The 117,019-nt window shown below is 36.8% G+C and overlaps 6 protein-coding genes across 7 annotated transcripts; 4 read left to right on the top strand and 2 right to left on the bottom strand.

Annotated features, from left to right (window-relative positions):
* Window positions 1-8,103: 8,103 nt before the first annotated feature.
* On the top strand, window positions 8,104-22,722 carry LOC140151555 (sperm-associated antigen 6). The gene is made up of 9 exons (XM_072173940.1): window positions 8,104-8,257; window positions 12,527-12,622; window positions 16,146-16,312; window positions 17,063-17,246; window positions 17,714-17,919; window positions 18,466-18,792; window positions 19,149-19,340; window positions 20,452-20,714; window positions 21,904-22,722. Exons 1-9 carry the CDS (start codon window positions 8,233-8,235, stop codon window positions 21,968-21,970), a joined length of 1,527 nt encoding a protein of 508 aa, XP_072030041.1. The 5' UTR covers window positions 8,104-8,232; the 3' UTR covers window positions 21,971-22,722.
* A 5,719-nt stretch (window positions 22,723-28,441) lies between these two features.
* On the bottom strand, window positions 28,442-42,637 carry LOC140151553 (proteasome subunit beta type-3-like). The gene is made up of 6 exons (XM_072173939.1): window positions 42,307-42,637; window positions 36,056-36,240; window positions 33,813-33,920; window positions 32,054-32,231; window positions 31,165-31,259; window positions 28,442-30,160 (listed from the first exon to the last, which is right to left on the bottom strand). The coding sequence occupies exons 1-6, from the start codon at window positions 42,307-42,309 to the stop codon at window positions 30,112-30,114; spliced, it is 618 nt and encodes a 205-aa protein (XP_072030040.1). The 5' UTR covers window positions 42,310-42,637; the 3' UTR covers window positions 28,442-30,111.
* A 7,148-nt stretch (window positions 42,638-49,785) lies between these two features.
* Window positions 49,786-66,637, bottom strand: LOC140151552 (alpha-N-acetylgalactosaminide alpha-2,6-sialyltransferase 2-like). The gene is made up of 11 exons (XM_072173938.1): window positions 66,580-66,637; window positions 64,316-64,394; window positions 59,256-59,441; window positions 58,930-58,970; window positions 57,911-58,161; window positions 56,776-56,944; window positions 55,307-55,484; window positions 54,378-54,626; window positions 53,187-53,270; window positions 51,986-52,073; window positions 49,786-51,132 (listed from the first exon to the last, which is right to left on the bottom strand). The coding sequence occupies exons 2-11, from the start codon at window positions 64,330-64,332 to the stop codon at window positions 50,959-50,961; spliced, it is 1,437 nt and encodes a 478-aa protein (XP_072030039.1). The 5' UTR covers window positions 64,333-64,394; window positions 66,580-66,637; the 3' UTR covers window positions 49,786-50,958.
* A 9,123-nt stretch (window positions 66,638-75,760) lies between these two features.
* On the top strand, window positions 75,761-79,792 carry LOC140150435 (uncharacterized). Its single transcript, XM_072172447.1, has 2 exons — window positions 75,761-76,100; window positions 79,767-79,792. The coding sequence occupies exons 1-2, from the start codon at window positions 75,761-75,763 to the stop codon at window positions 79,790-79,792; spliced, it is 366 nt and encodes a 121-aa protein (XP_072028548.1).
* On the top strand, window positions 78,251-81,778 carry LOC140150434 (uncharacterized). Its single transcript, XM_072172446.1, has 2 exons — window positions 78,251-78,449; window positions 79,767-81,778. The coding sequence occupies exon 2, from the start codon at window positions 79,838-79,840 to the stop codon at window positions 81,776-81,778; it is 1,941 nt and encodes a 646-aa protein (XP_072028547.1). The 5' UTR covers window positions 78,251-78,449; window positions 79,767-79,837.
* Window positions 81,779-89,636: 7,858 nt separating this feature from the next.
* Window positions 89,637-116,763, top strand: LOC140151551 (aladin-like). 2 transcript variants are annotated; one of them, XM_072173936.1, is made up of 12 exons: window positions 89,637-89,755; window positions 102,299-102,473; window positions 103,427-103,613; window positions 104,556-104,647; window positions 105,005-105,150; window positions 105,764-105,907; window positions 108,008-108,128; window positions 109,157-109,281; window positions 109,893-110,126; window positions 111,303-111,443; window positions 112,384-112,468; window positions 113,327-116,763. In XM_072173936.1, exons 2-12 carry the CDS (start codon window positions 102,345-102,347, stop codon window positions 113,480-113,482), a joined length of 1,560 nt encoding a protein of 519 aa, XP_072030037.1. In that variant the 5' UTR covers window positions 89,637-89,755; window positions 102,299-102,344; the 3' UTR covers window positions 113,483-116,763. The 2 variants fall into 2 exon arrangements, with proteins under 2 accessions (XP_072030037.1, XP_072030038.1); XM_072173937.1 differs by having other exon boundaries at window positions 89,638-89,740.
* The last annotated feature ends 256 nt before the right edge of the window (window positions 116,764-117,019 follow it).

Below are 117,019 nucleotides of genomic sequence, written 5' to 3'. Positions count from 1 at the left end.
GGAAACAACAGACAATAGTGTTCAGTGTGTTCTTTGTACAAAGTCTTTTGGGGGGTCGAAGAATTTTATTTGCTCAATGAAAAAGACAAAAATTTTCCCAGTGGGCATCATTTGGTCCTGTGGTACTATGATAATTGTGCACGAAACATGAATATTTTTTTATTGTACTTTAGGCTAATATTAAGGCGAACTTTGTATTTATTTACAGGTCAATTTTTAATTTTACACAAATATTTGCCCAAAGTAAAGGTAAAATGTGTATACTGGGCCAATTTTCAATTGTACACTATTTGGGCTGTTAGAAGGTTGAAATTTTCTTTTGTGGAGGTTGAAATTTTCTTTTGGGGATGAGTTAGCAAACCAACTCAGGGGGAGGGGGTAACACCCCTAACCCCTGCAAAGACCACCCTGGATCATAGGAGCGATCATGAGATGGTAATTATTGGTGGGTAATTGTACAAGTCTAATGTGGGGTGGACACAAGTAAACATGGAAGTAGAAATGCATACTACATGTATTTATAATACTTTAAATATGGTCTGCACCACTTTCTAGATATAAGATCAAGGCCACTTTAACACATGTCTTGCATATTCACAATAGGCTACAAATGGACTGGGTGCAGCATCATGTACATTTTGTACAACCTCCTGATGAAAATGGCATACTATGAACTTGACCATGCTTGTTACTTTAACTTGTAAGAACTCAAACGAAACCCAAAAATCTGTTGAAATAGTTTTTATTGCTTTTTCTGTTACAAATGCATTGACATATGTTATGTTTCTTGAATACAATATTTCAAAGTACAAAATATAGAACAATATAGTGTCTTAAACATGCAGCTCTTTTACAATTTCCACCAAATTTTAATTATTTTGTTATTCTTTACTCAAAATGCTCACAAACACAACACTTTGTCTGATTCCATTAGGTGTAAGTTAGGATATGACTGTGTAAAGATTACAAATATGCCAAAGAACATCAGGTTTGAAAATCAATTATCCAATTTCATATTATAAGATCATACATTATGGCTTTAATATATTTTGTCTCAGCTATAGAAGCTACTCTAATGTAAACCTTACATTTAATAGTTTCTGAATAGATAATTGATGAAGTGCTCTGAAATGTAACAGGACTCACACAGGCTGAGAGTATACAAATGTCAAAGATAAGCTCATTTCAAAGAAGTTGCCTCACCACTTTCACAAATCTTTGATGTCTGTATATTCTTTTTAAACTCCAATTTTCATCTATTCCCGGGCCAGCTCACGGCTGCCCTGTCAGTGTAAGTAACAGGCTGGATTTATTGAAGATGCTAGAGGGGAGCCATAATGCCCAAAGATGATGTACCACATACCATTATGAACAGGACTCTAGACTGCTGAATAACAGTTTCCAAATGTTGAAAAATATAAGCAAATATAAATGTATCAAAATTAATTGATCCTTCATGGCAAGAACATGACCGAAAGAACTGGACATAGTACGCAGATTGCACATCAGTGCAATTATACACAATTAATACACTCATGGCATTTTCTAACACTTGTTCTGATTGGTTCTCAATCTCACTATCTAAGAGTGATATTGCACTCAAAATATTTGTATGCAAGCATTTTACACATAGAATTGAATGTACATTGTATGACGATATATGTATGAAGTATATGTTGCACCTGAATCAAATATTTGAGGTATTAAATTTACACGCTTATGAAAACATACTTGTACATTGTATTCACCCTTTGCATGGTCAACTCAAAATAAGGTTCCCCCCCAAAGTGCATGTTGTGCGTGTATATAAATTTTCACACATATGCTTTAATTGCCACATATGCTTTGTAAAAGCCTGGTGCGCTGTTAGAAAACCACAAAACAAAAAACTCCTCTTGGGTTTCCAGGGAGAACCTCATTTTGGTATTAAGATGTAGGTACTATGCAAAGAGTGAATTGTATACATTGAACTATGTTGATTAAAACAAGTGTTCCTCATATACTATTAAAACTGAAAACTGCATTACACTTTAACACTCTTTGTGGTTTGTTCCCTTACTTTTAGGTGAGCTGATCTTATAAGAATAACGAGGCTTATCAGAAAGTGTTTTTCATAAAACAAAAACATTAGGTCAAACTAATTTTAATACTAGCACTAAAATTGTCCTCATTTCACACACCAACAAGCGGATATATAGCCCAAAGTAAAACAAGAAATCATATGAAATATAAATTTCTTTTCATAGATTTCATTTATATAATCTTGGCATCCATTATATTTTTGTGCGTATAAAATTTTCCTCATTTCACACACCAACAAGCGGATATATAGCCCAAAGTAAAACAAGAAATCATATGAAATATAAGTTTCTTTTCATAGATTTCATTTATATAATCTTGGCATCCATTATATTTTTGTGCGTATAAGAATAAGATACCTGTATAATTACATGTACTATCAGGGGTGTACTTTAACATAATTCTGACAGACAGTGGCTTGATAACTTTACTATCAGGCCAACCAAGGTAAAACTGCAAAATTACAAGCCCAATTTAGTCTAGTATTATTCTGGATAGCTCTTCTTGGGCCTTTACAATGGTAACCTGCATGCCCATCTGCCTTACTAGCCAAAATGTTATCATATACACCCCTGTGTAGTAAGTACTATAGTTTGGTCAGCTCGTAATCGGCGGGAATTGTTAGGCTTTTATTACTACGCCGAAAAGTTAACTTGTCTGGTCAACATTTTGCGTGTTTAAGAAAGTAGACAAAAGTATAGGACTTTAACTAATAATTTGTGATGCTTCTTGTGAGATAAAATATATAAATCCACGATGTCACAAGGCCCACCGATTACAAGCTGATAAAACTATAGAACAATTACAAACAACAAATGAATATGGATTTCTTTTTATTATTTTTTGTTCCCAATTATTTTATTCTTGAATGAATTCATCATGACTGATACATGTGTCATGTCACAATAAGGCCTGTTGCTGGTTTGTTTGCATTGGCATAGAAATGCTTTCTTGGTTTCATCCAGCTTGAACCTCACTGGTTTAAATTCTGTAGTTTTATGGGCACCATCACAAAAGGCTGAAAAGAAGAAGAAAGAAAACAATATGAAAAATTGTAATCATATAAACTTTATAATATTCAAATGAGCTTTCAAAGATAAGATTTGTTTTTTACACTAGTGGCACTTTCACATTTTATTATTATTATTAAATACTATTTTGTCATGGTCTATAAAACTTAAAAGTTAAATTTTCATGGCTGTTATGTTTGATTATGCTGTTGGCCTCACAAAATAACAAGTTGGAATATAATGCAAATTACGACAGGAGACACAATACAATAAATTATGTACAGGCGGTATCATAATGATTGGTACCCATCAGCTTCCAGTGATTATGGACCTACAAGCCCGCCACATCAAAATGAAACATAGTAGCTACCTTATAGATTAATGTTACGGTATGTACGTTCATAAAACTATAAATCCTGGGCATTTCAAGAGGATCCAATGTTGCATACTGAAGAAGCAGGCTTGTCAATAAACACTAATACTAATATGATGGGTACCAATCATTTTGATACAGCTTGTATAAGAACAAGCTTCAAGAGAGCATGTTGCACTGGACATCATTGACTATTAAATAAACATGATCAAGTAATTATTATGAATTGGCACTGTGAGACATGACAAGAAAGAACTATAGGCGATTGCACGAAAGATTGTTTGTTCAAATCATCCTTCAGAGTACAATACCAATGACCTGTTACATTGATATTGATTCTTTTTGTACTCCATGCATTATAGTTCATTTGGGCAGGTAATCCATAAAGATTTTAACTCTTGATCTCAATATAGAAATATTTTTATCTTGATTGGGTCATTCCACGGAAGAAGGCTGTGACGTAGTAGTAACAGCTGAAAATAACGGAGGTAATATTTTTGTATTAAGATCAAGGGTTAAAATCTTTCTAGTATAATTATATCTTGCTGGTGTATGTAATAATACCACCTGATTTTAAATTTGAAGTCATCTGTTATAAAAAAAAATCACAACAATTTATATATGAATCAACGATAAATGAATCATTCTGTACTGTTATTTTAATGCTAAACAATCAGCTCTTACCTGTTTTTTGCTAAGACCACACAAACACCATGCATACGTCTTCCCTGCCTGTAGCGTTACATAAGCTGGTATCTTCTTTGCAATATAAGTGCCTTTGGGTCCTGTCTCTAGATAGCGCACCTACATGCATAGAAAATGAGCAATTTATATGTCAGCAACTTGCATAAAATTGGTAGGTAAAGTTATATAGAAAGTGGTATTTACATGACTTTAAGGGTCCTTATTATTGAATGATGCAGCAACTGGCAGGATTACAAGCTGGAAGATTAAAAGGACAATTTTACCATAAGATGCTGTGTGTTGTTTGCAGTGTAATGTGATAATTATTCACTGAAATTCCTATGTATTGAGCTGGAGAAAAAAGCGCGAGCAGCGGTGCTCCTGAAGCTGGGTGACACAATGCTAGGATAGGATAGTAAGCTTTATTTCACCATGGAGACCCAAATCAACAAAGTTGTTCTTCCTTGGGGCAGTGGACTTAACACAACATACAAATAATATTAGAAAACAAAGTACAAATAACTTAAGGGCTGGGGTATGAACGTTTGGACAGTATTTATTTTGGGACATTAGAGCACATCAGACATATCGAATTGCATTCTGAATATTGAAGAATGTCATTCTGATATCAAATAATTTTGAATTTTGAAATTGCAATTTAATACACATTTTATGGCAAATCATTAAAATTGATATTTTGATATTTAACAGTACTTGAAGTAAACTTTATAAATCTGATGATTTATACTTAAAGTGTATGTAGGTGGGTTGAAAAGCCGACGATCAATTGAACATTTTGACCATTCGTATTGAAGATATGGATTTTTTTTCCCAAAACACCAAAAAATATTAGGTCTTTTTGGGTCAATATGAAAGGTCAAAATTTTCAATTGACCGTCTGCTTTTCCTCCCTGCTACATACACTTTAAGAATATATCATTAGATTTATATAATTTACTTCGAGGACTGTTATATATCGAAAATTCGAAAAATATCAAATTTTTATAATTTGTCGTAAAATTTGTATTATATTGTAATTAACAAAAAATGAAAATTATTTGATATCAGAAAGACATGCTTCGTATTCAGAATGCAATTCGATAGGTCTGAGGTGCTCTCATGTGCCACAAAAAATACTGTCGAAACGCAATAAACGCTCATTTTAGATCCCTTAATGATTTACATCATCATAAAATTGATAGAATTAAACACAAGTTAAGAATATACACTTTTAGCATTATTTTTGAAAATATGTAAGGTCCGGCATACATTTTTGAATAGTTTCATCTGAATTGTTCCAGATGATTGCACATCTGTACATGTTAAACTATGTTTCTTATCTGTCCTTGGTTGAGGGATCTTAACATTAAAATTTACAATGATTCTCAGGAATTTAAAATATATGAGTTAAATAAGGAGGTACCGTATCCCTTGGAATGCATTTTGCATTAGTTTAATTAGTGCTACTGTAATTAATATATTTTTGGTCCGATTGTATTTTGTTTTGGTTTCAAATTAAAGGAAACATCCCAAGCTTTAAAATAAATGCTTATCCGACATTAAAATGACATAGGAGAGAGGATTTTCTAATGGGGAACAGCTCAAAATTCATGACACAGTGAAACATCTAATAGCCACTCTATGACATACCAGTTCATGACATTACATATGGCCATATGGGTCATTCCATGAAGTTGAGCCACAAAGTGTGACATGATGAAAAAAAAATCAAATTGAATTAAAATAAATGTCTTGCATTCCAAGTGATTTCATACACTTTATTCATCATTAGGACCTTCGCACTTGATTATTAGTTTCCTGTTTAAGATTTTGAAAAAGGGACGAGGTGACTTTTAATTATTAATTATTAATTATCTTTTATTTTCTTTATTTAGTTTGAACTATTACAAGCAACTATTGACTTGTTTTGACTAGAGCGGGCATTTAATTATTTCACAACAATATTTGATTTTATAAATAAGTGAAGGTGGAGTTGTACTCTTTGTTCATTCATCATTATTGTTGATAATATTAAAGTCAGAAAATGGCAAGTAGAAGTTGTTGAAAGTTATTTTAAAGGAGAAAATTAGAAATAAAAATAAAATAATTAATTATTTTGAGATTTTCAATTTTGGACGCGGGCGGTAAACAGGAAACTAATAATCAAGTGCGAAGGGCCTTATCCAAACTTACTCTGACAGATAATTATAGTGAATGAATATTTTGGAGAGAGTCCCATCAACTCCCATAGAGTTAGTGTGGGAAAAATCAGGATGTAACTGGGACACCATGTACCTGTAACATCTTATTTGATGCATGCTAATAATGGTATTTATATCATGCATGTTGGTTTATTAAATATACTACAGTCCAACCTCTTTTATCCGGCCATAATGGGACCAAGCATTGTCCGGATAAGTGAAAAATCCGGATAAGTGAATTACATGTAATTCTGTATTGAAAGTTCCAAGGACTGAAATTGTGACAACAAAAGATTGTGCTAATATGGGATAATAGCACTAAAAGATGGCTTTAGAGTGCTTTGTGCAATATAGATGTCATTCTAAGCATTCAGAGCATGCAATTAAGGTGTTAAATCATCAAAATCATGTTTTCCTCTGAATATTTCACAGCCGGATAACAGAGAGATCCATATAAAAGAGGTCCGGATAAGAGAGGTTGGACTGTATTAGTTATTTAGGTGAAGCGGAGGTATGGAACGGGAAATTATCGTGCGCGCAGTGTCATACTGGGTGAAGCCGAAGGCTGAACCCAGTATGACACTGAGCGCACGATAATTTCCGCACTATACCGACGCTGAACCTAATAAATCTAATTTATCATACCACTAAGTCATTCTAAATATTGAAATAATTACGTTTTTAAACATTTTAATTGCTGCTAAATAGGAAAAACATTACAAAAAATAGATGACTGTTCCACGTATTACAGATTGCGCGCATTTACGCCCGGTTTACTGCTGAATCGCCTTTATCACGCGTACCTCGCCGTACACGCCAGTATCGGGAACTTATGAAATACGCCTCGCTGACTAGATTATAAAGCGTAAAATACGCACTCACTGACTAGATACGAAAATATATCAGGTTAGCGGTGTTCTTTGATGTTTCCCTTAGTGGTATGATAAATGATATTATCATGATTTATAGGTAAGCTTAAAAGTTAAAGGGGCACTTCGTGATCCACAGCCTCATCCCCCACTTTTCTCAAAAAAAGTTGAGATTTTTATATCACTGGAAACCTCTGGCTACATAATGTTTATGTACAAAATATTTCTTGCAGATTAATTCGTTTAGCAAAGATATCGCGAAATTTGAATTTCGTTTTGGTGCACCAGAACGAAATTACAACGTATTGTCTATATGGAGCAGTGTAATACACATAATCATGAATAACTCGCAAACGCAAAATCGGAATCAACTGAAATTTTGGGAATATGCTTTTTTCGTGGATATGTACTGAAAAATGTCATAAAAAGAGGATGCTAGGATCACGAAATACTCCTTTAAGTTTAACTAAACTAGGCTAAGCTTACCATGTATTTTGTTACATTGATCTGCAATGATCAAAAACAGGCATAGTCATTAATACATACCGATTGATATTGCAAAGTTCGAGCACCAACACCAGGTGTTGGAAATGCATTTACTAAACGAAAACCCGACCGAAAACCTGCCATAATTTCACGTGTTTTTTTGCCGATCTTGTTTACAAATGGGCATATGACACTATGACCTTTGACCTTGGATATATCTGAATTTTTTTCAAATTGTCATGATTGTAGGATAATGTATGGTTTTACCATTAATATAAATAGGTTTTCATTTTTAACTTAAGGTTTTTTTATACACAATTAAGGCTTTTCGTGGATAAAACCGGGAATGTCAGTAAATTCAAGAAGAAATCCATCTCACCTCTTCCGGTTCAGGTCAAATTTCGCATAGCAACACAATAGCAACGCGAATTTACTCACGAAGTAGAGTGTATTTTCTCAGTCCTAAAATTGTATCTATTCTTCCGATTTTAAAAGTAAATATAAAACTACAAACTTCTGAACCAAGCGAAATGAGTTCACGTCAAGTTTTGCAAGGTAAGTGAATGAATAAATCGATATTCCGAGTGTTTTAATTGGTGTTTTTTTGCATTGACTGCATTTTGCATCCATGCATCAGTCATGTTAGGCATGTTCATAAAATTTTGAAATTTAATAAATTCATCCAAAATTGCTTTCATTAAAAAGAGAATCATTTAACTTAAAAAATGAGGGGTCAATCATATATGTAGGCCTATAATTGGCAATGTTATGAGAAAAAGTATGCTCGCCTGAATGTCCCAAAATGGGCCAAAAAGTGTGTCCCAGCATTATCAATGGCTTCCTATGTCATAACATGTGTGTATGTATTTTATGGCTAAATTTTTGAGCATGAAGGGCCATTTTACAAAACTTTCGCAAATGTTTCATGAAATGTGGCTTTCATTACTTGATAGTATCAAATATTATTCAAATGCAGATTTTCTAAAAATCATGCTACATTGGAGTTTTGAGGGTTAAAATCCAAATTTTCTTCATTTTCCTATTGGATTACACAGTTAAGACAGGATCTTGGTGCACAAGTAAGCTTAATGAAGCCCGCCCTCACATGTTCAAAATGTGATCATGTCTAGTCATGTAATTCAATGAAATGAACATGTGAAATTTACTACATGTAGGTCGGAAAGCATGAGTCTGTGGAGTAGGATTTTAATTTTTCCTAGGGAAGCTTTTATCAGAGCCAGAGGGCTGAGCTATCAGAAACTGCCATCTTCATAGAGGCAGGCCAGGGAAACATGGAACTATCATTTGCAAAAAAAAAAGAGGTAAAAGAAAGAAAAAGAGAAAGAGAAGAGGGAGAGAGAAAAAGGAAGGGAAGAGAGAAAGAGAAGAGGGGGAAGAAGAAGAAAAGGAGCTATTCCTCTCCCTTCATGCCCAGGCCCTGGCCATGGTTAAAGTTTGTTCCCAGAACAATGTCTGGTTTATTATAAGGCGGAAAAATATTGTGTATTGTCTTTATAGTGTATAGCTAAAATAATAAATTCTCGATCATGAGAGGATGTACCTTCTGCATCAGCGTACTTTTCATAGAATAACACGATCGCGCGACCTGCATGACCGAACCTTGACCTTGCCTAGCAACGACCGTGTGATTGGTCAATTCTCAAAAGCTGTGTTTATGCCGTAAGCCCCGGTATTTATGAGTACGCTCGGCGCAAATAACTGTAAGGCGTATTTGTTAGCTCTCATGATCGAGAATTTAATATTTTAGCTATAGTAGGGCGTGCACGCTGCTGCTGCGCAGTGCTTACGGCTTACGCTATAGCTAAAATAATAGTTTCTCGATCATGAGAGCTCAATAGGCACGCAATGACAATTGCGTCGGCATACAACATCAACTACACAGTACACGGGCTATTTCATTATAAATGACACGTTCACAAAAATGGCTTTTATCATATCTGGTTGATATAATTAGGGTGATAATGCAGTGTTATTAACTTAATTCTAAGTATGCCACAAACTACAAGCTACATGAGCATTTTTACAGAATTCTGTCTATTTTTTGTCTAAAAAATTGCCAAAAGGTACATTTTTAACCCAATTTTGGAGTCCCATTTCATTTTGCCCATGTATTCTGAATTAATTCTTTGAAAAATTAGGTACATTCTATGGCAATGTGCTTGTTGCAATGAAAATATGATATGTGTGGAACATCATGCAAGTTGAATGGTGAAAATTGGTGCAAAAATGTTAAAATTCCGTAGATTCTTGCAAAATTGGCATTTTGCGTTAAATAAAAAAATGAGTGTCCTCTCCAATTCATGCCTCCATTTTTGTTAACATTAAAGAGGAAATATATACCCTTACCCTACCTGTATAATCTGTGTTATATTACCAATTGATGGGACAGGGCACTGATTGAGGAATTCATTTATTTTACATACAGTAGACCACTTGTTCTTGATACCACAGTTCCGCGTTAAAAATTTGTCCTCTCCAGAACTGAAGTTAATTACTAATTGTTGAAATAAGAAGGATTATATCATAGAATGTGAAATTTGTAGAGGAAGAGTGGTCTTCCTTCTACCAAGGTGGCACATGATTTGGTATTTGTTGCATTTTGCAAGCCTGTATCCACGATTCTGTTTGCAATTTAACAAATGTCCTCTCCAGCACAATTATGTCATTTCCATAAAATGGAAAAAAAACAAAAAAATAAAAATTTCAAAGAGCCAAACCCACAAGAAATATTTGCATTTTATTGCAAATTATGCTTACAAACCACTTTAGTGTTCAAATTATTGTCCAGTTGTTGAGAACACATATGATATTATTCTGCATTGAACTTCGGTTAGCTAAAAATTGCAATATTCCTAATTTAACCAGAATATTAACCCTGTTTGTAGTGGATTTTAAATGCTGGGGATCTTTTATGCAATAATATTGATGCAATAATATTGATGCAGCTATTTCTAAAGTTAAAGTATGCTTTATTATGTGTTAAAAAATGTGTCCTATCCAGAACAAATGACACAGGAGGGTCTTTTATTTTAGGTTTTCCATGACTAGTACAACAGATTGACGCAGAATACTCACTTATGCATCAGTGTAGCTATTGGGCAGGACAAAATGACTATTTCATGAATTTTTCATGTGAAGATAAAGTTTATCCTTAAAATATGTAGTAATTTTGCACCATTTATCTGGATTAGTATCAATTTACTAATTGTTTTATATTGAAACTGGCATATTTAAGACACTGAAGTGTAAAGGAACATACAACAATTATTACAGACTAAATATGAATAAGTATGAACCCAATGTTGGTTACATATACTCTTTCAAAGTTGTGTATTAAATTGTTTAAAAAATGTCCCTCCAGACGGCAGCTATGTTTTACACAGCAAAAATTCAATTTAATTTTTTTAATGGTTCCTGAGGGTTTGACGCTCTAATATTTTGAGAATTATTGACACACCATCTGAACTTTGAAATGATAATGAATTTGCATGAAATAAATGAGTTTGAATTTTGACCCCTTTTGGGACTCAATGTTGTCATTTATAATGAAATAGCCCACACATGCTTTGGGTAGCGCTGCATTTCTTGTGTGTGCACAATCGATCGCGCTATCGCATTACGCAGTGCACACAGAACCTTCATACTCTTATGATCGAGAAACTATTATTTTAGCCAAAGTTGTGCATTGTGTAATGCGTGACTGGCGCACACTAAATGTAAATTTACGCGAGCATGAGTTGGGACTTTATTGACAAGCCCAGTAACAAAAAGCCGAATAATTTCTGCCTTATAAGCCGAACAAACTTAGCGAGAAGGGGTAGCTCTCTCTCTTCAGACATCTTTCCTGGGCTGTGGAATGCTGACCGACGCGGTTTTAAAGTTGTTGGTTTTTGTATTTTGGGCCCATTCTTTGGCAAATTTTCCCCCATGAAAGTCATATGGCCTCTCCTGCCAATTTTTGCATGTTTCGTGCGACTTTATTTTACTTTAACACCATATTTTACCAGTTTAGCTTCAATATCCTGAATATCGCAAAATTTATTGTTTGCTTCGCGAACATTTGTACCATAAACTTATTTTGTTGCCAGCAGGTGCTGGATTTTATACTTCAAGAATTTTTTTCCAATCCTATCCCCCCATGTCAAAAAAGAAATCTACTACACCACTGGTTGCGACTTAATCTTCAAATGCATATTAATTAACTGGGACTTTGCAAATACGCTCTAATAATTGTAATGCCCGAGCATTTGTGTAAGGATGACAATACAAACGGGTAAACATGGTCAAAAGAAAGAAATTTTATTTCAAGAAAAGGTGAAATTGGACTGGGAAAGCATGGGAAAAAAGTAAGAACTTTAGGTAAAATTGAACGTAAGTAATTGAAAAAAAACAGCGGGCCGAAAGTCGGGCCCATGAATGAATTCTGTAAAAATATGCGGACCTTGGAAAATGAATAATCCAAAAAAGGGTGAAAATGGTGTAGCAAATGGCTTCATATGTGCTGATCGATCGAGGGGGGCACATCAGACACCCCCCTGCGCCGTGTAAGCGTGGTGGCCCGCGCTCTCGCGCAGCATAACAATTATTCACAATTTTATTGCTCCACTATCAAAATACCCTTCGCCGCCCCTGTCAACATGGCACTCACTCTGATCATGCTGTAAGATAGCTCTAAAGATGGCACTTGCTAGAGTTCCAAAAGCACAACCTCCTGAAAAGAATTTCTCTCAAGGGGAAAGATTTTAAAATACTACTCACTATCCACAATAACCTTACCTTACAAATTTCCACATTTCTTTGCAGTGTTTGAGCAATATCAAAAGTCTCGGACGACTTTTGTGCAGACAATAGCAGAGCTTGCTTCAAGACCACAGAACATTGAGACACTACAAAATGCAGGTACAGTATAGGATTTATTGTTTTTTTGTTTTTATGTTGTATAAAATTCTTCATGTTGTTAATTTGTGACACGATCAAGGGAAATGAGTCGGATGTCGCTAATATTGATTTTGAGATATTGGCAAAGAAAGTGTTAAAATTCTTTTGTTTTATATTGTTTTCAGCGATTGATAAATTGGCGTAACTTCAGAAAGAAAAGTCGTATCAACATATAGGGTTTTCAGTTTCTGAAAGCTCTAAATGTCCTCTTTAGAAACATGTGTAAAACTCATTTTCGACCAGGGCCGACATGTGACTCATTCCCCTTGATCATGTCACATTTGTTGTTTTTTATGTTATTTTTTTTTAAAGGTGGAAAATAAATTTCTATATGAAATCATAATCTCTCAATATGAGACTGCTGAAAGATAAATCATGTTTATAACTTCTAGTAATAAAATTGGATATGGCGACGAAAAAAAACCCCATAGACTGGCTTCCTTCTGCTTCTAGCGTTATTTTGAGTGGCACACTAAAAACCAGTTTTATGGGCGGACATACTTTTCAAGTAGGATCGGTTGGTCACAATTTTTTTTTCCGGAGGCTAAAATCATCCTAAAAGTATTTTTCAATTATTCACAAGTTTTCAGTCTAAATCCAAAAACAGCTGATTTTAAGAGAATTAAAAAAATCTTCCAAAATGCAGTGATCTGGGTCGGTCGGGCCTTTATAACAGTTTTTTGTTTGTTCTTCTCCTAAATTTAAATTTGATTTAATATTACACTTTAATTTTTTTTTAATTACCGACCGGTATCAATAGATAAACTTGTGCTCAGGTCTCCTATTTTTCAAATGTCTGAAAGCCCCGGGGGGGCCACTCAAATATAATGATGTAAGCATGCGTGACCAAAAAAACGCGTGAAAAGGGGTGCTTTTTCTTGGTTGGGCACGTTACGCTGCGTGACACGTTAAGGGGGCAAAAACGGTGATTTTCATGAAAAGGGTAGTTTTAAAATCGTTTGTAACGCATTTAGGGTACCATTTTAATCCGCTTTGCAAATCTGCTGAAACTCCGATTCGAAAAAGTTTATTCCAGTGCCGAATTCCCCGTTCAGTATAATGTTTACAGCATACTCCAAACCTAGAGTGTCACTATGTTATGCATATATATTTCATGACGTGTTACATGTGATTTAACCATGGCCTCGTACTTCTATGTAAACTACCGTTTAGATTAAAAAACATGCATATTAATTAATGACGTCATATAAATGTTGCTTGAATTCTTTGAATTATGATGGGTATATAGTTCAGTGGACAAACGGGGAGACAAAAATCCGGGACGAAAATATGTATTTCAAAAAGATTTTCAGGACCTTTATAGATTCCTCACATTATTTACTACTCCTGCTGGTAGATTTGTGAGTTTCCCCTTCTCTGGATTACTTTAGGAAATTATATTTGCAGTAGAAAGCATGAAAAGGGCACACGTTATCGGGACACAATAATCAACTTAAGGTGCCGAATTCGGAACCACTTACGATGTGAATAATGCTATTACGTTACCTCTGGATAAATTACGCTGTAGGACCTATATTGGTATTTTATATTCTCACAAAACTACTTTACGAGAATCCAATCAGATTCATGTAACAAGCTACGAATCTGAAGGCCTCATGGTAGGCCTACGTACACTGAATTCACCGTGTCATTATTTATATTTTAAAGTGGTATGGTAGGCCTATACCGGAGGGGGGTGTATCCGGGAGGGATAGACTTTTAGTGTTCAATGACAAGTTTGTAGGCCTACAAAAAATGGTTCAATTTGTCAAAATCCATCAAAACTTGTAAAGTGGGTCAAATTTAGACAAAAACTTGTTTAGGGGGTCAAAATTAGACAAAAATTTGTTAAGGGGTCAAAATTAGACAAAAACTTGTTTAGGGGGTCAAAGTTTTTGGGAAAGCGAGCTAAAAACTTGCTTAGGGGGTCATTTTGCTCACAGAGGAAAACTTGTTTAGGGGGTGTTCCAAAAAAATTTGGTCACGCATGCGTACACTCTCATATTTGAGTGGCCCCCCCGGGCTGAAAGCAAATTGATCACTTTGTTCTTTGGAGTATGTTTTAACTATTTCTTGTTCAATTTTGTGACAGCTATAAATATGATATTTGCTGTGTAAAAACATTTTTCACATCATAATTTTCAAGCTCTTTTGCTACAAGGTGTGACTAAGGGAGGGCTACATGTAGTCAGAGATAACATTTTTGTATTTTTTGAAGGAGACAGTCCAGTGTTGTAGTCAAGACCTCTATGTCCGAGACCAAGACCAAGACCTGCCCGTCCGAGATCGAGACCGAGACCAAACCTTCCGAGACCAAGACCACCCCTTCCGAGACCGAGACCTCTAAGTTCCGAGACCTCTAAGTTCCGAGACCGAGACCTTGGTTTAACCCCGGGGGATACTAAGGTTTGGTTTGGGTAGGGGTGTGCCGCTGAGAATTTGAAAGGGAACCCATCATTGTAAAGAAATTTGGACCTGCAGTTTAAACACTATTTGTCTTAATTTTTACAATTTTTCCTCCAAATTTTGGGAAAATTTCAAAAATGTTGGCTACAGTGGAGGAAAAATTAGGCTAGTGTGTGAAGGGCCAGCGTGTGAAGTGCCAGTGCGCGAAGCGCGCAAAATTCAGCAATTTTATCATATTTGTGCCCAAAACACAGTGTTTTCGTGCTGAAATGAAGATGCACACTGCACAGGGCTACTATATTATGGCATTATGCTTTTGTGGAGAATGTTCCCATTGCAAAAGTTTAGTGGGATCCTCGCTTCCGCCACCTGCCCACCTATGTTTAATCACTGAAATTGGAAGTCTCAGATCCGCGGTATCCGAACATGCTCACTTATGATTCATTTATAACTTTATAAAATGAATTATGTATCTTTATTCTTAACAATTTTTTTCAACATTCATTGAAATTTAGGGTAAAGAATAAATAATGAACAACAATAGAAAATCATATCTTTATCTTCAGGTCTCGACAGGTCTCGAACAAAAAAACCTTCGAGACCGAGACTTGTGAGGTCCGAGACCGAGACTTTTGAGTTCCGAGACCGAGACCTTGACATCCGAGACCGAGACACTGCAAAACCAGATCTCGGTCTCGAGACCTGGTCTCGAGACCTACAACACTGGGAGACACGTTCATACCTTCATACTTCAAAAATGCATTTAGCATTGCAGAGCTGCCAAACTTCAAACATCAATGGTACAAAATTTGAATTTTCAAATATGCTAAAGAATATAACTTTTTAAGCTTCTCAAAGAGGCTTATTAGGTTTGTAGAAATTCATAATATACATTTCATCTTGTCAATAACCAAAAGTTGTTTATTTAGCGAACAACTTTTGGTTTTGACAAGATTAAATGTAGTTGCTAAATTTAATATTTCTGACAGTCCTCAACATTTTTTCAGTGTTTAGTGCCCGTATGAGAGATATATTTTTGTAATAATCTTTTGAAATTGTGTTTTTACCTCTGCATCAGGTGTCATGTCGCTGCTGCGTCCACTTTTGTTGGACATTGTACCCACCATCCAGCAGACTGCTGCATTAGCTCTGGGTAGATTAGCCAATTACAATGATGATCTGGCAGAAGCAGTGGTCAAGGGAGACATCTTGCCACAGCTTGTGTATTCACTTGCTGAACAAAATGTAAGTACAGTGTATGTCTATGGATAACCACAGGATTAAAAAAAGCCTGTTGCAAAAGTGTCTTCAACATGCAGGATTTCAACTGTTTAGCCTCTAAATTCCACCTTAATTTTGTTGAAAGGTGGTTATTTTGAACCTGCTACAAAGAGGTGGAATTGTACTGGTCTTCTATTTTACTGCGCACAAAGAGTATCCAAACACTTAAAGCTATACAATGTAATGTGTGATTTGCATAAAGAATAGATTGCTGTGTCAAAAATCACACATTATGGCTTTAAAACAAAAGCAATGTCTTAAAGATAAAGTAGTGTTCAATAGCTGCTTATTTTCTGTGTGTTTTGTCGCGTTTAAAAAGCTCTCTTTTTTAATCAAATTGCTATAAGTTAGGAAAATAAAGTCGTATCATACGGAATGAAGTATCAAAATAATTAGGTAGAACAACATTCTCTATCTATCGACTGCTTTATTTTGTAATTTTAGTTTTAAAGTCATTTTCTTGCGCAACTTACAGTGAAAAAGTACAGAAAGCTGGCTTCTTTGTGGATGCAGGCAAAAAGGCATACTGTGATGGATATCTATCAATCTTTTACCTTCTTTACAGATGATTATATTTTTTGCATTCATGATACGGGGTCCAATTTCACACAAGCTGATTCTCTGAGCCCTGTCTCTAGTGGTTTAGTTCATTTTTCTTTATAACTAATAAAACTTTTTCAGTGACCAATATTCTTTGCTTTGAATCATTCACAGAGATTCTACAAGAAAGCAGCCGCATTTGTACTTCGAGCTGTTGCTAAGCATTCTCCTCAACTTGCTCAGTCAGTAGTGGACTGTGGAGCATTGGATGCACTGGTCATATGTCTAGAAGAATTTGATCCTGGTGTGAAAGAAGCAGCTGCTTGGGCCTTGGGATACATTGCAAGACATAATGCAGGTAAATATGTGCATTCAAATTATTGACTTTGAGGAGTTTCATCCATAAAGTTATATCCCAATATGTGTCACTGCCATTGGATGCATATGAAACAACAGTACATCAAATCTGTAATTTATGACCACAACTATTAAATATCCGTACAGATTTTTATGCGTCATTTTTGTAGGACAAAATTTCCTGTGTATTAATTAATAGCCAGTTTTCAGCACATACGAGCTATAAATAATTGTAGTAGCATATTAAAATATGTATTTAGTGTATTTATTAACATGCTCAAGAGAACATCAGATCAACTCCTATTAACATGTCCGAAAATCAATCTCAGCTATTAAACTAGTAAGCCCAATAATTGTATTTTAAAGGTATGTTTTCTTTCTTTCACTGCATGTTCGCATTTTTGTAGTTATATGTATTGTTTTTGAGAAAAAAATGACAGTTATAAAATTTGTTTCCTCCTTATTCAGAATTGGCACAGTCAGTAGTGGATGCCGGAGCAGTTCCCTTACTTGTTCTCTGCATCCAAGAACCAGAGCTGAGTCTTAAACGTGTAGCAGCCTCTGCCTTGAGTGACATCTGTAAGCATTCACCTGAGTTGGCTCAGACAGTGGTGGATGCTGGAGCCATTGCTCATTTGGCACAGATGATCCTTAACCCTGATGCTAAACTCAAGGTAATTTAATAAGTAAAACTATTAATTTATCAGTTGCCAAAAAGAAATGGCAATCTTCGTTACAGTATGATACTCATACATGATATTATATAAAGGTGTGGATTCCATCATTTTCCCACTGTTTTCTGCTTGATTTTGACATGAAAGGTACAACAAATATTACCTTGATTTATATTGTTCAACTGACATTTGGGATATCGGTGTCCCCGCAGGGCTGTGGATGTCAAAGGAATTATGGCCCAGTGTATGGTGTGTTTTTAAAAAAAAAATGTTAATGAATGGTTTAAAACTGCAACAAAAACTATATCTGTGTTAGAAGCTGTAAGAATATATTTTCAACTGCAGCCTGATCCATACAGAAATACAGAAAATGTTACAAAACAAATATTCTTGATGAGAACATAATTTCATTTTCAAAAGCATCTGATCAACTTTTTAATTGACATTAAGGCACAATCATTAAGTTTCATCAAAATGCTAGTTTGTCTCAGAGTATGATAGAAATAGTGTACTTATTAAATGTGACAACATATTTTTGATCCACAGCGTCAAGTCTTCTCCGCACTCAGCCAAATCTCCAAACACTCAGTAGACCTGGCAGAAATGGTTGTTGAAGCTGAAATCTTCCCTGCAGTTCTCACCTGCCTCAAGGACACAGACGAATACGTACGCAAAAATGTGGCTACTCTGATCCGCGAAATCGCGAAACACACCCCAGAGTTGTCACAATTGATTGTGAATGCCGGCGGTGTAGCAGCAGTGGTGGATTATGTGGGAGAATCCAAGGGAAATGTCAGGTTACCTGGAGTGATGATGTTAGGCTATGTGGCAGCTCATTCAGAAAACCTGGCTATGGCAGTTATTGTATCAAAGGTAAAGATTGTTGGGAGTTTACCTAGGATAGGTCTATCTAGGTTAACTGACAGCATATTATTTTTGAAATTGACTTTTCACCCTAAATCTGGACAACTGTTTCTGTGCTGTGTGTCCAAGCTATACCTTATTATCTGCATTTGAAATTTGAACATGCATGTACAGTAACAAATATCATGATGAAAATAAAGCATAATTATGGTGTATTATTTTATTCAGCATAAGTAATAACAAGAAAAATGCAATAAATCAAAAGTGATTGCTAGGTGTCATGAACAAAGTCACAAAGAGCAATTGAGTCATGACAAATATTGAAGTATTCATAAATAAGACAATTCTTCCATTGCTCATTCCAGGGTGTAACTCAACTAGCAATTACTTTGGCGGAAGAACCAGAGGATCACATTCAGGCAGCAGCAGCTTGGGCCCTAGGTCAAATAGGTAGACATACCCCAGAACATGCTAAGGCAGTGGCTGTGGCTAATGTACTGCCAAAATTGCTGGAGTGCTATCTCCGAGCAGATGCATCTGAAGATCTACAAACCAAGGTAAAGTTGCAATGGGTAGCTCAGACTTGCTCAAATTGCAGGCCTTGATTTCTGTAAAAGTCATTCGGGTAGATAGCAGAATTTACATATGTCATCTCGGCATCTTATCAATTGATTATCACTTGACTTTCAATATTTGATGAATCTTCTGGGATGATTCTTGAATGAAAAATGGTTCTTTGACCATCCAATGATCAACATATCCAAGATATATAGGCTTACATTTTGGGCTGCTACAGACTCCAAGTATTCGACGTGTAATATTTGATGTAACATATCTACGTTATTTAATCTAGTCCCATTCTATTTCCAGTAATGTTTAAGATCTAATGAATGTTTGATGTCTCAAATTGACTAATTGTAATACAGAATAACAAATTCTTGTGCACTCAATCTAATTTGACTGGACCAAACTCACAGCATGCCTCTAATACTGGTCCCTGGCTTATATCCTGGATACACACACCTGACATACCTGCGTCATAATGGTCCATTATCATGTGACAGCTATTTACAACTTTAACAACTGCTTATATGGATATAACCCACAAGGCCTCAACACACTAAATAAATTCATGGTCAGAGTGATCCAAGGCACTCCACAAACCATGTAGTGGCATTTAGGGTCATTGTGTGCAGTGCCCTATGTCCCAGTTGTCCTTATATTTTAAATACCATTGCCGCCAGAATCAACTTCTCAACTTTGAACTTTTTCATTTGAGTAAATTGGGACATACAGCATAGGTGTTGAAGTTATAGTTTGTTTGACTTATAATATTTGCAAAAATTATTATTTTTTGTTACTGCACGCTCAATAAAGTCCCAACTTTCACTTGCATAAATAAAGTGCACATCAACCATGTAACACACATCCAGCATAAGTACTGTGTGCACGCCATTCTATATCAATAGTCAATTCATGTTGTTATAGCTATAGTTGCAATTTTCTCTGAGAACAATTTGAACATAACTGTTGGGCTTGAACATGTACAGCCACCCACCAATGCACCAGTGTCAATCACCTGCAACCTCACATACTTCACTGCTTACATTTACCATAATTTAGATAACTGAAAGTTTCTTATAAAACACAACTTTTTTAATTTCACAGGCAAAGAAGGCACTGAAAAACATCCTTCAAAAATGTGTGCATCTACCAGCTCTGGAGCCCCTCCTCCACGATGCCCCACCAAACATTCTCAAGCATGTCGTCGGTCAATTTAGTAAAGTTCTTCCACATGACTCTGCAGCTAGAAGACTCTTTGTCACCAGTGGTGGACTCAAGAAGGTCCAGGAGATTAAGGCAGAACCAGGAAGTGCTCTACATGAGTACATTAATACAATCAACAACTGCTTCCCTGAAGAAATTGTTAGGTAAGTTTGCTAGAAAATGCAAAGGTGTCTTTTTATACTACTGTTCAAGCTGAACTTACTAAGGCTAGGGAACCAACTGAAAAATTGATAACGCCTGGTCAGTAACTATTTTTGTTGAACGCTACCTTCCCTTTCTGTACTAAAACTGGAAGGGGGTCAAAATAACATTGATGGGTTTTAAAATTGATGTTAACCCTAATGGAACCCATGGTTTTTCGACTATCGGAATGGAAAGAAGAAATGAAAAAGGAGAGAAGATGAACAAAGGTACCCCGAGGATTCAAACCTTGGACGCCTTGACTGCCAAGCAGAAGATCACCAACTGGTAGCCACAGGGGTGTACGGGCCAGCTGTGGCTATGTATGACTTAGGCTGATTGTTTCATGGCATCATGTGGAATGCATGCGCAGTGGTTTTCCTAGTGAGATTTAGTGAGTTTAAGTGGGGTTAGGGTTAAAACAGTATAGGAGAAACATAATTAACATTTTAACCCTCTCACTCTGTTGCAAAACATGATTCATTGGACTTCAAATCGGTACATTTTTGCATAAGGCGTTTGACTTGGCCAAAACACTGTATGACACATTTCCTCGTTTTGATGGATCTATGAATTGAAGGGGCAAAACATATATGTGACACGATCTGGTCCATGGTGGCCAAAGGCGGCAAATATGAAATTGAGATAAAGGCAAAAATATGGAGTAAAAAACAATAAAATACAAAAGAAAATAGACATCACAAAACTTCATAACTTTAGAACCAAGTATACTAGACCTTTGGTATGTTCAGTATTTGATAGCCTAATGTTTGTATAAGGTAGTAATTATAGTAACTCAATTTTCAAAAATGCCTCCTTTGGCCCCATGGAGCAGATCGTGTCACATATGAAAATTTTCATAACTTTGCAACCAAGTGTGACAGGGGATTTCAACTCGAGTAAGCGTATAGGTACTGAGAGGAAATTAATATAACTATTGTGGTACTATCCATCAGCTATGTAGTGTTGTTGATATTGTTTCCCTTTAGCTTACAAAATACTAATTTCCTTCAGAAAATTGATGGTATTGTAGTTATTCAATCAAACAGAACTTTGGTTGGTAAACTATATCTAGCTGTAATTCATTAAAGCTGCTAGTGTCTTTACTGATATTGTTTCTCTTTTTATTTTCCTTTTTCCTCAACATTGCAGGTATTACTCTCCAGGATACTCAGAGAAATTACTGGATAGAGTGGAGCAGTACCAACCAGTGGCTTAACCAAATCTTGTACATTCTCATGAAATCACATATATCAGGGCTGATATGGGAACGCAAATTGTGCTTTGTTGAATTTCATCATAATGTGCAACTTGCTTATTCACTTGCAATCTGACTTTTGAGTGTCAAAGTGGGAGGGTGTCATGCAACATGCCCTTACTGAATGTCACATTTTCATAGCTGGGAGGTCATGTTTATAGAACTTTATTTTGTAACTTTATAAGTGTATTAATTTTGCTTACATTGTTTTATATGTGTTAAATAAAAGAGTAATTTAGCAGTGTCAAAACACTTTGTTACATTGACCACAAGCAGGAGTGTAATTGCTTTATTGTATTTGGCAAAGTAAACAATACTTTTTCTACCAGGATTGATATATATGCAACATTCCTCTGCCTAATTACAATTTGTTCTTTGCAGAGATTACACTAGTGACTAGATTCCAGAGAAGTACAGCCTTTATTTATCTTTTCAGCGAAGCCAACATGAACGTGAAAGTGGGATGGCTCGCGCGTCCCCTCCCGAGATTACATTACCCAGGCAGGAAATACCCTGCCCGAAATTCCAAAAATAAAAATTAATTTGATATCATTAATAGAGTATGACACAAATATAAGTTATCAATTTTTTATGTTAAAAACACAAAACATCATGCAATTTTTTTTAAGGTCAACCATGAATGATCCTAGCATTTAGGTCTAGGTCCAGGGATACTACAAAACCGAAAAAATAAATAGCTTTAAAAAAAAAAAAAAAAAAAAAATGCTACTGGTACCGGGCACAAAATTACCAAAAATCACACCCCTAGTTTGCATGTCGCCGGGCATGTCGATCAGAGCAAGAGAGGGTTGTATTTCTCTGGAACCCAGTGCAGGTTTCCAATTTGATTTCTTTAGAATTGTAAACAATAGTGAAATGTGATGTCCCTTCAGAGCCTTGTTATGTTTACACATAATAAATAATAATAAAAATTATTATGTACAAGAATTTGATACTAACTTTGTTGCGTGTAAATTTTCGATGAAACTGATGCAAATATTAATCATTATTTTATGTAAATATGAGAGTATAGTTATGTATTGTTTGTTTAGGTTTTAATAGTATTCATGCAATATGTTGTCATTGGCAAACTTCATACTTTGTACATAGCAAGCAGGCCTTATCTCGCAGATGTCAAGTACAGTTTATGTATTGTTACTGCATTAAATAACACAAGTTTGGACTTGATTTGTACAAAAATACATTTGAACAACAAAAAAGTAAATATGTTTCGCTTATTGCATGGTGGAATGCAAAAGCTTGCAAAACAAGGATCCACTTGACTTGGATTTCCTTTTTTCCAGATAAATTTTATTGTACAATATTTTGATGTTGAAGTATGTGTAGGAATGGAATATATGAATGGTATTGAACTACAGAAGTGTGTTTGGGATGTCATCAATTACAACTTGCCCTAAAATATTCAACAACATAAGCATGCTGAATATATAACTTTTGACTTGTATTGTCACAAAAAGTATTAAAAAATATTTGTTCATAGTTATTATCTGTTCCAGCTTAGATGACACCTGTCACTTTCAAAGAGGTATTAGAGTGATTTGATGAGACAGGTGCCCTGTTCAATTCTTAGCAACTCAATGCTGTATTGCTTACGTGTTTATTTGCTCCATTTCATTTACACCCACAAACCTCCTCTGGCAGTGAATTGAATTTGTCTAGCATGACGTCACAAGGTATTACAATAGCTGGAACGTATAATAACAGTTCAGTGGTTTCAAGTTTTGTCTCTTTTAAGTTTTATCTGTAAGACAAAAATCTGCTAAAGTTTCTTTTGATAGAATTTTGATCCCTTTGATAAGAAACGCTATAATCTTGTATTAAGATTACTTATCCGTCCAGACTTTAATGATAATAAATATGCAAAACAATTTAAACAATCAACTTTCTCCATGTAGTTTCACAGTATCAATACAATTCCCATTTGTTATATTTTACCAGGCCTATCTTTCTAAGAAATGTATTCACTTGTATTATAGAATGTAATTTTGTACACATAAATGTAAGTGCCTTCAGATGTGTAACATTTTACTGTGAATATAAAATATGTTAACTTAAGACATACATACTGAGTGGAGTAGTCTGTTTGTGTGATTAATAAACATCCCAACATTTTCCTGTTTTGAGACCTGCTTTGAGTATGATAGTATACCCCATTGTGATTCAGTTCTCAATTGTATTACATGAGCCATGTTCAGAGATTTATTTTGCTGAAAATAAAACCCCATCATAATTAGACTTACGTTACACACAGATATGGCCACTTCAGTATTGCCCAGAACAATAAAATACAAAGGATGTTTAGGTGGTGGGTCTTTGGGAGTTGACAGCGTACCGGTAAAAGGGGGTCTTTTGAAGCTGCATACAGGGTGTATCAAAATGATCGGTACCGACGACTTCTCATTTTTGCGGATTTTTTTTTACTATTTTTTGTACCACTTTAGGTTTATTTGTTTAAATATTTGTAATTATAGTAGTTTGATCTTCTCTAAGAATTTTAGATCATATATATAGCACATTCTGTTCCAGGGGCAGCGGAACGATTTTGAAAGTGGGGGGCCAGGGTGATGTAAAAAATCAAAATAAAATGGGCGCGAAGCGGCCATCGCTGCGCGCTTGCGTGACGCAGGGGGGTGTCTGAGGGGGGGATGTGAGAAACTTTTGCAAACTGAAGGCCCAATTGAAGCCATTTGGTGGACCATTCTGGCACTATTATTGTGTACAATTTTAGTTTGAAAAATCCGAAAATGGGTTAAATGAAGGCCCAAATTGAAGCCATTCGTGGATAAGTTTTCACTATAAATTATTGCTTTTAGTGTTGGGTGTCCTAATACAGGGGAGTTGGAAAATTGTGCAAAATGAAGGTCCAATTGAAGCCATTTCGTGCATCGTTTTTTCACTTTCTTTAGGCATGTTGAGGGTCTAGAATAGAGATTTGATTATTTATGTTCACCCAGACATGTTACACACAGCACATTATGGGTTAAAAGTGGGGGGCCAGGCCCCCCAGACAAAAACGTGGAGGGGCCACTGGCCCCCCCCCGGTTCCGCCGCCCTTGTTCTGTTCAGAAGTTACATGATTCTAAAGGAAAGTAGGTGTTTTTACACTTTTCATCGTAACGCTGGATCAGTAGCGCACCATTTTCAAAGAGACCTTGTGAGAATGAAAATTATGTTGAAAACCATGGAAATGTTTAATTTTTTCCTTGCATATTTCGTCATTCATATCTTGATACTAATAACGGCGTGTCCGTCTGCGGCGCTTATCGCTGTTACAAGGTGCAGTGCACTATCGCGCTGGTATGCGCTTATCGCGAGTATCATCGCACGGTACGCTATCGCGAGTATCAACGGGATTGTGCGCGGCTAACAGATGCATCTCATCGCAGACCACTAGGCCTATTTTCAACACATATTTCAATACGGAACACGTGCATATAGACCTACTGAGAGGCGCATTTCAAAGTAGTTTAAAAGATCAGGGCAGGTAAATGGGTAACGGGTGTTGGGTAATTAGAAATAGGCCTATCACGAGAACCGCCCGACCCGAGAACCGCAAAATCTAGTATTATATAAGTGTTCTAATCATTATTATTGATTTGAATAGGTGGAGTGAAGTTTGTGTATCAACACCTTCCAGGGTGGTAATTTAAATTGCAGTATAAGATGCGTTGAGATTACTAAGTAGATGGTGTGGCAGATTTTCTGTAGACTGTAGACAGTGTATGTTAGGTTAGACCTGGTAAAAGTTATTGTATTCCACACTTCGGCGTGCATTGATAGTACAGAATTACTGGTTGACATGAAGCTATGGAGAAGTGCAGAGAAGATTTAGAAGCCAGTTTCCAAGAGCAAGGAGCATTCCATGCAAACATGCTATAACTTGCAATGTTTAAAAATTTGATATGGGCAGTTACCGAATGGATCCATCCCAGGTGTTATGTTCATTCAAGATAGGGCTTCACCTCACACTGCCAGAGTCTCAGAGTCGTAAGGCAGGGACTTCAGGAACTATCTTTCTAAAGCATGTGTAAAGCAATGTTTGGATATGTAGACTGAGGTGAGATATTGAAGAGCATGTATGCAATAAATAGTTCAAGCAGTGAATCTATTCATCTTGTGGTGTAAGTAAAACCATGATTAGGTCGATTTTTGTTTAAATGACAATAGCTCCCAGATGCATCAACCTATCATCTTCAGACTATTAGATCAATAAGTAAACATATGCCCCTTTCTATTTATAGTACAAAAACTATATTAATTAGCAATTTTATATTTTTAATATATTTTTGAAAATGTCACATAGCCCGGTACCAATCATTTTGATACACCCTGTACAAGTAAAATGGGGACAAAATCAAGGGTCTTTCTTACCTTTCTGGTTGAAAATCGCCTGAAAACCCCAGAAATATGAGGGTTGAGTAATTTTGGGAGTCTTTTAGAGTGATTTTATCAAAATCAAGGGTCTTTCAGAGCTCTATTTTAGTCAACTATAGGGGTCTTTTGGAGCTGCGAAATCCAAAGGGTCTTTCCGGGGAACCCGTATGGTCATTTGTGTTAAGTCCCCCTGGTGTATATCATTAGATTTATAAAGTTTACTTTGAGGACTGTTAAATATCCAAAATAAAACAAAATTTAAAAAATAACAATAATTTTAGTAATTTGCCATAAAATTTTATTATATCGCAAATTTCAAAAAATCAAAATTATTTGATATCCGAAGGACATTCCTTGTATTCAGAATGCAATTTGATATGTCTGATGTACTCTTATGTCCTACATTGCTATCCGTTCCCTTAAGGTAGCTAGCTGTGTACTCTCAGATACCCATGTAGTAAAAGTGCCATAACTTTGTAATTATTCACGCAAAACATATAAATGTATACATTTTTATAAAGGCAAGACATCAGTGAATCTCAATATAAGTACAGTTTTGGTGTAAAAACAACAATTATGAAGGGAATCACACAAAAAAGAGAATTTTTTGGCTATTTTTGTTCGGTACATCATAACAAAAAAAACTCTTTCCAAAAATGTTTGTTTTGCTTTTTTCTTAATCTTGAGGCACCATTCCAAAAATGTTTTTAGTTTTTTGATATTGGCCTTATTTTTTGAAATATTGACCATATAAGGCATCAAAATGATCTTTTTAAAATTCACAAATGCCTATTTGCACAAAATGATGCCTAAAATCGGAAATAAACCAAAATGTAAAAAAATGAGAAAAACGTTTCTTAAGTCGATCATGCTTTTTATGATGAGCATAATTGCTTACCTATAGATGCTGTATTTATTGAGTTATCGTGTACCTAAATTGTCATTTTACGGAGAAAATGAACATTGAAATAAAGGCTGTTGAAGTTTAAAGTGGTCACATTTTGCACTTTGATCGAAGCTTACAGAAGAATGCGACAGTTCTCGTTTTTCTACCTTACATTACGTGAACATCGGGTAAATCCACAGCCCCTTGAGAAATTTGGGCGAAATCTATTCATATCTTGATGTTTAAATCGAGGGAAAGAACTTGAAAAAATTCACATTTTATCAGCTAAAATGGAGCCATTTGACCGCTAGGTTTTTGTGAAATCAGTGATACGCAACGCGATGCGTTGTTGCGCGTGTGTACCTTGCTGGTACAATAAATATTTTCTTTCCTTTTAAATTTCAAACACGAGTGGAATAGTGAAATAAAATCCTTAAAATATTGCAGTTGGAGTTTACAAATCTGGATTTTCATTCCTTGTGTTTATAAAAAACATAACAAAGTACAAACCAGTGTTCAAATATGCCTCAAAAAGTTACCGCCACCCGGCTTGACCTTAAAAGTTACCGCCAGCCGGTCGGCAACTAGATGCCAGTCAGAAAAGTTACCGCCAGGCCAAAAGTTACAGGCCAATGGCCGGCTGACCGGCCCTATTTCGAACGCTGGTACAAACATATCAAAAAAACTCAATTTCGCGAAAGAAACAATGTCTAGAGTACACAGCCGCGTTAAGGGGTCAGATAGCACCATATTTTATATGGGACCTGAGAGCAAATCAGACACCAAATTGCATTTTGAATACAAGGAATGTCCTGATATCAAATAATTTTGATATTTTTTAAATTCGCGATAAAATACAAAACTTTATGGCAAATTATTAAAAAAATTTGAAATTTAAACAGTCCTCATAATTAATTGTATAAATCTATTGATATGTACTTAAAGTGTACGTAGCTGGGAAAGAATTATTTGATATCAGAAAGACATTCTTTGTATTCAGAATGCAATTTGGTGTGTCTGATGTGGTCACAGGTCCCACAAAAAATACTGTGGCCAAGATCCTTTGTGAACCGACGGCCATGATGAGCGGTGGGCACACACACCCACTGGTTACGCCACTGCAAAATTAGAATCACACAGGAGCATTCGTATTATATCACATGAATGAATTTATTTGCTTACAGCTGACACAACATGGTAGACAAAATACACATTCAAAATGTTTGGATCTACCTCTAGTAAGATAGCAAAAACAATACAAAATATTGTCTGTGAAAAGTCTGTTTAATTTGAATTTACTAGGATAGACTGATGACATTTCAATGCAAGGATAGCAATTTCTATTTGTGTGCCCATAATTATTGTGATATTCTAGAATCCAAGGACTCAATCCAAGCCTTGCAGTTCATGTGCTATTTGGAATGATAAATTGACCCTTTGCAAATACCCACAAAACTGGTAAGATACAATCCCTGTTGGAGCTAGAAACATACAATGGCTTATTTAATTCAGTTGCAATCCATACACCCTATAAGAGACATGACCTTAATCGGCCACACAGGGAGTGTAAATTTCAAATAGGGTTATCTGTATGGATGACTCCATTTGAAATCTACACCTGCGGTGCTGTGCAGGAGATTATATTCATGTCTCCCATAAGGTATATATGGTTTGAAATGGAATGCCCAATTAATGTTTGGTTCTTATGGCATATTCTGGGACTCACAGAAATTGGGCAATGGTCACACAAATGCACATCACTTTGGACATACTTAAATTTGTTTCCAAGTAATTGACAAGAAGAAAATAACAAAGATACTTTATGTAAATTAGAAAATTACCATGACAGTAACTCCAGTCAAACAAAACGTTAAGTACATTCCAATCCCCCTTGTCTGACATTCTGTTATCCGACTGACAAAGGAGTGGATAAAAACAGATGATCTGAATCAATTCTGTGCTATACAGTTCATCCTTCATACATGGGTATGAGACCAGGGAAATGTTGCAGGATTTGAAGTACTAAAATTGCCATCACACAAGTTCACACTCTCTTAGACCCTACACATTTGATTCTTCATTTGAAATTCATGCCCATATTTGAATCCATCCTTGTGATTTTAAAGAAATTCAGTGGCTTTTTGTGGTAAAAAAAAAACCCAGAATTTGTTCCATTTTTTTCTCATAGGTTTGGAATGCATTCTGAATTCGCTTCACTTACGCCCCCGCTTGGGTTTATTCATCTTTCAAATAATCCCTAACCATTTCATCAATGCATCATTCTTGTTTCCATTCCATATCTTACTTCTGCATTTTTATGCACTAGCATTATATAACAAAAAGAAAAGTTGAAAATGTGATGGCAACCTTGTTCCCTACAGGGTGTCCCAGAATGACAAGCGGGATGATAAGTAGAGGTACAAACCACAGATCCAGTATCCACTTTTGGTACAATTACAGAACACCCTCTGCACTGAGTATCATAAGGATGTGATGCCTTGTTGCAACTAAGATATAAATTGCACACATGGGGTACGCTGTGTATGGTATAACGTAATTATTCCCCAATTTCAATGCGTAATTCTAAAAGAGAGATCTCTCTTGTACAAATTAACCTAAAGATATTGTTATCTAAATCATAAGTCATGAAAACTTAAATGGGTACCGGTACTAATCATTATAGGATGACATCCTGTAGCAGTAGTAGTAGAAAGTATGTACTTGAATTGTCCCATGTGCATTGTATGCCACGATGTGGTAGACCAACCCCATTGTTATTTACACACTCATAACTGGCTTAGACTGGAAACAAATAGTTGCACTAATCCATTCTTGCTTTGACGGTCCTTGTTGTGATCTTGTCTTTCTCTCTGCAAAAATGAAATAAGAAACAAAAATGTGTGATTAGGTCAAGAGATTGATAAACATTTTACAAGTTCTGGTCAATGGATAATAAATAAAATAAGAGCATAGCCAATTACATTATCTGATTTATTCTACTTTAATCTTATTGACATTACTATGTACCATTATAATGAAAGACAGAGATAAAAAGACTAGTTCGTGTCTGAAATTCTGACAGTGACAACTAAACAGAAAATGCCGTACTGCACAGGTCGGCAACCAATCACAGCGCGCCTTTGCCGTGACTTCAGACGCGAACTAGTCTTTTTATCTGTCTTTCATTACACTATAATTACTTTTATTCTGCTATTCATTGAGATGTTATCATGTTAATCAGTTATTTACAACCATCAACATGGCTTTGTAAGCTAGCATCATTTCAATTGGGTGTCATTAGTTATAAAGATAATGATTATGAAAAGGGTTAAGATTAGGGTTTAATAGCTTGGTTTAGGGTTAGGATTATGATGACCACTATGCTCAATTTGCTCAAAGTGAAAGTATGATGAAATGGAAAATATAAGAAGAAGAATACGCAAAGAGCTAATAACAATGCAGCCAGAAAACTATCTCAAAGAAATTGGCAGCGATAAGCAGTCATGGCAGTCTCAGATGGGCTTGCTAAACAACTTGAGAATTAGTACTTTGCTGCCAAGCAGAAGCTGTTGTATGGAATCACAAATGTTCTAGCCTAGAGCACTTTAGACATCAGGTATGATAAAATTCTTATTAGTTTGGGTTTAGAGGATGATACGGATTACATCTAGTCTCAGAATCTGTCAGGTCCGGGCAATCGTTCTCACCTGATAAAGACTCCTCTGCTAGATTTAATCTGTATCTATATACCCAAACTTCGCCTAATAACTAGTAGTACTAGGTTGATACGATGAGTGCTGCACATCCTATGATGAACAGGGTTAGTGACCATTTTGTGGACATCACATTGATATACATCATTTTTTACACTTACATGATATGTACAACAGCTCCCCAACCTGACACTGCATCCCTGTCTACAGCATTCAGCAAGGCTTGGGATATGGTCTCAAATAAATCATCTGGTTCCTAGTAATATCAAATAAGACACATATATCTTGGTTAAGTGGTTGCCATCAAATAACTAGGCAACAATGACACATAGTCAGATGGAATAAAGAAATATGGATAAGGTATCACTAGCATGAAACCAAATTTATTTTAAACAATGGATAAGACGTCCGTCTAGAGATCGGAAGGTTGTGGGTTTGCAGCTTCCTCTTGTAGCGAACAATCATTACCCATTGTGTTTATTTGTTCTTGTGCAGGATGTGTATCCCCCTTAACCATACACTATATATTCATGTATGCAGTCACTGCAGGCTAAATACGCAGTATGCACAGACGACAAAATATACAGACCAACCACCAACAGGCAAAGTCCCAGCATCACCCGTTAATGAGGGCTGATCATTCTATGACGTGCGACAGACGAAACTTCTGTATGCACACACCACACATTTTTAAGGTAAGACACATAACGCACTGTAGTGTAAATCCGAAGGCAAGCAACACATGCATGAATCAGCATGATTTGTTACACACACAGGCCCTCATGAATATGCAAGAATTCACAGCATAAAAAGCATTATGGGGACTTTACCTGTTGGCGGATAGTTTGTATACTTTCTCATCTGTGGCAGTATGTCATTGCCTGGCATTCCAGGAAGCAAGTGACACCCATTTCAGGAAGCAAACAGGCTTCTTGCACACCTATGAAAATCTCACTTTGTCCTACTGTCCCTATGTCCATGTGCGCAGAACAGGAGGAAACAGATGTTTCAATCCTTTTACCTGATTTAATAGCAATCTATTTTACTCACCAGATTTGGTACCCATAATGATTCACACATGCCATAAAGTTGTTCTGTACATGTACCAGCTACCACAAAGTCTTCAGTAAACATAGGACACCCGATGAGATCCAGGTTGCATATGAATGGAGCGTATGTCTTAGGATCTAACCCTGCTATAACTGGCTCTGTGAAATATGGACCAAACCTGCAAAATGGAGATGAAACGTCAGTAATCTCAAAAGCTATACATGTACTCAGGGTGTTAGCCAGGATCCAGAAACTGCCCGTCCAAAATTAATTTGTTAGCTAGGATCCAAAAATGTTTGGGTCCAATATCGATTTTACGCCATGATCGATCACATTTGTTTTGAAGTACATGTATACTGAATTTGGCAGGTCTGCATATCTCCAATATTTTTATCTCCATTAAGTTGATACATAACTAATACTTGACAAACCACTATTGCTTTATGCTTAAAAGAAAAAATAAGCATTTTAATTCATCTTAACTTAAGGGATCTGGAATGAGCGTTTCAACAGTATTTTTTGTGGGACATGAGAGCACATCAGACATATCAAATTGCATTCTTAATACGAAGAATGTCTTTCTGATATCAAATAATTTTAATTTTTGAAATTCACGATATAATACAAATTTTATGACAAATTATTAAAATTTGATATTTTCACATTTTTGATATATAACAGTCCTCGAAGTAAAATTCATAAATCTAATGATATATTCTTAAAGTGTATGTAGCTGGGAGGAAAAGCTGACGATCAATTGAAAATTTTGACCTTTCATATTGAAGATATGGATTTTTTCCCCAAAAGACCTAATTTTTTGGTGTTTTGGGAAAAAAAAATCTTCAATACGAAAGGTCAAAATTTTCAATTGATCATCGGCTTTTCATCCCACCTACATACACTGTAAGTATAAATCATCAGATTTATGAAGTTTACTTTAGTACTGTTAAATATCAAAAATATCAATTTTAATCATTTGCCATAAAATGTGTATTACATTGCAATTTCAAAAATCAAAATTATTTGATACCAGAAGGACATTCTTCAGATTCAGAATGCAATTGATATGTCTGATGTGCTCTAATGTCCCACAATAAATACTGTCCAAACGCTCATACCCCACCCCTTAAGCAACTAAAATCTCTTGCCAAGTTTCAGCACATAAAGTATTAGTCCATTTGAGAATGAGAAACTAATTAACCTTCTCCTACATGCCACCTTGACTGAATTGAACTTGACTTGATTGAAATTGAATAAGTTTTTGCACTCAGAACTCAGACACTAAAAACACTCCCAAGGTATTTTAAATATTATATTATTTTCATAGACCTATAATATTATATTCATATGATGTGAATAGAGGAAAAAAGGTGAAAATAATTCAAACTAAATTTTTTCTCCATACTATCTCATTGGGGATTTTGCTGACCCGTCCATTTATTTATTTATTTATTTATTTCATTCTTATTTAACCTGGGTTAACATTTCAATGCACTGGCATTGTTCTCCCAAGGTGAAAGACGGGTTGATGGATTTACCACCCGTCTACTTTTGAAGTTGGCCATCCAAAAGGCGGGTGGACGGCTTGCTGTACTTCAGTTACTTTCGACTCTTTTTTTCCTTTTTAAAGCATTAAGAATTTAAAACAGTTCAATTGCACATAATTCACTTATCCAGATCATGGCGAGACAAAAGAGGTTGGACTGTATATCATTTCCTGAATGACACCGACTTTATAATACACATGACTAAAACTTACCTTCTTTCATACAGTAGATTAGCTACCATGCTCATGAATGTCTTTGGTTTAATTTCTCTGTTTTCTCTGAGTGTATACAGATTAAGACGGAACTTTAGACGATTTGCTCTGCAAAGATGAAGGGGGAAAATGATACTTAATGATTATAACTTGATATTAGTTCCAGTAACTGTAACTCGTCGTACCTAGAGTTACAGTTCTCTCTATTATTATCTTTTCCACAAATAAGAAACATCACAAATATATGTGGGCTAATTTTGGGCTCTAAGGATGCAGCTGAGGAACTCTCTCAAGGACAGTTTGGGCATGCACTGACGATTTTAATCCCATTGTACCAGGGTCTGGGCGTGCTTGGATGATTTTAATCCCACTGTACTAGTCTATACTCCCAAAGTTGAGGTAATTGATCAACATTGATCTCATCTTTTGGGTGGGTTCAAAATTCCCAGGGTTGGCAAAACCTGCAATCTTCATGGGAGTAATTTACTTAGTGCAAAAGTGGTCAAAATATTGCTCTGCAAAATGTCTTGATTTTCATGATTTGGATTTATCATATTGAGCAGCATTCTACTTGTGATGTTTCTGCACTGTGTAGAGAGGGTCTACAGCATCTCTGAGGTAAAACTGACAAATACAAGGTATATTTCTTGATGCTTGAAGTTTGGATTTCTTAAACGTACAGTGCATCCCTATGTACCGCTGCAAGACTTCAGGTCCGTATATGTTATGTTTATGATAAAGACTGAAGTCTTGCTGGCAGGACTAAACTTGATATCACATGTGTAGAATATTTATACAGAATGTCTCAGAAGTTTCTTTACCATCTGAAATCCACATCTTCTTGTTAAACTTTATTGATAATTTTAATATTTGAAAACATGTTACTCTGTAAGTTGTTAATTTCAAATTGGTAAGAAACTTTGCATCAATTAATAAAGTTTATTGGCCAATGCAAAATAAACAGAAAAAATGGCCAGGGACAGGAATTCCATCCAAAATGGATTGATATTATGTAATTGCCCCTATACATGTACTGTAGGTATTGGCATTTTTAAATCCCTTTAAAAAGGGTTTCCAAATAATAATCATTGTTTCATAAAAATGTATGGAAATGGATGCAATAAATTTACACTTTGTGTATAGGAAGGGCTCTGGAAATTCCGGGAGGGCCCCGTACCTTACGGGGTCTAATTTAGGGAAGGGCTCAGGAATTTCCTGGGAGTGGCCCCATAACTTATGGGTTAATAAAAATTGATGTTGGATTACAATTGAATACCTGAGTGGAAGGGCCCAACTCCATCAAAACTGTTTTTGAGATATTAAGAAAAAACTTTGGAAAAGTTTTATAGGCAGAATGTTTTCATCTTCAGGGGACCTTTAATACATGAACATACAATATTACATACATTCGAAATTATATATGATGTTTCCATGGCAACGGTACAGGTCTTAATACGGGCTGGAGTTGGGCCCTTCTTCCACTAACATAATGCAAGTGTGTTATAAATAGCTACAGAAAGTTGGTAATTATCCATTAATTGCACAAGTGCATGTAATATGTTAGTACGAAAGTTTATTGCAGTGAAAAGCATATTTCATGGATGAACGAAATTCCTCTTTAACCCAATATTTGTGGAAGAAGGGCCCAACTCCATGGAGTTGGGCCTTTCTTCCATGAAAACCATGATTAAGTGTACATGGAAGACTATTTAGAGAGTGGGTTTTGGCTCATCTTTCACACACAAGGAAGAACAATCTGCTGGCAATAAAATGCTGAGTCTAACTCATTTTTGTAAAAAATTGGAATTGGGCCCTTCTTCCACTCAGGTATTCAATTGTATGCATTCGGGCTCGGGAAAATTCCCCAAGAGAGGGAAAAAGGAAACGGAAACCCAAATTGGGGTTTACAAATAAAAGGAGCTTACTCTTACTCCGACAGATGAATTAAAAATTTCGAGTAGCATGTGCTTTATTTGGTATGGGGTAAAAACATATTTTGTAAAATTAATTTGGTATTAAATACTGTACTATTATAATAGCAAGTGTAGTGAGAAAATACACAAGGACGTTTTCAAGTGTGTAGCAGTTAGGTAAATTCAAAGTATTAAAACTTGGATGTTTCATGTGCTGGGCAAAACTAGCTTTTTTTGGGGGGGGGGGGCATCATGAACAAATTTGGTCACAATGTGTACACTATCATAGTGCCCCCACCACATCCTGGGCCAAGTTACCATTATACTTACACTGTCTGTACATCTGTAGCCAGTCCAGAGAGACCAAGATAGAGCCTTGGTCCCATCTCAAACAGCTTCTTGCAATCCATGGATACAGTCTGTGCTTGGATACCAAACCTTCTATCCGATGCTATGGCAACACAGTCTTTACCAATCATGGCCACCATGGCCGAACCATTGTATGACATAATAGACTGTAATGAGAAAGGCAACAATATGTCAGTAAAGTAATCTCTTTTGAAATCAATCAATCATTCATTCAATATTAAGTGCTGTCCCAGCCCCTATGGACAGGCTAGGTAAGGCCCAAAACATGTGGTGTGCGTGAAAACGTTCCCTTCCCAGTCACTATTCAAAACGCTACATCATGCACACCAATTACAGCTCCCGGAATGGTCTACATTTATATGTAGATTGCATGGCAATCAGAGTGTTATCGTCAGAGCTTCTCGGACTAACATCCTTGTGGCATGGTGCAAGTGTTCTTCTGAGAAGACCTAGTGGCTAGTGTTTGGTTGGCTTTGTTGATGATTTGGTGTGAATGGCTGTTCCAGTTGAGGTCATGGGATATATGGTAACACCTAGATAATCATGTTGGTTGACTTTGCCAAGGACGTCTCCGAAGATGGTATAGGCCACGCGTTTTGAACTCGCCACCCAAAAATGGTGGTGTTGTTACGCTTTTCCAAATCGAGACTCGTTCAAATTGTTATATCTCTGCTTAAACAAGGCGGTTCTCGAACCACGAGTCTCGCCTGCTTTTGTGACCGCCTGCTTTTGCGATAACTGTTGGTAGAGAGGTAAATGAATTTGGCGGTTATCGGCTGGGCACGATTATCTGGCCGATGGTAACTGTACCCACCAAGTTTCATGCCCATGCAACAGTTTTACTAATATGACCTCAGATGACCCCTGGTGGCCCTGAAATGACCTTCTAAAATTTTGGCTCTAAATGTTGACTGTACCCCTCGTGCTAAGTTTCATGCCCATACGACAGTTTTTACTAATTTGACCTCAGATGGCCTCGAAATGACCTTCCAAAAATTTGGCTTTAAATGTTGACTGTACCCATCAAGTTTCATGCCCATACGAGTTTTTACTAATTTGTCCTCAGATGACCCTGGTGACTCGAAATTACCTTCCAAATATTTGGCTTTAAATGTTGACTGTACCCACCAAGTTCCATGTCCATCCAACAGTTTTTACTAATTTGACCTCAGATGACCCCGAAATTACCTTCCAAAAATTTGGCTTGAAATGTTGACTGTACCCACCAAGTTTCATGTCCATACGACAGTTTTACTAATTTGACCTCAGATGACCCCTGGTGACCCCAAAATGACCTTCCAAAAATTTGGCTTTAAATGTTGACTGTACCCACCAAGTTTCATGTCCATACGACAGTTTTTACTAATTTGACCTCATATGACCCCTGGTGACCCCAAAATGACCTTCCAAAAATTTGGCTTTAAATGATGACTGTACCCACCAAGTTTCATGCCCATACGAGTTTTTAATAACTTGACCTCAGATGACCCCTGAGTGACCTCGGATGACCCGTAATGACCTTCCAAAATTTGGCAAAACCAAAGAACTATTTCATCAAAGTAATAAATCAAAACAGAAAGATGCTTCCTTTACGAGTTATCACTCATTGAAAGTGCTACTTTGCTATACTTTACAGGAAAGCGACTATCTTAAAGTCGTCATATTTCCTTAATTACATGACCGATCAAGCTGTTATTGGGATATGTGATGCACAGTTGAAAATTAATTGTTAAAAGATTTGGTGACCTCAGTTGACCTTTGACCTTGTATGTGACCGTTGACCTCACGAAATTGGAAAAAGTACGTTGCGCTGAAAAATCAAATTTGGCAATACCAAAGAACTATTTCATCAAATAAATCAAAACAGAAAGGTGCTTCCTTTACGAGTTATCACTCATTGAAAGTGCTACTTTGCTATACTTTACAAAGAAAGCGACTATCTTAAAGTCGTCATATTTCCTTAATTACATGACCGATCAAGCTGTTATTGGGATATGTGATGCACAGTTGAAAATTAATTATTAAAAGATTTGGTGACCTCAGTTGACCTTTGACCTTGTATGTGACCTTTGACCTCATGAAAATCTAATCAGGTTGAGTACCTCTGGCCACGCAACTCCCCACCAAGTTACGTCACTGTACCCCATACGGATCTCCAGATAATCTGTTCACAAGGTATTTTGCTTATTACGCATATATTATGCAAATTAGGTACTTAATTACCATATTTTACGCTCAAAATCTAATCAGGTCGAGAACCTCTGGCCCCGCTTACTCCTCACCAAGTTACGCCACTGTACCCCATACGGATCTCCAGATAAGCTGTTCACAAGGGTTTTTGCTTGATACGCATCAAATACGCATAAATTATGCAAATTAGGTACTTAATTAGCATATTTTGCGCTGAAAATCTAATCAGGTCGAGAACATCTGGCCACGCTTACTCCCCACCAAGTTACGCCACTGTACCCCATACGGATCTCCAGATAAGCTGTTCACAAGGTTTTTTTTGCTTGATACGCATCAAATACGCATAAATTATGCAAATTAGGTACTTAATTAGCATATTTTGCGCTGAAAATCTAATCAGGTCGAGAACATCTGGCCACGCTTACTCCCCACCAAGTTACGTCACTGTACCCCATACGGATCTCCAGATAATCTGTTCACAAGGTATTTTGCTTATTACGCATAAATTATGCAAATTAGGTACTTAATTACCATATTTTGCGCTCAAAATCTAATCAGGTCGACACCCTCTGGTCATGCTACCCCCTATAAAGTTTCATCATCATAGCACTTACGGTTCTCAAGATAACGCGTTCACAAGCTTTTTCCGAACACACACACGCACACACGCACACACGCACGCACGCACACACGCACACACACACACACGGACACACACACACCATAGTGATTACTAAGTCTCTCCCTGAACATTCAGGCGAGACAACAAAAGGTATTGAAGTGTGTTTGGTGTCATTTTGTAGCTATATAAGTGCCCTAACAGACCTCCAAAGGAGAATTGTTTATCAGCTAAGATAGTGGAGTTAGAGTTGTTTGAGTTCAGAATGACCGAGGTGGTGGATGAGGCGGTGGCGGATGAGGCGGTGGCGGTATGTGCAAAGTCTATGGGAAATAAAGATTTTGTGTGTGTGCGTTGAATCAACTGATCATATCTTTGCATCCATATGGGCTACAGACATGGTTAAGAGCTCTTTTGAAAGATTATTAATTCTGCTAATTGTTTTTAATCATTTTTAACTCTTTATGATTGGTTTAGTCTATAAAATGCAAACTTTTATGTACAAAACTACCCGTTTTCATATTAAACACTGTAGTAAGCAATGCGGATGTCTTCAAAATCTAAAAGTTGCTGTAAATTTTTAATTACTTATCCTATCATAGTCAAAGTTTACATTTTCTGAGAGGAAATTTGATGAGGAATCTAAATATGGACTTACTTTTTTGTATGGGTTAGGGGTAAAATGTTTCAGTTCAAAATATGTTGAATTGTAAAAAATTTGAACATATTTTGGGACACCCTGTATTCGAGATTACCAAACAGCTGTGATTTTTTTCTTCCAGAGTCAGTAGGCTCCCCTAACCTCTAACCAAATCAATGTTGTTTACTTTCAGTTTATAACTGCAAGTTAGTAATAAGCAATGCATTAAATGACCCATTTTTTATTCGGATTTTTTTATTCCACCCTGTATAACTTCAAGGTCACCCTGTACAGTGAGTTGAAATGTGTATATTTAAATTGCTTTTGCCTTCAGCTTTCCAAAAATGTATACTTTTGCTAGTTTAGGGTTGATAGTTGTGGAGATATTCTAATTTGAAACTTGATTGGTGTAAAAATTCATAATATTTGTGATGTAACGCTAAGGGTGGCGAGTTCAAAACACGTGGCCTATACTGGTACATGTAGTCGCTTGACTTCCTCTTGCAGGTGATGCTCAGGACAGCACATTTCTTGGTATTACTCGAGTTTATTCCCACCCCGTTTTTGGGTGAACATTTCAAAATTGGGTAGTGGGATTATACTCGAATTTCAAAAAAATATTTAAAAATTTTTCCCGGTTCTGGACTGGACCTAGAGCTAAATGCTACATGTAGGATCAATCATGGTTGACTTCAAAAAAAAAAAATTGTAGGCCTATGTGTTTTGAATAAATTTGTACTTATGTCATACTCTATTAATGATTTCAAAATGGATACAAATTCAATGCACCAATATGCTATAATTTTTACGAAAAATGCAAAAATAGGCACAAAATTTGCCAGGGGTGTAGTACCACCTTTTAAAAGACAAGTCTATAAACCATGCTGTCATTGGCGAAGAGGCGAATGCTTGATTGGATGTTATCTTGGATGTCGTTATTGTATAACAAAAATAAAGCTGGACCAAGCACAGATCCCTGGGGAACTCCTGATGTGACATTAAAACCTAGCCCGAGGTACTCACACCTCCGTCACTACGATTTCCACTGGCCTTCTCCGTAACAAAGGCTCCTAGGCATATCTGGTCCAGGGTACACAGTAGGCCTACTATCCAATTTTTGAATAAAAACAAAATATCACTTCTTACAGTTCCTCACGTGAAGATAAGACTTTTACAAAACATATTTGGTGCATGTGTAAAAAAATTTGGGTACATTTGAAGGTGTAAAAATGACAAATTTTGTGACCGTAATCGTATCGATCGTCACCATAACAAAAATTTAATCTCATAGCTTGATAAACACGGTCATGATGGTGGCGAGGAAATTGCTCTTTTTTTGCTGTGAAATGCTGATGAAGAAAAGAGATGCAGGAAGTCTTCATGTTATTTTTAAGGATTATCACAAAACTGAACATGTGACTGTGAGTACCTGGTACTTTTATCATAAAAGTGAATGTAGGGTGAACCGTTGAAACTGTGACACGAGTTCACTTCACGGTTCATCTGCCTCCGTGTGCCCCGCTTTTTACAGTAGGCCTACTACCGTAGGCCTACTATGGAAGTCATGGCCCTACATGGCGAGGAAGGAACCAATAGGGCCATGTGTCGGGCTATATTAAAACCCAGGAAGAGTGTTGACCATTCACCGAGACAGCTTGGGCCTAGTTCCAGTAACTGTAACTCTAGGTAAGTTCACTCTATTATTATCTTTTCCACAAATAAGAAACATCACAATATGTGGGCTCATTTTGGGCTCTAAGGATGCAGCTGAGGAACTCTCTCAAGGACAGTTTGAGCATGCACTGACGATTTTAATCCCATTGTACCAGGGTTTGGGCGTGCTTGGATGATTTTAATCCCACTGTACTAGTCTATACTCCCAAAGTTGAGGTAATTGATCAACATTGATCTCATCTTTTGGGTGGGTTCAAAATTCCCAGGGTTGGCAAAACCTGCAATCTTCATGGGAGTAATTTACTTAGTGCAAAAGTGGTCAAAATATTGCTCTGCAAAATGTCTTGATTTTCATGATTTGGATTTATCATATTGAGCAGCATTCTACTTGTGATGTTTCTACACTGTGTAGAGAGGGTCTGCAGCATCTCTGAGGTAAAACTGACAAATACAAGGTATATTTCTTGATGCTTGAAGTTTGGATTTCTTAAACGTACAGTGCATCCCTATGTACCGCTGCAAGACTTCAGGTCAGTAGATGTCATTATGTTTATGAATTTATGATAAAGACTGACGTCTTGCTGGCAGGACTAGCTTGGGCCGGCATGGGGCCATGATCAATTCCTAAACAGTGTTGGAATTAAAAAGCATGATTTTTTTTAAATGCGTAGCAAAAATTGCTCTCATTATTTTTATCTTCTTGGTACATTCACATACTTCAGTGTGTAAGTCTATGGCATAAAAATGCTATTTCAACTCCAAAATTGTGTAGCAAATTCAATATTGATAAAATTGTGTAGCATTTTGCTACGGCGTCGCGATTCACTCGGTCGGACATCCGGGAACAGTGTCCCCTTCGCCCCCTTTGCACAAGCGCACGCATAGCAACCAGCTCGAGAAAGGGGAACTGCACATGCGTACACTGGTTTTACAAGGCTATTTCCCCTTTGTGACATGGTGACGTCAGCCCGACCAAGTCAAGAATACCAGCTATTTCCAACGGTGCCTAGCCTACCTAGAAACTAAATTTTGCTTGCACCTGTGCAACTATTTTTTAATTACAGTACTTAAACAATGTAGTCTTCTTACCATGATGAAAAATCTTTAAAGCACTTCCTCCAACCAAGACAAATTTGAAATACAAGATGCTTTAGTCAATGTGTTGACAAGGTTTCCGAATTCGTATCCTGTTGTCCTTACTGCTTCGTCATGCAGCGTGTAATCAGTATATATGTGACCTGTTAGGACAAATTTTTGACGGGACGTTATTTATAGGCAATAAATTGAAATAACACAGCTTCTCGATGTTCTTCTAGGGGCAACAATTGGGGGAAATACGCTTTTTTTTGTCCCCAAATCGAGAACACTTCGCTGTCCTTCTCCAAAATTCCTTGCTTCTTGCTGCTTCGTCAGAAGTTCGTATACATTTACATGTGCACAATTTATATAGGGAACCAGCAGATACTACTGTTTTGTCAAAATATTTCACACAAAACTGTCCTTGAAAAAGGAAAAGAGCGAACACTAGATGGTGGGCAATAATTAGGGACCGTTCACAAACACTTGTTAGTGGGGCCTAATGCAAAAAGGGGGCCCTTAAAAGTTTTGACCCTCTTGGGGGGGGGGCTGAAAAAAAATGACCACAAATTTGGGAAAATTGAGTTTATTATGCTTTTGGGGTAGGCCCTACGTTGACTTCGGACCCATAATTTTCATGAACTGCATCATGCAGTTATTGTTAACTACATGTATATGCACACAACACAGGGACACTCACAATAGGCAATTGAACCCTACTGGTAGCGCTGTACCCGGGGCGCTGTATCGTAGCTATTGGGGATGAACTAGTTAGTATCATATATCAAAAAGTATAAAAGCTATGATTTTAGTACTTTCTCTCTGTTTCAATTACTTATTCTTTTCCAAATAGGCTATCTGAATCTTCAATCCGGTACAAGCTTTAATAACGGGGGAACATACATTTTTATTAAAAAGAAATCCTACCATCTATCCAAACTCGCCGTGTTATTCCAATGCACATTTTACTTCACCGGGCAGCCATTTTTTGATCGTAGTTTAACTGAAGATTGGCGTCCGACTCATAAAACCGTCATAGGTACAAATTTAGTACTTTCTGTCAATCAATTATGGCTTATTCTCTACATGTCAATCTTTAATTGGCATAGTCCTTACAATAACGGTAGGCCTACTCCGCCTTGATGAGTAAATGACAGCAAACAGCTGCAAACCATTGAAAAATATCCCAAAACTCGGTCAGTGGGGCTCTGTTCGTACATGTCAATAGAGTCATTATCGATTGGATTAGTCGTCCGTAGCGGACAATTCGGTCGCTCATTGGATCAATATTATCAGGCGGTAATAAATTTGCATTGGACAATAGATTACTATATAATGGTTTAGTACTGCATATATCGGTTTAATCTTCAACATGTTCAATAAGCGGGTTTATGGATGGAAAGGTCACGGTGAATTCGACGTGGACGTAAGTGCACTATGGAACGAGCAAGGTACGCCAACTTGATGTGGGAAACAAGTAAGGGGTGGTGCAATAATTATGTGTACCCCAGGGTGGTGAATTATAGGGGGCAAAGATTTTTGGCAGGCCAAAAGGGGGGGCAAGCGTTTTTTGCAGGTTGAAAGGGGGGTCAAGCAATTTTTGGCACAGATATTTTGGGCACCGTTTCTATATTACGCCCTAAAAAGGTGAAAACGTTACGTTAGGAACATGTTTAAATATGCAAAATTTCCTGCTCGCTGCGCTCGCATTATATGGTAAGACAATTTACGGTAAGGTTTTAAATTCGGGTTCCCCAAAATCTTGCATGTGTAAGGAGGGGTGGGGCAAAGGTTTTTTGGCACGTCGAAGGGGGGGGCAAAGATTTTTTGCAGACCATTTTGAGAATTCACCACCCCGGGGTACACATAATTATTGCACCACCCCTAAAATACAGACTAGACAATCAGGGGGGGGGCAAAACCAGCAAATGTAGGCATAGGAAGTAGGTAAAGTTCAATAGCCAAAAATTCTAGTACCAGTTCCAAGGCTCACAAAAGTGCTAAACCTGCAAAAACAACAAGGATCAATGATGTAAATCACTGTACACATAAACAGACTCGGTAAACCAAACAACCAATAGGTACAAAAACAGGCCAAGTTCGATGGCCAAAAATTGCCAATTTCAGAGCCCACAGAAGTGTCAGCAAAACAGTACAAAAGTAACCTGGAGCAGACAAATAAAACCAAACAGACAAAAAACAACCGACGTTTCGAGCAGATAAACTGCTCTACAGACAACAAAATACTAGCAAAACAACGAAAACTACATGCTGTAGTTTAATAAAAATTCCTTTAAAAAGGTACAGGGCGAACAAATGAGGAAGTGTCAAGATAAAGGTGTAGTTATTTTATTGTTTGAACTGTTTCTATAATTCGCATCGATCATAATGAGTATGTTTTTACGTACCTCAAATGACAAGGACTACGGTACTTAGCCTATGATCTTGCAATGAGACTGTACTCAGTGTATGGACAGTGTAGCCTATTTGTCTAATCATTTTGGCTATTTAATTCTGACCATTGTGATTAAAGCAGGCTTTCAGATTGGTGAGCTATTGTGTACCAAGTGATAAGACCGGGCACGTATAAAAATACACTGGATAATTCATGACAGCCTATTTACTGGCAAAAGGTGGGCCAAATAAATCTTAGTTGATTCTTGAACACAATTTAAGCAGGAACCTTGAGGCAGAATTTGAATACATATTATCCTGTAACGTTTACTTAGCCTAACAGTCAATGAACGTTCATTGTTAGCATAATAAGTAGCTTCTCCTATGTTTATGAAATAAAGTGTTTACAAACGAATAACATCTGTTATACACATCTACTTGCTAATACACTGAAAGTCTAATAGAAATGAAGGATAAGGAACAATTACAGAACATTTATTGTTGATTAATGTAGCTATGGGTATACAATGTTTACAAAATAAGAGCGTTAATGTTTTGTACATGAAGTTAACGTCTTTGCTACATAGCTAGTTGTTAATACATCGAAAATGTGACTAGAGATTTACAATTTGATGACATTCAAAATAATTTAGTATTGAAGAATTTCAACAAATTACAGAACTTTCATTTGTTGACATTCTAGCAATATTGTTAACAATGTTGAAAATCATGTTCATAAGCGTAACATCCTCTATACATCTACTTATTAATGTTCATAAACGTATAACAATTTGTTACATATGTCTTAATGGGGTTGGTACATTATTGGTGCCCCTGCTTCTCATACCCGACTTTTCATACCCCACTTGACCCGACTTTTTGTGTTACAATAAATCTGTTTAAATATTTCAATGAATACTAAATAAAGTGTAAATGTAGTCTATACCGATTTGACATGGCTAAATCAGTGTGATTAGTGAAAAATCACATTTTCAAAAATATTGTTTATAAACCTCGCTCTTCCTCGTTCGCTGCCATAATCTCCAAACCAGTCGTTTTTTAAAAGCTCTCGCATTAAGGTGGTATTTGAGGCATTTTGGAAGTGCTCTATGCATGTTAAAAATAATATGAGTATTATGGCTACACTCTTAAAAAGATCTAATTATTTTTGAATAGAAACTTTTGACATGAGGAGCTATTCGGATGGGGATATAACAGATTTCTCTGCAAAATGAACATATTTCTATCGGATATTCTCATCAAAATGACAAGAAAAGAATCAAATTTGATTAAAAAAATGAATAGGTTCTTGTCAATTATTAAAGTTTAAGCTAACATAATTTGCACTTGAATGAAAACATCCATTAGTTGATTCTGTTGAATGCCAATAGTGAGTCTCCCCCATATTTCTACTTTTCATGTTGCTCCGGTTATTCGTTAACGAAAGTATTTATACCTAAAAATAATTTCATGCAGACATCTACAAAATTTATTTATCAGTTGAACAAGTTCACCCTCTGCATAAAATTCTTTTATTTTGAACATGTTGAATGCCAATAATGTACCTCCCCATGCATTGTATTTCTACTTTTATGTCACTCTGGTTATTAAAACTAGTACTTTATTTTCCGTCTTTTAAGTTAGAGATGTGGCGATCATACTATTAACTCAAAATCAAAATGAAAATAAAATCTTCTGAAAGTAATAAAATATCTATATTATAAAGAGTATACTATTAATGAAAAATTTAGGCCTAAAACGAATTAGACCTATAACAAATCAAACTCAAATAATTTATTTTCAAATTACATACCTTAAAATCTTCTGAAAGACAAACGGTTTTGTCTCAGCCATTTATTAATTTCTAGAATATGCCGCAAATACCGCCTTAAGATCTATGCATGACGACATCATAAACTTTTTTCATTGTCATTGCATGCAGTAGGCCTATTTAATTATTTTACTGCTAGCAACATTTGGCATTTATTGAACATTGACTTCAACGTATACAACTGTATACCACCATACAAGGTTCAACCAAGTTAACAGATAAAGGGCAACCAGTTATTGACTTTTCTCCTGGTAATTGGTCAATAAGCAAACACTCATGGTCTGAGCAAATAAGTCCGGGCGATTTGTATTGCACATGCAGGGCTAAGTGCTAAAGTAAATATATTTTCTCTTTATCGCCTGCCTAAGTTTCCCCATTTAAGGGATGGGGTATGAACGTTTGGACAGTATTTATTGTGGGACATAAGAGCACATCAGACATGTTGAATTGCATTCTGAATACGAAGAATGTCCTTTTGATATGAAATAATTTTGATTTTTTGAAATTCGCAAATGATGATTTTTACTTAAAGTGTATGTAGGTGGGATGAAAAAGCCGACGATCAATTGAAAATTTTGACCTTTCGTATTGAAGATATGGATCTTTTTCCCAAAACACAAAAAAATTAGGTCATTTTGGGAAAAAAATCCATATTTTCAATATGAAAGGTCAAAATTTTTCAATTGATCGGCTTTTCCTCCCAGCTACATACACTTTAAGAATATGTCATTAGATTTATAAAATTTACTTCGAGGACTGTTATATATCAAAAATATGAAAAATATCAAATTTTAATAATTTGTCATAAAATTTGTAGGCCTATTACATCGTGATTTTCAAAAATGAAAATTATTTGATATCAGAAAGACATTCTTCGTATTAGGAATGCAATTCCATATGTCTGATGTGCTCTCATGTCCCACAAAAAATACTATCGAAACGCCCATTCCAGATCCCTTAAGTACTCTCTTTAATTTACTCAAGGTTGTGTTTGTATAAATGATTCAGTTATATAAACACAGCCTCGTGAAAAGGTCATGTTGACTGTGTGCTTAAAGTATCATTAACAGATTCTATACGCTATAGCAGAACAACAAGCACATACAGGCAAGTATTTTGCCAGTATCAATAAAACTATAATGAGGCTATTAATGTAACCCAACTGTACGTACAATCTGGCAATACCGCTAAATCTTAAAGAAATGAAAAATATCTGTTGCAATTTTCGGATTTGCATAAAAGTAATTCTAGTTCATCCAAGTTGTAAAACAATGATTTCTTTTAATACAAACACATTCCTTGGTAAGACAACTTTATAACACTGTTTGAATATCAACATGAAGTAGTAATGACAAATATAAATGTACACTATCGCCTCTGTAGTTTCCTGATTACATGGACAGCACGATTATTTTATCTTTATTCTGCAACGCTGTTAGGAAATAAGTATGCCAAAACCCAAGGACGAAAAACGCTTCGCGTTTTTCGCCCAAAAACAAATTCAAGTCAAAACCTGAAGGCAAGTTCAAATAGAACTCAGTACCGTAGCAAACAAGATAAGCTCAGAGCAAAATAAGCATGTCTTACCCCTGAAGGGGGCACTTCAATATGAAATGGATATAGGTGTAGGGCTGGCACTTCCGCACTAAGGGGCATTCGGTGAGAGCAAAACGTAGAAAATATGTAGTCATTGGATGAGAGCATGATTTTTGGCATTCAGTGAGAGCAAAATGTAAAAAATATGGGGTCATTGGGTGAGAACATGACCTTTTTTTTAAATGGGATCTTTGGGTGAGAGCCGAAACAGCGCCACAGAAACCTCGAAAATCGAATTTCTAGTTCTAAATGGCTTCAAATTTCAAAAGTAACAAAATCAGTGATAAATGAAAGTTGCTGTTCAAATTGAACTTGTAAGGGTCTTTGGGTGACAGATCAAATGAAAAAATAGGGGGTCTTCGGGTGACAGAGCATGTGTTCGTAAAAAAATATGCCGTCTTTGGGTGACAGAGATGCTGAAAAAGGGGGTCTTAACAGCCATACATACGCGTCACCTCCAAAGTTGGAGTGCCCCCCCCCCGGGGTCTTACCTCAATGAAGCACGGTTCACTATTTTATTGATCCTTGATGTGTTTTGTGTCCTTGTCCGTTGGATTCACCATTACCCACTTTTTCATAATTTTCATGTCAAAAGGGGGGGGCTGAAAAAGGGGCCCCGAAATTTTTCGCGATTTCTTTGCATCAGGCCAACAAGTGTTTCCCTATTCTCCCCCCCCCCCCAGTGGCGACAGTGGCGTAGCGGAGTAGGCCCTAATAGGAACTTGAGGCACCTGTCCTGATGGGAACTTGAGGCACCTGTCCTGATAGGAACTTGAGGCGCCTGTCCTGATGGGAACTCGATGCACCTGTCCTGATGGGAACTTGAGGCGCCTGTCCTGATGGGATGGGAACTTGAGGCGCCTGTCCTGATGGGAACTTGAGGCGCCTGTCCTGATGGGAACTCGATGCACCTGTCCTGATGGGAACTTGAGGCGCCTGTCCTGATGGGAACTTGAGGCGCATGTCCTGATGGGAACTTGAGGCGCCTGTCCTGATGGGAACTTCAGGCGCCTGTCCTGATGGGAACTTGAGGCGCCTGTCCTGATGGGAACTCGATGCACCTGTCCTGATGGGAACTTGAGGCACCTGTCCTGATATGGGGGGGGGGGGATGCGGCACATGGTGTTGGAATTTTACGGGGATCGGAACGGTGCCCCCATCAGGTACCGAGGTGCGGGCATTCGGGTCATGATTCGGGGCCCTTGTTGCGCTGACCCGGGGCGGGGCGCAGAGCGCCGTGGGAACTATAAGAACTGATTTTTGGGCTATAGGCTTAATTGATGATCTGACATTTTGTGGGGTATCCGGGGCTCTGTGAACTAGGGCAGGCTGGCATGGCTTCGTTCCATGATGCAGTTTTGTCTGACAGTAGAATTCATCACGACCTTTGCAGGACTATTAAACCAAGATAACACTCATTGAAAACAGCTTGATTCATTTTACCTGTCGACAGTCGCAGGGGGTCCTTTCGAACGTTCCAATGAGTCAAATAGGGCCCAAACTTACGCTAGAGTGAACACGATACACGTAAAAATACGGCCAATTCAGAGAGAAAATCTTGTTTCTCGTAAAATACAGTCTTACACAAATTTTGATAATGTTCTGTTTAATACGGTATTTATGGAGAAAGATGAAAGTTGACATTAGTGAAATGACTAGACATGTCAAAATTGATGCTTTTGTTTCTCATTATTAACTTTATTAAGTGAGGTACCCATTTTCTCATTATTAACTTTATTAAGTGAGGTACCCTGTTACAACAGGTGCTTTATAGGCCCCTACTTTATAATATTTTCTTATGTTTTCGATTATGAGGTAATAATATAATAATAGTTATATTAAGGGATTGGATAGCAACGTTTGCACAATATTTTTTGTGGAACATGAGAGCACATCAGACATATCGAATTGCATTCTGAATACGAAATTGTTAAGATCAGCCTAGACCCACAGGCGTGTGCTTGGGCTTATGTCCCAAAGCTTGATGTACGAAGATTCGTTATGTTTGTGTCTTCAATGTAGGCCTATAGGCCTATTTTAATTTCTACTTGACATTATATCAGTATCATGCTTATAAATGATGCTTCATATCATTTTTTTTCTTCGCGGACGGTCCCAAAAATTTTTTAAAACCTAAACTGAGCCTATACATAAAATAATTATAGTGTCATCGTTTTCATCTTCTTTCGAAAAACAGGATACTCCAAAAACTATCGCATTTTTAAAAATGAATTTATGACTTAAATCACCTTGCTTTTTATATTCTCTTTTAGAATTATGGCCACTCAAACTCAAACAAATGTTTGCTGATGGTCCAAAACCTTCACTTGTCCGAAAGTGGAAGTAGGGATAGGGTCAGAGTTGGGTAAGACTTTGGGTTATTTAGGGTTATAGCAAATTATTCAAAATTGCGGATGCAGACCACCACTCGTCCCATTGTTTAGACAACATACTTCCCCATCACCCAAAATTTGTCCTACTAATCAAAGCTATATATATTTGCTATATATAAAGTTATGTATACCACCGCTTGCAAGACAATTTGGACTTCACTGGGAGTTTGCTGCTGAAGCCCCATCCCTATACACTCTAAATAAAAAAATATATAGTAAAAAATACACAACGTTGAGTAAAAATGAAACAGAGCAATAAAATGATGGAACTCGACATTTTTATTCAATTTGAGTACTATACATCCACTCATTTTGTTTGCTCTGTTCTCTTTACACTCAACATTGAATAAGTTTTATTTATAGAACTTTTCCCGTGGGCTGCGCCCATCCTCCGACCCCTCTGTCAAAAATCATGCGTAAACTCTAAATCCAGTATGGTGATGGCAGTGATCAATCCCTGGTATATATATGAAAGATGCCTTCGTCTATCAATAATTTCCAGAGTTTATTTTCCTTTTCCCAGTCGTGCCACGCCACACTTGTTAAGTCGGATCGGGTAAAATTCTGATCATAGTAATGTGAAGTGTACTTTTTAGGGTCACCCATAAATCCAAAGGCGTTGACCTGTCGAGAGAAAATAATGATAATAATAATAATAATTGATTAAAAACGGATTATCAACATGATTCTAAAGTAAAATTATATAATTAAGTGTATAGGCTTTCTCGATCATTCATAGTAATACTATAACTTATTAAAATTATATACATTTTATACAACCTTTGAAAATACGCTTTGCAAATTACCTCTTGATAATCCTTGATCAGTAATCACTGGTGTGTTTTCAAATCGATTAAAATGTAATATCCAAAAATATTCTATACGTTTTAATAACATTTGATGCCTGTTCACGATTGATAAAATGATCATAAATATTTTAGCTAACAATTTTTACGTTTACAAAATCATGTTATTGCTGTAAAATATTTAAACAAAATATTATTGTATCAAAATGTTTCGTCAACATTTAAAAATAGTTGTAAACATTGTGATGCATAATTTGAAATTGTTTTGTAAATGTTATAACACAGTACACTGTGTATGTCGCGAGCTTATGCTTCCCCAGCAAAATCAAAACGTTTTACACAAAACGTGTAAAAGTCGGGTTATAAAAATCGTAGAAAACGTTCTATTAATAACATTAAGAAAACATTTTGAGGAATTGACAACTTAACACAACATAAAATAACGTAATTAAGTGTTGACAAAATATTTTGCAAAAATGTTTGCCACACTTATTTTTAAATAATTTAGACATTCTAAAAACGTTGTTGTATACTGTATAGTGCTTTTTTCATATAAAATGTTTTCAAAATTTTGACCTTAAAATTGCGAAAAAAATGTCACCACTTTAGAGTATCAAAACGAACAAATCAAACAAACATACGAAACAAATACAACAAAATGGTAATATAACCTCATCACAGGTATGGAGTGCAAGAAATATCATAATAGCACCAGTGGTTGCTCGTCCTGATTTCTGTAACTTAGGAGACCGTAGCCAGCTGTTTGTAGAATGGGAAAACAACCAAGAAATGTATATTATATTTAATCACAAAAAAGTAAGATAATCCTAGATTATGATTATCCTAAAAAATAATACTAAAAAATTCTCTGCTGCACAGATTTTACCTGCACCCTCTATCAAAAAGATGTCTACGCCACTTAGGCCTGTTCTATACATTTTTAAGAAATAAAACCACTCTTCCAATAATGCCTTTAGAATTTGAAACATTTAAGGATTCAAACATAAAAAAAACACTGAAAAGCATTTTGCATTAGTTGGGAAGAGATATATAAGCAGGCGTACACATAAAAACGGAAATTTTGTAAACACATCAGGAAGCAAAGTGCAAAAACGTATAAATGATATACGTAGGCAAGGCCTATAAATATATACGGCACGTGAGAAAAAAAACACGTGGAGAAAACCCAAGATATCACTGATCAGTCTTCAAAGCGTTCAATTGAACACAATACACTACAGCAAGACCCAAAGCAAGTAAAATTTAATAAAGTGACCAATGTATGAGGAAAAATATAAAAATAGACATAGCACAAACTAATTAATTGAGATCCACGAAGATTTGACAATGGTATATGTAATGCTGAAAAATATACAATACGCGAGGGTCATTCAAAATGTTGTGCATTAAATCTGATAACTTCAGTTCTGAAAATGGCACCCCTAAAAACTTGGCATGCTTAAAAGAAATAAGTTGAATACAAGTTCATTTTTGTTGTAAATAATCTTAGAACGTAAACACGTTTTTCACCCCCCCCCCCACACACACCCCCACTCATCTTTCCTGCACATACTTTATATTGGAAATATTTTGTCTGGTGCTATACTACACTTTAATGGTTTATGTCACTCAAAATCTGATAAAAGACAACTCAAACCAGCGCCAAGTGAGGTAAAGGCCTCTCAAAAGGGATGGAAATATATTGATAAGAAAGAGGAATACATTTCACTTGTCAGTGGTGGTGGGATGGATAAAACGAGAGCCTTGTTTTCATCCGGAAGTCCTATGTTCGCCTCTGTTAGCCTACGAATTCTATAAATAACTATTATTTAACACCTTTATGTAATATCATAATTGTATTATATTACTTGCCTATTGTCGACATATCTACAAAAATCTGGATGAATTATTTTGATTTCTTCGGCCTTTAGCGGTTTGGAAAATAGGAACGGGTCTCTGTGCATATGGATGAGACAAATCAGAAATGGACATAGATATGAATAATAAATTATTATTCAAATGAAGTAAATGATTCGCAAGTATAAATAACGGAATTGTCATCTCAAGTTCCACCTACAAATTAATATACACGCCACAAAAGGTAACTATATTTTGTGCAAATGACAAGAAGTAAATTATATTGACATATTTTGATACTTCATCTGTCACTTTTGTGTCAATATATGGTAGCTCTCCAAAGTATTACCATAGTAACGCAATGAATGAAAAGAAACGTAGATCTAGTCTGAAGTTGCCGCCCGCAAAAGCTACGTCAGCATAATAGGCTACAATAATGTCATCAGATTCGGTAAATGCACGTGGTGATGCGTGGCTATGAATGGGTAATTTTTTCGGGAAATGGCCCAATTCTGCGTCACTGTATAGGCAACATTTTAGAAATGTCCCCAAATAGTAAAAATTTGGATTTTTCGTACATACGTGGGTCAAAATTTCTTGAAAATTTGTATATGGGTTTACTTGCAAGCGGCATGCGCTACCCAAACAAAACTTGAGTATATACGGTATAGCCCCCACCCCCAACCCCCGGTCAGCCTTTTTAAAAGGCAGGAGGAAACTGGAGAACCCCGGTGGAGAAAACCTGAGAACAAGAAAATACCAAATGCACATTATTCTCATCTTCTCTGGGTATAGGAACGACCAGGGCGTGAGAGGGTAATCCGTATAATTGGGTAGTTAAGTTTGTGACGTGTTAAAGGAGTATTTCGTGATCCGAGCATCCTCTTTTTATGACATTTTTCAGTAGATCATCCACGAAAAAAGCTTATTCCCAGAATTTCAGTTGATTCCGATTTAGCGTTTGCAAGTTATGCATGATTATGTGTATTACACTGCTCCATAGACAATATGTTGTAATTTCGTTCTGGTATACCAGAACGAAATTCAAATTTCACGATATCTTTGCTAAACGAATTAATCTGCAAGAAAATTTTGTACATAAACATTATGTAGCCAAAGGCTTCCAGTGGAATAAAAATCTCAACTTTTTTTGAGAAAAGTGGGGGGATGATGATGTGGATCACGAAATGCCCTTTTAATACTGACCTTTTAGCGTATCTTTCCTGACTTCCTTTCGGTAAAGTACCGTTAGTTAATGCAGCATAAATGTATCGATACGCCCAATCATCTTCTGGTAAAAATATATAACGTATTCCAGTGTTCCACGGAGGAGCGGGAAATCCTTTAGATTTAAAGTAGTAAATAGAGTTGGAGAGAGTTTTCATTCCAAAGCAATAAAAAGATGTTTTAGTTCCTACATCTTCTTCGTGTCCGTCTATTATTGCTACATTAGTTCTGAAATGGAATAGAGTGGTATGAGAGCGTTTATGCTGTATTCACTATTCGACATATATCTTACAAATTAGTTGCAAGGAGAAAACAATTTGCCCATTATACAGACTGTAACAATAAAAATTATGCAATTTCGCTTCTCAGAAAAATATAAAAGAGATTATGGCAACAATGTTGCAGTGGAATCAGTAACATCTTGGATAACAGAAAAACTTTACTTGTTTTTTTTTTACTAGTTCGGGCTCAAACGCTATGCTCAATTAACTAAATCGTCCTGAAAACGAGTTGGGTCACTTTTGATATTTTCGGGAATATGAAGCTTGCATTGAGTAAAATCGACTATCATGTCGTAAATGTGATGATAATATGCAGTAGAATCAGTAACATCTTGACTAACAGAAAAACGTTACTTGGTGTCTTTCCTATATTATAGTTCATGTTCAAACGCTATGCCCGATTTTACTTAGTTTTATTTTTTAACGTTTAGTCCTTATTGAGCAAAAAACTCTAAAATGTTGCTTTACTTATCGATGTTGAAAGGTGCTCTTTCCGCTACCCGGTTCGACGCGTGTGTTCAATAATAATATTGGTACCGACATGCATCACGCGCATGGTGATTGAGCCATATTATACGGAAACTTTTTCTTGTAACTTAGACAACAGAATGAAAAACTGTTACCAACCTGAACACATAGTCATGAGAATCAATCTCGTGCCCCATTTTCGATCCATTCAAAATGCCACCATTGCCCACTACTGCACATCGTATACAATTTTCACGAAGACCTGTGTCACCGAGTCTATCATCAAATAAGAATTGATTGATTGTAGAATTTAAAAGAGCCATAGTTTCTGCTATAACTGAAAGCAAATATAAAAAAGGTATAATTTAATATAAAATTGGAATATGAAAGATAGTAAGAACAAATCGCATATCAATTTGTAATCGCTCTTTAGCAAAGTCGTAGTTCATTGAATTTACAACCGTATTATGACAAAACGGGCGAAAATAGTAACTTTTTCCATTTTGGCCATTGCTCATTCTAATGACGCTAGTATATGGACAATATAAGCGTCTCCGAATCAGTGGAAGAAACTCTACTTGGAACCTACTAATCATAACTTTTCATGCCGACGTAGCCACCTCTACTTATAGTAACTTTTTGACAATAGTAAGCGCGCTCTTTCATTTAATGACATAAAATTTGACCAATATTGTAAGGAACACTTGAGGTTTTGGCATTTATAACCTACATTTTGGTCAAAAATCGTGCTTGGATAGGTCGTTTCCAACAGATTTACCACATTGTTGGCTTTCGTTCGATATAGATAAAATTCTGATAGGATGAAGGGAACACTTGAGGTTTTGAGAAAAACCAATCACAGAGGCATATTTTCCAGCTAGAAGCTACACAGCTCATATGTTGCTATGCACTCAACCGTGTAGTGTACCGGTAATGAAAGATTGTGTAGAGACAATTCACTGCTAGCTTGGACGAAATTGTGTGCTCAGGTGTATCTGGGTGTATCGAGGTGGAAACTGTATTTATAAGAGAATCGTTTTTGGGTTTATCCTTAGTGTACGAGAGCACGAAATACTAATAGGATTAGAGTTAGGGTTAGGGTTATAAATAGGGTTAGGGTTAGGAATTAGGGTTAGGGTTAGGGCAGGATTAGGGTTAGGGTTAGGATAAGAGTTGGGATTTGTTTGGTATTCTCTTACACGAAGGATACACTCGTTTTTGTAGCCAAACCTTTCCATATACGTCAGACACAAAACTAGTAATTTATCTGTGGCTCGGATTATTCTGCTCTTATAGCCTTCAGGGACAGTTCACAAACACTTGTAACAGGGGGGACGCAAAAGAAAAATTCACATATTTTTTTCAGCCCACCCCGACCTAAAATTATTTTCAGGGCCCCCTCTTTGGACATGGAAAAATGAACGTCAACCCCATAGAAAATAGTGTAAACCCATGTTCAACGAGAAAAATTAACATGCTATTTTTAAAGGCCTCCCTTCAGAGGGATAAAAAATTCAGCCCCCCTTTTTTTTTTTTTTTGCATCAGCCCATCCCCACCGTTACAAGTGTTTGTGAACGGTCCCGTAAGTCTCTGTCTATGAAGAAAATATATAAACCACGCTATGTACCTTCAAATTTATTCATCTTCCATCCCGTCAGGTCGCGATAAATCTTGAGTCGCTTATACTCTGATTCTGTAATATGTTCAGGTGTTAATAATATGGGAACATCCTGGATATATTTTCCTTTAAGTGCCCTGCTCCTTGACATTTTATGTCTAACTGTTGTAGGACATTTCTGAAAGAGAGAAGAAATTAGTGACGAGAGATAAAGTTTCAACACCCGAGCATGCAGCACAGGTCGGCTATCACAGATCACATCGAACAAGAAAATCACGTTATTCATAAGCTTGGGAACCGGATGGGGATTCTTAGCCCACTCAATAATGTGGGTGCGGGGACTCGAATATCCTTCAGCCCCCCTCTCCAATTTTTCCAGTTGAAGTGAAAAAATGTAATAATAAACCAGGGAAAATGGGTGTTTTGACGTATTTTTTACAGACTGAATTTTCTGACTCAGAGGGGGGGGGGGGGCACTCCCGGTTATCAACAAATGTTCATTTTGTCAGCCCCACCCCCTGTTCAACATCTTCCAGTAAGCCACTGTATTAAGACACGCATATTGGACAAAATACTCAAATGCCATTTTTAATGCCAAAGCAACCAACCGCTATGACGACACTATTTTCTCTCAGTCACGTACATAATGATACATGTAGAACAAACTTCGATCCCGAGGAGTGAGATTGCATCCAAACATCGCGGGAAATGCATGGCGAAAGCTCATCAAGTCGTGAGTACGATTTTATCCCCAAATAATCTTATAAAATTGTCGGCGCCTTAATTATTTGCAATTATATATACGAGCTTGCTTCTTCATTATTATGTTTAAATTATGTCAAGTAATTTTTTTGCGCGTTGCGCTCGCACATTGTCCCAATAGGCTAAAGCACTTTTCACTTTCCACCCCGATCATGGGCCAAAATTGTGTAAAATACAATTATTGTCCCAAAAAAGCCTTTTTTGAAGCTAGAAGACTTTTATTGAGAATTAAGCCGTCTTACCAAAGGATGCAATATGACACTGGCCGTGTTGGGGCTCGAACCTGCAACCTTTCGATTATGAAGCTCGCGCCCTAACCATTAGGCCACCGTACTTCCCTATAAAGATACTTTTTATGCGCAATATACTCTTTCACGCTTACCGTGTAATTCAAGTACTGAGAATCATGTTTGTAAATCGATCCAATCTTTGGCTTCTCGTATTTGTAGAACATGTTCTTCACTTTGATAACATTCTGGCGAATATTATTCATTAACGTTTTGCTTGCTTTTTGTTTCGTATTAGTATTGGTTTCTTTGCGGGTATGTTTAATCGTCTTCTTTGGATCTTCATTAACTTTAGATGTGTTCTGAATCTTTTGTTTGATGTCCGGAGCTGGTTTCACAACTTGATCTAAACAACAAACATGGAGAAGAAGAAAGAATTGTGTTTAAAGCTTTAACCCTGTTAGAAACTCATCGTAAATTTAAGATAATTGATACATATAGGAACAGAGATGAAGGACAGTATCAATTAGCTCACATTTCTAAAACTGCGATAAAGAAAATCCCCCGTTTGCGCGAAAATTTCTCAACTTCAGAATATTAGCCCCCAAATGAAGATGATTTGTTATTTGAGAGACTTGTGCGCGCGAAGCGCGAAATCTTTGCAATTTTGTCCTATGTGGATCCAAAACACGATGTTTTAGAGTTAAAAAAAGATGCACAGGGTAATCATTGCTTTATTTTTTCTTCAATTAGGATTTTTAGGGTGGCCGTCCCCCATGGAAAAATTTACGTGGGACGTGTCCCCCCCACACTTCCGCCGCCTATGGATAGGGGTGGGGGTGTGTGTGGTGTGAGGAGAGAGAGAGAGAGAGTTAGAGAGAAAGAGAGAGGACAGAGGGCGTATGGGCGAGAAGCACACTCGGAATCCCGAATAAAAATTAATATTTTGTGAAACAAGATTCGTTCAATATAAAAGCACAATCACATCATATTATTAGGCAGATCATGAGGTTATATAAAAAGGATATACTGTAGGCCTACGTGTAGTATTAGTTAATGTCGAAATTACTAATGTTAGTGCACGACGGAAGAACATCTTTATTGTTACCACGGTTACAGAAATATTTCGTTAATGATTGACTAGTGCTCATCATCCCAGTTATTTGTACCGTACCTTTTATCATGTTTATTGTAGTCGTTAAACCACCTCCGGCTCTGCGAAAACAAATATTACAGAATATCATCAAAATAAATTAGCAATAGAAATAGTCAACATTGAAAAAACAAAACCTGACAAAATTTAGATATATTAAATTAGGTCGCTCATCTCTTGAATTTCAGCTTAAGACTGAATAAGTACAAATCATGTATACATAATATAAAAGAATGAATAAAACACAAACAAGCAGCTGAAAAAATTGTTCAATTGTGGTTTCGAAGTTCAACAAAAGACTGAAACAAAAGACATTAATCAATTCAATTCAATAATATTTCTAATACCTTTCGTGTTTCACAAATGATGACAATAGGCCCCTTCGCTCATCGTTGTTTACACCATGGAAAATCTGAGCTCTTTCTTCCATGTTTATATATTTACTTAGATGGTACACAAAAAGTACTAAGCTTGAAGCACTCCATGATATAAGAAATATAAAAATAACCCTATGCCTCTGGTTTCTGACATCTCTGAAATAACAAAATAGAGAGGAGTTAATGAGTAATCTTTTGAGGAGCATAGATGAGTAGTATCACTCCCGACACGGTGTAACTTCAATAACATTATAGAAAACACACAATTACTGAGATGCATTTTTTTGTATTGATATAATTTGATTGAGAGGGACCTTTTTTTTCTTTATTTATTTTAAGCACGGCCCTTTCACAATACAAGTCTTTGTAACCGAGCGTGTGATTCGAAGTCGATCTTCGTTCCTCGGAAGCAATATTATTAATTTGCTCGTTTACATGTAAGCTCATGTACAGGGTGAGTAAAAAAAAGTGCAATAGCAAAAAGAATCCATTTTTATATAAGAACCGAGTTGAACCTTTTAAGTTTTAAAACATTTTATAAATAACTTATCCATTAGTGATCTTGCGTGAAACAATCAAGGAAATAGCATTTACCGTTTTGTTTTTATGACACATTTTATCACCATCATCAGTCGGCTGCGGATCAGGCGACTACAAGCTTTCTCCAACTGTTGCGATCTTGGGCAAGCGAAACAATTTTGTTTGGCTGCAGCATCCCTTCAGTATCTCCCAGGAGGTGCTGTACATACTGTAAGTACAGTGTCCGCGGCCGTCCCGGTTTCCTCTTCCCATGTGATGGAATATAAAGGGCATATTCTTTCACAGGCTAGTCATCTTCAAGACGCAGTATATGGCCGAGAAATTTGAGTTGATGAATCTTGACTCTGGCAACCAGTGGAGTGGTGTTGGTCAGATTGTAGATGGTTTCATTTGGGATCCGATCCACAGGCTTGATGTTTAACATGGCTCTGTAGCAAGATGTTGCAAAGGCATTGATCTTGTTTTCCATGTCCTTGGTGATTACCCATGACTCGCACCCGTAGAGAAAGATACTGACACAAGTTGTCTCAAACAGCTTGATTTTTGTTCCGATTGGCAGGGATGGGCTTCTCCAAAGGCGTTCCAGTTTCCAGAAAGCGGCACAGGCTAGTGCTTTTCTTCTTTTTAGGTCTCCAACACTAGAGCCCATCTTGGAACCCAAGTACTTGAAGTCTGTGACATGGTTGATGGTACTACCATAGACTTCAAGTGCTGGCTGGGCGTTACAGTTTGCAGTCATATATTATGTCTTAGGTGCGCTGATGACAAGGCCTAGATCTGCTGCTGCTGTTGCAGTCCTAGTAAGCTGTGACTGGGCCCGGGCTATAGAATATTCCAACAGGGCAATATCATCAGCAAAATCCAGGTCATTCAGCATCTTAGCAGGATACCTGCTTGACCGACATGGGTAGGTAACAATTCCAGCGTCAATTCCAGAAGTTGATTTCTTCAGGAGGTAGTCTACCAGGATAATGAACAGGAATGGTGCCAACACATCACCCTGAAGTAATGTTAATTCAATGCATTGAAATCGAATTGAATTGAAATGAATTATGGGCGATTTTCATTTCAATGCATTGGAATTGAATTGGAATCGAAATGAGTGGGCTTGGGCATGAATTGAATTGGATTGGAATTGAAATCATGTTGAGTGATGAAGAATGAAGTGGAATTGAAATGAAATTCAGCTTTGATTTCAATTCAGCATTTCAATTCACAAGCAGATGTCTGTGATTCCAGATCATTCCCGGGATCATTCCACCTGTAAAAAGTGCCCTTCCCCAGTTCTGAATTGTGATACACTTCCACATCTAATCACACAAGAGACACACATTAAAAATTTAGCATCAATAGATGGCACCATATAATGAGATCCCCCCCCCCCCCAACTTGCCAAAATCTCAAACTTTTGGCACTAATCATAAAGCCCCTATTTTTCTCAAGCTCCTAATTTTTATGCTCAAAAGTCATTGTACATGTACATTTGATCAAATTGTGAGAAAACCATTAAAGAAAATGCTTATATCTTTGACAGCTTTTTTCACACTTTTTCAAGTACAAGGATTTGGGGTGTAAAATCTTAGGAGCAGGAGACAAACAGGGGCTATCTAACCTTGATCTTTGACATCTTTCAGGTCAGTGTCCCATTATCCATCGTACTACACACCTTAAGTTTAGAAAATAATGTGCATGGTGGACAAGACGTTAAGACAAATATTAGGAAGTCGGTCACTAAGAAGTTGCAAAGTTTCAAAAAATATGACCCAGAGGTCAAGGATCACCCGCATTGTTTGAATGTGAAAAGTGAGTTAACATAACAATTTATAAAGTATCTTTTGTTGAAATGCTTTTGTGACAAGTAGTGTACTTGATTTTGACTTTGTGTTGCCGACACAAGTGTTACAAAATTGGTAGTGAAATTTAAAACATGCACTGCAAAAATAGTGTCTAGATATTAAACATCATTCTTGACACCATCTTGTCCTCGATTTGTAAACATATCTAAATGCTATAAACATGTTTAGTAATTTGATGCCTTGTGTTTAGATATTAAACACTTGATGTTTTGAAGTTTGACATTTGTGTTTAGATTTTACTTGTGTTTACAAATCAAGGACAAAAAAGTGTTCAATCTCTAGACACAGTTTTTGCAGTGTGCCTTTGGTCAATTAACACAAACTGCAACTGTATTGGAATTGGAATTGAATTGGAATTGAAATGAATGCTCAGAATTGAATTGAAATTGATTAGCTGTTAATTTCACTGCATTGGATTGGAATTGAAATGAAATGATTTTGAAATTGAAAAATTGAATTGGAATCGAATTGAATTAATTCTAAAGCAAGGTGGATTGAATTGGAATTGAATAGCAAGACTCCAGTTGTAGAAAGAATTGAATTTGAATAGAATTGAATTCAATTTTCTGGAGTGAACACCAGTTGTTACTTGGAAAGGCTCTGAGATACTTCCATCTACCATAACGGCACTATTGGAGTCCTTGTAGAGCACCTGGATGGCATTGACCACAACCTTTGGTATTCCATAATGCCGCAGCACTGAGAACATGACGGACCTGTTGATGGAGTCAAAGGCTTTTTTGAAGTCCACAAAAGTGACTGTCAAGGGAAGTTAGTACTCCTTGAAGCCTTCCATGATCCTCCTCAAAATGTGTATTTGCTGAGCACAGCTTCGACCTGATCTAAAGCCAGCCTGGTTGCTTCTCAGTAAAGGATCAATGTGAGGTCGGATTCTGTTCAGAAGGATCTTGTTGTACACTTTTGCGGCAATGGACATAAGTGAAATATCAGCCCACTCTGTGTAAGGTAGATTTGGAACAACTGCCAGTTTCTTAACCTCATTGGCATTGAAATAAAATGGAGCACCCAAAGTGTTATTGCCCTTGGTCTTGTTTAAGGAGAAGAAACATTATTTGTTGTTATTTTCATTTCCCTTTATTTTAAAGATGTTTATTGAATATTCTCTATCAAAACCATATAAATTTGTAGGCGGGTTTTTCAAGTGTCGAAATGAAATGCGCGCAAATTGGAGTGGAGTGAATTATATACAAAACATCCAGTAAGTTGGACATATTGGGATTAAAAAAAAACTGGAGTTGAAGTCGAGTGAGGTATGAAGTATTTAAAGTAATGTTAGAAAGTTTGTTTGAACAGAAAAAAAAAAGAAATTAAAATAACGCAAAAATCAGCCTTATTTAAGTTTAAGTCAGTTTCAGAGCTGGTGCATTTATCGTGCATTGTGTGCTCCCATTCAAAATACATGGTACCTCGTGGACAAATAATGAAATTGGGTATTGCAGCAAAAGGACTCATAAAAATTAAACGGTAGAAGTGAGTCACTTCATTTTTTCACAGAAGATGACTATTGAGTGTGGCATTCATAGAAACTTTCAATAATGGGAGAGTTCAACTTGGTTCTTACATAAGTATCGATTATTTGCTCTATTGCACTTTTTTTTACTTACCCTGTATATCACGTTCAGCCTTTTGTAGCCTTGAATTTGTTTTTAAGCCTTGACTATATAGCTAATAGGAAACTATCTAAAGTTATGTTTGGGTTCATTTTATTCACTATCCATGCACAAAGTTTATTTCCGTCTTCAATATAATTATATATAACTTAAGGGGTCTGACCATTAAAGGGCATATTGCTGAACAAGTTTAACTCAATTGAAAGGTGGTCTCCAGTTTTGAACTCGGACCACAAAATCAGAAGCAGAACGTCTTCTAATGTCGAAAGCTACACTGTAAAAATGATCGTAAATTAACGGACGCCCGTATTTCGAAATTTCCCGTAATTATACGGGAACCAGCCGACTGCTTTTTGTGATTAGAACAAACCAACTGCTTTTTGTGATTAGAACCACCTACCTACCTCCACACCCACCCACACATCTACATGTAATACTACAAACCCATGTGTATCACTAACTCCCACTTTAATCCTGCTTAATAAACACACTGAAAGTGAAATTTAAATTCCGTAATTTTACTGGTCGGTAAGTAAGGGGAAACCACTGGCAGCAACTTTTCCGGTTATCCCGTAATTTGTTGTTTTTACGGGATAACCGGAAAATTAATAATAATAATAATAATAATAATAACTAATAACGAATTAGTCACCTCATTCTCTCAGAAGAATAGGCCCTATGTGATGGGGGATAATGGGAACCCATCGACACCATGGGGAAAGAGGAAGTACGAAATTTTATCTACAGATAATTAAAAAATTAAAAAATTAAAAAAATTAAACTTAATTTTCCAGGTACATATCCCTGCAAGTTTCCACAGCTGGGAATCGAACCCAGGACCCCATGTACCGGACACAAAAATAATTCTAAACACTGAGTCACACTCTCATTTAAACCTAAAGGTTTGGTTTTATCTCACAATGGTTTTATCTTAAATTAGGGGTCAGTCAGGGTCCACTTTCTCTCTCATTAAACATTTTAAAAAAAGCGATTGTGTACTCACCTTGTGTGTTTTGGCATCGCAAAAACGCTGCTATTTTATTCTGATATATATCTTTCAATTATTATGACATCGTCCCGGGCTACAAAAATTAACACAAACATGATCAAATTAATTTATTTTATTATTATTATATTTCCAAAACGGTTGATCGTATGCCAAATTTGGGATATGCATTCGAAGCAGAATTTATTTTTGCGTATTATGACACCTCATTTGTTGGAATGGTCCCAATTGATAGCAACCCAAGATTTGAAAGTTGGAGGAAAATCCTATTCCTTAGTATAGATTTAGTAGCCATGGATAGAAATGCTTTCGCTCTTATTATGCGAGGGTTTTAAACCCCTGTTGTAAGCATATTTTAGTTGGATTACGTAACTGACCTGATCCTGTCACTGCACTGACGCTGACTCACTGCAGTAAACAACCCATTTTGGGGGACTAAATTAAGTTGAAAAGCAAGCACTTGACATTATGATACAAATTCCTTGAAATTTTGATCTTCAACAGCGTAAATTTGAACCTGGCGCGGCCAGACAACGACCAAGATGCATACGAATACGTTTCGTACAAACTTGTTCAATTCGGCACAGAAACAGTGGCTAAAACAACGCTCAAAAAAAAAGTCAAAATCACGTATTTAATTCCATACCTCCAGATTTCAGATTTAGGTTGAGACATAATTTCTAGAAATTCACAGAAAATTGATGACGATAGGTTGTTGCGAACGAAACAGACCCATTTTTTACTATCGCTGTGGAAAAGCTCGGCCTGAGACAAAATTCAATCGGACTCGGCCACGTATACACATGCACAACGGGTGAGAAGCATGCGAATACGTTTTGAAAACAAACCTGTTCAATTCGGCCCAGAAACAGTGGCTACAAGCGTTCAAAAATCACTCTTTAATCTTACATCACCAACATATCTTAACAACCAAAAATCATATTTTAATCAAATAACTTTTATTCTATAGCCAAGATTGAAGAGTATAACCATGGGCAATTTTTAAATTACCCATGGTTAAAAATATCCTAGCATGTAAGATAACAGAAATGTGATGATGGAGGTGGAACTTTTTGAATGACCCTCGTATTACAAGTATGTGAAGCGCGCAAAAAATATTCAATGTATTAGGCTATTTTAGCCCAAAATGAAGGTATATTTTGATGAAAAGGGCCAGTGCGCTCGAATCGTGCACAATTTTGCAATTTTACCATATTTTGGTCCAAAACAAATTTTTGGGACCAGGTTCATCTGACCCAATGGTAAATCCGACCCTGAATTAATAGTTAGAATGTCATCTATCTGTTTAACCCTGCTGTCAATTGCGAAAAGTGACGCATGACGAGAACTGAGACATTTTGGTTGAAACCTTTTTGTGTGTAACCTTTTTTTTTCCAATATTTACCCCAAAATGTCAAATATTAAACATGTTAAATATTAAAATAGCCATAAGTTCAAAAGAAACTTGACTGCAACCTTAATTTTTACTCTGAACAAAAAATCCACAATGCCATTATGAGGAGAAATATGAATTGAATTATTTTTTTACCAAAAATACGAAAATGCATTATTTTGGTTAAGGTTAATTTTACATCATAATGGCCATGTATATTGAACTCGCCACCTACAAAAGTGGTGATGCCTCACTCATTTACGTTGAATGTTACTTCAATGCGCAGAACTTTGGAAAAAATAACCTGCAAGTATGAACATGCTCTTATTTTGAAGCTAAAGCTTGCTGTTATAAACTCTGTATATGACAATGACATCAATTCATTTAGCCTAAAAGTGAAGGATAAGTCATTCAAATTGTCATTAGGTATTTTTTAAATTAAAAATTTAACAAAACATATGGAAGGCAGCAGTATTGACAAAGATGAGCTCCATTCAAATATTGAGCTGATTATACTGTCACTCAGTATATATTACAGATTCATGTAAATGCTTTATTTTCTCATAGGCCTACACGTCTTCCGGCCGTACCACTAGCAGGCTTAGTCCGAATCAGTCCCAGAACAAATGATTAATTTCTGACATGATCGTGTTCTGTATAGCAGCCTAGCAGGCTATATCTATGTTATACATCTATGACAATGACAAATGTACCAAAATCATTTTTACAATCGCCGGGATGCGCAAATCACCAGCACTGAATGGGCCTTTAAATAGAGCATTATAGACGGACCAGGACATTCAAATGTCAAATCTCCATTATGAAAATGGTATAGTGTTGCTAGAGAGAAAAACTAAGGCTAACTTACCAACTGCGTCCGCATTTTCATTTGCATTCGAATTGTATAGAGTTGATGCTGTATCACAAGTTTGTATGCGGCTCCGATTCCAACTGACAGCGAGCAGCTGCGAACGAGCTCAATCACTTCTGCAAATTGTATTAGGAAAGCATATGCAGTTTGCACGGTGTGTGTAATCTTGGTATTAAACATTGACCGAAAAGTTTCAGACAACCTTACACGAAACGACTTTTGACCTTTTTCCAACGTCTAGGCAAACAATATAAATTATTCTGCCATCTTAGCCCATGTAGCTAGTATTATATCTCTGCCTACTGCCCATAGCTGATTGTGTGAATTGTGGTTGTGTTTAAATGATAAATCTTTTAATATGAATGGTAAAACAAAATAAAAACATGACATACATTTGGTTGATTTGAAAAAATTAAAACCTATGAACAGAGGATTCTTTTTGCTACCCTCCCAATCTTCTTTTTGAAAATCATTTTTGTTCATGGTCAAAAATAATCACATTTTCCAAAATTGATGCTTTCAAAAAAGTTGCATATTTCAACATCCTATACATGTAATGTACAAAAACGTTCTCGATATCAACGTGATCAATGTTTTAATTGATTTAATTGTTAGTTTATTTTCTTAAATTTTATGTATTCAATCACTCAGTCACCCATGCAATCATCTTACATTATATTAAAACAATTTTATTGACATGAATTTTGACATGAATTGGGTTGTCAGTCACGGTGTTTCAAAAATGATAAAATCACTATAGGAGTAGAAATAAGATTTGTAAAGTGATGCTTATTTCTTTCGTTGGCTAGAAGAGATGACAAATTGCATGATGGTAGACTGAAATAGTTGCAAAGATCTGTAGCAACGGCTCTAAAGGCGTACATGACAAAGAAGAAATGGCCAACAGAGATTGGAGGTTGGAAGTCAGCTTCCAGCTAATTAACTGCACGCAGCCAATACAGGGTGTACCATAAAAAAATACCGGGCGAATGAATTCCAACGTAAGTCGAGAAATAGACATCAGAATCCAAAAAATCAGCGTATAGGTCATCTTATTCTGCATCTTATACACTAATTTTACTGGAATCGGTTGACTGATTGCGAAGAAATGAGCGATTATATAACGCGTGCGTCAATTCACTTCATTCCAAGTTTGAAAGAAAGCCCATTCAACACAATGCGCAATAGTGGTTAATTAATAACTGTCAATTGGATTCATATTTTGTTCCGATCGGCGTTTCGTTCATTATAAACAATTTCTTGCAAAACAAATTAGGTTTTGCTCAAATTTGAAAACCTGCACAATATTGAAAAAGAAAGCTTGCATGTAAGATGATGCTCGGTACTCGTTAATGTTGATATAAATTTTGCATAAAGAATTATTGTATAAAGAATTCCTGCTGGCTTAAAACATTCTCACACACATTAATGTTTTGGGAATATTTCCCATAAATTGTAATGCCAAGTTTAAATCTTTTGAAACTTCAACATTATTGTTGGTATCAAAAATCGTAAAGCTGTAAGCACCTGAGTTAAAATATAACATATTTGCACAACTTAAAGAATTTAAGTTGGGATTCCAACTGCAGAAAAAGTTTTCTCGGACAAATTTTTATTCATCTTCAGTGATAGCATGAATAACATAACACCATAGGATTATAAAATAGATAATGCTGACTAAATTTAATGAGATACACAAAACTTTAGGAAGCGGTGAGTGAGTATGAATAAAGCGCCTGTTGATCAAACTCGGAATGAACTGCATTAATGCGCACATTGTGTAATCGTTAATTTCTTCGCAACCAGACAAAGGAACTAAATAATTTTTTTGCATGTGATGCACAATAAATTAGGCTATGCGATACATTTTAAATTTTTTGATTCTGATGTCTATATATCGACTTACGTGATTTTATTCGCTCAGTAATTTTTTTCTGGGACACCCTGTATATTGTGGCTACATCATGAGTGTTACACCTAAGAAAGCCATCATTTTAAATCAAAATGCAAGATGCTTCAATCGGCCCAATACAGGTAAATGTTCACCCCGTGGAGAGCTCATTTCTCCGTCCTAGTCATTTCATCATTTTGAAACAACATTTATACTGCTGATTAAAAACTTCAAAGAAAATCTCATTTTAGGTAAAAATTAAGTTCAACAAATCATTGTTTTGCACTGAATGATGGTTGCATGCGTGCCTGAAGGATCAGAGACAGAATAGTGAAAAAAAAAAAAAAAAATTAAATCAATCTTAATTTTAATATCGAGAAAGTTTTGTACATAATGTGGTAAAGTGCAACTTTTTCTGAAAGCATCATTTTTGGAATATGAGATTATTTTGACCAAAAAATTGTTTTTGCAAATAAAACAAATTTGAGAGGGTTGAAAAACGATTCTATTCACAGCTTTTTGATTTTTTCAAATCAACAAAAGGTGTGTCAAGTTATGCAAAGAAATGTTTTCTAATTTTAGGAGGAAGTTATTCCTTTTGTATAATGCAAGCGCAACGAGCAGGAAATTGTGCATATTTGAATGTGTTCCTAACGTTTTCCTACCCAAATATCTGTGCCAAAAATCGCTTGCCCCCCCCCCTTTCGACCTGCCAAATATCACTTGACCCCTGCCAAAAATGCTTACCCCCCTTTTAGTCTGCCAAAAAATCTTTGCCTCCCCCTATAATTCACCACCCGTCGGTACACATAATTACACAGGGAGTTTGCTTTCAAAATTTGATTTAAAATGAGGGCTTTCTTGGATAAAGGTGTGATACTCATGATGTGGCCACAAGAGATTGCCCGCATGCAGTTAATTGGCTGGAAGCTGACTTCCAACCTCCAATCTCTGTTGGCCATTTCTTCACTTCTGCGTTTGCATTATACAAAAGGAATAACTTCCCCCTAAAATTACAAAACATATTTTGCATAACTTGACACACCTTTTGTTGATTTGAAAAATTGAAAAAGCTGTGAATAGAATCGTTTTTCAACCCTCTCAAATTTGTTTTATTTGCAAAAATAATCACATATTCCAAACATGATGCTTTCAGAAAAAGTTGTACAAAACTTTCTCGATATTAAAGTTAAGATTGATTTAATTCTTGGTTTTTTTTTCTTCACTTCTGTCTCTGATCCTTCAGGCACCCATGCAACCATCATTCAGTGCAAAACAATGATTTGTTGAACTTAATTTTTACCTAAAATGAGATTTTCTTTGAAGTTTTGAATCAGCAGTATAAATGTTGTTTCAAAATGATAAAATCACTAGGACGGAGAAATGAGTTCTCCACGGGGTGAACATTTACCTGTATTTGGCCGATTGAAGCATCTTGCATTTTGATATAAAATGATGGCTTTCTTGGATAAAGGTGTAACACTCATGATGTAGCCACAATATAGTGGCTGCATACAGTTAATTGGCTGGAAGCTGACTTCCAACCTCCAATCTCTGTTGGCCATTTCTTCTTTGTCTTGTACGCCTTTAGAGCCGTTGCTATAGATCTTTGCAACTGATTCAGTCTACCATTTGCAATTTGTCATCTCTTCTAGCCAACGAAAGAAATAAGCTTCACATTACAAACCTTATTTCTACTCCTATACTGATTTTACCTTTTGAAACACCGACTGAAACCCCCATTCATGTCAATATTCATGTCAAAGAATCATTGTTTTATACTGAAAGATGATTATGGGTGACTGACTGGGTGACTGAGTAATCGTATGAATAAAATTTAAGAAAATAAACTAACAATTAAATCAATTATAACATTGATCACGTTGATATCGAGAACGTTATTGTACATTACATGTATAGGATGTTGAAATATGCAACTTTGTCTGAAAGCATCAGTTTTGGAAAATGTGATTATTTTTGACCAATAAAAATGATTTTCAAAAATAAGATTGGGAGGGTAGCAAACAGATTCCTCTGTTCATAGGTTTTTAAATTTTTCCAAATCAACCTAATGTATGTCAAATTATGCAAAGAAATGTTTTGTAATTTTAGGGGGAGTTATATCTTTTGAACCCTATAAGACAATTTAAGGTTTTAAATCTTACATGTGTAAGGTGGGGGGGGGGGCAAGGTTGTTTGGCAAGTCAAAAGGGGAGACAAAGATTTTTGGCACGCCAGAAGGTAAGCAAGCGTTTTGGCAGGCCATTTTGAGAATTCACCACCCGGGGATACACATAATTATTGCACAGCCCCTGAGAATGTAGACTACCCCGTAGTCCACTTGTCCAGTGGGCATACTCTGGATATTGTATTTAAGCTTAAAACTGTGATTTAATTAATGTGTGCACAATTGATAGATTTTCACATCTGATCTTTTCAGTCACCCTACTCCCTCTGTTTGTTAGCTTCCCAAGTGATTTTTAACCTGGAATTTCGCGATTAATAAACTGGCAGATTCTAAAATCAGAATTGTTCAGTATTGAAGTGCCAATACAATTATCCCCAGACACTGAAATGACGAAAGCACATACACCAAAATTTGGGCCTCTGGTCAGCCATTCAGAAAGAACGCATAATTTATTCAAGCAATGTTTTTAGAAAATTCCCTGGAATCAGCCAAATGATAATGATTTCTGGACAACTTTTTCGCCCGAAGTAAATACCCGACCGAGCATCCCAACAATTACTGGGAAGCTAGTTGCGCCTATAACCCAAGAGTTCCCCTTAACACACTGGGAACTATTTCGCTAGGCACTCATCTAGCGATCAACTCCTTACCGAGGAGGAAAAGCTCCATATACCAATGGACAAATATTTCGCTAGGCAATCCTCTACACGATCATCTCCTCGGAGGAGGAAATAAAAAGCTACATAATACCAATGGAGAGAATATAAAATGCCGCGGACTTACATGAATTCGCTAGGCAGTCATCTAGCGCGTCAAAAGAAATTAAATGGCTGATACCTTTCTCATTTTCCTATTATATTCATATTCAGATTACATAGTGGACATCGGTAAATATACCCATGCCAAATACCCAGTAGGTAGATGCCTACGGATATTGGAACTACTAAATAGAATTTATTAATGTAGTACATGTATAATTCTGTACATTAAATCGATCATTTTAGAAAAATGCTCCAAAAACTGCCACAAGGACTACTTGTTAACATCCGTACCCTGTACCATGGAATAAGCTATTTCTGATCCCTCATTTCCTTTGCTAGTAAATACCACAAGATCCACACTTGTGATTATTTGAAGAGCCTCTGAATTTTACGGTTGAGGCCTCTTCACCACAGTGGACCATTAACCCGATTTTTTGTTTGTTTTTGTTTGAACATGTTGAAGGAGTTAATTGCAAAACCCGTTATTTTTCGCTGCCAACGCCATGCAAACACAGTGCCATGCTGTGCACATTTATGAATTCGAATACATAACTAGGATACCATGTCTAATACAAAAGGCAGCCTTTAACAGAAATTAACGCGATAACCAGCCGGCTGCGCAACCTCATAAAAACTTGAACCAAATATTTCATTTTTATTTATACTTTGATGAACAAGAAAATCTGAGGGCATAGTACTCGGCCCCTATCTAGCTATCCCATGCCTACCTGGTGTTAATTCCTTCCTTCCTGCTATAAATAAAATTACTCGACCTAAGACTGAAGGGCATTACCACCTAAGACTGAAAGTGGTACCAATTGTATCGATTTTGTTAATGCTTCTGAAGACACACTAGAGTGAACACACCTATACAAAATAGAATTTAAGAAAATACAACTGCGCAACAGAATTGAATGTGTTGCTGAGATAGAAATTGAACCTAAAGTGATCTACCCACGCACACTCTCACACCCGTATACAATAGTCATACTACTATGTAACTCAAAAACCTCAATGTAATTAGAATATTATTCAACTTCGGAGAACTCTCAATCGAATATATTTTCATTTCTCTCATTCCTAATTACCTTTTAATTTGAAGACCGACACTTTATATGTACTTGTCTCACTACTGCGAGACTCAAATTTTATGACACACTATTAAACTCTTGAAATCAATTTTAAACAGATATCAAATATGACATATGGGGAGTGGTGGGTGGGATAAAAAATTTCTGCATCCGATCTTGCTGAAAAACTGACAGAGAATGGCCTTAGCCAACAAAATGGCCACCGACGGCTCCGAACAAGGATGCCCGTGATTGGCCCTCCTGATACCAAACAAGGCACACAATTGGCTCCCCATGAAAACATCGCGTGACCTCACGAGGGCGATCCCATTTCAGCTGCAGGGATAATTTTAGGTTTCATTTGATGTACAAATTAAACTGCATTATGACATTATGATATGTTGCATTCAATAATATAAGTATACGTACACTTTACTTTTACTGTCACTAATATAATTATATAAACTTTTTCATAACAATTTTATACTAGTATTTTGATGTAATAAATATCAGCATAATTTCGAGTTCAACTGAATGCTTTCATCATGATTACATTAATAACATGCTTTTATTTATCACAAATCGACTATGGCATAGTCTACTGAGAATGAAGATAATGATGATGCATCATGCTTGAGGCATTTAAAATCAGGAGAAGGAGATGGATTGTCCACCGCTTACTTAGTTTATTCCAGAATATTTGCTGCTTAGCTTGTAATTTTCGGTCCCGGTTTTCGGTTTCCATGTTATTTATTTACTAGTATTTATTTATTTATTTATTTTTTTATTTATTTATTTATTTATTTATTTATTTATTTATTTATTTATTTATTTATTTATTTTTATTTATTTATTTATTTATTGACAACTCAGTTGTCTGATGATCGCATTAGGCGTGAAACTCAGAGTTACAACTTTCGTTCCACAAGTTCTACTCGTATTTATTTATTTATTTATTTATTTATTTATTTATTTATTTATTTATTTATTTATTTATTTATTTATTTATTTATTTATTTATTTATTTATTTATTTATTTATTTATTTATTTATTTGATGATGTATATATGTACACGTTGAGGTTGTCATACCGGAAATAATATATATGCACGGGAGAAATGTGATATGACGGACGTAGCAGTAACTTTATTGATAGTAGAGACTTTGCGGAATGAAGTTACTGGAACTTTAACGGCAACTTCAAAAATATCGATTCGATTTCTTGCTCAAATTCACTTCAACGCGAACGTCAGATTGGTTTCTGTACCAACAGCGTCTTGTTGTTTAAACTAGGGAAGTGTATCAATGGGTGATCAAAAGAAGGGTATGTAAAAGCGACTGCATCAAATTTCTCCCTTTTGTTTGCTGAAGTGGTTTGTTGGTAACACTTATTACAATAGGCGCTTAGTGACATGGATTACATCTCTAGGCGATGACCAATGCAATGGGAATTAGGCCTATGTTATGAGCTATACGCTAATATTATACTTCTAAACATGTTTCAATTAAATATTCTTGTGATATGCCTATATTATTGTCCTGGATTATTATAATAAAAGCTCAATTATTATTCCAGTAAACGTTAGCTTTGTCAATTTTATATTTCCATCAGGACACAAGCCCATTTTATCTGTTTGCTCTCCCTAGCCCCCCCCCCCCCACCACCACCACCATCACCACCTCTCCATAGTCTCCTCCCTCCATCTATTCATCTATCCTCAGTTTCCCACTCCCCAGTGGCGTTGCCAGGAGTTTTCTTTTAGGAGGGCAAGGACTCCTCTTTGCATTCTGATCGAATTAAATATATCTCCCCGAATGATCCTCATTTTGTTATTTAAAAACTCCCACAATTTTGAATTTCAACCAACATATTTCTGGATGCTCCTTTTCTGAAATTCTTATTTTTTGTAACAAATAGGCCTCCTCTTTTAATAATGAATAATTTGGTTGACATACAATACCCATAGGCCTATATGCGTATAGCGTGGCACATGTTAGATCAGCTTTCTGCTGATTTGGGGTATGTAGGCCTAAATGAATAAAATAAATAATTAAATAAAATACCTGAACAGTACAAGCATATTTGGTTATATAGAGGTGTAATTATAAGACACGCAACGTTGTAAAAAAATGTTCACAGTAGCTGCAATTCCCAGAAGTTCAGTACACTACTGGTCCCGTAAAATCAGGCCATTTTACGGGAACTTAATCCCCTTGGCGTTGAAGTCGAAGCCAAAACTTGGTTCCAGGCCTGCTTGGTTCCGCAAGCTGATTTGGTGTACGTCATGAGCACACACAAAAGCAATATACCAAGTGTGACGTTTGGAACAAAGAATATTTTGATCTAATTCAATCAGTAATTTTCAGCAACATGTGGCATGTTTTTTACCCAAACTAAACTAGATTTCCAATAATTGGTCTATTAACTAGATAATACATAAGTGGTAATTATGTAGTCTATGAGGAAATATCCAAACTATTGTTCTTAATTATGACGTATTTTCATCATAATTTACGGCACACTATAGATTCTCGCGTTAACTTTAACTTCAAGCGGCTTTGCAGTGGTTTTGAATACATAATCCTCTATTATCCTCTAGACGTTAAAGTTTGTGGTTTCTAACTTCATTTCGTAAGGTCTCTATTGATAATTGCTAGCTTTCGACTATGTCTTCATCAGGCAACTCAACTACAAAGAACTACTTTAATTATTTATTTAATTTCTGTGTTTCACTGGTCCGACATGTACATTTTTTTGCTGCTTGTTTATCGACCGTCACTCATTGTGTGCCACGCATTTTCATGTTCATGTCGTACCTTTTAACTTTGGTTTATTTATTATTATTTAGTTCCCGTATCAATTTTCTTTGTAGTTGAGTTGCCTGATGAAGACAAAGTCGAAAGCTAGCAATTATCAATATCAATAAAGTTACTGCTACGTCCGTCATATCACATTTCTCCCGTGTATTTATTTATTTATTTATTTATTTATTTATTTATTTATTTATTTATTTATTTATTTTTTTTTATTTATTTTTTATTTTTTTATTTTTTTTTATTTATTTATTTATTTATTTATTTATTTATTTATTTATTTACTTATTTATTTATTTATTTATTTATTTATTTATTTATTTATTTATTTATTTATTTATTTATTTATTTATTTGAGAACTATAAATCTTAATCCTTCCCAGATTGTTGAATTACTTCGTTTTGTGTTGACTACCACCTACTTCACCAGGTTTACCAACACTTGGGAGCTGCGATGGGCTCTCCATGTAGCCCGCTGGTTGCCAACATCTTCATGGAAGCATTCGAAGAAGAGGTGATCAATACTTCACCCGTCAAGCCCTCTTACTGGGGAAGATATGTGGATGATACCATTGTGGTATTAAAGACAGACGACATCGATACCTTTACACGTCATCTGAATAGTGTCAACCCGGCGATGAAATTCACCATGGATGGTAAACTTCCGATGTTAGACACTCTGCTACACCGCAAGTCAGATGGATCCATCAAAGTAACAGTTTACCAGAAACCAACTCATACCAACCAGTACCTGTCCTTTGAGTCGCACCACCCGCTCCAACACAAACTGTCAGGTGAGTTAATTTTCCGCTTTGAGTAAAAGTTTAATTTTACTTCATTATTTATTTATTTATGTATGTATGTACGAGGGGGTATCAAAAAGTTTTAGAAATCGCCAAGAAGTGAAAGAGCTATATCAATGAAATTTTGTCAGTGCAATCACTAGTCCTTATGTACACTATGGTACAAAAATGGTCTCATAAGTATGTTTACTTTTTTTACAGGCGACGCTAGATGCTAATAACCTGCTGTCCCAGTTACTGCGCATAAACTGCAAGATTGAGAAAATTGAGGCAAGCAGCGTTATTAAGATCCTGCATTTGAAGGGTTGCAGTGCCTAGAAAATCGATGATGAAATGAAAGTTATCTTCGGTGGTGATTGTGATATTGTCACTGTTGCTTTTTGGAAAATGAATTGTTATTTCATCACAGATTTTTTTGGGCACTGTAACCCTTAAAATGGAACTTAATCATGCTATATGCCTCAATTTTCTCCATTTTGCTGATTATGCGGTTACATAGGCAGGTACTGACATCTAGCGCCTGTAAAAAAAGTAAACATACTTATGAGACAATTTTTGCATCATAATGTACATAAGGACCAGTGATTGCACTGACAAAATTTCATTGATATAGCTCTTTCACTTCTGGGCGATTTCTAAAACTTGTTGATACCCCCTCGTATGTATGTATGTATGTATGTATTTATTTATTTATTTATTTATTTATTTATTTATTTATTTATTTAGTTTAGTTAGTTAGTTAGTTAGTTAGTTAGTTAGTTAGTTAGTTAGTTAGTTAGTTAGTTAGTTAGTTAGTTAGTTGGTTGGTTGGTTGGTTAGTTAGTTAGTTAGTTAGTTAGTTAGTTAGTTAGTTAGTTAGTTAGTTAGTTAGTTAGTTAGTTAGTTAGTTAGTTAGTTAGTTAGTTAGTTAGTTAGTTAGTTAGTTAGTTAGTTAGTTAGTTAGTTAGTTAGTTAGTTAGTTAGTTAGTTAAACCCGTTCCCATTATTTTTTTAATCTACCCAATATATCTAATATCCACCCCGGTTCCGGAGCCACTGCACTAGCATAAGTAGATCTGGACTGGATATACATGTAAACATGTAAAAATAAGTCTAGGCAGAACTCTAGTCGCAACCGATTTCTATTGTTGTACAAGGCTCACTCAGTCATTTAATGAGGCAATGATCGAATTTGGTGTTGAAATGAGCCAACTGTTGAGTTGCACCTTTTCAATGTAAAATTTATTTTCTCAGCCAAATAAAAAGTAATAATTTTCATTTTTTCAGTAAATGTCTTGAAAAACTATAATGCTTGATACTATATTTTTTCAAATCCTAGTGTTAAACTTATACATGAAATTCGGTCATTTAGTGTAAGATTTTTGATTTTGATAGGCTTCAACTTGGCCTGCGTGCTTTTTTTTTTACCAACCTTTTAGCTTTTCAAAGTAATATAGTTCGCTAACTTTCTAACGCAGCTATTATAATATAGTTTTGTCAGAATTTCGGTTTTGATTGCACCATTTTTCAATTCCGACTACCAATTTTGTCAAAATCTCGCGAATGTACCCATGGATGGATGATTTTTCAAGCCACAATAGCAATATCGATTATTTCTGCTGGTTATAATTAGAAATGAAGTACTGAGTTGGATATTTTGGCAGTCGCAAGTCAAAAAGGTGAAATTAAAACGGATATTCTGACAAAACTATAGACCTTGTGCCTTACAGAGGTGGGATTTTTTTTTTTTTTTTTTTTTGCAAACTATATTAGTTTGAAACGCTAAAAAATGAATTCCGAAAAAAGCTCACGGCCGATAAAAATCAAAAATCTTACACTAAAAGACACAATTTCATGCCTAATTTTAGCACCAGGATTTTTTAAAATGTATATCCTGCAAGCACTATGTTTCAAATATTACTTTATATTTGACCGAGAAAATAAATTCCATAGCAAAAAGGTGTAATCTTTGAATTGTGCTGATTTCAATCGATCGACCTTTAGCGCGAATGTGCATAACAAAAGAAGCTGGTGACAAAAGTTCTGCCTGTTCCCATGTTCAAAAGGGAAACCCGAAATGACCTGGGATACAATGATCATCGTTGCGAAACCAGTGCAAATAAACCTGAACTGTCACAATTTCCGGGTCAACTTATAGAGTATGTTGCGTGTGAATGATGTGCGTTGGTAATTCCCGCACGGGCTTCATTAATTATTGTTAATTATTAATAATTGTTAATTATTGTCTATCTTATCCTTTCTTGGTTTTTGGGTTCACTCATGTTCCATGCCCGCACCGCAGTGTGCTCGCAATGATAAATAACAAGACATAACAACGACAAACGCGTATCACATCGTATGGTAAGTGCTATACTTATTCTAAGTAAATCAATTCAGTCTCACTCTGGTCTTGATAATTCATTTGAGGGCCCGAAATTGTAATTTTGTAGAGTCAAAAGTTCAAAACAAAGAAATAAAAGGTATTAACCTAATTGTGTTCGAGAGAGGCATTTCACAATGTGAGGTCGAACATGCATGATGGTCTGGAAGACTCAAGGACTGAATTTGAATCTTCAAACAGCATAGGCTGAGTTTTATGGTGAGACAATCTCGTCGGTGAAAAAAAGTATAAACATTCTTGAACTATATCTTCACGATGCGTGGGATTTTACCTTCGCGTGAGAGCGTGATAGATTGCTCACCGAATGCGTGAGAATTGGCAGCCCTCTTCGCTAGTCCGTAGATGATAAATTATAAACGGGTTATAGGGTAAGGTGAATGAGTAAATGGTTAGGGTATTGCAAACATTTCGGACTAGCAAACTTTAGAACTAGTGGATTATTTGCACACTTTACTATTGACCACTATTTTTTCACGTTTAGTTGAACCATGGAAGTGGTTGAACTGATATGAATCCGGGATATAAATTTATCAAGATACACCGTAAAGGAAGCAATAAAGCAAACAGTATGCCTATGGTTTGACTACCAAGGCCGTTACTTCGCCTTGTTTGTACATGTAGTTGTTAGCTCATTTCAATCAGTACATTAAAATACTAGGTATATATCTGTGTTTAACTCATGTTATAAACTGTAAGCAGCTCTCTATAAATTCAAGTGTTTAGGTTTGCTGCAGCACCTAAAACAGTTTTTTATGTAAATTTCAAACAGTATAGGCCTAGCTAGACAGTTAAACCATAGTGACCAACAGTTAAACACATAAACACAAGGGTATGAACAGTCCTGTAGATTCTTTTAACAGTTACTATCAAAATGCGCATGTGATTAATTTCTTGCTTAATCTTATGTTTAATCTTTGTGTTTATGTGTTTACTTTGATGTTTGGGCCAGTAAACCTGTCATATACATTTACTGTGTAAATGAAAAATTCATACGCATAGAATTACTTAAAAGTGTAAAAAAGAAACAGTGGAATTTTTTTACGTTCAATATGAGAAACATTTGTATTCGAAATGTAAATAAATAAGGAAATAAAATGCATTGTTTATTTTCAGTATTTATAAGAAAACAATAATTGCGTTTGTGCAAATCGCCGCAGTTAAAGCAAATATTTAAAATTCTCGTTCGCACCTCAGTGGAAGAAACTGCGTAATGTCACATAGGCCCTATGCCAAGTAAATAACAATATAATAATTTGTTGTACTGTTTTACCTTTCAGAACTTGACATATCGCCATTTAAGTAACCAACTTCTGTAAGAAGAGCATAACATTAACGTTCGCCGATTAATATGGCTTCTCTGCGACCAATTTCCATCCTTTTTCTATTCTGCTTCACTCATTCGCTTTGCTTTGAAAACATAAACTGTGATTGTACCTTAGTGGCTACAAGTGGATCAAGCAGTCAATTCAACGAAACTCTTACGGCAAAGACGAGATTTCTCTACTTGAAGTTGAATTTTTTAGACGTCGATTTCAACAGCACCGAATTTGCATATTTACAAAACACTCTAGATGTTATCGATCCTCTGACCTGGGTTTTATCTGTAGGTGGAAACGGCAAGTTGCTGCTGCAAAGTCCGTTTGACTTCAAATACGTTTCACTTGGAACTCTAAGCGCTTCCGGAGTTGGCAGTGTCGACATCGACATCATCACACCAGAATGTTTTACAGGTGATATTTCGGACGAAGAAAAACTATGCTCCATTGTCGATCTTTTATACAGTTTAACCATTGACGCCATTAACAATTTTCAGAGTAAAACAAATGACCTGATCCTCCAAGTCAGCAGTTTTAAAGTTTGCTTAGAAAAACAATCAGCAAAAAGAAGGTATATATTTAGAAATAAAAATGACCGAACAGTCAATTTGTTGGAGAGGATGTCAGAAAGTGCGCACGGTATTTTACAAAGTACTCCAGAATACAGCTGTTGGGTTGCCAACGATACTACTGAAATGATTACACCAACCCCTATCATCATACCACGAGATCGTACAAATTGGTGGTTTCGATGGTTACTTAATATCGTTGCCACTTTTATAGTCCTCTTCTCACCGTATCTCTTTTTCAAGTACTTTGATTGGCAGAACCCTCCAAAGGACAACAAGATCAGAATTGACACGCGTCCATACCCTTTTGGATTCTTCCATTTTGTTTTCTATTCGACTTTTCTTAAGTGTGATGATCTGTGTTCCTTGTCCTGTTGGTTGAGATACATTTTCTTTTTCTTGCTGATGGCATTCCTTTGCTGCATCCAATTCTTACCGTATTTGTACGTTGATCCCAACAATTATAGTTTACGTAAACTAGCAGCAGAACGAATGGATGTTTGGAAATTTGATTGGGGTAATCGATATCTCACATATTTCTGTGTCACTGTTATTATGGTTAACATAATCCTGTACAATTGTCTCAAATTTTCGATCACTCGGCGACAGATGATGAATAATGACGAAGCCACGCCAATCAATGACATAGGGAAGTCTTATCTAACAACTAAATGGATCTTTCCTCAAACTGACGATAAGGACATTGTTGCAGAAATATGTCCAGAGAAAGGTGGAGATATTTTCATAGACAGTCCGAAAGTTTGGAACCTCTTGAAGGTGTTAAAGAAGACTAGTAAAGGAAGCAGAAGTACATGTACAAAGATTTTTTTGGTTCCGATAATTTTAGCCTTTTGGATCGGTCAAGTCATTCCACTGATTTACTACACCAATATTGTGCTAGCGGTTATCATTGCATTGGTGCACAATAGCTGCAACAAGAAAAGGAAGAATGAACTCGACGATGGGGGTATTATTCTACAGGATGGAGAGGGTAGGATCGAGGAGATGGCCCGGGATAAAGAGCAAAAGATTCAAGATGTCCTCCTGCTTTACCTCATATTTATCCCTTCCTTTGGTTCGGTGTTTTTCCTCGTCACAGTACCGGTGTTTTTTCAAATGTTTATCGGCTGTTCTCATTTGATAGAAGTTGTAGGATACACCCTTGTTGGGTTTATAGTCAATGCGAAGTACGTGGTGGCTTGGATCGTGTTTGCTTTAGGTATCGTGTCATTCATGGCTCAAACAGTGACCGGATACACCAACTCTTACGTCACTCTCTTTTACGAAATATTTGACGTGTCTGAATCTGTGGCTTCTAAATTAGACCATCCAATTGTGTCACGTGATACGGATGGCGTACCTCAGATTGGTTTGAATTTCTTTTTGATATTGCTTACAGAGTAAAACCTTGAAGCCAGCGTTGTTCTTCACCTACGTACAACTAGTGTCTGCTGGAGTATTTTTCCTACTGGGATATCTACTCTTAGACTATGTTGATGGCTTGAATGATTTGCGTGGTCAGTCAGAATTGTTTGGTGCTGCTGTTATCGGAGGGATTTTGCCTATCGCAAAGCTTGTAACAGCGTCACAAGCAACGATTAAGTGTAAAGAGAAAGCGAAGAGATGTAAGCTTGAAACGCTGGTCTTGTCTCGTGCCTCTATCAGAGGTGGGTATAACGAAGGGACTGGTGGTGATGATGGTCATCGCCAAGATGGTATCGTTGGTGGACAAGATAATGGCCACCCCACAGTTGTTTGATGTGATCATTTATTAATTTGTCTAACAAAACATTTTATAATGTATTCATAACCTCATTAATAAACGCGATGTGTGCGATCCAATTACATTTAGTTATTTGTGAAAACGCGAACGCAAATCGAGGTCATTAATATCTCACAATTGACCGCAAAATGCGTAATTGTTCCAATATCGCACACAATTGACCGGCGTTTGCGTGTTGTTATGCGTCGAAGTTCGTCGAACAAACTGCGAGCGCGCTGGCTGCCGTATTTGGATTGCTCGCTACCATTTGCACAGCATTGTGATACGCACTTTTGTTATTGGTCGTCATGTTTTAGCCTGATCGATTTTTGGAAAGGGAAGATGTAAAAATCATCTATTTTTCTAAACTTTTGAGCAAAATTTTGTGTTATTTTGTAAGGTGAAGAGATTAAAGTGACGGTTATGAATGAGGTTAATAACTTTGCATCGGTAATATGTCGGGCATACGCCCCTCGGGATATTCCTCGGTTCCAAAGGCAAAATGTTTAGATTTTTCACAATGCCCTCCAAATAGCCGATGCACAGTTATTAACCTCTAAATAATGTTCAATTCTAGACCTGGACAATACCAACAGCTAGGGACAATACCAACAGCTATCACATTAATTATATACACATATATTATTTGTTAGCTATTTTTTAACATAGATTTTCGTTTCTATATCAATTTTTAATCTATAAACTGTACATTTGTGTGTACATCGAGGGCGCTATTTACATATATTTTAATCTACCAAATAATATTAGTAATTCCTTGCATTTTATGATAAAATGTTTTTTGAAACTTTCCTTACCATTTGTTAGTCTATCTTCTGATGTTCTAAAACCATTATACAAGCGTCTTCCCCTTGTAAATATTAGTATGCCAACAGGATTTAAGATAAATAGCGCCATCATTGTTCAACATAACTTAAAATTACTACAGTTTAGGCAAAAAACAACCATGACCCTGAAGCAGCTGCTGGAAACGACAATTCAAACAATAGAACAGACTAGCAGATACAGAAGAGGAATGGATCAATTGAGGATGATTATGTAGTCAGCATTGTTAAAGTTATTGTTGTTTTATTAATTTACATTTATATATTTTATTCTTAAACACTTGAGAACGTTCCTGCAATCTCATTGGTTCTTACCCGTGTGATATGACACGATATCACACGGGTCAGCGCGTGTGCATCAACGCGATACGCGTGCTCGCTATATGAACCAATCGGATGCGCATAGCAGCAACGGGACTGATCGATTTTAAGCCCTGGGTAGTTCCTTGTAAAATGTAGGATTTAATTTGATTAAAATTTGGAATACTTATGATATTTCTATTTGAATTGAAGTGTTTAAGAATGAGAATAAAGGTGTTGTTTTTAGCCGCTGTCGTACATCTATCGTCTCATATAACACGGGCGACATCATTATTTTTGGCGTAAAACAACTCGGCTTCGCCTCGTTGTTTTACTTAAAATAATGATGTCGCCTGTGTTATATGAGACGATAGATGCACTCCAGTGGCTAAAACCAATACCTTTATTCTCTAACTCTTGCACATATGTGAATAAAGCAGAATATCGAATATGTGTATACGCACTTGCATATAACACCGTGTGCCTTTACCTGGTGCTTTTATGACAGGCATGATCATTGCATACGACGTTCTTAATAGTAAATGGCTGTGCAATAACTAACCTGGGGAGGGTAAAATTAGGGGGGCTGGCGGCGGCAAGACCCTTTAGCAACGGAAAAGCAATCTTTTGCAGGTCGAAAGGGGGCAAGGGATTTTGGCGCCTTTTAAATAAAACGATCTAAAATGGTTAGTAAAACAAACATTCAAATATTCTAAATTACTACTCTGCTCCGACTCTGCTACGTTACTCTCGCATTTACAGGGCCGTTCCGACCATTAGGCCAGGTAAGGCGGTCGCCTAGGGCGGCAAACGCAGAGGGGCGCAAAAAAAAGGGGCGAAAAAAAAAAAAAAAAAACGGGAATGGAGAAAGAAAAAATGAGGGCGGATAAAAAGAAAAATGGGATTGATAAAAATACAGAAAAGAAGGAAAACGGTCGTGGGCAGCAGTGGCGTTTCGACGGGGGGAGGGGCACGTGCCCTGGGCGCCATCATTAGGGGCGCCGATTTGACCAATTCAGCATCGATTCTGCGCCCCTCCAAGCGATGGAAGTCAAAATTGTCGCATTTCAATACAAAATCATTTAAAAGATCAATTTATCATTCATTATAGCCAAAATTTATTAGTGGTAGGCCCTATTGTGGAAATTTTCGCGCGCTCGCGCGCAATAGTTTTAAGAATCGGGGTGATGGGGGGGGGGGGGGCATCATTATGTATCCCTATTATAGCCCTGGGCGTCACAAGCCTTAACTACACCACTGGTGGGCAGTATACAAATTAGGTCAAAACTGACAAGTTTTCAAGGGGGTAACCACCTTTAACACTTTTTTGGTATGCTTTGGTGGGGCGGCAAGGAGAGGCTTGCCTAGGGCGGCAAAACCCCTAGGAACGGCCCTGCGCATTTATTATAGACCATTTAGAGTTTACAAATTGGTGCCAAAACATTCGACATGTGCAAATGGGAGATGCAAAGATTTTTTTGGCCGAGATGGGGGTAAGCATCTCTTGGCAGGCCGATGAGGGTCAGACACTTTTTGGCAAGCTAAGAGGATGAGCAAGCAATTTTAGGCGCGCCGTTCTGAATTCCCTGTTCACACGTCTAATCTGTATAACACTATAGATGTCTTCAAAAGGCCGAACACATATCATACGTTAGAAAGTAAGATTTATATAGAATTAGCTAAAACGCTTGTATTTACGAAATAACTCGTGAAGCAATGTCATGTATTTATGTAGTAGAAAGAGTACGGTATGTAGACTATAAATAAATCTTCAAATGTTATAGATAAATATAATCTGGATGTTAAAATTTAACAATAATTCTTATGTCTTCTCCCATAATAAATTATCTTAGTGTGGGTAATTATTTGAAGCCAATGTCACATTGAGCCTCGTATCACAAGGCAATATACCATAATCCGAGTAATTGCAACAATCTTTCTGACCCGATGCAGTCTGCATATCGCCCAAAGAACAGCACAGAATATGTTCTGATCAAAGTGAGTGACGACATCATCAATCAAATGGACTCAAAGAAAGTTACCTTTGTGGTACTCTTGAATCTAAGTTCCACGTTTGATACTGTGGACCACGCAATCATTCTGAACAGCCTGCAGAATCGTTTTGCTATCACTGTTTCTGCATGTAAATGAGCTTAAGGGTTGGACTGAACCCCTTAATGAACTCGCAGACTTGATCTAGAAATAAGTTATGAGTCGGCACGCTGACAAAGAGCATTAAGTAAGTTACAAGCAAGAGGTCTAGGACCAAGGAGTGCAACCATGGTAAAAGCAGAGGTAAACAATATTGAAAGCATAAGCCATACTGCAGTTACTGTCCGTTTTCCTATACACAATACACAGTGCTCTCACCATTGACGCGTGACCTCTACAAATAGTGTATGTTAGAAGTATAGCTCATTGCCTAGTTAACGTCACTGTGTGAAAAATAATATTTAAATTATTCTCTGAAATTCTAAAAAATATAGTTATATGGCTTGTAGCCAATAAAAGTAAAGTAACAAACGGGATATCAAGGGATAAAAATAGCGACCATGCAGCTCAGTGTAATTGTAGAGACTAAGCTGGTAAAACTATATACTGAGAGCAGATATTTTTATCCCTTGAAAAAAGTCTTGTCTTTACGAAACGTCGTTTTTTAAAACTCTATTTATACCTTTGGTGTTATTAAGCCATTGGATCATGTGTCACGTTTTCTCTGTTTTTACTTGTATCCATTGCAAGTGTGACACAGTTGTATCCATTGGATCCGTCCATCCTCTAACAGATTTTCCCCGTTTTTATATTATAATCCCGGATGGTAATCAAAGACTAATCAATAGAAAGCTCAGGGTCGATTCATTACCCGTTCATGTTTCTTTCAGGTGGTAAAACATGACCTGCTGCAGCAGCAAAACGATTATGAAATTTTAGATTTCATGATTCAACATGTGAAAGCCATGATTGGCTTACACACTCCCGAAATAAAGGGCACTCAACAACCAAATGAAGATGACACACCGAATGATCCTGTTGACGATTTGCCTTACAAAGTCAACGAGCAGTGACGAGCGCTTGAATTTTGTGGCCAGTGGAATAATAACGGTGTAGAAAATGTCTTCAATCAATCTCGAATTTGTTAGTTAAAAGATTTTATCGTGTCGAACAATAATGTGAAAGTAGTTCATGATGTTTAGAATGATGCCATGTAAATTATTATTTTAGACTAGCCGGCTAAAATACCAAGACAGTCGAGCCTGATGGACAATCATTCGTCATGTTAATACCAAGGCAACTAACCACAATCTTGTGCGTTAAAAATCTACCCCCTCCCATATGTGTGCAAGTGCAGCACTAAACGTTTTTGACAGGGAGCGGAGTGTCCCAAAATTGTCGCTTAGTCAAATCAAAACTCGACCGACGGTTCGGGGCACGGATTTCTCAAGGGGCAATTGACCCCCGAGCACAGTCTGTAGGCTATCCTTTGCGCATTTTCAATAATTCAATAATTGTTTAGTGGAACTATTAAGGATCTTTATGTATAAATACTTTATTTACGAATCAGTTTTTTCGCAAAATTCCAAGACTGGTCTGGGAGGGGTCTGCATAAACCGCACGGGCTAAATAATAATATTCCATACTAAATGTCAAGTCTGTAGTTTGTTTTGTATAGTAGTCGACAAAGAAGAAGCTATCACACAAGGAAATACTGAAGATTATGTTTGTAAAACAAACACAGAGTTTGCTCATAAATCAATGGTATGCCTACGTCATGTCGGTGCCATTTTAATTCTATAAGAACATTAACATCAAACAGCAAAATCAGTCAAACAGTTAATGTCACAAAACTAAAAAGCAAACCATGTTATTATACAAATACTTATTTATGCACAGCACAGGTTTCGCCTGTATGTTTCCATCCATGGCTGTTATCATGTCACAAAGGCATGGTAATGGTAAGTATTTTGCTTTTAAAACTTTTTAAATATTTTTTGAAGATAACAACTTATTGTATCACGTGTTTTTGCTTTTTATACATCATAAGTGATATCTACTGAAGATAGCAGTACCGGGTATACAATCATGATGATATGGCGTGCATTGGTTCCTTGTCAAAGGTGGTGCAATAATTATGTGTACCCCAGTCACTGCCAGTGGGCATGGTAGCTGCATTATGGGAGTGGCAAACTGTTTGTGGCAAGACAAAAGGGGCAAATCAAAAAGGGGAACAAGCAATTTTAGACACAGATTTGGGGGCACCTTTTCGATATTACGCCCAAAAAAGCGTATGATAAAAATTTGTGCAACGTGGAAAGAAGCGTGTGCTACTGAGACTATTATACCTGAATAATAGTCTCAGGTGTGCTATGTACCAAATGAGTACAGCAGTCATTGCAGTGGTAGCTAGTGGTTAGGTGTATACGTCTAATCCCGGGGGAGAGGTTCTTCCTGCTTGATTTTATACGGGTGCCACGGTTTTGGGTACCTTTTCAGCGATTTCGGCAGTCGATTGCTGGGTTTTCGGTGTTGACTAATGCGCCCAATTGTGCACATTGAGTCAAAAGTGCCCTTAAAGTCGCCCAATTAGGGCAACTTTGGGTACTCCCTTTTTTGTTTTTTGTAAAAATTTTATTTCCTTCATTCTAATCATTTATCTTACTTTTATTCTTTCATTTTCTATTTCTTTCTTTTCTTTTATCATTTTATACATTCTTCAGTGCTTTTCTTTCTTTCTTTCTCTCTTTCTTTAATTCATTCATTTTTATCTTTTCATTCTTTCTTTTCTTCCTTGGGGGTTGTGCAATAATTATGAGCCCTGGGGAGGGTAAAATGGGGGGGGGGGGAATCAATTGGCCAGCCGACACATTCATGGGGCGCCTTTTTAGAGCGTTTTATTTAAAAATAAAAGGCTCTAAAAAGGCTTACGGAAACGTTTTAATATGCACATTTTCCTGCTCGCTGTGCTCGCAACATAATCTCTATATAGGTTTGCAAATTGGGATCCCAAAATTTGGCATGTGTAAGGGGGGGCAAAGATTTTTTGGCGGCCGGGGCCGAGAGGGGCAACCAGGGCCGTTCCTAGAGATTGTGCCGCCCAAGGCAAAGCCTCTCCCTGCGGCCCCACCAAAGCAGATCAAAAAAATGTTAAGAGGGTTACCCCTGGCAAACTTATCAGTGCGCCCTGTTTTCTGTTTCTGTTCGCCCCCTTTTTATTTTTAATTTTCCTCCCATTTTGCCTTTTTATCTGTCCTCATTTCTTCCCCTTATCTTTCTCCATTCCCGTTTGTTTTTCCCTTTTTCGCCCTTTTTTGGCGCCCCTCTGCGTTTGCCGCCCTAGGCGACCGCCTTACCTGGCCTAATGGTCGGAACGGCCCTGGGGGCAACCCGTGGAGCTCATAATTATTGCACATCCCCTTATATCTCTTCTTTCAACTTCTTTACTGAAGGGCGAAACCAGGCTGTCGCATGTACTTTATGTGCATAGTGCACTTACGTCCACGGCGAATTCACCGTGACCTTTCCAGCCATAAACCCGCTTATTGAAGATTAAACCGATATATTCAGTTCTAAACCATTATATAGTAATCTATTGTCCAATGCAAATTTATTACCACCTGATAATATTGATCCAATGAGCGACCGAATTGTCCGCTACGGACGACTAATCCAATCGATAATGACTCTATTGACATGTACGAACGGGATATTTTTCACTGGTTTGCAGCTGTTTGCTGTCATTTACTCATCAAGGCGGAGTACCGTTATTATAAGGACTATGCCAATTATTTAAAGATTGACATGTAGAGAATAAACCATAATTGATTGACAGAAAGTACTAAATTTGTACCTATGACGGTTTTATGACGCCAATCTTCAAAACACGATCAAAAAATGGCTGCCCGGTGAAGTAAAATGTGCATTGGAATAACACGGTGAGTTTGGATAGATGGTAGGATTTCTTTTTAATAAAAATGTATGTTCCCCCGTTATTAAAGCTTGTACCGGGTTGAAGATTCAGATATTTGGAAAAGAATAAGTAATTGAAACAGAGAGAAAGTACTAAAATCATAGCTTTTATACTTTTTGATATATATGATAACTAGTTCATCCCCAATAGCTACGATACAGGGCTACCAGTAGGGTTCAATTGCTTATTGTGAGTGCCCCTGTGTTGTGTGCATACATGTAGTTAACAATAACTGCATGATGGTACCCTGGACCAGGTATGCTCAGGAGTCTCTGAGCTTCTCTGGACCAGATATGAAGCTATATGAGCTGATATGCTCAGGAGTCTCTATACGTCAGTGCAGTGGCGGTGCTTAAAGTCGTGAAAAAGGAATATCCAATCGCATATGGGCGACGAGCTGCTGATACCAGCCAAAATTGAAATTGCGAATCTGAATTTTACCAAAGTGGAAGTGGAGAAATCCACGTGAATATTCTTTCAAATCACACTTGGACGAGGTAGGCAAGAAGCAGGTAAACAATTGGAACCGATATTTCAACATACGTGGAATCTGCAAGACAGGATATACAATTTATAAGCATATTGATAAGCTTATTGATAAGTTGGTAATTTATTCAACCGCAAGTCAAGTGTGATTTTGCCATTTTGGGTCCCCTGGTGCCAAAAATTAGGTATCCGGCCAGGCAAACCTCAGTTAACACATTTGCTAGTCAGCGAAATTCGCCGACAATGTCAATGCATATTTACATAGAAATTTAAAACAACTGGCCGAAGAAAGAAAATGTAGTTAATTTTAAATATGTTTTCTATACTTCACTTTAGGCTAATGAAAGTTGATCCCCAGTTTCCCGTTACATAGTTTTTCATGACTGGGTAGGTGACTGTTTCATTATTCATTATTCATTATTTTCAAACTTTCATTATCGGTGCAAAGTTAATTACGGAATGCTATGTTTTGAGGCCCAAATAAAATAATAAAATATAGACTATAGTAATGACCATGCTTCACTCAAATATTTTACCAACTTAGTCTTCAAAACAAATTTTAATTAAGCACATCTTCTTTGGAATCTTCAAATTAACATATTTATCAAAAAACACCAGTAGGGGAAAGTAAATTGTCACAGTCAAAATGAACAAATAAACAAAATTGAAAGCAGAAATAAACTAAATTTGACAATTGAACGCTCACATGGAGGTTGCTGGTAAAAATCATCACAGGGTGCACGTGTTAATAATAAAACAACCATGCAAGAAATTGACAAATAAATCATTTTATTTATAAGTTTATTTTATTAAATACATATATTTGTAAGAAAAGCAGAATAAATTTGACTTCAAATTTTATTTATTTTATTTATTTTGATGTTGTGCACGGTAGAAATGCTTTTGTTCATACGCTGGTTCCCGCGAACTTGGCTGCCTCTCTTTGTGTTCGGTCTATCCATTTAGTGGTAGGAGAAACTTAGATGCAGGGAATTGCTAGTCTCCAGTAAATGCGCCTCTACGATATCGCCATTTTACCACGTAGTTTAACCCAGCGCTTTAAAAGACTATTCGGACCGGTCAGGGTCGGCGTAAAAGTGCTTAAAATACGTGTCGGACGTGAAAGATGACATTAAAACTATCCTTTTTTTCTTAAAAACTTGAAAAATGTGAAATAATGAAATAATGGAAAATAATGAAATATTTGATCGGCATTTTTTCTGACCGAGTCGGGTAACGGGAAACTGGGAGTCAACTTTCATTAGCCTTATACCCTGTCTGTGACTGTGTGGGCAAGTCATACTTCAGTATGACTTGCCCTGAACGTCCATATATATGTTCGGAAGAGACGGATACATTGCATGAGAGCGTGCCAATTTAAGCTTCCTATAATATCAATTACACATAAGGCACTTGAAACTTGATTTCTGAGTTTAGCGTCCACTATTTTGCAAAAGTCTGAAAATCCATGCTCCTAACCCTTAAAATGGTTCAGTTGGATGAAAAACTTAACCTGTAAAATTTTCAGACACATTGAATAATGTTTAGAGGTAGCTCAACGACCTCAAACTTGGTCGTGACTAACGATGACTAAGCAAAAAAGTGGTCATCGGTCATTTTAGAGCAATTTTAAGGGGTTATATTTTCAAAACAGAGTCTCTCATAATGCTCTGATCTTAGTAAGGGCATTTACAGTAACTAGTTCAACATATAAATAACAACAGATGTGTTTTATGTAGCTCCATTATTGTTTAAAAGTCTAGTAAACATGGCACTTTGTGCCGTGAAAATCTCTAAATAGTGGTTGTCGGGCATTTAAGAGCAACTTTAGGGGAGCATATTTTAAAAACTATGTATTTCTTGATGCTCCAATTTTGGAAATGTAATAACAGTAACTAGTGAAATGTGTAAATAATAAAAGAAATCTTGTATGTACTTCATTTGTTGTTTTACACTCCACCAAACATGGCACTTTGTGCCATGAGAACCTATAAATACAGGCTGTCACGCATTTTAGAGCAACTTTAGAATGGTATATTTTCGAAATGGTGCATTTCGTTATGCTCAATCTTTGGAATTGCAATATCAGTAACTTGGTAAATATATAAGTAATATTGATATTACCTGTGTCTACTTCCATAGTTGTTTTATACTGCACCAAACATGGCACCTTGTGCCATGTCTAATTTACCTTGAAACCTGAAAGTTTGTCCATAACTTAGAGAATGTCAGCCTTAAGTGGATGACACAGAGCCAAAGGCATGCCAGGATCATCCCTGAGGCATGAGATCATCAGTGAGGTGTGTGTAGATCATCCCTCAGGTCAGTGAGAGCCCTTGGCAATGTGCCAACCATGTGCTCTTTGCTCACTCCTCATCTTTCTCAAGAAGTTTATACTACATAGTGTGATGCTCATCTCTTGAAGAGCAAGTGATTGTTTATACTATATACTGACAACGCATCCTGATTCTTACAAGTGGTGAGTGTTTTAGCTATTAAATTTATACAAAAACTTTTGTAGGTCCCTATATTAATTATTATTTAAAAGAATAATGTGTAATAGGCCTACAAAATAGTAAAGCTTATCAAGCCAATCTATAACTGTGCTAACTGTGGGGAATGGCCAATGGGTTCACTCTATACGATAGATCCCTATATTATGTGTATGTGCACACATTATTACATCAAAAAGGAGGTCTATATTGATGGTATAATCAGGGACATGTTATAGTAATCTAGGGCCATATTGAGAATTGTACAAACATTCATTCATTTGTTTATTTATAATAATATTTATTATTATTGACTCTTTGCTTTCACTTTTATTATAGTGAGTCAATATGGCTTCAGTTTCTACAAGAGCCAAAACAGAACTGTATCTGCTTGGACAGCCTATAACTGAGTTAGTTGGTACAAAGCTGCCCTCTAAAGCAGATGTGTTACGTCTGTTCCTCCATCTTCACCTCCATAAGAAGGAAACAATTAGACAATCCGCTGTATTAGTGATTGATCAAGTGTCTACTTTCTGGGACAAAGCAAGGATCCCGATGCGTCGTAATGACAATTGCATAACAATGCTGGAAAAGTTATATTCACAGTGGATCGCAATTAAGAAAAATAAAACACGCAAGACAAAAAGGCAACAGCAGATTGTTAACAACTTTGTGGAAGGGATGAACAATCTATTTGATGTGGCACATACTGATGCTCTTTCACTTATCAAGATCCAGGAAGATCGTGACTTCCTCCAAGCGCAGCGAGAGCCAGGACGTAAGGGATCCATTGGATCGGTAGATGAAGTCCATTCAAAGTTGGAGGCACGTATAGCTAAGCGATCTTTAGCTTTTCAAGCAAGACATCAGCAAGCACAAGTAGAAAAGGAAGTGGCATCGACAAGTGCGGTCTTGAGTACAAGTAGTGATGATGATGACATTGCAGGTCCAAGTACTGCCGATTCTGTTTCTTGTACTCCAGCAAAGAAATCACGTGGGACAGTCAATATCGTTTCTCCCTCAGTATCAGCTGCACTTGACCGTACCAATACCAGTGACAGAAAGGCGGCATACATCCTGACAGCAACTGCTCAAAGTCTTGGCCATGATGTTGATGAGCTGGCTCTGAATCGCAGCACTATAAAACGTCAACGCGAACACCATCGTAGTGAAAGGGCCAAAGCATTAAAGGAGGAGTTTCATGCCAATGTACCACTTGTTGTTCACTGGGATGGAAAACTAATGGCAGACCTAACTGGCTCAGATCATGTCGACCGTCTCCCTGTACTACATTGTAGTCTCTGGTAATGGTGTATCCCAGCTCTTGAGCATAGCCAGAACAACAGGGACTGGAGAGGGCCAAGCTACATCAGTATTTAATTCACTAGAAGACTGGAACTTGCAAGATCGGGTAGTCGGCCTGAGTTTTGACACCACATCTTCTAATACAGGTTGCCACTCAGGAGCATGTGTGCTTATTGAGCAGAAACTCAAGAAAGACCTGCTCTACTTTGCTTGCCGGCACCACATATTGGAACTCATTGCTGGTGCTGCATTCATCACTCTCCTAGGACCAGCTAGGACCAACATCAAGCCCTGAAGTGCCCATATTTAAGCGGTTCAAGCAACAGTGGGAATTTCTTGATCAAAGCAAGTACTCAAGTGGCAGTGAGCAAGACGAGGTAGAAAAGGTTATCAATCCCATAAGGCATGAAATCATCCAGTTTGCCAAGACACACCTACATGTAGAAGATCATCAGCCTAGGGATGATTACCAGGAGATGTTAGAGCTTTCCATTATATTTTTGGGAGGCATTCCCCCTCGTGGGATCAGATTCATGGCCCCTGGTCCAATGCACCATGCTCGCTGGATGTCAACTTTAGGTGATTTATGCTTTGAAAGTATGGATGTTCAGAGGCCAATTCCAGCTAACACGCCATGAAGAGAAAGGCCTTCGAGAATTTTGTTTGTTTACGGTGTCCATCTATCTTAAAGCATGGTTTACTGCACCACTTGCTGCCTGTGCTCCTCGTAACGACCTCCAGTTGCTGAAGGACCAGCAGACTTATCAAGACAGCCATGCAAATGTCTCCAAGGCCACATCTGCCAAGTTAGGACTTCACCTCTGGTATCTTTCAGAGCAATTAGTTGGCCTTGCGTTCTTCGATCGCGATGTTTCAGCAGCTACAAAACGCGAGATGGTCAAGTCGCTTCATGACAGAGAGGGTGAAAGTGAACCACTAAAGCGCATCAAAGTTGCTTCAAGGCTCATACAGGAAAGTACATTGCAAGACTTCGTCACGCAAAACACCAGAGGAATCTTGGATAAGTTGGGAATTCCAGCTGAGTTTTTAGATCACGATCCAGAAACCTGGTCCAGCAGAGATGACTATATCAAAGGGGAGCAGCTCATCAGCAACATACGAGTGACAAATGACAATGCGGAGCGAGCAGTAGCACTGGTACAGGAGTTCAACCGGAAAATTACGCATAACGAAGACCAGTTGCAGTTCCTGCTGCAAGTTGTGTCTGAACATCGACGCTGCTTTCCTGACAGCAAGAAGTCCACCTTGAGAGCAACTCCATGAACTTTACTGATTCAAGTCAGCCATGCAAATATATATCTCTGGTAGTTATTCTTAATGTAAAGACTTGGCATCAAGAGACATATATTATTTATTAAAAGGATATTAATTGCTCGAAAGGTAGGCGCTAGAATTTTGTCCTCACAACCCAAAATGCCATGTTTGGTGGAGTTTAAAGCAACAATGCAAGTACACACAGGTAATCACTTTTAATTAATTATACTAAACCAATTACTGTTATTGTATTTCCAATGATTGAGCATCCAGAAATGCTCCATTTTGAAAATGTGCCCCTCTAAAGTTGCTCTAAAATACCCGACAAACTGTATTTTGCAGTTTTCATGGCGCAAAGTGCCATGTTTGGTGGAGTGTAAAACAAAAATGGAAGCACATACAAGAAATCTTTTATTATTTATACATATCACTAGTTACTGTTATTACATTTCCAAATTTGGAGCATCAAGAAATACATCGTTTTTAAAATATGCTCCCCTAAAGTTGCTCTTAAATGCCCGGCAACCACTATTTAGAGATTCTCACAACACAAACATGACAAAGTGCCATGTTTACTAGACTTTTAAACAATAATGGAGCTACATAAAACACATCTGTTGTTATTTATATGTTGAACTAGCCCTTACCAAACTTGAATGCATTCCTGTTGCATTCTTAATGCATTCGGCAGCATTGTGGTAGAATGCATTATGAATCCTAACAACCACAACCTATATAACCACAACCATAAGGTCACCATGCTTAGCTTTTGTTGTCGAATGCATTCCGAATGCAAAATAGCATTCGAGTTGCCCTCAATATGCACAAAATATTTAAATGAGCTCTGAATGCATTCGGAATGCATTCGGAATGCATTCGTCGAATGCATTCGGAATGCATTCAGAGCAAATGCTAATACCACAATAATTGCATTCGAATGCATTCGAATGCATTCGAGCAAATGCTAATACCACAATAATTGCATTCAGTCTCCTGTTGCATTCATGGAAATGATGGAAACTAACGTTTTATGCATAGGCCTATGTAGGAAGATTGAGAAAAAGCTTACCTTGTTTCATGCATTTTTGCATCAAGCACGTTTGCTTGATGCTTTAAAGCAGGTTTGGGTGATATTTTGATTAATCAAAAATAATTAAAAAATTAATCAATATCTGTTATTTTTAACAATCACCCAAGCCTGCTTTTAAGACACTCAAGATCTACTATATTTGTTGATCCTACATGTATTCTCTTATCTATTTTACTTCATATAAAATTATGAAATAAAAGTACATTTTTGCAAAGGGTGATTCCAGTTGAAATCCATAAATCCCCTATGGAAGAGACATATACCATGATCTCCCACACAAGGTGTAGATTTCAAATGGAGCCACCCATTAATCCCATTTGCAATTCAATTCATGATTTTCACATTTATGATAAATACAATTAACAATTGAGTATGGAAGATTATACATAGGGCTATGTCTTGGTATGTGGAAATTCTGTGTGGCGATCCGATGTTGGAGGTTAGCCACACACCAAGCCCTAAGGATTCCAGCACACTGAGTGGCAATTGTCTGCCGCACACGTGTGGTGATCCTCAAGCCTTGATGGGATTCCAGACACACTGTGTGGCAAATAATCCTCCGCTGTGGGAGGTTTAATTGGCACACACTGTATGGTGATCCTCCAAGCCCTCGTAATCGCACACTGTGTGGCAATCACACATGGAGGCCGTACGTACATCTACAAAATCGAAATACAATTGAAATGTATTAGTAAGGGATTGCAATAATTATAAGCCCCCAGGGGTAAAATTTCAAACAGCACTCCAAAAATTGCTTGCTCCCCTCTCGTCCTGCCAAAATTGCTTGTCCCGCCTCGGCCTGCCAAAAAATCTTTGCCCCTCCTTGCACATCATGCCAAATTTTTGGGATCCCAATTTGCAGACCTTATTAATGGTCTATAGATACATGTTGCGAGTGCAGCTAGCAGGATTTGCATATTTAAGTGTTTCCAAGCGTTTTATTCAAAAGGCACCCCATAAATGTGTGCCAAAAATTGCCCCCCCCCCTTGCTTTCGCCCCCCCTCTTTCATCTTGCCAAAACTTTCTTGCCCCCCCCCATTTTACCCTCCCACCAGGGCTCATAATTATATTGCACAGCCCCAAAGAACTATAAAGTGTCCGGGTAAAGTGTACCAATTTATTCTCACTTACTTGCTTGTACTACGTTATATGTATACGTATGTACATACATATGTACTCTATGTACAGCATACGTCAGAGATACATGTAGAACAGATACTATACACCTGGATTACATGTGGCATAATATTACAAAACTGTAAATTTCAACAGGATTAACCCATAGCTATATGCCACCAAAACCTGGCTAGAATACTTTGATGCCACAATGACCATTTATATAAGCTTATAAGCTTACCTTAATTGTTAGATTCATGAATATTCTCCTCTTGGAGTACTGTTGTAATTACCATTTCCTATACTAACTGCACATTGATCTAAATATAGTCCAGAGCCTTGGTATGTATTTTATTCACAAAAAACCAAACATTTCCTGTGGTAATATCACAATACCAGCAGCTCACATCCAGCTACATCCATACAACCAGGAAGCTAGTGGAGACTATAACTGCCAGTATCAACTGCCACTTTTGTAGCATAATTTGAAAAAAACATGTGATGAACATGTGATCATCATTTGTGGTTGGATTAGAATGCAACCGAATGCAACACGAATGCAAAGATTTTTGTTGAAAATAGTCTAAGTCCTTAGTTGTCAGATCCGAATGCAAAAATACCACAAAAATGTAGATATTGCATTCAAAGGATTAAAATTTTGTGGTCTGTTGCATTCAATGCATTCAAATGCAAAATACCACAAAAGGCCACATCACTACCACAATGGTAAGATACGAATGCATTCCGAATGCATTCTGAATGCAATAATTGCATTCGGGTTTGGTAAGGGAGTTACTGTAAATGCCCTTACTAAGATCAGAGCATTATGAGAGACTCTGTTTTGAAAATATAACCCCTTAAAATTGCTCTAAAATGACCGATGACCACTTTTCTGCTTAGTCATCGTTATTCACGACCAAGTTTGAGGTCGTTGAGCTACCTCTAAACATTATTCAATGTGTCTGAAAATTTTACAGGTTAAGTTTTTCATCCAACTGAACCATTTTAAGGGTTAGGAGCATGGATTTTCAGACTTTTGCAAAATAAGAACCACCGCGTTTGAGATGTAAAATCTGAAAATAATTCATTATTTTGCAAATTACTACTAAACCAGAAAGAAAATTTGTTCTGCAAAATTTTTTAACCCTTTTTTTGTATTTGAACCCTTCAAAAACTATAGAAAGCCTTGAGAACTATTAGATGAATCCATCTGAATATTTTAGCATTAAAAATATACAGGTTTTTGACCCTTGTTCTATCCAATTATTTCAATTATACCTTTGGGATACCAGAGTAGACTAGATGAGAAATCAACTTAGCCAAAATATTTTTACCAGATGGACATTGTTGATGTTGTAAATAATTTAACTGGGAAAGACCTAGTTTTGACAAACTGGTGCCAAAAATTTATTTCATAATGTGCATGATTGTTAATGAGTCAATCCTCCCCCCTCCCTATCCTCAAATGTATACGGAGAGGTTAGTACAAATTGGAGTGAAGAAGACTGGCATGTTATACTTCGGAAAACATTTAGTTTGTTTTATAACTTGAAAAACAAAAAGCAAGATAATTATACTTTTATAAATGTTTATGTGTGTTTGTGACATTTATTTATATTGCGACTGGCGATACCCAATTAGAATGAACAAAAGCGCATGAGCATTGGTAAAAGGCCGCTGATAATGAAACCTTGAAAATAATGAATAATGAAATAGTTGCCTCATTATGAGCTGAAAAAAATGGGACGCTAAACTCAACATCAAGTTTCAATAGCCTAACATACGAAGTCCAGTGAGTCACAAACTTACAAACTTCAATATGCACTTCAAATACAGCAGACCAGCTGTTAATTATTCCCGATCCTGTAGAATAACTTACATAATCGTCCATTTCATGGAATCCCGTTGCTCAGAATTGCCCATTTCATTTTTATCTGTCAAATGCGCTGTGGATGTGCTCCATTAAATCACAGGTGTGAAACTGACTTTATACCACTCGCCCGCTTTAGCAGAAAAGCAAGCCTTGTCAGGCGGTGATGGAAGCGATATCGCCAATTTTGAGGTCGCCATTGGATTTTACATATAATCATGAAATCTTCACAAACAATTCTAAATTTGTTATGTGGTGTCAAAGCAAAATTATCTTACTCTAAAACCGTCGGGGTTCGACAAAGTACCCCACTGCAAGTATGTTAATTTTCCATTTGTAATTGCTAACCGTGTATTTTGAATGGGGCTGTCAGCCCTGTATCTTCCCCAGCCTCGTACGTCACATGTTGCGCTTCCTATGCCGCCTGAGCCTCGTGGCGCTGGGGCATGACGTCATTGTGGACATATGCAATATTTCCGACGGGCGTCATATAACCCGTATTATGATTGGTTGCAAAAGCCATTCTTTGACATCGTAAGCCAATCAATGAACGCGACGGCCTTTTACGGTATTAATTAATGTGACTCGCCTGATTGGTTTACAAAACTACTTTGATAATTGCTAAGCCAGTCAGTGCGCGCTCGATGCAACAACCTCGTAGAGGTTTTCGAGAGGCGAATTCACGTAGTGATCCAGCGATCGAGTATAAATTCAGCTTGACAACTGCTCTCGCGCGAGATCGCAGGTGCAATAACAATACATGGACACAATCACTGTCATTTTACACAATGGAATAATGAATTATTTATGACATGCATCAGCTGGATTTTACGATCGAGGTAAGGTTTTTGGCCTGTCCCTGCGTGAATATCCTTAGTTTTCAGCATCAAAGATACTTGCAATGACCAGTTTTTTGCTGACACTTTGATAACAGGTAACTTTTATAGGTCATAGGGTAGAAACTATAGTTGTACAATTTGTACGAAATATACATTTTGTTATAGGCCTAAAATGTTTACAAAAATATATTGGTCCATACGTTGTGCTTGTATTCAGTTGTTCGGCGTATAACTTCACTTGACCCAAATATATGATTTTTTATGGTGATAAGACAATCGCACATGGATAGCTCGAGATACTCTAGCTAAAATACAGGTTTACATTTACTATCTTACATTATCTTGCTGTATTTCAGCTAGAGCTCCAAATGACAAGCTTCCGGTTTTTTGGAGAACAATACTGTTACGTAAGATGAAGAAGAAACCCGCCTCGGAGCCCGCCCTACTCATTATTTCATTGTACTTATTGCAATTTGCCTCCACACATTACGTAATCAACACAAAGCTTTTGTGAGGATTAGTGAGTGAATAAGAAATTGACAGTGGAGGATACGAAGGACACACCGATTGTTAGTTGTCAATCATGAATTGCCGCAACGTATTAATATTTTACTGCATGGCATTCCGCAAACACCAAGACAAATTATGCCGTATTTTTCCAAAGATCATCTCATATGAAGTAAGCTGAATGCGATCTGTACTTTTGTAACATTCCGATCGCTTTTGATCACCTATTATCGGCGAATTTGCTTGAAAACATGTGAGTTCATGTTGTGTAAACATAATTAGCATAGACACAAATGAAATTACGATGCAATACAATGCAATTTGAATGCGCAGCAGATCTATAGAAATAATGTTGCCCGGTTTTATGCAGAATTAGACCCTGTCTGCACATGGAGTTTTAGAGGGATTTTGATAGCAGTTCCATTAAAAAAAGCTGCTATCATAATGAAACTAAGATCTAGAAACACCCCCGAATGCCGTTTTGGGGAATTTTGCTAGCTGAATCTCTTTGATGAAAGTCAATCTTTGACAAGATGTAACTTTGCTACGGAAAGTGCTATGAAAAAAAGGTTTTGCAGTTTGGGCTTTGTTTACTCAAGGGCTTTAATTTGATATATAAAATGACGCAGTTTGATGGCAAATTTTATTTGAATTCACCTAGCATACCTACAAAAATATGTGCTCATATGACTCAAATGTCACAGATGCATTGTCTATGGGTATATATCTGAGCCTACAAGCAAGTTTGAGCTAATCAAACCATTGTATAATTGTATGGAGGAATATAGGCAGCTTCCGAAGTTGTAGCCCGAGGTACTCACACCTCCGTCACTACGATTTCCACTGTCATGACTGTCCTTCTCCTTACGAAGGTCTGAGACTCCTGAGCCTATCTGGTCCAGGGTACACATAAAATACCACTTTTTCTCATAAATACCACTTCCTACCATTCCTCACGTGAAGATGAGACTTAAACAAAACATATTTGGTGCATGTTCGTAAATTTTGAGCACATTTGAGGATGTAAAAGACCAGACTTGTGACTGTTATCGTCACCGTGTTTTGAATTCTTCCTATATATAGATGCCAAAAGTGTGACGTCATCACCGCGATGTGAGTTCACGGTGCCCCGTTTTTACGTACGTAGGGCATTCATGGCCCTAGCGAGGAAGGAACAGGGCCATGATGTTTCAGGCTACCATAGTTGGGTCCGAGTGAAAGTTTGCCGGAGACCCCCCTCTTTCTGACCAATGGTTGACCTTGTGGACAGTTAAAACATGAATTGAAATTTACAGCCATGAAACATACTTATGAGACCTACCAAGAAACAAAAATTCAGCTTTGGTACTCAACTCCATTATAGTTAGATGGCTCCAAAAAGGCAAAATCACCAATGACACTTGCGAGTGCCAAAAAAAGGGGGGGGGGTCCGGGCCAAACTTCAAACAGCCATTTCTCAAAAACGACATGGCCTATGAGGCCAAATTTTTGTATGGGTTCATTGTGGCCACAAAAGATTATTCTGATGGAATTTCATCAAAATCTGAGAGGGTCACCTGGGAACTTTTCAGAAAATTTGTTGATTTGACATGGACTGACCCTCTTGTGATGGCCTTTAACATGTGGCTGTTATCAGAAACAGATGAGGTTGTTTATCCATGGCATTGTCTTTTTTAAAGACAGTCCTTGTTAATGGCTTATGACTATTACTTGCTGGGCTCCACAGTGAACTTTGGTACCTGTATAATTCATCTGAGTTTGATTTTCTCACATTTCATCCCGTAGGCAGGATTGGCACTCAAAAACATGATGTAACATGTAGACCTATACTTCTTAAAATGTATTCTCTCGGTCGGGGCCATGTCACATCCATTCATGCATTGGAGTGAAAACAACTTATCGCATATTTTTATTTGCAGAGAGCAATCCTGGCACAATAGTGTGATAGCTTGTGATACACTCCAGAGTTCAGTGAATGCGAATGTTGTTTTCACTCCAGTGCTATTGTCAGCCGGTTCATGCCCGGATGTCCGACCGACCGACAGAATATTTATTTTTTTCACAATATATCTAGGTATTTAGAAAGTGGTCCTCATCTGTCCAGAATATAGGAAGGGAAGATGTGTTCACTAGCTGAATGTAGTCCCCCACCTCATCAAGGCTTTGTGACAGTATGTGAAATGAATGGGGAACTTGTCACAGCTCCAGCTGCAGATGCAGATCCAGCCAAATTCACTCAGGGAGTACAGGTAGTGTTTTGTTTTTGTTTTTAAATAATGCTACACATGACACATGGAAAATAAGATAATTTTGCAACTCATTTTGTACTTAGAAAACATGACAATGTCCTCCCTTGTATAGGAATACTATTGCACCCCCCCCACACACACACAAATGAAAAATGAAAATGAGACGGACGTGTTAAAACAAAATGTCCATAGCATAAAAAAGTGCATTATTAATGTTTAAGATTATTCTATTTAAAATTGCATAGAATTTGTATTGATTAGCAAAATCAACTGTGTATTTTTTTTCATATATCATATATATTTTATTCATCAATCATCTACAATGAATACATTATTGATAATTCTATTACCCTTACAATCCATTATTCAAAATCACTCACTGTGATTTGTTAAAACACATCACATGATATGAGCCCTTTATTCACAATAATGAGTCAAGCACCATAACATATTTAATGCATAGCATTCACCTTCACACACGCTCCACATTGAATTTGAACAACTTACAATATTTGGGAAAAAAAAATGATATAAACCGCACTATTTCAAGCTAATTGTATAGAAATAATGAGTGTAGCATTATCCTTTACACCCAAATAATGTATGAACAGTAGTAATTCATGTCATTGGTGTTATCAATTACAAAATATGTTGTTAATATATTTTTGATAAAGAAAAATACAAATATACCGGTATCCAATAGAAAATTACAGAAAATATTCAAATCAAATATAATATTTTAACCAATGTACAATTCAAATGTGTGGTCTCTAAAATGATAGGTCATGTTCACAAAATATAAACAAAGTCCTCAGATGCAATAAAACCACAGCACACACAAACATCCTCACACCCCAAACCCACAGATCAGAAGCTTTAGAGATACAATCACACAATTTTGAACTCAGACTGTAAATAATGTTGCAAGCGAATAATGTTTGGTCCCTTTTCAGGGTATGGAGTTCCTCAATGTCCATCTGGCCCCTGAGACGATGTTCCCATTAGCAACAGATGAGGCAGCTCAATCAGCATTCCTGCCTTATGAAGGACGGGTAGCCACCTGGAAGAAAGCTTGGTATGCGTACTGTGAACATGGCTTCTTGGGGATGCTGGAGGAGTTTGCTAGCAAAGCAGGAGGTGGTAAGTCATATTGGGAGGGAAAAAAGATCAATTGGGTCCATTTCACTAAACTTTATGAAGCTTTGTAAGTCTGGACATCGTTCGTAACTTACGACGAGTCGTACGTTCCATTTCACTAAACTTACTTCCGAACGGTACACTTCGTAAGTAATGACTAAAGGGACCCTTCGTAAAGTTAAGTCTAGTATTGTGTACATGTATTCGTAACTGAATGGTTCAAGGTTGAGTGAAATTGACCCCAGATGTATGGTAGGTTTCAGTAAAGCTGACCAGTGCTTCTGAAGTCATGCTGGACACATTCCAGGCTTTGGCAGACTTGTGGATGTCTATTAAGCTTTATACTGGGTAATGCCAAAGTAATACATACACTAAAATCCAAACCACAAAGCCTCTGCAATCACTTCACAGATTGTTGTAGATTGGCCACAGTGGTCCACAATCACTCCATAAACTGGTTAACGTCAAATTCAAGGATTTGAAACTTTTGTACAAGGTACAACCTAGAACAATTATGAGGAGAATTCCAAGCATGTTTAGCCTGAAAGTAAACTAAACAACATTGCTTGGGCTTGAACTCATACTGTTATGCATCAGAGTAGTGCTTTATAACCTGCCTATATTAATAAAGCTTGAATGGAACAAGGCACCTGTCTCTCCAATTTACTGTAACTGCTTCAAATATGATTGATTTGACAACCTGCTTGTAACAAATAATAGTCAGATAGTAATTTCTTGGCTGTGCTATACATCCAAATCAAACCCGTCATTAAGTTTTTAGGGGGAACTGACATCTGTAATTGTGCTGAATTAAAAATTGTTCATTTAGTAGCTTTTTACCGATTTAAAAATGGAAGTACTTTTGATCTATACGTTTGCTCATATTTGCACCATGTCACCATGATGCTCTCCTACGAATAACTTCTGACTGTTTTGTCTATGCAGGCTCAAGTTGGACATCATCAGTAGCTGGTGCCAGTTTAGGATTCATTCGGTGGTTGACATCTTTACATGGCTCTCTGTATCCACATCTTTCGGTGAGTGCTAGCACGCAAGAATTGACCTGTATACTAAAGTTATTAAAATGTACACAAGTTTGGGTGTGATATGTGAATTGTGGTGAAAGCAGTATTCTTTATGTGGAACAGCTGTCTAGGTTCCGTGGTCTCAAAATGTCTGCCTGCAAAGATGTACTGTGATGTGGTGCAGTGATCAGAATCTTGGTCAAAAAACAAGTTATTTACCTCTACACGGAATAAAGCAATTCCTATCGTGGTAACTTGATCGCTGACCAAGATTCAGCTTTCTGCATGATAGGTAGCAGCAATATACATAATTTTGTTTACATTCAAAATAGAATAATATAAATTAATATGGTAATTGTTTCATTGCAGATGTCAAGTGAAGAGATAGCAGCCTTATTCAGCCCAACCAGAGATTGGCATGAGTCAGCTATACGTGCCTTTGCATGGCATCCACACACAAACAAATGCGCTGTGTGCTGGAAAGACAACATTGTCAGGATATTCACATCAGCAAGGTATATTTCCAGAATTCATACACCCTTAGATAGCAAGAACCAATCAGAGCAAATGGAAGAAAAATGCAAAGTGCATATTTATTTGTGTATAATGAACGGTCACTAACTATGTGTACAACACACAATCCTTTCAAAGCTGAATTAGGGATTCAATCATGTGTCACCATTGTTCATCAATGTTTAACAACAACAACAATGTGACCGCTTAGTCTGTGTGCTTTACGAAAATGTCAACATTTTATACCCCAAATCATCAACTTTCTGTCAAATACTCCAAAAATCAATTATAGATGTGATTTCTTTTGAAAAGGTGGAGCGATTGTCGAATAGGGTGCAACTCTACTAGTCTTATTATAAGACTGCCCTACCCGAACCCTAAACCCTAACCCTCAACTCCATAAACGAGGACTGGACTCAAGGTTTACATTTGGAAAATCTGCACCCCAACAAAAGAATCCTGGCTACGAGCCTGTGAAACAGTGTCATCTTTCACTATGGAGATGAAGACTTGAAACAGACTAATATTTGAAATTGTTTCACTTACACTTATTGCCTCATATCATTCTCCATATGATTTCATTAAACAGACATTATTTTATATGTTTATATTTAGTGATGTAGTTCCTACCCTCAAGCATCAGTACCAGCGTTCAGTGTCTTGTATGGCATGGAAACCATTATCATCATCAGTTTTAGCAGTAGCTTGCCAGACATGCATACTTATATGGCATGTGGATCCAACATCTCTTTCAACAAGGTAAGCAGTATATGTGGCCGATTCAACAAAATACAGAAATTGTTGACTCAAGTATTAATTTTACAAAATATGGTTTTAAAAACTCATTTCTCATAATGTTAAGGAGGCTGTGTACTCTCAGACATGCATGTAGTAAAAGTGCAATAACTTTGTAATTATTCAATAAGACATATAAAAGTATACATTTTTATAAAGGCAAGACATCAATAAATCTTAATATAAATACAGATTTGGGGTAAAAACAACAATTATGAAGAAAATCACAAAAAGTGAGTTTTTGGCAATATTTGTTAGGTACATCATAACAAAAAATACTCTTTCCAAAATATTTTATTTTGTTTTTAGCTCAATCTTGAGGCTCCATTCCAAAAACGTTTTTTTAAATTTTTTTGATATTGGCCTTAGTTTTTGAGATATTGACCATATAAGGCATCAAATTGAACTTTTTTAAACGCCTATTTGCACAACAAGATGCCTAAAATCGGAAATAGACCAAAATATAAAAAATGAGAAAACCGTTTCTTGAGTCGATCATGCTTTTTACGATGATCATATTTGCTTACCTATAGATGCTGTATTTATTGAGTTATCGTATACCTAAATCGTCATTTTACCGAGAAAATGAACATTGAAATAATGGCGTTGAAGTTTAAAGTGGTCACATTTTGCCCTTTCATCGAATCTCACAGGAGAATGCGGCAGTTTCCGTTTTTCTACCTTATATTACATGAACATCGGGTAAATCCACAGCCCGTTGAGAAGTTTGAGCGAAATCCATTCATAACTTGATATTCAAATCGAGGGAAAGAACTTGAAAAAACCCACATTTTATCAGCTAAAACGGAGCCATTTGACCACTTGAAATTAGTGTTTCCAAAGGATGCGTCATGCATGCAGATAAGCGTCGCGGATGCTTAGCGTATCTGTGCGTTAACAAATTGCGCGATACGCAGCGCGATGCGTTGTTGCGCGCGTGTACCTCGCTGATACAATAAAGATTTTCTCTCTTTTAAAATTGCAAACACAAATGAAATAGTGAAATAAAATCCATAAAATAGCGCAGTTGGAGTTTATAAATCTGGATTTTCTTTCCTTGTATTTATAAAAACATAAAGTAACAAATATCAAAAAAACTCAATTTTGCGAAAGAAACAACGTCTTGAGTACACAGCCGCGTTAATAAAGGTGTGAAAATAAAGCATAACTTTTGAGTTAGTTGCTGGCTTAGATAATATTTTTGATTCAAAGATCTGACAGACTGCGGCATATTTCAGGACTTCCATCAAATGGATAAACCATCAAAGTAACACACACTATTGACCCTTGCACGATCATCTCAAAACGAAGGTTCTACCCGCAAAGTGTGTGCGTACGCCTGTCAAACGTGTGTTTTAATTACCGCGTAGGCTTTGCAAAAGTCTTCTGGCGTGTTGCTAGAAAAATATGAGAAATAAAAGTGCACTTTTTGCGCATGCGTTTACAGGGAGAACCTCGTTTTGGTAGGAAAGGGCGAATAAGAATGCAACCTGTCTCTGATGGACAGTGCCATTTCCTACAGTGCTTGTCCTTTTTATCGTTAAGTTTGAAGTTGAAATAAATAAAAATACAGTTGCATACATTTCACAGGCCTGTTGATATTTCTGTGATCTTATATAATATGGATGTCTACATGTTGGTTAGGACAACAACTAACAGGGAAAATGTTCAGTTCATTTAAATGAACACTCCGGCAATCATAACATTATGCCTTACATGTTAGTAAAAATAATTATCAAGCACAAATGTGTTGACTTGTGTTAAAAACCTTTCTCATATTTAATTTACCACATAGATTAAACTTAATTTCTCCGTATCAAGCACAAATGGTTTTATTTAATACAAACTCATGTATTGACCTTAAAAACAAATCAAAACAGCAAATTTCCCAGGCACCGAAATTGTCTGTGGCAATGACATCCAGTAACACAATGAAGGCTGGCGACAATTGAGCACAAATAACATGACGTCATTGCCCAAGACAATTTATATCATGCCTTCTAATATAGAAGGCTGTTGCTTACCATACTTACTATTTGATTGTTTATACATTTCTTTTTGCAGACCATCTCCGAGCTGTGCTCAAATTTTAAAGCTTAGTGGTCACTCACCAATTACAAGCCTAGCCTGGGATGCAAGAGGGCGCATGTTAGCATCGGCATCGCCAAGTGACACTGCTATTATGGTAAGTACTGAGAGTATTATACACAGGTAAGGTCAATGAGAAGCAGATGCGGTTCAAAGGATTGCCCATACTTTGTATGGGATATGTGGGGGCTGATGCTCCTTGAATTCTCATGAGAGGGGATTCTTCCATCGTCCATGTCTGACAAATTATACATAGCATTGCATGCCAATGCATTTATGCAAAATATTAAGACTGCACTTATATGCTATGGCAGATGCAGTGTGTAAGACAGGCAAATATGACTCCCACATTTGATTGTGTGATTGACTATCATCAGCAACTATGCCCATTTGTGCCCTGATCTTCTACCCATTTATATGTGGTAACACACTTGGTTTTCTCTCTTCAAAGAGAGACATACAGTAAATGTCTGCTATGATAGGAGAGGTGTCACCATTCTAGATATGGGGTAATATTATTATTAAAAAGATTCTTGTCATTTAATTGGTCAATTAATATTTAGCATTTTTGCTATTTTGTGTGCGATCCCGAAGTGCACAATACATTGCGTTCACCATACCAGGCACGAAAGCTTCGGGTCAGGAATGAGACTGTAGTCACTGTGTGAAACATGGACATATTTATTTCTTCATACTGGTACTGGTGCAGATAACATAAAATAATATATAATATAAACTCCGGGGAACAGAAATGACAAAACAACCAGAGCAAAAGCTCCGTGTTACAACCCCATGTTGATGAATTTGCATATCAGTTATGTAAAACAAATTGAATGTTTTTATTCGTACAATCAGAGAAGATGAGTTCTTCTCATCTTCTCTGGTACAATGTAAAGAATGTATTCATTTGAGATATGAATTTGTTCCATTCAACTGGGCAAAGTCCCATTCAATGGAACAATTCTTATGAAAGTGTTCTTACCATTTATACTAAACATTCAAGATGTGTATAATATTTGCACGTTATTATTTTCATACTGGTTGTTTGGAGTGCAGAAATGGCAAATGTGAAATGTATTGAAAATCCACTTTTACATTACTTCTACATTATACCTTTGACTTAAGGTTTGGGATGTTCCCAGAGAGACAGCAGTGCCAGTGAGACGAAGTGGAGGTGGTGGTGTATCATTGTTGAGATGGGCACCTGATAATGCGAGACTCTTTGCTGCAACACCATCAGCAGTGTTCAGGTAATTTTAATATTTGTTCTGTGTAAGGGAAGAAACCCAAGAGATTGATGTAGCCCTAAATCAACAGAACTAGTTTTGTTAGGAATGGACAAGTTTAAAAAATGTCAATTATGTTTGTTAATGTTATGTTATCCCACTTCGTGTTTTGTTACAGATAGAAAGGGAGAGGGTCAGCTTTTATGTGATGCGATCAAGCAAAATCAGTTGGAACTCGGAAATATCAAATTTTCAGTTTCTTATAGGATAGTAAAAAGCATTGAAATTGAACAACCAGTTCCAAAGATATGAGCAATAAGATTTCAAAACAAGAGGAAACAAAAGAATTTCCTTTGTTTGGCTTGATCTCAAAATAAATATTTCCAATTTCCGACTGATTTTACTTGATCGCATCACATAAAATGAAACTGTATATCCTCAGCCAGCCCTGAAGTTGAGGTTATCCTCTTTGTGAATATCGCTCTTTTGTACTCTGCTGCTAAGTCTGTGTACACAATAATTGCTGGAACACATGAATAATTAACTATTTATCAACATTCACTAACAAGTGAATTTGATGCTACCAAAAATACCCCAACTATTCTGCAATTGTATATCTTTTGTATTATCTCCAGAGTGTGGGAGACACATAACTGGACTTGTGAAAAATACACCAAGCTGATAGGCCACTGCCAGGCTGCTTGCTGGAGTCCTGATGGCAAACTACTACTATTCTGCACAGACCAAGAACCATTTATCTACTCGCTTAGTTTTGCTGAAACAAACAGTGTGATTGGTGGAGCACGATCGGCTGTTAAATGCGCTGACCTATCAGAAGTGCTGATAGAAATGGAGGATGAAGAATTAAGGTATGTGGGTTTTGAATAATTTGAATAAATTTTCTTTTTTTATTTTAATTAAAAGACAATTATATTGAAGGCTCAGTGTAACACTGTTTCTTCTCATTTTTGGTGAAAATTAGATTTTGGTTCTAAATTTTTAGAAAGAATTTTTGATTTTCTTTTATCTCCATGATGCACTCTTTTCAAAGTTATAAGACAGTATAACAGGGCCATATCATGTGGTTATAAAGTATGAGCAAATCTTTTATCATCTTGTTCTCAAAATTGCCACAATGTGAATTATGCAGTTTTGCAGTTGATATACCTGTGCAGTCAATTTCAATATTAAATGCTGTTTGTTTTCCTATTCCCTTGTCTTCAAAATGTTTCCCAGTTCAGTCCCTAATAAGTGAAACATATGGGCACACCCAACACCTTCTCATGTATTCATCTGCTTCAATATAACCACACATAATTGTCAGGGTTAACAAAGGCTCCACTTCAGATGTTTTAAAATCCAAACCAATTGGTCTAATATCATAGTAATATATGATCTTAGCATTCATAAATTACCGTACAATATATAGCCGTATTATTCAGCTCTTTATCAGTACCTGCAATTAGCGGGCCTGCATACCGTGTTGTATTGTAAACCGTGCTGATCGCAGATCGGTAGAGACAGCAATTACGCTACCTCTCGCTATTGCGCTAATTGTGCGCCTCGCGATGGCAATGGCGCTATATTCAGGCATGAGAATTTTCAGTTTAAAAACTGAATTCAGTTTTTTTTATAGTCAAAATTTCCATAACTTTATTTAATTTCAGCCTGTTTTTGGTACTTTTTGCCCAATTTCACGCGCATTTTCATTAATTTATTTATTTATTTATTTATTTATTTATTTATTTTAAATTCATGTCTACTGAATGATAAATTCGTTACCCCCTGTCTGTTCATGCAATACGAAAAATATCACTGGTTTTGAGGCTGCGGCCTCGTGTGATACGACCTCAAAACCAGTGATATTTTTTGTATTGCATGAACAAACAGGGGATAACTAATAATATCACACCACCTTGTTATGTTTATTAAGAGTTGTTTCAAAGTCCAAACTTCCAAAGTAATGATACAAGAATAAGTAAGTATATTATAATGAACAATTCCTAAGCAATAATATTTTCTCTTTGTCCACTCTCTATCTCCAGGACTGGTGGTCTCATTCAAGACATGGCATGGGATTCTACAGGAGAGAGACTGGCAGTTCTATTCCAGAGTAGTGCTACCAGCAGTAATCTCATAGCACTGTTTAACACAAGATTGCATCCTATGCTGGAACTTATACCAAGGTTGGTGTCAACTATAATGTTAACTGTATCATGTGCAAAATGTAAACTTAACATGACACCTAATTTGCTTTTGCATCGTTAAGATATTTTGAAATTTGACATTAATTTCTGATTAAATTTTGAGTGTTGATCCAATTTCTCAGGCTTGCCAAAATGTTCACTGAAAAGGGGGGCGCTTATAAATGTTGAATAAGTCATCAGGGGTACTATAATGAAGCGGTAGTAATTAAGTGGAATATGGTAGGCACCATTCTCAGAAGTCTTTCTCCTTCTCTGCTTGGAGAACACATACATGTACAATGTCTTGCATGTACATCTCATCTTGTATGAATGTGCCCAGGAGTGGGCAACAACTTTGAGCAACTAGTTTTACATGCATGTTATTTAATTTCGGTACATGACAGTAGCTGCCTATAGACCACTTGGCATGTGACGTCATTGCCCGGCAGTATGCGTGCGCATTATGACAATTTACATTGTTCTTTGCCCTGCAATGTGCGTACGCATCATAGTCTGCTAAGGGCACGTGCATTTTAAATCGCCCGCCACATTTCATACAGTACAAGAAAGCCATTGATCAGTGTAGTGGCTCGTTCGAGCATATCGATAGACGAGTCCCTCGCCTTTGTTGATAAACAGTGATGTCAAGTGGTCTATAGAGGCCCTGCATGAAATTATCAATTGGCTCCAAACAAAGGATTTGAGCCGGTGTCCTTCACCGTAGTTATGGCGGAGTGCAGTCCATTCAATCAAATGTTGTCATCAACCTATTTGATTGTAGTGCAGGGTTATGTGTGTGAGACGAACTGTCACTGTAGATTGCAATCATGCTTTTGTTGAATGCATTTGAGTAGTCCGCCATATTTACGGGATGATACGTCACATGCAAGGCCTCTATCATTATTTACATGTGATAATTCTGTTGTTATTTTCACTGCAGTGGGTACATACGAGGAGAGACAGGGGAGGTCCCACAGCTTGTTTCATTTCAACCAAAGTTTGATCATGGAGCCATGCTGACGGTGGTAAGTAACGTTCATTGATATTGACAATTATAACTGGTCAAATATAATGAGAATAAGCTACTTTTTCAAATTTTCAAAAAATTCAACTTGGATTTTATATAAAGTAGGGTGTCAATTCAAAGCCAGCACCTAATAAAGGACACACATTTTGGTGGCCAAAATTTGAAGTTGGTATTTATTGCATTTTGCATTAGCTTATTACAGTTTGTCCACTCTGAAGTACAAAGTGACAACGCGTGCGTATACAGTGCTGCGTCTCTGCTGCAGGTATGCGTGCCTTCAAAGTCGGCACAATATTGCGTCCGCGTCTGTACTTGTACTTCAGAGTAGACTGACTGTAGTTATGGCTTGTTCGTTATGGCTGCACAACCTAAATGTGAAGTATTATCTAGAAGCAACATTCCACATCCTCTTGAGATGCTTTCTGAAACTAAATATCAGCTATTCATAATATTGATGTTGACATACATCTTATACCAGCAAAGCATCAGGGATTCCAAACCTGTGGGGTCATGAGCTTAAACTGTGGGGTCCCATGGCAAAAAACTTTATAAATGTATTTATTGATCATCTGCAAGAATTTTTAAGTCACATTTTTGTGTGAACGAAAGAACATCTTATGTTAACTGCCAATCAATAGCTGAATTATAGCAATGAACAAGCTTCCTATAAATGAATGAAATTCCAAATAAATAAATGTCAAAGTACCAATTTGACTGGGTTACTGGTCCTCAGGAATTCATGAGAAAAGCAACTTCATCTTACATAAAACCAGCTATACATTATGAGATGTTCTTGCAGTCACAGTGGGACGTGAAACTATACCAGACATTTCTATCCTTTTTTCATCCTCTGCAGTGTTGGCTAAGTGGTAAGGTGACTTTCATTCCACTATTATATCTGGCTACAAGAGTGCTAGCAGAGCGACGAATACCAGCCTATCAGTTCCCCAATGGAGCCTCACAAAGACAACAGGAATTGTTCTCTCTGCAGGATCAACAATTAGAGGATTAGGTGTTAAGACTTTGATATTTGATAATGCTGTCATCACAAAGAGATCAGTACAAGAGTTTTGCCTGTCATTGAGGGCAAACAAGCGTAACTTTAGATTTATATTTTGCCTTGAACAGACATATAAAAGTTTTTGCTATAATTTGCATTCTGTGTGAAATTGTGCCTATAATGCACGCCAACTATAAACATACACAAATGCTCATGCTAAAACATTCAATTTACCTTTTGCTATTCAGTAAAATGTCTTTTTTGGTCTCCATGTGTTACAATCCAATATGAGGATTAAATTTCACACATGGCAATACACAGTACAAACTCTCTTGTGTCAACAGCATTTCACCATGACTATACTGCCTTCTTCCAAGACAAGAGGGCATAAACTGACACTTGTAAAAATTAAACGAAAGACCTGTCCTGGTAGATGATGGGAGTAATCTACTCAGTATACAGTAGAACCTTGTCAATACAAAATTGCCAGGGCCTTGGATTATAGATTGTGTTAACAGGATTTTTGTGTTTTCAGGTCTTATAATGTATAAAATATATACTTGGGACTTGAAAAGGATTTTGAGTTATTAGGAATTTTATGTTAACAGATTTCATGTTGATGAGTTTCCACTGCACTAAATCTGCATCCATTTACAATGTAAAATGCAATATCTGCTGCTAATTACAAAGTAGATACTGTGAATGATTTGACTTGGGGAGGGTGTGCAGATATAATTAACTACAGTTTGTCCGCTCTGAAGTACAAAGTGACAACGCACGCGTATACAGCGCGTTAACAGTGCGTAGTGCTGCGTCTCTGCTGCAGGTATGCGTGCCTTTAAAGTCGGCACAATGTGTGCGCCCGTGTTGGTACTTTGTACTTCAGAGTAGACAGACTGTATTTGAAGGTAATGAAGGAGGATACAAGCATTGGGCTATTCAATACACCCCCTATGGAAGACATGACCTTAATCTTTCACACAGGGTAGACGTCAAATGGGGTCACCCATTCAGGTAACTCAACTTGAAATACTGACTTTATCCCTGTTTGAACGATTACGGTCAAGTCTTCCATGGACAGAGGTGTATGGATTTCAAATGGAATAGCCCATTGTGTAACAAACAAAAAACAATGTGACAACTACATGTACGTGAATGGATTTCTATGAACAGTTTAATGCATCATGCCTGGCCAGGTATAAACATAAAATGGTTGATGACAATTTTAACTTCACACTTTCATCAATCACAATTTTCAAATCCATGAGTGAGTAATATAGCTATATCAACCAGAAGAGCAGCGGGGTTTCATTTAACTTTGTTAAAATTATTATGAAGTGAAGTAGGAATTACACACCAAAGCAGGGACTGCCTTTTGAGAGGAGTGAAAGCAATCACTCATCTACTGCTCTTCTTAAGTTGCATTTGCAAGAGTGATTTATAGCTCCTCTAGATGACTTGTTAAATTCTATATGCCTTAAGGTGGTACTACACCCATTGATAAATTTGTGACTATTTTTGCATTTTTCTCAAAAACTAATAAAACACTCAGTGAATAGATTCATCAGGTTTGTAAGACAAAACCAGTAAGTTTTTACTTACTCTCTAATATTTCGTCCTACACGTCGTGGAGATCAGAAAGAGGGGGACAAAGACCATGAATAGAGAGGAAGGCACTTATTTCCTAAGTCACGTATATGACCCACTTTTAAAGACTGGATACAAGACCAATCACAACCGGAAGTCAGTTTCCGAAAGTGGATCAGATGTTTCACATCTGAAGAAGTCCTCCGACGTGTAGGACGAAATATTAGAGAGTAAGTAAAAACTTTCTGGTTTTGTCAAGCGAAAATTTCTAATTGGTAATAAAACACTGATAACAAAAGTTATGTATATTATAGGGGCAAGGAAGACAAGTAGTTATTGATTTATTGATCAAATATTGGTTTTCCCTCATTTTTGACTGTAACTCCACAACTCTTGTCTGTGCTGAAATAAAATTTCCAGTGCAGTAGTTGTAGTCCTTGCCCCTACAATTTACATCTTAATTGTCCCCAATGCGCTATAATTTTTGAGAAAAATGCAAAAATAGGCACAAAATTGGGCAGGGGTGTAGTACCCCTTAAAGGCCACAGGTGCAAACAGCTCTTCTAAAGCTCTTCTTGAAGAAACCAGCTACAGCTCTTTTCTGATTTCAAAAGGCAGTCCCTGCTTAAGATGAAGTTAATTTCAAATGCAATCTAATGTAATTATAGCAGTCAAGAAAAACATTGTAATACTTATGCAGCCTACATATTCATTATGTGTTTACTTACATGAAGAACAATGCATAAACACATAAATGTGACACAATCAAGAGGAATGAGTCTAATGTTGGCAATTTTCTAAATCAATTTTTGTTCATTATTCTTTCAAACCCCGTTACAACTGGTCTTTTGATTACACTTACTGTACAAGTGATTCTCTAACTTTAAAAACAAAATAATAAAATGAATATTAAATCTGTTCATCTGGATAGCGACAGTATCGCGTCTCATCCAAGACGCATCATCAGGCTGACTGATCAGGTGATGAACCATTGACCTGTGACATACTTGATGGTATGACGTCACAGGAGAGTCGCCGGGGTAGTTTCCCGATTGCTGCGTCGTAGGTCCTTGACAGGTTGTGGCGAAGTCCCCCTCCTCTGTTGAGCGAAGGTTCCTCCTGCCGGACATGTATTGCCTCTTTAACTCCTCTTTCAAACCACTTATGTTCTCTGTCGAGCACTAGCACATCCTTATCCTCAAATGAATGATTGGCAAATTTGAGGTGTTTCAAGTTTGTCACAGGTCAATGGTTCATCACCTGATCAGTCAGCCTGATGATGCGTCTTGGATGAGACGCGATACTGTCGCTATCAAAAATAGTAAGTCCAGATGAACAGATTTAATATTCATTTTATTATGTTTATCTACCTGGATGACTGAGAATATTCACAAATATATTTAAAATCAAAGTAGAATGTATCACCTGTTGTCATCAATAACTCAAAATCAATTTCACTGACATTAGTTTTATATTCCTCTTAATTGTGTCACAATGTCTATACTAGCCCTAATACAAAGTTAGTTTTCAAGATTAATCCAGATTTCAACATTTTATTTTCCTCTTCCTGACAAAAGTACAGAGAAAACAATACAGACTTTCAGGATATTTTTTTGTCTAAAATTATTTTTGTTGTTACCATGCTAACAAAATCATGAACTTGTACATTTGACAAAAATAAAGATTTTTTTGTTCTATGTATTAAATATAGTGCTGCTGAGTTTTATTATTTAAAACATTTGTTTGTATGTACAAAACAGACCTGGTCTAACTCAGGGGTAGCACGTGAGTCCAAGTTGCACAAATGCAGCATAAATAGTATGTCTGCAATAGTGCTAGGTTGAAAAACTGGGGGTCTGCAGGGACCCCTGAACTTGCAGAAAATTTAAAAACAAGGGGTCCGAACTCTATTTTGGTGGGTCCGGGACCCCAAAAAGCAACCTAGCGCTACCCTAGGTCTAA

Source organism: Amphiura filiformis, chromosome 4 (genome assembly GCF_039555335.1).
Source record: "Amphiura filiformis chromosome 4, Afil_fr2py, whole genome shotgun sequence".
Lineage (NCBI taxonomy): Eukaryota > Metazoa > Echinodermata > Ophiuroidea > Amphilepidida > Amphiuridae > Amphiura > Amphiura filiformis.
The sequence above is the reverse complement of the archived record's forward strand: the minus strand, read 5'-3'. Positions and strand labels throughout refer to the sequence as shown.

What these genes read in the sequence shown, in the direction of transcription:
- LOC140151555 (XM_072173940.1), top strand. Translation starts at nt 8,233, where the DNA reads ATGAGTTCACGTCAAGTTTTGCAAG. An exon ending in ATTCACTTGCTGAACAAAAT is followed by an intron (nt 16,313 to 17,062) that starts GTAAGTACAGTG and finishes AATCATTCACAG; the next exon opens with AGATTCTACAAGAAAGCAGC. An exon ending in CATTGCAAGACATAATGCAG is followed by an intron (nt 17,247 to 17,713) that starts GTAAATATGTGC and finishes CTCCTTATTCAG; the next exon opens with AATTGGCACAGTCAGTAGTG.
- LOC140151551 (XM_072173936.1), top strand. Translation starts at nt 102,345, where the DNA reads ATGTGTTCACTAGCTGAATGTAGTCCCCCACCTCATCAAGGCTTTGTG. An exon ending in TGCTAGCAAAGCAGGAGGTG is followed by an intron (nt 103,614 to 104,555) that starts GTAAGTCATATT and finishes TTGTCTATGCAG; the next exon opens with GCTCAAGTTGGACATCATCA. An exon ending in CCAACATCTCTTTCAACAAG is followed by an intron (nt 105,908 to 108,007) that starts GTAAGCAGTATA and finishes TTCTTTTTGCAG; the next exon opens with ACCATCTCCGAGCTGTGCTC.
- LOC140151552 (XM_072173938.1), bottom strand. An exon ending in CTCAGTACTTGAATTACACG is followed by an intron (nt 56,945 to 57,910) that starts GTAAGCGTGAAA and finishes TCTCTCTTTCAG; the next exon opens with AAATGTCCTACAACAGTTAG. An exon ending in TGTAGATATGTCGACAATAG is followed by an intron (nt 52,074 to 53,186) that starts GCAAGTAATATA and finishes TTCTACAAACAG; the next exon opens with CTGGCTACGGTCTCCTAAGT.
- LOC140150434 (XM_072172446.1), top strand. Translation starts at nt 79,838, where the DNA reads ATGGCTTCTCTGCGACCAATTTCCATCCTTTTTCTATTCTGCTTCACT.
- LOC140150435 (XM_072172447.1), top strand. Translation starts at nt 75,761, where the DNA reads ATGGGCTCTCCATGTAGCCCGCTGGTTGCCAACATCTTCATGGAAGCA. An exon ending in GCTCCAACACAAACTGTCAG is followed by an intron (nt 76,101 to 79,766) that starts GTGAGTTAATTT and finishes TTTACCTTTCAG; the next exon opens with AACTTGACATATCGCCATTT.
- LOC140151553 (XM_072173939.1), bottom strand. An exon ending in GCTACAGATGTACAGACAGT is followed by an intron (nt 33,921 to 36,055) that starts GTAAGTATAATG and finishes TCATCTTTGCAG; the next exon opens with AGCAAATCGTCTAAAGTTCC. An exon ending in CATTATGGGTACCAAATCTG is followed by an intron (nt 31,260 to 32,053) that starts GTGAGTAAAATA and finishes TGATATTACTAG; the next exon opens with GAACCAGATGATTTATTTGA.